Raw genomic sequence first — 113576 nt, 5'->3', positions numbered from 1 at the left:
ACAGAACTTTTCTCAGCCTGTGAAAATTTTGGGGTGGAAGGAGCATATTTCACTTAATCCTCTTTGCTACTCAGATTTGGTGGATTTAAGCTGGACTGTACACTGCAATTCTGGTTAGATTCTGGGTATTGAACCTTGCTGCCTCTGACATACTCAAATATAAAATAACAATATCCTGAGACTGAAAATGATGAAAATTAAGTCTCTTAAAAATCTAGTACAGGAAAGGAACTCAGTGCGCTCCCTTTACAAAAACAGGGGAAGAAACTGGGATGTCTGGGAAGTCTTGCCAATATATCTAGCTGCCCCATCCTCTCTAATCCTAGCTTCAGGAAAGTATACTGAAACAAAAAGAAATTTAAAAAAATGACTGAAATGAATACAGTATTTTTAAAAGAAGCTCTGGCCAGTTTTATTAAAGAAAAATTGTGCATGATTTACTTTTCACCAGTCTGTTCTGGCATGCTTCTAATGATATCAGAATCACCTAGAAAATAAAACACAATAATTTTACAATTCATTTAATGTCAACAGGTAATCATCAAATTAGCAATGGTTATCTTCAAAAGTTATTACACTAGCTGTGCTACCATTTCTCAAGGTTGATTGGATACCTAGAGTCACAGACATTTCCCACATAAGATTCATCATGTAAATCAGACTTGGTTTATCACCAGCATTTATAAAACCAGACCTAGGAAAAGAACTAGGTCTGGGGACACATGCATGGTCTTAATATAGCGAATGTTTAGCCTGCCCTGATTATTACAAAATCAGAACAGCGAGAATATTCGCAGTATTTTATGAATTAATTAAAAATTCGTAAGTTCAAAACATGACATGTTTTTGTAGGCCCTTCTTTTTCTCAACTTAATTTTATCCATCTGTTCTCAGGCAGCCAGTAAACATTCCTTTTTTCTACTGTTTCACCTGATTATTCTGTCCCTTTATAAATTTCACCTTTTACCAAAGCCCTAAAGTCATCATTTCTTAGGTGCTGCATGAAATGAAACTCATGATCTCAAAGTAAAAAGAATTTCATTTATAAAAAGGTAATTCTGTACTGACATTCATTATCAATGCTCTGTAAAATAAAATTACAGCATATCCCTTGCTATATCCAAATCCTCAACATCTGAACTTAGAAACCAAAGACATTTGTATAGCAAGAAATACTTGTATTACATTATAAAGGAAAAGCATTACTTTATGATTTAAAAAGCATACCTGGATCAATGATAGCAAGTGTGCATACTCTGTAGTATTTTCCACACGCTGTGCCCAATTCAATATTATTGCCACTGTAGTGATGGACACCAGTTTTGGCCAACATGGCATAATACTCTATTTCAGATTTCCTTTGGGAACCAAAAGAAGGTAAATAAATACCATACCAAGTGACACAGATTAAATGTTACTTCTCTCATTAGTTCTAATGTTGGTAAGGCCTTCAAACAGTAAGCCAGTTATTACTCTTAAAAACATTACCATATCCATTATTCAATACAAACCATCTTTCCTTGGATCCCTTACAAGGGATGGGACAACCAGTAAATACCTGTGCTCGTGGAAAAGAGTAGAGTACAAAATAAAATTATCATTTACTTAGCATTTACTATCGCCAGACACTTTACATTATATAATTCCCATGACAACTTCTAAGCCATTTCTATCACCCTCTGGTGCTCTGAAACCTAGATGGAGAGTGATACTACAGGTATACCTCAGATACTGCATATTCATTCCAGACCACTGCAATAAATCAAATACTGCAATAAAGCTAGTCACAGGAATTTTTTGGTTTCCCAGTGCATACAGAAGTTGTGTTTACCCTATACTGTAGCCTATTAAGTGTGTAACAACATTGTGTCTAAAAAAACCAACGTACATACATTAAAAAATACTTTATTGTAAAAATAAATAAATAAATTTAAAAACTACCCATCATCTGAACCTTCTGGGAGTCTCAGTAGTAACATCAAAGATCACAGATCACCATAACAAATAACAGAGAAAAAGTCTGAAATATCTCGAGAATTACAAAAATGTGACATAGACATGAAGTGAGCAAATGCTGTTGAAAAACTGGAGCCTACAGACTTATTCAATGCAGGGTTGCCACAAACATTCAATTCGTAAAAAAAAAACAAAAAACAAACAAAAAACCACCCCGCAGTATCTACGATGCGCAATAAAGTGAAGTGCAATAAAACCAGGAATGCCATATGCTTGTGCTTACCCAGAGTTAGCAGTTTTGTGTCCACTAAGTAGGTAGACATGAATGGTTTTACGAATTTGAAGGGAGTCCTAATACACCGTTGCCACTACTCACTCAAAAGTGTGGATCCGCAGACAAGCAGTGCCAAAAAGTGCTTGTTAAAAATGCATAATCTCAGGCCCCAATCCAGATCCATTCAATCAGAAATTGCATTTAAACCAGATCATTCGTGACTGTGTGCATATTCATGTTTGAAAAGCACTGCTATAGAAGGTAAGCATGAAAGGTTTGGAATAAGACCAAAGGTTTGGGAGGGGATGGGATGGAAGAAGAGATCTCTCCAGGCTTTGCCAATTACCTACAGACACTATATGAAACGCTGTGAGGTTATGTATTACCATAGAAAAATCAACAAGGGAAAGGGACTGAAAACACGGCTTGTATTCTGCATGGCCCAAGTTTCTTTAACTTATTTACAATACCCATTAAATTCAGTTTCAAAACAGTGAGGCAAGCAAAAACTGGGGGAACTGGGAACCTGCAGCTCCACAGGCCAGCCTGAACTTTTCTGACCTTAGCTTTTCTACACTACAACAAGTTCATAAAATGAAGCTCTTTTGAAGCATCTCAAAGTTAAAAAAAAATGACCCAAAAGGCAGGACACATGGACAAACAAGTTATGTTTCTGCGCTGCCCTCAAACTTCGACGTTCTCTGGTTTTTACCCCTTCTGCCACGCATTTCTCCCAAAGAGAACCTCATACGAGGAGAGAATATGACGAGGAAGAGAAAAATCAAGAGCCAAAAATCAACAACCGTTAAATTATTCTCCAGGTGTCCCTTTGTAATACAAAATTTTACACGATACCCAGTTTATGCTACCCAGATTGCAAGTTCACATTCCCGGATATTCGCTCACGACCAATTGGCAGTGGGAGACAAACATACTCAGGTTCTTTCAATTACCTCAAGGCTGGGCAGTTGTTGGCGAGGATGACCAGTTTCGCTTTGCCGTGTCGGATCATTTTCAGAGTCTGCTTGTACCCCAGCACGTACTTTCCACTTTTCATAACCAGCTGGAGCCTAGAGTTGATCGACTCCAGTGACTTTTTCTACAAAGCAAACATGTAACACGGACTTGAAGGCCTTGTTTGTTAACCACTCAAAACTGGATCCAGCTTCCTGGAAGCTGAACCCCTTAATAAAACCTCCGTAGAGGGTCCCAAATCCCTGAGAGAGTCCTTCGGGTTCATTCTGGACCCCTACAAGGCCAGCGGGCACGCTGTGCGCCCACTGTGCTCGGACCTGCCCGCCCCGGCCGAGACTCATCTCTCCACGTGAACAGGCTTCCGGCCCTGGCCTGCTACACTTACCGTCTTCTTTGCGGCCACCATCTTCCTGCCTTAGGCGCGGGACGCCCCCAGTCTAGAACACAGAGGACAAGACAGGAAGTTTAGGATCCGAAGCTCCAAACGGCAACCCCCTGGACTCCCCGCGTGGCTTAAACCTCGGTACGGAGGAGCCTACTCACTCACTGCAGCCGCCAAGATGGCCGGAGAGCGAGAAAAGAAAGATATCCCACAATGCCAAGCTCTTCACGTCGGGGCTGGGACCCCGCGACCGGAAGCGGAAGCAAATCACAAGCGGAAGGGGCGGGGCAAGAAGAGAAGGGGTGATGTGGGTATCTCTACGGACTTTGAATTGGTTTGGCCGCTGACTGCCCACCTGCCGGCTGCGGGCCGTAAACCTCGCCGTGTGTGTTCCGCTGCTCATAGCTGAGGACTGAGGAAGTGAGGAAAGTGGACACGAGTTGGAGAAGCCGACTGAGAGTGAGGCGGGAGGGACGGTGAGAAGAGGCGGCGGTGGCGGCGGCTGGACCTCGGTCTTAGCGCCGCTGAGCGCATCTCTGCCCCAAGTCGGGGCTCTTGAGGAGACTCGGGGAGGACCGGCGTGTGCCGCAGCTCCCGGGTCTACCCTCTGCCGTCGGTTCCGCCGGGGCTGAAGCAGCTCCGTGCACTCCCCTGCCCTCACCCAAGTTGCCGGAGAACGGTGGCGCCCCCCTCTGGCTCCCCTAAACTCACCTCTTTTGTGGCCGTGTTAGTGGGAACTTGTAAGCCGAATTTTCACTGGGAGTGATAACAGGTCTAATTAAAAATCTTTTTGTTGTGAACGTTGGACCTTGATACAGATATCCAGTAACGAATCAATCAAAATATTAGGCACAGAAAGCCTCTCACCACCACACACACACACACACACACACACACACACACACACACGCAAAAAAAGGTAAATCTGACCAATAGGTAAGCTGTCATCGTGTGTCAACTTTTAGGAATCTATCCTACAGGAACAGTCACACTTGCCCAAAGACATGAGAATAAGGATATTTATTTCAGCATTAATTTTTAATAGCAGAACAAAAATAGAAACAACATCAAATGTTCATCCTTCTTAACCAGTATATATGTTGGTATATGCATAGACAATTCAAGTCTGGAAAGCTAATCATCGGAACGTATCTTGGATGAGAGAGATAAGAGTAGGTGGTGAGGAGAGAACATTTACTTCGTATGTTTCAGTACTGCTTGAATTATTTTACACTGGATTATTTTACAGCATGCATTGTTACGTAAAGAGCTCCTTTTTAATAAAAAAGTGGTTGTTTTCAATAGAGCTTGTGAAACATCAATTATATCTTAAAGCAGTATTTTTCAAAGTATGGCTCCCAGATCACCTGATTCAGAATCACCTGGAATTCTGAGTCCTGGGCCCCACCCAGGTCTGTGGAAGAAATCTTTGGATGTGGGGCCTGGGAATCTGAGGTTAATGAGCAGCCTCCACGATTCTCATACATACTTAAATTTGAGAAGTAGAGAGGAATGGAATAGCCTAGTTGGTTCTGAGGCATGCATGCTTAGACAGAGACACAAACTAATGATGCCTTACACTTTTATAATGAGCTCTATACTTTGAATGCTTTTCAATATCTACTTTCCCTCAAAGTAATCAGGCCAAATATTACCCGCATTTTAGAAAGTATATGATTAAAGCACTTGAGGTGACTTTCCTGGGTGCTTTTCATTTTATAATACCAAATTTCTGGTCCTTAATATATGTCCTCACTATATATATATATATATATATTTTTTTTTTTTTTTTTTTTTTCTTAATGTCCTCACTATATTTTAAAGAAAGGCCTTAGGTGCTTTCTCACAGGGATGTTACCATGGTTTTGTACTGGAAGCCAGGGAAGCCCAAAGTACTCATTCATCCGTACATTCATATATATGAATCATGACCACAAAATGTTTGAGAATTCTTCCTAGGGAATCTTAACTGATTTTTGCCATATCTTTTTGGAGATATATTTAGGTTCTTGGTTTTTCTATTTAATACCTGCAGGACTTTGGTCAAATTGTCTAACCTCTCTAAGCTTCAGCTTCCTCATCAAAAAACTAGAATAATAATGTCTACCTCATGGTATTGTTATGAGGATCACAGTAAACATAATGGTGTATGAAGCACCTAGCACAGGGCCGTGTACATAATAAGTGTGCAGTGGATGTTAGTTCTCTTCCTCAGTCCCACTCCTATCTCCCTAACTCCCCACTGTAGCCATCCATCCACACCTTAAGTTGTGGTTCACAACATTGCAAAACCCAAACGCTAGGAGAAGATACACTTGCCATGCAAGAACGACAGTCAAATCCTTTGGCTCATGAAGATTTTGTAAATATTTCCACACTTGTATTTATTAGAGCAGGAGTTGGCAAGCTTTTTCTGTAGAGAGCCAAATAGTAAAGATTTTAGGCTTTTGGGGCCATATGGTCACTTTGGCAACTGCTTAACTCTGCTGGTGTAGCACAAGAGCAGCCACAATATGTAAATGAATGAATTGCATTCATTGAATGAATGAGCATGGCTGTGTTCCAATCAAACCTTATTTACAAAGTCAGGATTTGGCCTGCAGGCCATAGTTTGTTGACCACTGTGTTAGAAGATTACTATTACTTTCATTAAAAATAGCTACTTTAAGTCATGTCATTTTTTTTTCTTTTTTTAAATAAATGTATTAATTTATTTTTGGCTGTGTTGGGTCTTCGTTTCTGTGCGAGGGCTTTCTCCAGTTGCGGCGAGCGGGGGCCACTCTTCATCGTGGTGCGCGGGCCTCTCACTGTCGCGGCCTCTCTTGTTGCGGAGCACAGGCTCCAGACACGCAGGCTCAGTAGTTGTGGCTCACGGGCCCAGTTGCTCCGCGGCATGTGGGATCTTCCCAGACCAGGGCTCGAACCCATGTCCCCTGCATTGGCAGGCAGACTCTCAACCACTGCGCCACCAGGGAAGCCCCTACATCATTATTCTAAATAGATGTGTATTGAAGTATTTACAGATGAAGTATCATGATATCTGCAACTTACTTCCAAATTGCTAAAATAAATGTAAATAAAATCCTAAAATAAACGTAGATAAACAAGTAGGTAGAGCAAATGCAGCAACATGTTAACAACTGTTGACTTAACAGTGCAGGGGGAGGGGGTGAGGTGCGACTTCCCTGGTGGTCCAGTGGTTAAGACTCTGTGCTTCCACGGCAGGGGCCTGGGTTTGATTCCTGGTCAGGGAACTAAGATCCTGCATGCTGTGCAGCGTGGCCAATAAATAAATAAGTAAAAGTACAGAAAAAAACCCCAAGAATATTTTAAAAAATAAAAATGAAAAACAAAGTGGGGGGTATACAGGTATTCATTGTACTATTCAACTTTTTGTGAGTTTGAAAATCTTCATACCAAAAAGTCAAGGAATTTATATGTTTCAAGAAAGGACTTTGCCATTCAGACATTATTTTATTTTTTCTGGATGCTAGTCTGTAGCATTTTAGAGTGATTTAGAAAGAATACCAACAGGTAAATGTGACAGGACAGAATTCACACAAGGCTCTCTGGTTTTCCTACCCCAAAATCACTGCTCTAAATTTCTGAGAATTCTGCAGGCACCTGCATTTATTGTGCTTCTGGTTTTTACTTGCTGTGAGAATGAAAAGTGACAGGCTGCATTCCCTGTTAGAGCAAATACCAACAAGATCATCTGCTATTCATTGGTTCAGTACACTGGCCCATCCCCTTATTGTTAAGCAATTAAATCTATCATATTCATTGTCATCAACTATTACTTATTCAATGTCCAAATTAGGAAACAACCCATTAATGATTTGGAATTCTATTTGTCTAACTCAGCCTTCATATTCTTAAGGCACCCTGGACGTTAAACATGCTCAGAAATAAAGCAGGGAGAGGGAGGGATTGTGAATCCAAGTGAAAAGACCCTGTGTAAACTCAGTGAATGTTGGTGGCCTTTCAGCTAGCTAAACACACGTACACTGAGACACGAATTCTGAACCCATAGAGGACAAGAGGGAATGAATGCCACCTATTCCTCTCCACCCTTTCTGCCTCCACAATAGTGAAGAATCCAAAATATTTCTCCTATACCCCTTTCTGTTCAGACTGGGAATGCTCCAGACTGCACTGCATTAAAAATAGGGCAGAGAGGGCTTCCCTGGTGGTGCAGTGGTTGGCAGTCTGCCTGCCAATGCAGGGGACACGGGTTCGAGCCCCGGTCTGGGAGGATCCCACGTGCCGCGGAGCAGCTGGGCCCGTGAGCCACAGCTGCTGGGCCTGCGTGTCTGGAGCCTGTGCTCCGCGACAACGGGCTTGCGGTGGTGAGGGGCCCGCACACCGCGATGAGGAGTGGCCCCTGCTCTCCGCAACTGGAGAGGGCCCTCGCGCAGAATCGAAGACCCAACACAGCAAAAATAAATAAATAAATAAATTTATAAAGTTCCTACCAAAATTCAAAAAAAAAAAAAAAAATAGGGCAGAGAAACACCTTCTCCTATTTTCTTAAAAATCATTTTTCCAGGGGCTTCCCTGGTGGCGCAGTGGTTGAGAATCTGCCTGCCAGTGCAGGGGACACGGGTTCGAGCCCTGGTCTGGGAAGATCCCACATGCCGCGGAGCAACTAGGCCCGTGAGCCACAACTACTGAGCCTGCGCGTCTGGAGCCTGTGCTCCGCAACAAGAGAGGCCGCGATAGTGAGAGGCCCGCGCACCGCGATGAAGAGTGGCCCCCGCTTGCCACAACTAGAGAAAGCCCTCGCACAGAAACGAAGACCCAACACTGCCAAAAATAAATAAATAAATAAATAAATTAAAAACAAAACAAAACAAAAAACCTTTCAAAAGCTTCTCATCACACTTGGAATAAAAAAAAAAAAAAAAATCATTTTTCCATTCCTCAAAATGGGTATATTTTTATACTCTTGGATACAAAGAACCCAGAGCACTTTATTCACTGTTTTACTGTGGCAGAGTGACACTTTTGGAAAGTAGAGTAGTTTTACATTTCTTAGAGTCAGTTTTTGAAATTTTAGTGTTAAATGAGATTCCTGTGTTTCTAAGCGTCCACAAAAGTATGATGTTTTACATTTTATTTTTAATAATTTGAAAAGTCTAACATATACTTTTATTCTTAATAAAGCTATAATGCACAGGCTTCTTTTTTTTCTTTTAACTAAAATTTAATTCCATAACACTGCATGTCATGCTGATCAGAAAATGTCCCTGATTACTTAATGGAGAAATAGATGATAAATGCAATTTTGTGACAACATCATAACATGGGTATGTCAAAGAAAAGTGATAAAAGGAGTCCTTGAAGGCAAAAAAGATTTATGAACTATGCCTTCAAGATGTAACACATCAGCCTGTAAAATCACAGTATCGGTTATGATTCCATATTATCAAGACAGGACTAAAGGAATAAGACAGGACTGGTAATTGCTAAGAATGAGTGTGGTCTGGGAGAGGGGAGGGAAAGTAAGCATTATATCTTAGTTTAGATACTTATTTTGTAAGCAATAGAAACAAGTTAGCCAGTTAAGCAGAAAAGGAATTTATTTTGTAGTTCACCAAATGAACAGGAAGCCTGGAGAGCAAAAACTGGATCTGTGTATACTGGTCATGGGGGAGGCACCACCATTTATTAGTCACTGGTTCAGAGCACACTCTGCAAACCTCAGGATAGCATCCCAACTTTCAAAGGTGCTTTACCTTGGCTGTGCCATAATTGAGTGCCACCCTATCATTCTATAGGTTTGGCTTCTTCTGGATGATGAGGTATATGGAAAGACTGGTAAATCACATAGAAATTAACCTATTACCTTGCTTGTCTCATAGTAAAGTGAGTTCTTTGATAAGATATGATACTGAATGTAATGTCTTGATGGATGTGTAATGGCTTGATAATACCATCCCCTAATTGATGGTGTTGGCAGAGGCATGATGGGCAGGAAAAGCAAATTTAATCCAGTGTCTATTACAGTAAAGATTCTCTACTGTCCCCAAAGAGGTCCAATAAGTCTTCTGCAAGGAAGATCTTCAAAGTAAGGATACCATTTCAGAGGCTTACAGTTGGTTACTCTTGCTGCTGCTGGCAAATTAGGCACTCAGCCAGGAAAACCATGTTAAGTGGTTTGAGCCCATACATACCTTCTATCCTTGTCATTTTATACTTGAGCCCATTGAGCAAGCATTGGGGTGGCTCGTGAGAAAGATCTCCTAACATCCATGGGGCACCTGATTATTACTGTTCACCTGATTATAAAATGCTTCCTCTGAAAGAAATGGAAGAGACCATGACTTGAATAACAAATTATCTCTGAGGCAAAGTGAGATACCCAAGTCAACTCCTAAACAATAAATGATGGGGAAAAGGGGGAACTTACCTGGGCTCAGTAAGCCCTGGTTTAGCACAAAAGCATTAAGATTCAGAGAATTCCAAGTCATGTATTTATATTTAATCTGTGAGTGATTGCATCCCTTTCTGTAACAATGGAGTTTTGAACATTTTCACTAGCTAAATAGAATGTGGCTTTCACTTAAAAAAAGAAAGAGAATCATCTGAAGTGGGAGCCTGCTATGAGCTGACTTGTGGCCCACCCCAAAGTCCTATGTTGAAGGCCTAACCCCCACTGTGGCTCAATCTGGAGACAGGGTCTTTAGGAGGTAACTCAGGTTAAATGATGTCATAAGGGTGGAATCCTAATCTGATAGGATTCTGGCTTTACAAGAAGAGGAAGATCTGCCCCCCTCCGCAACCCCCCATGTGAAGACACAGTGAGAAGGTTGCCATCCATAAGCTAGAAAGTAAGCTCTCACCAGAAACCACATTGGCCAGCATCTTGATCTTGGACTTCCTAGGCCCCAGAAGTATGAGAAATAAGCATCTATTGTTTAAGCCACCAAGTTTATGGTATTTTGTTATGGCAGCCCACACTGACTTCTACAGGGCCTTTTGATAACATTTATATAAGAAATAAATATTTCCCAAATCTAGGCTTATTCTGAAAGGTCCATCCACATTCCTCCTTTAAACTTCCTGGCACTAATCCTGTATTCTTGCTCCTTCTCAGTTCTTGACTTGGAATCCAGCCAAATCATTAGCCACTTTCAAAGTACTTCTCTTTCCTTGGGGCACAGTAACCCCAGACAGAAGGTAAGGAGAGGAATCACAGTACATATTTGTAATGTTATGAAGCATACTACCTCAAAGATACCCAGTCTCCTCTTCCTACCAAGGGATTTGTGAACCGACTGCTGGATGGCCAAGGCTTCATCTGGCTTGTGCTGCAGAAGGGAGAGGGAGAGGAAGATGGAGAGAGAGAAAAGAGAAGGGATCAGTAGGCGGAGGAGAAGGGAAGATGGGAATGAAGGGAGGGAGGGAGGGAGAGACCTCTAAACATATGGTAATGTCCATAGCTGTGTACCCCATGACCCATAGAGGGAAATATGACAAATTTTAGGCATTTTGAGCATCAAAATAAATAATGATGATGTTATGAGCTGATAGTGTCCCCATCAAATTCATATGTTGGCGCTCTAACTCCCTATACCTTATAATGTGGCTGTGTTTGAAGCTAGGGCCTTTATAGAGGTAATTAAGGTAAAATGATGTCAATCCAATATGACTGGTGTCCTTATAAGAAAAGGAGATTATGACACAGAAACACATGTCAGGAAGACCATGTGAAGATACATGGAGAACACTGCTGTCTACCAGCCAAGGAGACAGGCCTTCAGAAACCAACCCTGCTGATACCTTGATCTCAGACTTCCAGCCTCAGAACTGTGAGAAAATAGATTTCTGTTGTCTAAGTCACCCAGTCTGGTACTTTGTTATGGCAGCCCTAGCAAACTAACACAGATGATAACATAACTCATTGACTAATATAAGAATTAATGAGTATTTATTGCTCTAAATAAATGAATAATAAATGGAGGGAAAGGGAAAGTGCTCCCTAACAGTAGAATGTCAATAATAAATGTAGATGGAATAATGTAGAAATTCGGAAATTAGAAAAACCACCGTTTGATAACCATCATAGTAGTAAGTGTTCCAAGCAAGAATATTAATGTATGCTAAATTAGCAGATAAAAGTTTGATGAGACATGTACACACTACTACACTTTAAATAGATAACCAACAAGGACCTACTGTATAGCACAGGGAACTCTGCTCAGTATTCTGTAATAGGGCTTCCCTGGTGGCGCAGTGGTTGAGAATCTGCCTGCCAATGCAGGGGACACGGGTTCAAGCCCTGGTCTGGGAAGATCCCACATGCCGCGGAGCAACTAGGCACATGAGCCACAACTACTGAGCCTGCGCGTCTGGAGCTTCTGCTCCGCAACGAGAGACCGCGACAGTGAGAGGCCCGTGCACCGCGATGAAGAGTGGCCCCCGCTTGCCGCAACTAGAGAAAGCCCTCGCACAGAAACGAAGACCCAACACAGCCAAAAATTAATTACTTAATTAATTAATTTAAAAAAAATTCTGTAATAACCTAAATGGAAAAAGAATTTGAAAAAGAATAGATACATGTATATGTATAACTGAGTCACTTTGCTGTACACCTGAAACTAACACAACATTGTTAATCAACTATGCTCCAATATAAAATAAAAATTTTTTTAAAAGTTTGATGAGATACAGGATACTTAGTCTTAAACTCTCTTCCCATAAATTACAAAGAGTAAAATCGTAACTTTTCAGTGGAGAAACCTAGCAGACTAACTGCTAGGTAGTTAAGAAACCTACCTTAACTAACTGATCAAAGTTAACATCACCAGACTTCCCTGGTGGCTCAGTGGTTAAGAGTCAGCCTGCCAATGCAGGGCAGGGGGGTTCAATCCCTGGTCCGGGAAGATCCCACCTGCCGGGAAGCAACTAAGCCCGTGCACCACAACTATTGACCCTGCGCTCTAGAGCCTACGAGCCACAACTACCGAAGCCCACGTGCCACAACTGCTGAAGCCTGCACTCCCTAGAGCCCATGCTCCGCAACAAGAGAAGCCACGGCAATGAGAAGCCCGCAGACCCCAACAAAGAGTAGCCCCTGCTTGCCGCAACTAGAGAAAGCCCGCACGCAGCAAAAGGTTAACATCACCAATAATAGGGCAAATTGACATCATGTGCCCTTTATATGAATCCACAGACAACATAACGTCTGCCCATTCCAGACAAAACTGCATCACCTGAAAACAATCATGAGGAAACATCAAACTCAAACTGAGAAACTTTTTACAAAATAAATGGCCTGTTCTCAAAACAAAGAAAAAACAAAACAAAACAAAAAACGAAAGACGAAGAAAGACTGATGGAACTACTTTAGTTCGTTAAAGCAAACTAAAGAGAGGCACGACACCTAAATGCAATGTGTGGTCCTGAGTTGGACAACTGACCACACCTGAAGAGAGAGTGGACTAAATAGTATGTTATCAACGTTAAACTTCCTTGTGGTAACAGTACTGAAGTTATGTAAGAAGACTGTCATGACATATCTAGTCACCAATCAATAGCCACTGGCTACAATCGCCTCCTCCCCTCCCCAGCGATTTCGCGATGATTCAGATGAGCCCTCCCAGGCCTTCGCCCTCTCTCTCCCTGACATCACCCTATCCCTGCTGAAGCCCTTTTCCTCTCTGCCTTTCCCACCCTCTCTCCACCTCCTCCTCCCTACCTGGCTCCTTCCTTGTCTCTGTCCTCTTCTGCGTCCTTGCTGTCCCCACCCTGGCTCCTTCCCCCAGCGAGCGGCTCGCTTTCCTTTCCAGGCTTGCGCTCTGCAGCCGCGGGAGCCGGCCGCGCGGAGTCGGAGGAACTGGTGCTGAGGCAGCGGTTCGCGCGGGATCCGGACTCAAGGACCCAAGCCCGCGCGGAGCTGGGACAGGGGGCGCGCTCGCCCGCCGGGCGCCCTCCTGCCCGCGATGGGCTGCTCCAGCAGCGCCCTCAACAAGGCCGGCGACGGCAGCAGGCCCCGCAGCGGTGAGCAGGGGACCGGGCCCCACCCACGCCCGGGCGTCGGGCTTCGGGTCGTTTGCTCCCCGGGTGTCCGTCAGGTGCGTCTCGTGCCCACGCGGCCCGGCAGGGGGCAGCTCCTCCCTGAGGATGCGAGTGGAACCCGGAGCGGCGCTGCTGTGCCCCAGGATGCGGCGGTTCCCGTGAGCTCCGCCGCGCACGTTGCCCCGCGCGAGAGCCCAGGCGTGGGGAGGCCCTGCTGGGGGGATGTGAGCGCGGGGAGCTCGCCTTAAATCCCTAACGCGGTCAGCCACAGAGTTCTCTTAAACAGAGGCGGAATTGCCTCAATTTACGATAACTGCTGTTAATCCCTTAAAACGTACGAGATTTCAGATTACTCTACAGATGGGCATTCACTCCAGCAAATAGGTTCCTGCACTTTTAAAGAGGTCAGATACATTTTCCTCTATCCTTGGCTTAAGTATTTCTTGACGAATATGCATGTGATAAAAAAGAGGTCTTCACTGAATCCTATATAGAAATTCAACACGTATTCTAAGTGTCTACTGTCTGACAGCCAGGTGCTTGGCTAGATGCTGAAGGTATTCAACGTAACTGACCTTACTCTTGGGGGTTGAGGTTGGAAGAGACAGACAACAAAAAAGTTAAACAAGTGATTGGAGGGAATGTTACTCTTGGGGAGGGACAAAAGTGTCCAACGGATGGAAGAGGTTTTTTAATCCTCTCAGAAAAGAATGAGTAACCTTGTTTTAAAAAACATTTTATCGCCAGTATAAATAACCATCCACATGAGTCACACCGTTTCATTTTTTATTCATGCTTTCATTGCTGGTCTAAGTTTTCGCGGATGCTGTTCTGAAAGAAATGTTAAAACGAGTGACAACCAGTTGCATAGAAAATTAATTAATACACTGCATAAATTGCTCAATGCACATCTCGAATCAATCAACAGGTGTATTTTGCTTCTGACCCTCAGTTAGACAGTACTCTCTTGTAATTGGATACTATTGTATGTTCATTAGCATTTCAACTCCATGGTCTTGGAGGCCCCATAAATAATTCATCCCTGTTTCTGTAGCTCACAACTTCTTTAAATTCTGTGTACAACCCTAAGCCTGTGTTTATGTGCTTTTAGATAAAAATAGTCCAAGGTTATTAAATGTCCCGTACATGCATTTACTCACTGTACCCCCAGTGCTTAACAATGCTTGGCACATGATTCTTGAATGAACTACTTCATTTAATCCTTATAACAACGCTTTGACTAAGTATTATGATCATCCCCATTTTACAGAGAAGAGTAAATAATTTGTCCAAGGTTGCGGGGCTCCTTGAGAGTCAGAGCTGGGCTTGGGACTCAGGGCTGTGATTCTAGAACTTGACCTTTTATCTGTTCTTTTCCTCCTTAAACCAGTTTGTGATAACTAGATTTAAACCTGTTTTTGTCTCAAATCCCTCTGGTTCCCCATTACGTGTGTGGTCATCCATTATGCAAACAACAAAAGAAATATAGTAAAGTATAATAGAGTATTTATTATAATTTAATAAATTTAATTTAATATTATAATAGAGTTTATTATAGAAATATTATAATACATGCACATAATATATTAATATGATATAAATATAATAAATATTATCACAAGTAAAATATTTATCCCTAAGTAAGAGTCAGTAAAATATGAAGTTTATATTTGCTTCCAAGTTTAAACTAGGAATATTTGGAGGACATTTAGCTTTAGAGATATTTTCAGCAGCTACATAGATGCAGAGAAGTTTCCTGTGCCCTCCCATAGAGCTACAGATAATCTTCATATCATAAGAGATTCTTTTAAAATTCACAATATCAACCTTAGAACTCCATGAGTTAAAGCTAAAATACATCAACTAGCCTGTAGACTGGATTTCTGTTTGTACAGTTCCGCCTAACAATTTTCTGTAACTGGCTTAAGAACTGTTATACATAGTGCAGTATTAGCCTAGAAGCAAAAGCATCATAAAATAATGGCTTGGACTAGATTACCTCTAAGATCTCTTACAGCTCTAAAATCCTGTAACACTAAAATATGGAGGTATAATACTTATTTTCTGGGCTCCAACGAATCAGATAGTTACTACTGATTAGGTAGCTGTTAGGCTGAATAGGAATAGTCCATACTATTGATCGCGTGCAGACATTTGCTCTGACCCATCAGACACCGAATCCCACTGAGCTGCTTTCCATCACCTCCAAAAGATGACTCACTAGGGAAAGAGATGTGGGGGGAGGGGACGAGGACAGAGGTAGAGACTGGCCTCCGGTGTAAATAATTAACCAGTGCTACTCAAAGTACAGAACAGAGCCTGGTACGTGGTAGTCACACATAGATTTTTACTGAATGCCCTGAAATGTGTGAGGAAAGAGGCTTTTCTTTTCCAAAAGACAACTAGACAGATTGAATTTGGAATTTCTTGTGTTCATGGAAGCATGTTCTACATATTAGGACAATTTTTGGTCCTTTCAGTGCCTTGAGGAGCTGATGAATCTGAACACAGAGATTCTGTTGACTTCATAGACATTAATGGACCCAAAGGTTTCCAGGTGTTTGGCATCCAAACCTTCCTCCCTGTGCTACCAGCCCCCTGCTTCTAGGTGTGATTACTGTTCCACTCTTTTCTGATATAAATGCCATCCGTTTCTGGCAGACTTCTTCCTGAGATTTTATAGCTTAAGCACCAATGTGGACAGAGTAAACAGATGGTAATTATTGACAAATTCATTGCTAGGTTAATGTGTACATTTCCACTGACAGCTGTTATCATGTGTTTGTTCTTATCTGAACTCTCACTAGCTGCTTGGAGTTCACACTGCTTAGGTAATAGGATGAGGGTTGAATTTCACAGATATGTGAATTGATCTTTGTACTGTAGAAATACCTTCAGTCATCAACCAATATTTTCACACAGTGACATTTCAGTCCTAAGTAGACAAACACTTCTCCTTTGTAATTGAAGAACAAACATCATTAACATTAAAATGAGTTTTATAGGCTTTTCTGGCATACACATATTATATAAATGGGATTACTTTCATTCAAGTGCTAGAAGTCTCTGGACTGAGTCTTGTATGTCTATGTCGCCTGTAGAGCTTGGCACAGAGAATGCTCAGTAAGTCTTTGTGGTGGGCCTGATTATTACATACAGCTAATTATAATGGAATATAAGAACTACGTACATGGTTCAAAAAATTGAAAACATTTGAAAAATGCGTACAGTGAAAAGTATACCCCCCACGCTAGCCCCACCATCTGCTTAGTTCCAATCACAGCCATGGGTAAAACTTTTATTAGGTTTTTTTTTTTTTTTTGTATATTGTTCCAAAGTTTCTTTATACACTGCCAATATTATTTCCCTCTCCCATCTTTATTCATAAAATATAGTGTATTATACCTATTATTCTTTACCTTGTTTTTTCAGCTAAAAATATGGAGCTCTTTCTATAATCTGTCTATAACATAGAGTACTTCTTTCTCCTTTTTTACCCTTGTTTAAGAATCCGTTGTGTAATTTATTTACCCAGACCGCCAGTGAGGGACATTTGATTTGTTTCCAGTCTTTTCCATTGCAAACAAGACTGCAGTGAATTCCTTTACACATACATCATTTTGAAAGTATGCAAGCATAACTGTAAGACCATTTCCCAGAAGTGGCATTACTAGGTCAAAGGGTATGCACATTTATAATTTTGAGAGCTAACTGCCTAAATGCTTTCCATAAGGGTTGTACCAAATTACACTCTCATCAACAACATAATACATCTTTTTCTAAAATTGAAGGCTTTTGACATTAGTTCAACCTCATCAAAACATGAGCATGGAGCAGAAATCAGGAGACAAGGTAGGATCACCCAGTTGGTTTCAGATGTCTCATGTAATCCCCATAAGAGCCTTAGTTTCACCAAGTACAGCTAGAAAACTGCAGCTTAGGGAGGATAAGTAACTTGCCCAAGGTCTCAGAGCTAGTAAGTGATGGACCTGGGGCTTAAGCCCAATGTGTGTGCCTCCGAAGCTCTTGTTCTTTTCACAAACTCCAGTTCCATCTGGGTCCTGTCCTGGTTCTGCTAGAACTCATCATGTGGCTGTCCACGAAGGAGAAATGCAATCCATATCTCTTGAGGGGGTGGTTGGGTCAATGGATGGACTGATGGAGATGGGAATTCAGGGGGATGAGAGTACGACTGAGAAAAGCAGAGGGAGAGTAGGCATCAGGACCCATGGAATAACAAAGACTGGAAGGTAACATTGGCCAAGATGGACTTGAGAAGACAGGATTGGGTTGTGAAGAGACTCTCCTAGTCATGCAGGAAAAGATCAACCCAGCAAAACAAAGCTTTATTGTGTTCTATGAAATCATTCTTCTGTAAGATTGCCGCACGTCCCAGCTCACATGTACACTTTCACTCTTTCCCTTTTGTGTTAATGTTTTACAACATCAAGTTTAAAATAAAAAACCAATACTTGTGAGGGTTCCTGAAAGGCTCACCAAAACTGATTTTAAAAAAACATCAAACTTGGCCAGGCTTCGAATCCCGGTGTACATAAGTGTAGGTAGTACAGGTAATTATTTTGTTTTTTTAAAGTGAAATATCAGAATATAGCTCTCCAAGTGAGTGTTAATGTCAGGGAAGTATCATGATGGCCTCAGAAGCTTCCTTACTGTCCCGGAGCTATTGCTGTTGTTCACATTCCTTAAACCCTTCCTTGGGAATTGCCATCAGGTGTTGGAGTTCATTCTTTTGTGTGTATTCAGGGGTGTCAGAGCTTCATCCCTTTAAGGATGAAGATTGCCGGGGGGGGGGGACCCGGGGACCCCAAAAACCCAAACCAAAACACCTCACATTGTTTTTAACAGCTAAAACGCCATAGGCATTACGCTTTATGAAGGTGGGTGAAATAAGCCAGGTGGTGCTAGCATGCTGAGAAACAAGGGTGGTCATTGGAGATGGAGAAAAGAAAGGGCAACCTGTGTCATGGGGTCAAGTTCAGCTGACCCCATTTTCTTCTCCGTGGAAGGGCCCAAGGGGCTGTAGGGTCCCCAGGACTACTGCACTGGGCTCTGGTGACATGGTGACTGTGTGGCCGTAGCCCCACATCCAAGAGAGATGACCCTCTTTTCTCAGACGACACAATCAACAGTCCTTGGGCCTCTCCTCCAGCCTGACTTTTCTAATAAGACAAAAGCCCCCGAGGCCTGATAACATGCTCTTTATTCATACCAAACACTTCTCAACTTTCTAATCTGTATGGCTTCACTTGCTTTGAGATGAGCAAATTCATATTAGGCCCGTTTAGATAAGTGACAGGTCCAAATGAACATTAAGTAGGAGAGGCAAGATGTAAAAAGATGCAAGAAGCATCATGACATCTCTGCTCTATCTATATATTTTCCAGGTCACCGAAAGTCACATTTCATTTATATACAATTTACTCTATGGCCATGACAGTATAATTCAAAGTGGACATCAAAATAGCACCAATTAACATCGTGTAAGACAGATAAGTATAAAATGAACTTGACTTCGTAGGCTAAAGATTGAAATGACTCTTGGTCAAGAGGCTGCTCAACAAGCCTCCTCTACGACCTGAGCCCCCAGCCTCGGCATGCTCCTTTGTGGCTGTTCCAGATTCCTCTCCCCCAGGTCCCCCCATGCCAGGCTCCTGGGGGTCAGTGATAGACCTGCCTCCTCTTCACTAAAAGAAAGGCCCTTGCGATCTGCTTCTTTCCCCTACAGTCATAAGGATGTACCATCAAATCAAGTATTCTTTTTTTCTTATCAATTAATTGTCTGCTCCTTCCACCAGGACACTCATTTGGGGACAATACTTTTTCAAGCCTGTAATGTGTTTGTCTTTATACTCAGTGAAAAGGCCCTTTCTGCTCTCTCCAACAAGCAGCTTTTCTTTAAAACCTAGTCCTAAAGGGTCCCTGCAGGATGAGAACATCCCACCCTTTGCAGACTGCCCTGCTTCATCTATCTTTTTTTTTTTTTTTTTTAGTAGAGGGATGACTTTTTTTTTTTTTTTTTTTTTATGGCTGTGTTGGGTCTTTGTTTCTGTGCGAGGGCTTTTTCTAGTTGCGGCAAGTGGGGGCCACTCTTCATCGCGGTGCGCGGGCCTCTCATTATCGCGGCCTCTCTCGTTGCGGAGCACAGGCTCCAGACGCGCAGGCTCAGTAGTTGTGGCTCACGGGCCCAGTTGCTCCGCGGCATGTGGGATCTTCCCAGACCAGGGCTCGAACCCGTGTCCCCTGCATTGGCAGGCAGATTCTCAACCACTGCGCCACCAGGGAATCCCTGCTTCATCTATCTTCTCAGCCTTGCCCAGCTAATGCTGCTCTAGTCTATTTTTGGTGACAGAAATACACTTGTCCCTGTATTATATGTATCACAGCTTCCCAGCCTGTGAGCATGGGATCCAGTGTGCCAGCCTTCCTCCCAGCCTCTAGGGAGGCAGGGTTGGGATGGTCCGAGCCCTCCGGGTACAGCTTTCTCCATGTGCCCCGTGTGCTGCACAAATACCATATTCTATGTGTGCTGTGACATTAAAGAGATGGGAAGCCCTGGGCTAGGCCTTCCAACTGCTCTATCGCTTTCACTAGTAGTTTCTCTTACTGAGAGAGAACATTTGCCTTCAGCCATCCCAGTGAGGACCTCTGTTGAGATGCCCTCCCCAAACCGCCCTCCTTGCTTCTTTCTCACTGTCATTGGTAATGATAAGGAACTTTTTTCCCCTCCTTATTCTTATCCTTTTCCACTTTCCTAAGACTGATAGGAACCACATAGTTTCCTTTGGCTAATTTCCTTTTCCTTTGTTTGCCCTGGAGTAGCCTCTACAGACTAGATGGCTTTTTGTTTTTTGTTAATTTATTTTTATTTTTGGTTGCATTGGGTCTTTGTTGCTGTGTTCGGCTTTCTCTAGTTGCAGCGAGCGGGGGCTACTCTTCGTTGTGGTGCGCAGGTTTCTCATTGCGGTGGCTTCTCTTGTTGCGGAGCACAGGCTCTAGGCACGCCGGCTTCAGTAGTTGTGGCACGTGGGCTCAGTAGTTGTGGCTCGTGGGCTCTAGAGCGCCAGCTCAGTAGTTGTGGCACACGGGCTTAGTTGCTCTGCGACATGTGGGATCTTCCCGGACCAGGGCTCGAACCCGTGTCCCCTGCATTGGCAGTTGGATTCTTAACCACTGTGCCACCAGGGAAGTCCTCTACAGACTAGATGGTTATGAGAGGCTATAATCACCTGTACACCTTGAATTAGTGTGTGTGTGTGTGTGTGTGTGAGAGAGAGAGAGAGAGAGAGAGAAAGAGAGGTGGAGGGCACACGTGAGAGCAAGAATTTCAACATACTAAGAGACAGTATAGAGTTCCAATTTAAAATGTGGGTCTGGAGTTGACTGTCTGGGTTTAAATCCTGGTTCAGGATCATTTATTAGTTGTGTGACTTTGAGCCACTCAACCTCTTTATGCCTCAGTGATGTCATCTGTAAAATAGGATTAATAGTAGTTCCTATTTCATAGAGTTGTCCTGAGGAATAAATGAGTTAATACTATAGTGTACCTGGAATGGAACCTAAATATTGCCTACACCAGGGATTGGCAAACTGGCCTGCTGGCCAAACCAGCCCACCACCTGTTTTTATAAATAAAGTTTTATTGTAACACAGACATGCCCATTCACTTACACATCGTCTAAGGCTGCTTTCTCACTACGATGACAGATGACAGAGTTGAGTAGTTGCAATAATGACCCTATGCCTGGCAAAGCTGAAAATATTTACTGTCAGTCCCTTTACAGAAAAAAATTTGCTGACCCCTGGCTTGGAATATTGTCTAGTAAGTCCTCAATAAAAATGATCAATTAATATCAATTTTAGTAAATCTCAATTTTTATTGCTTTTCCAAGATCAAGTTTTGTTTTTTCCCTCAAGATCAAGGTCTAGATCTGAATTTGTTGATTTTCTGATCTTTTTTTCTTTTTAGTAAATGTGTTAAAGGAAAGTGACAAAAATACTGTCAGTAATAGCAAAAGTGGTACAAAAATATTCAAAAATCACAAAAGTGGTTATGTGAATGGCCAAGTTTTATGAACATTTTTCTAAGGCTTCTAGAGCTTATTTTGCTAGGTTACTTGCTCTTGTACTTTTGCTACTATAATTTTTAAAAAATAGACTTGATTTTAGAATAGTTTTAGATTTACAGAAAAATTATGAAGATAGTACAGAAAGTTCCCATATAGTCCACATCCACTTTCCCCTATTATTAACATCTTACATTAGTAGGTACATTTGTCACAAGAAATGAACCAAGCTTGATACATTATTATAAACCAAAGTCCATACTTTATTTTTAAATTACTTAATTTATTAATTTGTTTATTTTTGGGCTGTGTTGGGTCTTCCTTGCTGTGCGTGGGCTTTCTCACAGGACACCCACACCCGTCAGTTCTGTGTGTTCGTCATCCACTTTAGTCTCTCCTAACTAATCCCATCATGCCCTTCCCTGATAAACCCAGAGTGCTGCCATAGATAAGCTAACTATCTGGGGATCTTATTAAAAATACTGATTTTGGTTCAGTGGATCTGGGCTAGGGCCTGTGAGTCAGCACTAAAACAAAACCCAAAAACCTCCCAGGTAATACTGATGGTGCAGGTTCTGGAACCACAATTTGCTTTAAAGCACCTAAATCTTCAAAGTAGGATCACACTTCCTTTGGCTCACATCTGAGCTCTGCTACTCCGAACTATGCACCCTTCCTGGATAAATGTTCTTAATCTTTCTGTGCCGTATTTCCTCAACTATGTAATGGAGATAATAATGGACTTACCTTGTGGAGTTGTTGGGAAGATTGAATGAGATAATCCCTATAAAGCTCTAGGCACAGTGCCTCAATAAATGTTAGCCACTCTTGTTCCTAGTGAAGCATCATGGACCAGGCCTGTTTAGGTTGGTGAAGTGTCACAATTTATACATATCAGAGACATAATCTTCACTTTCTCTCTCTTTTTCCTTGTTCACTGACGAGTCTTTGATTTTGTAGACTGGATTTCTGCTCAAATGTTGGATCCCCATGTACCAATAATGACCATCAGTCAATGAAACTTGCCTTTTTTAGTACAAATAGTGTTGATAATTTTTAAAGTGATGTTTTATGCAATCACTGTAAAATACCTTTTTTGAAATAAGAGTTTATCTTATGGGAGTCTAGAAGAAACCAAAGAAAATGAAACTAGAAAATCATATCTGAAGGTGGTGACTATTTGTCATGTTTGATGACTGGCTCTGTAGCCCTTCAATGTCAGCCTCTCCCCTAGACAGAAGCCCCCCATCTCCATGTGTACTTATCAATTATTCCAGAAGTATCTTTCCAACTACACGTTCTTGTTACTCTGTAGTTAAATTTCAAAATTAGATTTACCTTCAAACTTTATTGCATTTACCTTGTGATATCAAAACTAATTTTAGGGACTTCCCTGGTGGCGCAGTGGTTGGGAATCCGCCTGCCAATGCAGGGGACACGGGTTCGATCCTTGGTCTGGGAAGATCCCACATGCCGCAGAGCAGCTAAGCCCGTGTGGCACAACTACTGAGCCTGAGCTCTAGAGCCTGCGAGTCACAACTACTGAGCTTGCGTGCCACAGTTACTGAATCCTCCGTGCGCCTAGAGCCCGTGCTCCACAACAAAAGAAGCCACCACAATGAGAAGCCTGTGCACCGCAACAAAGAGTAACCCCCGCTTGCTGCAACTAGAGAAAGCCCATGCACAGCAATGAAGTCCCAAAGCAGCCAAAAATAAAAATAAAATAAGTAGATAAATTCATTTAAAAAAATCTAATTTTAGATATGTAAATTCAGGTAGTTCTACTAAAAAATGAAAGGTGGTTTGTCTGATTTTTATTTGTCCTCTGTAGAATTTTTTTGGCTAATGGTTTCATACTCCAGTTACATGGGATATTGCATAAATTCACCTCTCTTCAAAATGAGTGCCTTTTTAACATCTATTGACTGATAGAACACACCCTTGGGGATTAACATTTGTGCCAAGGCACATAAGGACAGTATCTTTACATACTTTGATGAGGGAGAAGGGCAAAAACAGCTAGAATAGCACCACTGTTAGCTCCAGAAATATTTGTTGTATGGATGGATAAATGATGGAATGGAATTGAGGAGAAAGCAGAGAAAGAAAATCAGAAGATGAGTGGACTCTTCCCTTAGAGCAGACTCATGCCACATCCCTGGTTCCCAAAGCTCAAAAGCTACCAGAACCTAGAAATGGTGGCAGCAAGGGAAAATACCAGGATGCCCTTTCTCATTGATTCTCTAGAAAACAGCAGACAATCCAGTGAGGTCTTTGGGATGGCTGATATGCCCTAGCCATGGATTAGGAAATATTGACCTCAAGTATTTCTCCTTGCTGGGTAGAAACTTTTCATTTGTGATTAGGGTGATGAACTGAGTAGAAAAGCTTCCACCATAATGTGAATTTCAGGTATGTTAGTTCTGGTTCTAATCCCTTCTGTAATGTTGCCTAGTATTTAATTTCTTTGTGTGCCTATCACAACGGTGCTTGCAACAAGGGTTCTGTTAGTTCAGCTGTCACAACAAATTTGTGCAGGGATCAACTTACAACAGAATCAAGAGAGATAATGAGCACCAAAGGATTAGGCCCAGAGCAGTGTATGATTTGATAAAATGTAGGGTTCAGAAAACAGTCACACCCTTAAACAACTTCGGGTGTGGAAACAATGCATCTGTCCACAATATTTATTACATAATAATACAGATTAGGCATAGAATGTCTCCTGTTTGTGAACAAAAGATCTCACTGCTTTTCAAGTTAGAGTGCTAGAAGAAATGATGTAGAACCTTCTTCTACCTCAAGGAGTTATCCTGGGGATTCACAAAACCATGTGGACAGAGTGTGGAGACCCTTGGGTAAGAGGTCGTGCATAGGTACCAAGCTGTGCTTAATAAGGAAGTAGCTATTATTTGAATTTCCTTGCAGACAGTAAAGTCTAGGATGGCGAGGACCAGATCTTCCTTGTTAACTGCTGTAACCCTTGTGCTTAGCCCAGAGCGGGCATATAGTAGGCACTTGATCAATACTTGATGAATAAATGAAATCAAAGCCAACAAACAGAATGAAGCATATTTGTGTATATAAAAGCTAACAGTGGCCTGTATTAATGCCAGTCAAGTCCGGTCAAATCATGGCTGACATGAATACTACTTCACTCTCTATCAACAATCACGATTTAAAACTTACCATTAGTAACAACAGAATTTTATAGGTCAACAGTGACAACGTTACAGTGTTTAGGGGACTGTTTATCCAAGCTCTTTAATGTTACGGTTCATTCTTTCTGTTGCTGAATTAGCTATAATTTATTGACAGGGCTACTGCTAACCCACAGAGGACCTTTATGAAATTAGAAAAAGCTGCCCTTCCCACCCCTGATGCATGCAACCTTGCTGGTGCACACAGGCTGGACTTCATCTCTCCCTCGCCCCTTCAGCGGGACACACCCCATGCAATGAGAAACCTGCAGAGCCGTTTGCTGCGTCCCTGTTTACTGAGTACCTTCTCATGTCACATACCATGCTGAGTAATTACACACATATCTCAGAATTATCAATGATCCTAACAAGCCTAAAAGGCAAAGATAATATCCCCATTTGATAGATAAGGAAACTGAGGTCCAGAGAGTTTCGTAACTTGTCTGGATTGCACAGTTAAGTAAATGATGGGATAAGGAGTCACACTGAACATCAGAACAGTCTGGAATGCCCTGCTCCACCTGAAGAGGAAGGAGCCCAGATGGATCCCAAAATTGTACTTCCCTCAGCAGCTGGGGATAAAAACATTCCGTAGCATAAGAAAGGAAGTTTTGTGGTCACTGTAGTCTTTAGTATTGTGTTCTCTGAGAGACGGTTTGAAACAACCATTTGTTTTCCAACCCTTTTCATTTATTCACTCTGATCTTTCTTTTTTTCTGAATAGGCTCAGAGAAAGGTACCAGTATTAAGATGAATGGAATTACCTTCCCTTTCTGTGTGTCCACCACGGTCTCTTCCTTGCTAGGGCTGGCAGGTGAAGTGTAACGCTTTCCATGGCTGGCTGGCTTGGCGTTCAGGGGGTGCCAGTCGCTGTGCTGGTGTTTTCCAGGTATTAACTCGTGTAATCCTCACAAAAGCTCGACTGCTTCTCTTCCCACTCTACAGGTGATGAAACTGAGGCACAAAGAGGCTTAACAAGGCTAGTAAGTGGAAGAATGAGGTTTCAAACCTAGTACATTGGAGGTGTCATTTTCAAGATCATAAGATCTCTGTCCTCCCTTTTAGAGCAGATTACTCTCTTCTATCACATAGGAAAAAGAACTACTGAGTGATTAGTGAGGCGTTATTAACTCCGAAATACATTTATTTCAAAATTCAGAGTGCAGTTAATCAACATGAATTACAAAATGAGTGTGTCACTACACTTTTTTCGCACTTTCTCTAATTGTTGGTGATCATTTTAAAGATGTTTTAGCTTCTGGGGCTACCTCAGAAAAATGTTAGAGACAGTGACTTCTTTTGTAATATTTCCCAGCTTGGTTGACTATTTTCAGGTTGCAGTATAAGAATATTATATGTTGAGGACATTTCCCTTCTTCACGTATGCCAGTAAGATTAGAAAAAGTATATAAGAATGAAAATCGATACTTTGATCATGGGCATCAATGTTCTAGTTATGGCAAAAATTGATAGATCCTTTGGAAACTTAAGACACCATGTGTGTATAAATAAATTTTCACAAAGCTTTTGGTTTTAGGGGAAAAAAACTTGACTTAGCCTAATAGCATAATATGTTTTTCAAAATATAAAATTGAGTGGCTATGATTTGGGTGTGTCAACACATTTTTTTCCTTCAAGCTTTCTGCTCTAGAAGAATGATGACAATAGAATGCACCCACAGCTGGCACAGCTGGATGAAAATCATTCGTCTCATTTAACTGACGGTACTGATCACTGTAATAACTATTTTACCAGAAAATATAATTTGGCAGACATCTGTGATTAGCATAATAATACATTTCCTTGTCAATTCCCTAAGGCAGCCATCACCTAAACATCCTTTGTGTGATATCTAAATGAATTATCTTGTCATAATGAATTTCTTTATAGGCCTGAGAAATTGCTTCTGTTAAGTTGCCTTCTGTGCTATTAATTTGAAGGCTTCGTGCATAATGAGGCTGGAGGGGGAGGTGAAGGCTAGCCTTCCTCCCAGCTCTGGACCCCAGGCCCACAGCCTGTGTCCTGTGTCTCACAAAATCCTCTCTGAACTCTGCTTCTCCAGCTTCGGGCTCTAATTCCTTTCCACGGGGGGGGGGGATTCAAACACAGTCGCAGAGGTAGGGTGGGAGACTATTTGATGTGAGTAAATGTATTAAAAAGAGAAACAATTGGCAGTGAAATGAAGTAATGAGAATACATAAACTAAGGACGTGAAGATCCATGACAGTTACTAACTCAGGGGAAAAACAAACAAACAAAAAATGTTTACACAAGTAATAGTTCACTACATGGCTCAGTTCTTCATAGCAGACATATTCATTATGTGTACATATAACTGAATATCGATATAACCCAAATTACAGCATGATTACTATTGTATTTTTTTTTTATTTTTTAAAAAATATTTACTTATTCATGTATTTGGCTGCATCGGGTCTTAGTTGCGGCACGTGGGATCTTTGTTGCGGCATGCGGGATATTCCATTGCAGCGCACAGGCTCCAGAGTGCACAGGCTAAGTTGCCCCACGGCATGTGGGATCTTAGTTCCCCGACCAGGGATCGAACCCGCGTCCCCTGCATTGGAAGGCGGATTTTTAACCACTGGACCACCTGGGGAGTCTCATGATTACTATTTTAAATCATTACTAATATGCAATTACTGAATTGAAAGGAAATGTGAATGTGTAATGGGAGAGGGTGAAGGATGATGGAGGTGCGGGAAAAAAAGAGCTAAGTCTTTATTTTCCATAGTGGGAGTTAGTTGAAGTGCCCAAACTAAAAAATAATGAAGTAGCGATTCACTTAGAGATATAGGAAAAAAAAGTATCCCTCCCAGACAGCTAAATTTGACCCTAGAGGAGGGGAAAAGAGAGAGGAGACCTGAGTCTTAGTTGTATATCTGTTTTTTTTTGTTTTGTTTTGTTTTTGTAAACGGGATGTCTTTTTTTTTTTTTTTTAATTTATTCATTATTTATGCTTGGCTGTGTTGGGTCTTAGTTTCTGTGCGACGGCTATCTCTGGTTGCGGCGAGCGGGGGCCACTCTTCATAGCGGTGCGCGGGCCTCTCATTATCGTGGCCTCTCTTGTTGCGGAGCACAGGCTCCAGGTGCGCAGGCTCAGTAGTTGTGGCTCACGGGCCTAGTTGCTCCGCGGCATGTGGAATCTTCCCAGACCAGGGCTCGAACCCGTGTCCCCTGCATTGGCAGGCAGATTCTCAACCACTGCGCCACCAGGGAAGTCCTTAGTTGTATATCTTAACTTACATTAAATAAGCAGGTAACTCTTTAAACTATATGCATATATAACTGGGGTCAGGGGTAACTTAGGGAAAAAAAGAACAAGAAAAGATGAAAAATTATCTTTGGGGGAAAAAAGGTAGAAGAGGAAATACATCACCTAGAGGCCCATTTTAACATGCTGGTTTATCTTCTTCCAGTATCTCCCCCTCTGTTTGCTTTTCCTGTCTTTCTCCTTTCCAATGATCAACATTGCTATAATCATACTGTATATAAAATTGATAGCTAACTTATTGAGCACATAATTGCACAGCAGACCTTGTGCTAATATACACTTTATATCCATTATTTTATTTGATTAACCCAACTGGGAGTGCTGATTTTTTAACTGATTATATAATAATTATTTTATTATTTTAGCATATGGTCTTCAGAATCATCTTTTGCATGGTACAGTAATATTCCACCCAATGGATTATTGATCTTTCCCCCAAATTATTAGACTTTTAAGCTGTTTTCCAGATTTTGCTGTTATAAAGAATACTGGGATGATATACTTTCCCCCAGAGCATTTCCCTGAAGTTTATGCTTTTAGGGTAAATTTCCAGAAGTAGGATCACTGGGTCAAAGAGTATAAACATGTTGCCACATTGCTTTCTTAAACTCTCCAGGGGGCACTTATGCATTCATTGTTTAATGTGATACGATGCCTCTTGCAACTCTGACGTAGGTAGGAGAGACAGATTCACTGCCATTTTATATACATGATTATTGGGAGCTAAGTTCCCAAGGTCACACAGTTGGGGGAAGAGCCAGAATTAAAATGCATGTTTCCCAACTCTCTCTTGATTTCTCTTGTAACCGGGACCCCCAAATGAAGTGAAACTCAGGCTGGACTGTGCCTGCCACTTTCTCTCCCAGACATCTTAGTTTTGACCTAGTGGGGCTTCTCTGTCATGGGACCCTTTCCTTTCACTGAGGGCCATTCTGCTTTAGGGGGAAGGTAAGACCTCTCTAGCAGCCCAAGGACCACTTCTTGGGCTATAAAATCTTCTACTAAGCCTAAGGAGGAGAAAGGGTGGGACAGAGGAAAAAGCATGAGGGGACAAAGGGTACTGAATTAGAATATGGGACAGGAGTCATGAGAAGGTGCCCAACGACCAAACAGGAAAAAAACCCTGTGATTTTGGGGGACCTTCATGCTTAAGACTAGGTATTTGAGCTGAAAACACTAAAGAGATTGGACTTAGGGAATGTTAGGGTCATGGTATGGCCTCTCTGTACTCAACTGTACTGTACCCAGGACTGTCTTGAACTGTTAAATCTACTTCTTGATAGCAATACGCTTTCTCAGGATAGAAACTAAACAACAATTTGTATTTTTTCTTTTCAAATGAATGATAAAAAGTAACTTCAAATATGTATTTTTCAACCACAGAAGAAAGTGAGTCCTGCTTTGTCCAACCAAAACCACGTACACTGGGAAGAGAATCTACGTTATATGGCAAGGTACAAAAGGAAAGCCTTCCTCGACTAGAAAAGCCCAAGATTTCAGCCGTGTCTACAGCTAATGGTGTTAAATCCCTCCATGAACAGCCCCTGGCAAAGGATGCTGCAGACCCACCAGGATCCACAGAGGAAACTCAGCCTCTTAAGGGACTGAAGGAGTCTGGGCCACCTCAGCCAGGTGGCAAAGATGATACTCCAGGAGCAGGAGAAAAGAAGGACGTGGAAGCTGTGACAGAGGCTCAGCCTTTTAAAGGAAACGCTGAGACCGAAGCTTTAGGAGCAGAAGCCGAGAGTCAACCTTTGAGGACAGCGGGAGAGAGGGACTCTCCTGGAGCAGTGGAAGGTACTGAGAATCCACAAGCTGCCGGAGAGATGACACCTCGAGGAACAGCTGAGAAAATTCCACCTCTGGAAGCAGCTAGAGAGCCACAATCTCAAGAAGCTCTGGGGACGGATGAACAGTCCCAACTCCCAGAAACAGTTCCCAAGGAGATGGAATCTCCAGAAATATTGGAAGGAAGTCAGCTTGTGGAAACAGCTGAAAAGCAGCAACTTCAAGAAACATTGGGAGAAGATGAGCAGTCCCAACTTCTAGAGATGATTCCCAGAGAGAATGGAACACCAGAAGTATCAGACAGAAGTCAGCTTATGGAAACAGCTGTCAAGGATGATTTGCTCCATAAAACTCCTGAAGGTCCAGGAGACATGGAGCAGATCCAACCTGAAAGAATAGTTGGAAACATGAAACATCCAGCAGGAATTCTAGAGACAGGGGCAAATGTGGAAACGGTCAGGAAAATTCATGCTAACGAAGAGGACCAACACGATGAAGGTAAAAGTCATGCTGTCACAGATTCAGGTTGTTTAGGTGTGCTCCATAAAAGATCATCTCTGGGGGACAGGGGTGGCTGACACAGTCCCTCTAGTTTCTGTTTCCGTGGTTGAAGTTCATTTGACCCAAACCAAAAAGGCTTCCATACTTGAAAAACAGGCATTTGACTTTCTGGCACAAATTTTCTAAAACATAGTCTGTGTTCAGATTTGTAACCTAGAGCTTCATTGTTGAATAAAATGGAATATTGAAGGAATGTTAAATTTCTGAATTTTTCCAAGTTCACTCTTCATCAGGCCCCATGTATGGCACGAGGGTACAAATTGAAGATGGTCAGTGGAGGAACTGACTTTTTAATGAAAGAACACACAAATGACTCTTAGAGTGTCATTTTCATCTTTGCACTCTTATCCTTGGAAAATTACTGTCAGCCTGCTCCTGTCCTCCTATAGTCTTTTTATCTTTATTAGAAGACTAGAGAAATGTACTATGTCTTAGCAAATAGTGTTTTTTTTAATGTACTTTACCAGTATAAAGCAAATGGTATCTATACTGTTCTTTATTGGCATTATAATAAAAAAAAATCTTCTAGGGCAGGATTTACATTTCGGTAAATTTGGGCTTCACCCTACAGTATAATCAAGTGAAACATTCATCCGTTTTTTAATTCTCTCATTAGTTAATGCAGCAGTTTTTGAGTGTCTAATCATCTGCTAGCTGCAGGAATAAGGGGTAGTCCCTGTTCTCAAGGGGCTCACAGTCTAGCGGGGAGAAGGCAGAATTTAAACAAAATACTACAGTCTACTGAGGTAAGTGCTTTAGTGAAGGTATATAAAAGTGCTCTGGGAATAACAAGGGAGAAGCAAGTAAAGGTGTATATTTGTTACATCAGGGTTGGCAAACTCAAGTCTTTAAAGCCTAGGATCATGACAGTGGGTGAAGTGAGGGGCACATGTAATGCTGTGGGAAGCCCCGGGCACCTTGGTGAACAGGCGCACAATCCTATCAAAAGAGGCAGCTGCTTCTGGGCTCCACTCAAAGCATGGGGACCAGTGTTGCCCAAAGTGACTTCTTAGGGAAAAAATTGTATGTGCAATGGCCAGCCTTTTAAATGTTTAAACTCTTTAAAAGTTCAATGATTGTTTTCTTTAAACACCAGAATGACCAAACAAGACGCTTTCTGGGCACCCATAGAACACATTTTGATTTAGATATAAATGGAACTTTCTATTTGTAATACGTTCTACTGTCTTTCTTGGGTAATTCTGCATCCTGATTTTATATAAGAAAACGCCAGGACTCGGAAATGGTAAGTGACATGGGCCACTCTGAGGATCTGAGAGACCCAGGGCAATTGCCTTTCTTGACACCACCAGAGAAACTTACCGTCTAGACCTAAAAAGCAAGAGCTGCCCCCCTTGGAAACCAGCTGCGGGGCACTTTGTTGCTAATGCTAAACAAGTATCTCTTAATATCACTTTTGGTTACTTTTCCAGGTGAAACAGGAGAAGAGGTTGAAACAAAGATGGAGAATGAGAAAGTAAGTGAAGGGGCTGAAACAAAAGAAGAAGAAACAGGAGAAGCTGTGGGTCTTTCAGCAGCCACGTAGATAGGTATGGTGATGGAAGGGTGAACCGACACAGCGTATTATAACAGAGAAGACAGAAAGCGGCAGTGAAGTTTGTGGTTACAGATCTTATCTTTCAACATCTACATCTTTTATACAAGGAGTGTGGTTATCATGTTCTTGATTACATTGTTCCATAAAACTGCTAAGCTGTGAACAGTTTTTCTAGCTACTTACAATTCAAAACTACAAAAAAAAAAAAAAAAGAAAGAAAAGAAAAAGAAAACTACAATACCCAGAGCCAATACCAACTAGGGTATATGTTCGTTTAAGAGTGTGAGGGTGTTTTCTTCACTGTGGCAATGGGTCCATTCAGTGTAGAAAATGAGACCCTAAAAGAAAGTATAAACCTTTAAGTATAGGTGGCTGGAGAAAGGAGTTAGCAGAGTTTAGGGAGCTCATGATAATAAAGTCATACAGTTGGAATTAGGATGGAGTAAGAATGATCAACAATAACCAGGCAAACTATACCTAGTATTTCTTTCCTATCACAGAATTTAGAGCTGGTGGGAACCTGGGAAAGTATGTCATGTAATTACCTTCTCACCTTAAGTCTATCTACTACCATACATCCTTATTGATCATGGTGTATTAAATATGGTAACAAAATTCTTCTTAAAGGAATGCAGACTCTGGTGCTGTTATAAGATTAGGTATTTTCACAATGAAAGGTTACACATGTTTTATGTGCCATTTTGAATCGTCTAGTGATTTTATACTTATGTGAGGTGTTTCAATTGGTGTTACCCTTTTGACTGACATTAAAGGTATTTTAAATTAACTGACTTTTAAATGTATTTCAGAGGCAACAAACAGCAAGAATTAAAACCTAGATTTGTTGCCTATGTGGAGTCTATTCCTTGGGCCCTATTTTTTTTGTTTTTAAGATTACTCTGATTTAATATTAGGCTTTAGATGTGGAAAACAGCTGAAAAATCAAGATTTAAAAACCATTTATAATATTTCATTTGTGTTAAAATGATACACCATAGAAAGTCACTTTTCAAGTATTCCTCCAAAGTTGCCAAGGGATTTTGGTAAATGATGATATGTGAATAATAATAATGATAGCAATCTTGCCCACCAATGAGTGCCTTGTGTTTATGAATATCAGGATAGAATTATATTCTGGAAACATTTTGTAGTTTTATCTTATTTGTAAATATGTAGTTTAAAGATAACCGCTCAGATGAATTAACTAGACTCTTTTACTTTAGCTTCTGTATTAAACTGACTATTAAGATGATGTAATTAATTTTAAGAATATAGGATAGAGGGAAGAATTATCATCCTTACTCTGATTTTAATGTTAATGTTTCTGACTTTAAAGAGTTGAGGTAGCTAACAAGAGGAGTTACTTGAGTGGATGACTTCATCCTTCCTGCAAAGTAAAGAAGCTGGATTGTGATTTTATTGAGAACAAGGATTGTTTTATGTGTCTTTGAATTCATACATTTAGCTCTTTTAATGGGACATGATAGGTGCTTGATAAGTATTTGTCAAATCAATAAATGAATAATAAATACCAAGTGTTCCCATTTACACTTAATTCATTAAAAAAGAATATAGAATTCTTTATATATTGCATTTGAAATATGAATTTGTGTGACACTAACGTTTTCATTCCAAAGCTGCTCAAGGTTAGTAAGACTATATATTTGGTGCAGTTCCAAAAATAGTAATAATTTGAGGTCAGAAAGTTACATAACTCAGAACTGATATAACATCTTTCAAGCTACATTTTGTAATCCAAAGGTGTTTTTCCTGACCCAAAGGTATTTTTGTATAGATATCTAGTAAATAGAAAATGTCAGAGCTTAGTGTAAAATATGATCACCTTAAAAAGTGATTGTACTTTGTATCAAATACTGAAATAGTAGGATTCATTTACTAGGCATAAAGGTCCATTCTCCATTGTGTGGATTTTTAAAAAAATCTGTAACATATGTTAAAGAGATCTCTATTCAGAGCTCATTCTTGAAAGAAGTCTTTCTCAAAAGCATTATTATATAGTTGTAATGTAAAAGTTTTCAAATTACTTATTAATACCATTATTTTCCATAATAACTAAAATCATTTATTCTCAGAAAAATTTGGAAATTTGTATAAATTTCTGATACTTTCTATACTTTTGTCTTTGGCCTTTAATGTGGTTACTAAGACATTTTTAGAAATTATTCTTTTAGATAATATTAATAACTTTGTAATTCAAAACCTATAAAGAAAATTGAAATGTTCCATAATATTTGAATATTCCAAAATTAAAACGTTTCATCTAAATAATCTGCTAATTTATTTTTTTAAACAAAATTAAAGTAATAAGTGCCTGTAGTAAAACTCAAATAATAAAGAAAGGTATAAAATGGGAAGTAAAGTTGTTCCTCCCATATCCTTTAGTTCTTCTATGAAAAGATGATAAAGCTTCTTGTGTTTACTTCCATAAGAAGGTAATGTAGGGACTTCCCTGGTGGTCCAGTGGTTAAGACTCCGTGCTCCCAATGCAGGGGGCCTGGGTTTGATCCCTGGTCAGGGAAGTAGATCCCACATGCATGCCACAACTAAGAGTCCACCTGCCACAACTAAGAGCCCGTATGCCTCAGCTAAAAGAGCCCGCATGCTGCAACTAAGACCCGGCACAGCCAAATAAATAAATAAATTTTTGAAAAGGGTAATGTATAAGCCAGGCTATATGGATATGCTAAAACAGAAGTGTATGCTTACACATCCACATTTTAAAACACAAATGACGGGCTTCCCTCGTGGTGTAGTTGTTAAGAATCTGCCTGCCAATGCAGGGGACATGGGTTTGAACCCTGGTCTAGGAAGATCCCACATGCCGCGGAGCAGCTAAGCCCATGCACCACAACTACTGAAGCCCGCATGCCACAACTGCTGAAGCCCGCGCGCCTAGAGCCCATGCTCCACAACAAGAGAAGCCACCACAATGAGAAGCCTGCACACCACAACGACGAGTAACCCCTGCTGGCCGCAACTAGAGAAAACTCCCACTCAGAAACAAGACCCAACGCAGCCATAAATAAATAAGTTAATTTAAAAAAAAACCACGAATCACTATTTTGTCCTTACATTGTGAAAAAGTGCATGTAAAACCACGAATCCATCCTTTCCTCTGCTAGAATTTTTTTCTTTTGCCCAAAACTGGTATATAGACTTAGCATAGCAAAGTGCATTCTAAGTCCCCAGACTCTGAGGGGAGTTTATCAATTTTGCTTTCAGATTCAAAATGCACAAGTTGGATAAGGCTTGAGCTATTTATAATGAATTAATAGAAAAACTACCATCAGGGCTGGATTTTCCACTGGATTTTCTAATTCCAGTGGCCATACAACCACTTTGTAACCCAGTTTTGTGATTAAGATGATTGCAGAATTCTCTGTATCTAGCTGGGAAGGAAATGGTGAACAAACGATTCGCCAGCTGGTATCCCCATTAGGGAGTGAACGTTGGCGTTTACTGACAGAGGGTGGTGGTTGCAAATCTAGGAAATTCCCAATCCAGACTCCAAAACTCTTGGCCAGATGTGCTCTGTACCATCTCCTGATACCAAGCAGGGCCCTGTGGGGCTCCTGGGCACAAAGACTTTCTGTGTCCCCCATTTCTTTGATTACAGGAAACAGCCTTCATTCAGCCTCCATGACCTTCCCTGAGTTCCAGCGGGCAGATTCAAGCAGTTGTAATTAGGGAAGGGAGGGGATGCGAGACCAGGGAGAAACAGTCAAGAGTAGCCTTGGGGCAAGGCTCTGTTTCCCCATCAATGGATGCACACAACAATATCTTTGAGCTATTTCGCAGATACTGAAACCCCCTCCAGGTGAAAGAAGTTAACGATTAACGATGATATGCTGCCCACAAGCATGTAGACCGCAGACCAGCTGGACCTGAAGGTTGATGATGCCGACTCCTACTTACCTCACCACCAACCCATCAGAAGAATGTCCATGAGCTGATCACGCCGTATTTGAACAATTACTATAAAACTTCTATCTTCTCCAAGTGAGGACACACAGTTTTTTGAGGCAGGAGCCTGCTGTGTCCCCCTTTGCCTGGCAAAGTAATAAAGGTATCCTTTTCTACTTCACCCAAAACTCTGTCTCCAAGATTTGATTCGGCACCGGTGTACAGAGAAGCTGAGCTTTCAGCATCACTCCTGGGGGACCCACAGGTTAGGAGTGTGTGGCCAACATGTGACCTCATTGCTTTTTTCCATTTAAACTTTGCAGTAAGAGTCCTAGCATAGCTAATAGCCTTTGAGCAGTCGAAACACCCACGTCATTATTTAAAAAAAAATTTTTTTTGGCCATGCGGCACGGCTTGTGGGATCTTAGTTCCCTGACTAGGGATCGAACCCAGGCCCTCAGCAGTGAAAACACAGAGTCCTAACCACTGGACTACCAGAGAATTCCCCATCATCATTCTTAACAAATGCTTTATTCCACATTTGGCCTTGAGTTAAAAATGGCTTTTAAAGGAAAATATTTCTTTTCCACATTGAAGTAATCAAAGAGTGTTGGGTGGTCATAGTGAAATAATCTGTGCTCTTTTTGTAAATACAATAGCTTCTTAGCGCATCTAACATTACAATCATCTCATTTTTATAAAGCTAATCTGGTGACCCAATTCTGAATTGTTTCACAAAAGTCAGCAATGTGAACATCATAAAGCCATTCATGTAGCCCAATACATCCGTTGGGTGAAAGGAGAATGAACCTCTAATAGCAAGGCATGGCTGTATCTGAAAAGTTGAAAGCATTTGCTCACAAGGTGTCATTTAATCTAAAACTTTGTCAGCTCCTCTTGTCCCCAGAGCTTATAAAGTTAACGAGTGAGATTGGTTGTAATCGCAAGGTTTTAATTGCAGAATCAGTGTAATCTCAGAGAACTGTTGACAGGTGTGGAATTTCTCTTTTCAGTTCTTGTTACTTTCAGCAAAAGTTAAGGAATTCCCTGTCAGTGTTAACCCATATGGAGTCAAACTGGAGACCTTCAGCTTTACTTCAGAAATACCACCCAGCAAATGTATTGGGCAATAGTTGAGATATTGCAAGTTAACAACCATATCGTTACTTCCGCACCTAATGAAAGAAGTCCCCAGACATCAGCCAGGCTTTAATAACTTTTGAAGGTCGAAGAGGGGCCAGTCTGTATTATGTTAATGTAAATTACCCTTTCTGTTTAATAATGTGCAACTGATGTGAATAAACATGTAACTCTATCCACTACTGGGACAGAGATCTGCAAGCCTCACCAGTTTCCAGAAAAAGAGTTCTGAGAAACCAGTTAGGGACAATAATTTTGGTTTGAAATCTGCCTCATTTATTTTTCCTTGTAAAATATAGGTAGTTCTCAAATTTTTCTTAACAAAATAAAAGTAACTGTAGCAAAACATAATTCATGCTATCATATAAATTGATGAAAAAAGTAATGCATATTATACTGAATCAATTTATGTGACCCTGATTCCAAATACTTAAAAAAAATATATTCAGTGATAAAGAGAAGAGGCTCTCCACAGCAGCTGTACTGTTGTAGAGGGGCTTCGGGCTGGGAGGGAGCTTCAGCCCCAGCACCTCACTAGGAAGACACAAGGCCCAAAGGTGAACTCATAGCAGTCCACTGTGAAAACAAATGAAAAGTTTATTTCAGCCAGTGGTTATTTAGTAGATCAGTATGGATTTGCTTCAAGTTTTCTGGATATCAGAGCTTTGTTAAAAAGTGTTTTTTTTTTTTTTTTTTTGGTAAAAACACTGCTTCTAAGTACTTGTATATGACACAGTGATTATTTAGGTAATAATTGCAAGGAAGAACTCCTTTACTATTAAAATAATAATTTTTTCTTAGTAAAAAATGAATACATGTTCATGGTAGAAACTTCAGAAAATATAAACTTTAAAAACAGGAAATCTAACATTACACATAATACAATCAGTCAAAAATCATGTTGATGCATCTGAGGGATTATTATTTTTTTAGTGTTGCAATAACAAGTTAGCCAAAGCACAACTATTAATAGAACTTTATGTCTGTTGAACTGCTGAGCATAGCACTTCTGGATTTTCCTCACTGGAATCTATTGGAGATAGCAGGTTACAGAGAATGTTCCGATAATCCTTGCTATATTAGTAAATATTGATGAGTGTTATAGAGAGAGCAACTATGCCCAAGTATATTAGCACTTAGCTGACCACAATTTATGATAACTAATTTTTTGATATCTTAGGAAAAAACAAACTAAAAATTTTATTTGAAGTTATTGTTAATGCTTTCTAATTGTTGACCATATGTTAGTGAAAAGATTGTAAGCTCTTTAGAGAGCAGGAAAAGTGCCCTACAGGGCCTAGTACAAATTTTGCACTCTAAATAACTTGTTGATGACAAATGCTCTTTATTCTTATATAATCATGATCATTTCCTCAGAACTGAATATAATTGGCTATAGGGAAAATATGGCCAAAATTTTTATAAAATTATTTTGTACTGCTGGTTCAATATTTACAATTTTGATTGAATGTTATTAGAAATAAAGTGTTTGAAAGCTTTTCTCTGTATTTATGTGAATTTTTGTTATAGAAACGTATTACTTTTGACTCATTGTGTCCTTCAGAAAGAAAAGCATTTTTTAAATTACCCACTCCCTCAAAGGTAACGAGTATGACAACAGCAGGGAAATATGGGTGACTCTTTAGATATTTTATGATCACTTATTTAATGATAACACACTTCAAAGAGATTGCTATTTCTTTATGTTTGAAAGGTTAACGTGTAATGTGTTCCTTTTCACGTTTAACAAAATCATGATTCTCCTTGTGGAAAGAAGACTCAAAATCCCAACCCAGCCACTAACAAACTAGCTTGGATACCAGCACTTTATTTCCAGCTTTCTCATTGTAGGGTTAGAATTTGAAGTCATGACCTATCTGTAACTATGCCCCTTAGACCGTGACTGGCCAGAGTAGTATCTGATTTCCTGGCTACAGTGACTGGTTTAGGAATGCATCCCTATCCTGGGCTGGACCAATCAGAGGCTTCTCTGAGACTCTCTTGGCAGAGATATCAGGAAATGATGTCTTTCTGCTGGGTTAGTACCTTGGTGGTCTCTCTCTACCTTGGTGGCCCTGCAGCATCTTCCCCTAAGAGACAGATGGAGCCGGGAGGTTTCTGGAACACACATAAAGTCAGCTGTACTCTGGATTTCTCTGTTACATGAGCCTATGAACTCCTCTTTTTTTCCACCTATACTAGTTGAGTTGGGTTTCTGTCACATCCAAATAAGAGCCTTAATATTAAAAGTAGAAAGAAGTGTCGTAAATGAGCTGAAGAAAATATTAAATATGAGAGCAGAAATTAATGCTAAAGAAAAGAAAGGTAATAGAAAGAATCAAAAGAGCCAAAAAATGGTTCTGTAAATAGATTAATAAAATTGATAAACTTCTGGGCAAGACTGATTAAAAAACAATAGAAGCACAAATAAACTATATTAGATGAAATGAAGGCACTTGAATACAGATGCAAGAGATTAAAAAGGTAAAATTTAGATGAAGTGTGCAAATTCTACAACAATGTAAATGACCCCAAACTGAAGTAAAGACTAGAAAATCTGAATGTTCCTGTTACCATGAAACAAATTGAATCAGTAATTTAAAATTTTTTCCCAAAGAAAATACCAAGCCCCAACAGTTTTATAGGTAAACGCCATCAAACATTCAAGGATAGATATTTACAACCATAAACTCTTTTATAAAAGAAAAAAGCCAGTCTCACAGATGAACATAAATGTAAAGATCTTAAACAAAAAAAAATACATCATTCTGAATTTGAGTGTATAAAACACACATTATAATATATATGTTGACCAAGCTGAATTTATCTAGGAACGAGAGGTTGGTTCTACATTATAAAAAATTCATTACTATAGTTGTATTTTACCATATGAGCAAATTGAATGAGAAAAATCATATCATGACCTCATAGATAACAGAAAAAATTCAACGAATTTCAGCAACCATTTAAAACTCCAATGTCACCTTCTCACTGACCCTATTAAACCTGCAATCCCCTATACTCTCCAACTCCCCTTGCTTTGCTTTTCCCTATAGCTCTTAACATTTTAACATAATTTTTTGTGTCTGGTTTTTCTTTCTTACTTTAAAAAATTGTGGTAAAATATAGATAACAAAATTTACCATTTTAACGGTTTTTAAGTGTACAATTCAGTGGCACTAAATACATTCACAATGCTGTGCAACCATCCCAATTATTTCCAAAACTCTTCCATCTCTTCCAACAGAAACTGTAACCCATTAAGCAATAGCTCCCCATAGCTTGCTACTCCCAACCCCTGGTAAGCTCTAATCTATTTTCTGTCCCTATGATATATATTTCCCTAGTATATAATTTACTTGCTTTGTTTGTGTAAATTTCCTGAGGGCAAGAATTTTAGGCTGTTTATTGTGGAAATCACGGTACTCGTGACAGTATCTGGCTTATTAAGTATTTGTGGAAGGAAGGAAGGAAGGAAGGAAGGGAGGAAGGGCTTTTAGCAAAGTACGGCTAGAAGGAAATTTTCTTGATCTAATAAAAGGGATATATAAAAAACAATAGTGGGGCTTCCCTGGTGACACAGTGGTTAAGAATCCGCCTGCCAATGCAGGGAACACGGGTTTGAGCCCAGGTCCAGGAAGATCCCACATGATGAGGAGCAACTAAGCCCTCGAGCCACAACTACTGAAGCCTGCGCGCCTAGAGCCCGTACTCTGCAACAAGAGAAGCCACTGCAATGAGAAGCCTGTGCACCGCAACGAAGAGTAGGCCTCGTGCCCCGCAACTAGAGAAAGGCCGCGCACAGCAACGAAGACCCAACACAGCCAAAAATAAATATATAAATAAATTTATGAAAAGAAAATCAATAGGAAGCATCATACTCAATGGTGACATGTCAAAGACATTCCTTTAAAAACAAATAACAATGCAAATATGATTTCATTTTTGTTTCAGCTCAGAGAATTAAAATATGTCAATGATTCAAACATAGGATAACAGAAGAAAGAAGAAATGATAAATGCAAAATTCAGGTTTCCTCTGAGATGGGAGGGAAGGGAACATCCGGATTGGAGCATCATATCTGGTCTTATATAGCAGTAAGAATGTTCTTTTTCTCAAACTGTGTGGTAGGAACGTGGGTGGTCAACATTCTTTTGTATCTGCTTGGTATTAGATGTTTAAAATTTTTTTAGACCATAATATTGAGTGAAAACAAGTCAGACAAATATATGCTGTATTTTATTAATATAAAAGTTAAAATCAGGCAAAACTAAATGATCTTCACTTCTTATTTGAATGCATAACTTCTAAATGGCAAAACTATAAAGACAAACCAGAATAATTCATATAAAATTTAGGACTGTAGTTACCTTTGGCAGAAGTGAGGGTAATGGTTTATGCAGGGCTCCCAGAGAATTGGTGATGTTCCTTTCTTGGGCTGGATTTGGTACGTAGGTGTTCATTTTATTATTGTTTAAACCATGCATATAAATTACAGCTTCTTTGATAAGTGTGAAGTAGTGGATAATAAACCGGTTTTGATGGGTAACATAAACTCAGGTATTGTCCTAGACAAATTTCATCACCTGCCAACATTTTTCCAAGCACACTTTGCGGGGGGTGTTTGTCACCTGCTGATTTTCCTATGTCTTTTTAGGTGGCTTCTCTTGTTGCAGAGCATGGGCTCTAGGTGCGCAGGCCTCAGCAGTTGTGGCATGCGGGCTTCAGTAGTTGCGGCTCGCGGGCTCTAGAGCGCAGGCTCAGTAGTTGTAGCACATGGGCTTAGCTGCTCCACGGCATGTGGGATCTTCCCAGACCAGGGCTCGAACCCGTGTCCCCTGCATTGTCAGGCAGACTCTTAACCACTGTGCTGCCAGGGAAGCCCTTTCCTAAGTCTTTATATTTTTAGGCAATACCAGTTAACTATGAGCAACATTTTTTAACTGAAAGGGAAAAGACCTTTCACTTAACAGTCTACCACAGACTGCATTACTACAGTCCTTAAAAAAAAGGTTTAAATTTTCTAGGGCATTTGTATGTACAAAGAGTACCCAAATACTCCTCCCCCTCACTGCACAGCTTCCCCAATTATTAACGTCTTTAATTAGTGTGGTATCTTTGTTTCAATTGATGAACACCGACACATTATTATTAACTAAAGTCCCTAGTTTACATGAGGGTTCACTCTTTGAGTTGTACATTCTATTGTTGATAAATGCATGATATGTATCTACCATTACAGTATCATACATAGTAGTTTCACCGCCCTAAACATCTCCTGTGCTTCACCTGTTGATCCCTCCCCTACTTCCTCCGCCACCCTGGCAACCACTAATCTCTTTACTGTCTCCAAAGTTTTGCCTTTCCCAGAATGTCACATGGTTGGAATCATACAGTATGTTATCTTCTCAGATTGACTTCTTTCATTTAGTAACGTGCATCTAAGGTTCCCTATGTCTTTTTGTGGCTTGATAGCTTATTTCTTTTTTCTTTTTTGGCTGTGCCACATGGCTTATAGGATCTCAGTTCCCCAACCAGGGACTGAACCCAGTCCATGGCAGTGAAAGTGCCAAATCCTAACCACTAGACCGCCAGGGAATTCCCTCATTTCTTTTTATTGCCAAATAACAGAAAGGTTTCTATCATTATCATCATAGCTATGTGCCAGGCATTATTCTAAGTGCTCTATACATATTAACTTATTTAAACCTTACAACAACTTTATAAGGTAGGTCCTAGTAATATCCCCATTTTACAGATGAAACAAAGGAGATGTTTTACAGAAGAAACAGAACAGAGAGCTTAAGTAACTAGCCCAAAGTTACAAAGCTAATAAGTGGTGGAATAGAATTCGAAATCAAGTAGTTTGGCTCCAGAGCCTACACCCTTGACTACTGTACTGTACTGCTTCATGTAAAAATGTCTAAAATAATTTTCAGGGCCTAATCTTGTTTATCAACTCATAGTGCTATACTCCCCAACTCTACATCCTTGAAGAATCCTCATCCTTATCTTTTATGTCAATAAATTTAGGTATGTAAATAGCAGAAACTTTTCCATCTAGCACATTATTCTATATGATAATTATTAAATACTGATGAATAGTAACAGCTTTTTTGATCCTTTGTTGTATGCTAGACACTGCTAAGTACTTTCCATATACATTATCTTATTTAATCCTTACAACATCCCTTTGAGAAGGTGCAATTATTATCTCTCAGGAAACTGAGACTTAAAGAGGTTAAATAACTAGCTCAAGATCATACAGCTACTAAGTGGTGGATCTGGGCCTTGAATCCCGTTAGAATTACTCCAAAGTCTGTGCTTTTTTTTTTTTTTTTTTATAAATTAATTAATTAATTTATTTTTGACTGTGTTGGGTCTTCATTTCTGTGCGAGGGCTTTTCTCTAGTTGCGGCGAGCGGGGGCCACTCTTCATCGCGGTGCGCGGGCCTCTCACCATCGCAGCCTCTCTCGTTGCGGAGCATAGGCTCCAGACGCGCAGGCTCAGCAGTTGTGGCACACGGGCTTAGCTGCTCCGCGGCATGTGGGATCTTCCCAGACCAGGGCTTGAACCCATGTCCCCTGCATTGGCAGGCAGATTCTCAACCACTGCGCCACCAGGGAAGCCCCAAAGTCTGTGCTTTTAAACTCGTTATTGACTGGGTGATTTTTGCAGAAACTAACTCCTATGGCCGGTGATTTGTTATTAAGTGATATTGCTATGTCTCTCTGGTCAATAACGTTCAGGTAACAAAAGACATTAATACATCTCTAGTCAATGTGTTAAAACTGCTCTTCCCAAGTGCTTCTAATATTATCTTTTGGTTTACCAAACTTTTCAAATTAACATGACATTTCTAAATTAACCTCAAACAAATAGGTATATGTAAAATGTTACGTGTGTATGTAAGAATGTTACAGCAGCATTGATATGATAATTTTGCAAATATGGAATTGTTTGGATCAATGGTTAAATCACCTAAGGTACATTTACACAAAAGATGACTCCGCAACAGCGTTAAAAATGAGGTAGGATCAATATGTAGTTACATGGAAGACCTTCAAGACAAGAAGAAAGCAATCTGTAGAATAATATAAGCAGTAAAGCTCCATTTATGTCAACAAGCCAAAACCAAACTAGATGATTAAGTATATAATGAATAGAAAACTATCTGCTGGTTACACCCAAAACTCTTAGCAGTGGTCGTCTTTGGGGAGGTAAGTGGAATGGACAGTGAGTGAAGGGGAATTTTACTTTTTTTTTATATATAAATTTATTTTTGGCCGTGTTGGGTCTTCGTTGCTGCGCACAGGCTTTCTCTAGTTGTGGCGAGTGGGGGCTACTCTTCGTTGTGTGCGCGGGCTTCTTAGTGCAGTGGCCTCTCTTGTTGTGGAGCATGGGCTTTAAGTGCATGGGCTCCAGTAGTTGTGACTCACGGGCTCAGTAGTTCTGGCTCAGGCTCTAGAGCGCAGGCTCAGTAGTTGTGGTGCACAGGCTTAGTTGCTCTGCGGCATGTGGGATCTTCCCGGACCAGGGCTCGAACCCATGTCCCCTGCACTGGCAGGTGGATCCTTAACCACTGCACCACCAGGGAAGTCCTGGGACTTTTACTTTTTAATCTACATAATTCTGTGTTGGAATTTATTCTACAAGGAGGTATTCATGTAGTAGTTTCTAAAAATGTTAAAAGACTTCAAAGAACAAACACAAAATGCTTATACATAGCCTTATTACCACGGTGTAAAAATGTAAAGCCAGAAGTAAGCTTTGAGAAAAAAAGTTGGAATTTAAACCTCATAGTTCCCCCACCTTTATTTAGGTAATAGGGTTTAGTGTATACATTAAACTGTTAAAAAATAAGTGAACAGAATCACACAAAGGAAAATCTGCATGCTATCTTATTTCCATTAGAAAAATATTATCCATATAAAATTTGGTCCAGTTTCTTCTCCTTTACCTCTACCATTCAAACTTAAATGCTTTAATTTTACTCAAGTAAAAGCAGAATCATGTATCTGACATGAGAACTAAATAGTTCACATCATTAAATTAATAGAGTTTAATTGAATTAGGTGTGCTCTTTATTATTTCTCAGGAATACTAACTCATCTTTCCTACATGCTATTTCCCTTTACTTTTATTTTTCTGAGTAACTATTTAATGTGTGTCTCTTTTCCCACATCCAGTAATATGAGTGCTACAGAAGTGTAATTTATAACATCAGTAACTAGATTCATCATTAATCTTCAACTCATGTTCACTTCCCCTTATTATATGGTATTTCCATAATAACTTCAGATATTTCAGTCAACCTTACACTTTCCAACAAATACTGTAAAAATTAAGATGTTAATTTAAAAACATTATTAAAATTCCAGGCTAAATAACACTGGGCCCACTTAGAGTGATGCTGTCACGAGAGGTCCTTGGACAGCTACTGCTTCAATCTCAACACGGCCTCCCTGTCAGGAAAATAATGAATAAATTAAGAGAGAGCCATAATACCTACTAAAAACATACGCAATTTTTAACATATGCATTTTTAACATTGAACTTATCAAAGAAGTAAAGGAGGGGGCACATGCACCAAGAATCTACAGTAGGCCAGGTTACCATGCTCAATGTGTTCGTCTATGTTAGCTTATGTGATTCCCACAGCAGCTCTGTTATCAGGGGTTCTCTCAATGCAGAGGATTGATACACTGTAGCTTAGAAAGGTTGTTTAACCCATCCCAGGACACAAAACTAAACAGCATAGGTTCAAACCCATGTCTTATAACTCCAAGTTCGGAGCTCCTTCTATCACATTCTATACCTTAATAAATTTGATGATACTGATCATTCCAAGTAACAACAAATTAAAGCAACAAAAATACCACTCATAGAAGATAAGTTTCTTTAGTGGAAAACTGCCAGAAGTCCATGAGAGCTGCTTCTTTATAGGTAGAAATACTGTGCTGCTAAGGGGCATAGGAAGAGCTTCTAGTTTGACTAGAATACCAAAGTAGGAATGGTGAGAAATCTGTGAGCCACTGGTTTTCAGATGATTTTTTCTAATAGAAGGTCTAGTGTTTTTTTGTTTTTTGTTTTTGTTTTTGTTTTGGCCACGCCGCGTGGCTTGCGAGCTTAGTTCCCCGACCAAGGATCAGACCAAGGATCAAACCCGGGCCCTTGGCAGTGAAAGCGCAGAGTCCTAACCACTGGACTGACCGCTAGGGAATTCCCTAGATTTTTTATTATACGATAGAAAAGTAAAATTTTTACTGCAGAACTCACAGACCTGGCTCAATTTATAGTCTCTAAGTAACAGTAAAACAATACAGCTGCTATTTTACTTTTTCTCACAATTTAAGTACTCTGATTCCGTTGTGTTCATGTCCATGTGTGGCCTTGATTTTTAATTTTCTTAATTTTAAGACAAATGTGTACTTACTTTGGGCAAAGCAGCAACCTGGTAAGCAGCTCTTGCAGGAAAATTACTCTGGAAATCTAAATTTAAAAGAATTTCATTTTAGTTTTCAGATACTATGCTGAAACTCAACACTGCAGGATCAAGAATCTGGTAAGTGCTTCAGATATGTGTCAGTTCTTAGATATAAGCGACGTGGAAAAAAAGAAGCTCATACTTATATTTGCTTGATAAAATACTTTGCCATGATTCCCATGATGTTTAATATTTAAAAAAATATCTTAGTTTTCTGGGAAAAAAAATGAAAATACTCACATACTCTGACACTTTGATCTTGTTTGACATGAAGGAGGTTGTTTTTAAAGGGATAATTATAAGTAATGATGCCTTTTCCGCGTTATACCTTTGTCTTATCTCACCAGGTGGTAGGGATACTCATTTTCCCCACTAGGACAGCAATGTTAATAATAACAGATAACACTTACTGAGTGCTTACAACGTGCCAGCATCTGTTCTAACATGTTTACATGTTGTATTAACTCATTTAAGATTCCAACAACCTTATAAGGTTTTATCCCCATTTTGCATATGAGGAAACCAAGGCACAGAAATATTAACTAACCAGCTAATGATTCTGAGAGAGTAGAACAGAGGTGGTGGCTAGATCTTATCACAGCGAAAATAAATACAATCTATGTGTTGAAAAATGATTAGGAGGGCTTAGAAAGCCTGAGACGGGTGTAACAAAATTAAGCTTTAGGGAAATGGATTTGTCCGGTTGTAGTATGTTGTTCTAGGGAATGCAATAGAAATATCTTGGATGTTTTCATGGGGGGCACACTGTGTGTTTCTAATCAGACTATTAATTCTTTTAGGACAGGATCTATGACCATTTCTTTAGCATCTCCCAACATTCCTAATTCATAATGGACACTTATTAAGGTTAATAGATATATTTCTTTTTAAAATGGAAAACAGTAATAAAGCCAAATTACTTACATTGTTTGTAGATGTCATTGACAGTATTGAAGTCGTTTATGTCAGCCAGCAAAACAGTTGTTTTTACCACTAGGAGATATATACATTGTCATTAGGTTTATTTAGTTATTTGGTCTAATCCAAAACGTTACTTAGAAAAATAGTACTGATGAAATAAAATTCATATTTTAAGGCAAGACAAGAAAAATTTAAACATAAAAATTTTTTCTCTGCCCATTTAGTCCTCCTCTGTCCCCTCTAGTGTGCAGTGTGCATCTGCACTGAGCATTAGCCGGACCCCTCCAACAACAGAAATACCTGCCCAACCATAACGTTCAGTTCTTCTTCTGCTGGTGCTAGCCATGTAACCCCTTAGAACATAACATTACTTACTTATGACCTTATTAATGTCACTAGCTATATTACTTGTGTTCTGCCTATTTTACAAGATTATTGTTTCTTGCATTATCAAATGTGACTGAGCCTCCAATAAAAATAATAACTAGATGACTTGAAATTATTCACCTAAAATATAGTTCTACAGGATCAATGATTATAATAGTGTAACTCTAGATATGGGAAGAAGCAACAAGAGGGAATCATTTCCTGGCTTTTGGCTACTATGAACAGAGCTTTAGTCCACTAATAGCACATTGAGTGGCATATCAACGAAATCCTCGCCTGACCTGGGAATGAGCATTTCTAGCACCGCAGGACAAAGTGGTCACGAAATGCCTCCCAAACCTTGGCTGAAATTAAGATCGAAAGAGAGGGGATTGTAAAGTAAGAATGTTGCCCACCATCCAGTTCTACAAGAACCAAGTCATTAGCCACTGCAGTCGCTGACCTACAATACACTGAGAAAGGAATTCAGGGAAAAGATCAGGATAAGGCACTTTGTGCTCTGGGAAAACTGGCAGTACCGGCCCTCAGATATTTTCAGGAGAAAATTTTATGAAGCTAGTTTTTCGCATGTTCCCACACTAAGAGAAGCACTAAAACCATTAACTAAGATATCTGTTCCTCGAGAACAGCAGTAACCTTCTACCAAGATGTGTGCCATTTTGATTGCATGTACCCCTTTGCCAAAATCATATATATTCTGGTCTTTCCCCTTACCTCTTCGCAACAGTCCTCTGATCTTTCTGTAAGTCTGCCAGGTTATAATCCTCAGGTTGGGTCAAATAAAATTTTCCATTTTTTTTCTTAGATTGACTAATGATTAATTTTTCATCAATATCATGTATATGGCTCTGGACTCTCTTGATTAAAATGGGACTGAAATTAAACCAACTTCAAATAACAAAGATATGGCATGACATATTACTGGATGCCATGTGTTCTTCAAAAAGACCAAAGAAATATCAAACAGAAATGTGAAATAATATCAAGTTGCTCACCATTCGTGAAGTCACAGCTCGCTGCTTTTAGAATTTCACCCATGTTTGTAAGAGCCTGTGAACAGAGGTAAGAAAGGCCTAAGGCACTGATGCTACATTGAAGCTTTAATTCAATTCGATTAACCATCTTTACTAATATCTCCTTAAATAGCCTATGTTGCAGAAAAATCTCCCTTTTCTAGGAAATTCTACTCTTTGTAGGCCACCTCTATACAAGTGAATTGCTTCTTGGCTTTCTTTAACGGAATGAATCTTTCTGAAATACAGTGAGAAGTTGCCTCCTTTTGTGAGGAAAAAGACTGAAGTCTCTTCCTCAGTGCTAGAATGGTGAAATTCTCAGCCAAAGTCCACTAAGCTAAAACAGAAATTATTACTGGGGCTCCTAATTCCATATCACTCTGAGGATAAGTATGAGCTAGTAAGCATTAAAACCTGTTTTCTTTAAAGCAACATCTGATTTTAAAAAGGTTTTTTCCTTTTTATTAGTTTTCAATTCATTCTTCCACTTTGATTGGTCACATTATAATAGTTGATGATTTAAAAAAATTAATCTTCTAAATAGGTAATACATAGATATGACAAAATATTCAAAAGCTATAAAAAAGCATATACAGTGAAAAGATGTCTTCCACCCTTACTCCCCCTCCCCAGTTTCCTTCATCAAAGGTAACCACTGTTTCTAGTTTCTTGTATATCCTTCCAGAGACAGTCAATGCTTGTACCAACATAAATGTATGTATCCCTAGACACACACACAGATGGTAGCTTATTGTGCATGCTGTTCTGCCTCTTGGTTTTATTTTATCATATAATAATTTATCTTGGAGATCTTTCCATATGAATTTAGTTGTACAGATCTAGCATGATTTATTTAACTAGCTCCTCATGGATGGACATTTAGGTTGTTTTCTATCTTTGGATATTACAAATGACTCAGTGAATGTATTAAATTATAATTTAATTCCATTTATTGGATTAGAATTATATCTCCCATTCTTATTTAAAAAAATGTACTGCATGTAACCTTTGATATTTCTCTTTCTAACAAAATGTTGACTTTTACTTTTGTGGTGGTGGATTTTTTTTTTTTTGCAGGTCATTGGCCCTGATAAAACAATTTCCCAACCCATGTGGAAGTGGCAAGATGTTTTCAATAATTCAGGGTTTTTCCCTCCCATTTTACTGAGATATAATTGACATATAACATTTATTAGTTTTAGGTATATAACATGATGATTTGATACATGTATATACTGTGAAATCATTACCACAATAAGTTTAGTTGATATCCAATAATTCAGGTTTAAGGTCACCTTGGAAAGTAAAATCTTTTTTTTTTTTTGGTTGTTAAATGATTCATCACATTTCCAACTTTCTACTGACATAAAACTGTCTTAAGTCAACCAGTAACTTAAAAAGTACTTATCTGATTATCTCTATAATAAACAAATCAGCCAAATGGATTCTTAATACTCAGTATTAAAAAGGAGTAGAGAAGGGAACTTCAAATGTGGACAATGACTCACTTGTTTAGCCTCTTCTGCCACCCCTCCTGGCACAAGCTGTCCACTTGCAGGATCCATGCCTAGCTGTCCTGAAATGTAAATGGTCCTGTCGACTAACACAGCCTGACTGCAATGAACAGAAATCCAGGATAAATGTAAAACATAAATATAAAATGTAAAACTCAATGCTAAAAGATTTCTTTGCTAAGACACAAAAAGAACAAAATGTAAAATAAAAAAAATTGATAATTGGACTTCATTGAAATTAAAACCTTTTGCTTACTGAAAGACATCTTTAGGAAAATGAAAGCCCAAGTCACGGATTAGGAGAAAATATCTGCAAAACACATATTTAGCAAAGGACTTGCATTCAGAATATATAAAGAACTCTTACAACTCAATAATATAAAGACAACTCAGTAAAAAATCGGCAAGTGATCTGAACAGACACTTCACTAAAGAAGACATACAAAAAGTGAAGGAGTAATGCAAACCAAAGCCATACTTATGATACCATCACACACAATAAAGCATCACTGATAGTAACAAGTATTGATGAGGATGTGGAGAAACTGGAACCTTCATACTTTGTTGGTGCGAATGCAAAATAGTAGACACACTCTGGAAAATAGTTTGGCAGTTTCTTAAAAATTTAAACTGGGAATTCCCTGGCGGTCCAATGGTTAGGACGCGCTTTCAATGCCGAGGGCCCTGGTTCAGTCCCTGGTGGGAGACACAAGATCCCGCAAACTGTGAGGCGCGGCCAAAAAAAAAAAAAAAAAATACAACCCAGCAACTTCTTTCTTAGACAACTACTCAAAAGAAATATGTCCGAAGACTTTACATGGATATTTAGAACAGCATTATTCATGATAGCAAAAAGGAAAAACAAAAATTAAAAAACACCCACGGATAGATCCAACTAAAGACTACATATTATTTGATTCTACTTATATAAAATTCTAGAAAAAACAAACAAAAAAAGCAGCAGAAAGTAGATTAGTGGCTGTCAGGGGTAGGGGTGGGAATTGAACACAAGCGGGTATGAGGGATTTTTTTTTTTTTGCAAGGGGGGGTGGTTTGCGGGGGTGATGTAAATGTTCAAAAACTTGATTGTGGTAGTAGGCGCATGACTCGATACATTTATCCAAACTCATGGAACTCTACACTTAAAATGGTTAATTTTATATGTAACTTACAACTCAATAAAGCTGTAAAACAAACAAAAGAAAGCAATGCCAAGAGCACTCTTAAGAAAATAAGTAATTAGACAAGGTTAATCACTGCTGAAGGGTCAATTAAGGATCCACCTGTGAGGGTACACTTTTCTGCAAAGTGCTTACTTTTGGAACTGATTATTTCTGTAATGAGAGCAACTAAGCCTGTGCGCCACAACTACTGAACCTGCGCTCTAGAGCCCGTGCGCCACAACTACTGAAGCCCGAGCGCCTAGAGCCCGTGCTTCGCAACACGAGAAGCCACCGCGATGAAAAGCCCGTGCACCGCAACTAAGACCTAACACAGCCATAAATAAATAAATAAATTTATATAAAAATAAAATTTACCATTTTAAGGTACAAATTCAATGGCATTAAATGTTTAAAAAATTTTTTTGATAAAGAAAACAATATCAATTTAAATTCAGATGTAAAATTTGTTTTACCCCATTTCACGGTTATTTAGAAAACAAGATATTCTCATTTCTAATTTTCTAGTTCCCTATAGTTTGTTTTCCAACATGCTCCCAACTTTCCTATCTTTCATTTCATGGCATTTCCCCTGATTTGCAGACCGTTATCTTTTTTCTTTATAATTTTAAATACAAAATTGATAATTTTATAACACATAGTGGGTCTCTCGGTGGGCTTCCCGCTTTCCCGGGTTCCGTTTCCGGGTTCAGCATGTTGTATGAGGTTGCCCGGTGAACCCCAAAGGCCCGCCGCAGCTCGGACCCGGACTGGCCCAAGCCCCCAACTTCCGACCCCACAACCTCCGACCCCACCAGCCCCGCATCGTTCTCAGCTCCCAGAGGCCTCCTGTACCTGTAGGGACCAATGGCCGCTGGGGCTTTCGCGGTGCTGATCACCTTTCTGATCAAAGACGACATGGCTAATCCTTTTCCCTTGCCGCCCCTCGGAGACAACTTCCCTGTATGCTGCTCCTACTCGTGTCTCACGTGTCTAAACAGCTGGGGCTAGAATCCCTGCTTTAAAGAGTCGCTGGTTGGCGGGGGAGGGGGAGTTCGCTCGGCATTCTGGGAGTTGTAGTTTCCGTGCGACTCCGGGCCACGTGGAGGCCGCAGTCACAGTGGCGCATGCGCCCTCCAGCTCTCTCGCCGCGCACGTCGCGTCGGGGACTGTGGTAGAACGTTGTCATCCTGACCTGGGACCACGGAGCGACCGGCAGGTAGGTCGTGGGGGGCTGGCGTCCGCCAGGGTTCGCAAGTATGGGAGAGTGTGTGTGGCGGTCCCCACCGGCGCGTCACTACTGGCCGGGCTCCCCTCGGATTCTCTCCCTCACACCCAGCTGACCTACTCTTCTTCTCTTGCTGCCTGCGCAGGGGCCCCTCTTCCTGCATGGCACCTCTTTCTGTTACCCAAGAACTGGGTTCACGTCTTGGTGGGTGTCAAGACAAAACAAAACTAAACAAAACCAAAAAAACCAACCAAGACAAAGATCAGGAGAAGGAAGGATTTATTACTTGCTGCAAGTAAGGAGAACACCGGGGATCTTTCCCAAAGCAGTATCTCCCCAACAGAAAAATTGGGGAAGTTTTAAGCTAAGGATACATGCATATTCATGAAGGGGCTCCAGCAGAGGGGAATTCAGCATTGAATTGTGGCAAAGGTCAACAGTGTCCAAGCTTTAGTTGAAACCAAGAGGGTCATAAGAAAGGTCAACATCATCATCAGTTAGGTTCTGTTGACCTGGTGATTGAGTGCCCGAGGGGGTTCAGATTATGCAAAACAGCTCAAGAAAGTGCTTCAGGCTAACCTTTGTCATGGAAATAGAAATGGGAGTTTACAACTGATTTTTACTATTGTTACTTCTCTTGCCTGATAACAGTCGTTTGTTCTTTAGTTCCCTTAAGATCACTATTACTGAGACCTGTTTAAAGGCAAGCACTGTGGCCAGGCTTAGATCACCAAATGGCTTGGGCCAAAAATGGCTTCTCTTATGTCAAGAAATCCATGCCTGGTTCTCTTTCTCCGGGGACCCCCTACTTCATCTACTTACACTTCAGCCCCTGTGACCGAGCCCACTGTGTCTGTCATTTCTCTGCATTGCCCCTCCGGGCAGAGGCCGTCCTGGGAGCAGGCTTGCACATCTTAAAGGAATAAGATGGGTCATTGAGGGGACCACAGTGAGACCTGGGCATTGTTCACCTCCCCCCTCCCATGCTCCCTTCTCTGGGAGAGCTCCCCAAGATTTTCAAGGTGTCTCTGCGTTCCCTTTCTATCTCAGCAGAAGCCTAGTGACTGGGATCTGATTTCAGGTAGGAGATTATAGGTCTTGGTGCAGCAAATGGCCCCAGAGCTGTTCTCTTGGCAGATATTCGGTCATGCTGTATCAGAAGCAGTGGCACTTGGCTAAATATTTTTTACTGTTAATATACGCACTATAGGCACGTTTCACTCCATTTATGCATGCACATGTACATTCAACAAGTATATATATTGAGTCCCTGCTTTGTGCAAGGCTAGGTCCTGGAGATGCAGCAGTGAAAAAGACTGGCAAAATCCCTGCCCTACCCTGCTTCTGAAACGGAATATGAGAAAATCCTCGTTATTCCCCCTCATTTTGTTCTACATACTGCTAAGGTTTTGGCTTTCCAACTTCTGGCTTTTTCATTGGTTTAGAGTTTTGGCTTCCCCTTGCCTACTCAGTTTTATCCCCTTCTACTGTCTCTTCCCGTTCTAGTCTAGTCATCCAGCATCCTCACTCCTGAATTCACAAAGCAGATTCCTGAATACTTTCTTCCCTAAGTTCCAACTAGTGAAATCCTATTTTCTCATTGACTTTTCCTGCAGATTCACACTTTTTCTTTCCCTTATCCAGTTTCCTATTGTGCTATACTGCAAAATTTAGTCTCTTATTATATGTGGTCTTATTCTTTAAGTTTTTTTTTTTTATTTTTTTTTATTTTTGTTTACTTATTTTTGGCTGCGTTGGGTCTTCGTTGCTGCGCACGGGCTTTCTCTAGTTGCGGCGAACGGGGGCTACTCTTCATTGCGGTGTGCAGGCTTCTCATTGCGGTGGCTTCTCCTGTTGCAGAGCACAGGCTCTAGGCACGTGGGCTCCAGTAGTTGTGGCACACGGCACCGGTAGTTCTGTCCTGCGGGCTCTAGAGCGCAGGCTCAGTAGTTGTGGTGCACGGACTTAGTTGCTCCGTGGCATGTGGGATCTTCCTGGACCAGGGCATGAACCCGTGTCCCCTGCATTGGCAGGCAGATTCTTAACCACTGCGCCACCAGGAAAGTCCCCAAGTTTTCTTTGTTTTAAAAATAGTGAATAGAGCCAGACTGCCCGGTTTGAATCCCAGTACAACGACAAGCTTCGTGTGACCTCTCTGTGCTTCAGTTTCTTCATTTATGAAATGAGGATAGTGCTAGTACTTCCCTCGTGGAGTTGTGAGACTGGATGAGTGAGGCATGGGGAATAGTGCCTGACACAGGAAGTTCTCAGTAAGTGTTGGCTGCCTGAGATGACTAATTCTTTAAGGAAGGAGGCCGCATCCGTGTACTACTTTGGTATATGCACAGCCCAAAGCTATTATGCACATAGTAGGTACCCAAAAGCTTGTTAAGTTTGATTAAACTGGATAATTAGGAGGTGTTTGTAACTTCCAAAACAGTTCACCATATGATTCTTTAAATAAGGTGCTTTCTTGGAGCATTACAAATAATTAAACTTGAGTAAAATATTTCTTGTGAAACAACATACCTGTATTCATAAGGCAGACTTTATATTAAGTCTGAGTCACCAATTTTTTAGATTGAAAGAAATCAGACATAACCCTTTTAATCCCCAGGTTTTCAAACCAGAGTCCACTCTACCAAAGGGTGTGTCTGATCAACCAGGGGATCATATGCTGTATGAGAAAACATGACATGTCCAATTTGAAGATTTGGGAGAAAACACTTTTATAAAGCCTGACACATATTTAGTGCTCATTAAAATTTTGACTAAATGGATATGAAAACAAACACAAACTGTGACTATTAGGAGTAGATGTAAAATTCACATGAATGTTAAGATAAGAGTTAAGATTCCTTCTGGAAGCTATTTTAAACTAAATTCTCAGACTTGATAAGGATGTATTCTATATTCATTCTCTCCTGCTGTCAGAACTGTTTGAGGATCATTGCTAGTTCAATCTGCTAATTTTTTGCTCTCAAACCTAAGCTCAGAGATGTGACTTCTGAAGGTTACCCTAAGCCTGGTGTCCCACCCAGGGTTCCCAGGTAGTGCTCTGTTTTGCTGGGCAAGTTCTGATTCAAGCAGGTGGATTAAATTGTTTTGTAGGATAATTTTGAATGGTTCTTAATACAGACTGATCTGAATCGTGTCCTTCACTAGCCAACAAGCTCTGTAGAACTCCATTGACCTCCTACATATTTTTTAGTTTGAAAAATGTTTTGGGGTGTAGATCTGGTTGTCTTTCATTTAGGTCAAAGCAGAATGGAGTGAGAAAGTGAAATGACATAAGTCTCTGTTATTTCATTCATTATTTAAGAATAAGAGCTACCATAAACTGAGCCCTTAGTTTATGCAAAGCCCCATGATTTGTGTTATGTACATTATCTTATTTAATACTCATAGCAACCTGCTGATTATTCCCATTTATAGAAGGAGAGACCGAAGCTCAAAGAGGGAAAGTAACTTTCCTAAGATTATACAACTAAAAAGTGTTAAGGAAGATAGTGAAGGCTCTTAAACACTATGCCACATAGGTTACTCTTCATTTTGCATGAAGTCTTGCATTGGAAAGGTGGTAAGTGAATGGAAGGTAGTTAATTCAGTGCTACTTATTGGACGTGGTGCAAATCTGGATGTGGCATTTGAAAGTTTGTGCGGGTGTTTTGGTCAGCATAATGATTGGGGTAACACTGCTGCCATTTACTGGGCAGGGGTCAGGGATGTTAGCCATCCTGCAGGGTGCAGTACCTGACTCTGCTTTGCATGAAAGCATTGGCTTCATGGATTTAATATACACTGAATTTTCCAGGAATACAATAAATTAGGCAAGATTGTATTTTTAAAACAATTTTGTACTTTACCAAAGAGTGTTTACCAATTTGGGAAATTATGTCGCCAGTGGCATTACTACCTTCTCTTAGAGGTACTAGTACAACACACCGGTATTACTTTGCCTCTGTAGCTGTTGCAGACATGTAATCCTTTTTTAAAAAAAATATTTATTTATTTATTTTTGGCTGCGTTGGGTCTTCATTGCTGCTCACGGGCTTCTCATTGCGGTGGCTTCCCTTGTTGCAGAGCACGGGCTCTAGGTGCGCGGGCTTCAGTAGTTGTGGCGCACAGGCTTCAGTAGTTGTGGCTTGCGGGCTCTAGAGCACAGGCTCAGTAGTTGTGGCACACAGGCTTAGTTGCTCCACAGCATGTGGCATCTTCCCAGACCAGGGCTCGAACCCGTGTCCCCTGCATTGGCAGGTGGATTCTTAACCACTGCACCACCAGGGAAGCCCCAGACATGTAATTCTATGTTTAGGTATGAGTAAAGACTAGTGTTAAAACATTTAAATGCTTGGAGAATAGCTTGGTTCTGCTACTCTGAGCTTCCCAGCCTCCTAGTGTCCCCCTTTTCCTGCAGGACCATTCCCTGTGTCTGACCTCCCTACAGTCATCAAGGAAAGAGTTAATGACTGTTGCATGGGGGCTTCAGGACCTTTCTCCAGCTCTACAGATTGTGCCCATGCCTGTGTTGGTGCCTGTGTCAGTGATTATCTCCCTGGGTTGAAAATATCTCTATTTCATAATGCCATCTAGTTATGGTGAAATATTTACATACAGAAAATAGATATTATTTTATTAGAATTACTTTTAGTTCTCCTTTACATCACAATGAGGACACATATTGTAGGACATGTTTTGATAAAAGTTATGTGTCTAGTAGGTTATGTAATTAATGAATTTCATTTAAAAACAGAAAACAGGTGTTCAAACTATTCAGTAAAAGAAGGGGGGCATTGAGTTTGAGAGTTGAGAAACTACTGTGTAATCAGGCTCCACTAGGTTTTTGTCCTTTGTCCTTCTTACTTCAAGCTGAAATCTTTTTGCTATTCTAAATTAAAGGTACAGCTGGCCTCATCTCAGCAGTAGAAATGAAAACATCCGTAATTTATGTTCAGTTTTTGGTGAGGTTACCATATCTGAATAGTGTGTCCCATATTTCATTGATTCATGTGACTCGTTTCACCTAAGAGTTTTGATAAACAGGTTTAGCTAATTTAATTTTTTTTACCGTGGCATAGGGATCTTATCTCACACTTCATTTTTCATTCTTCCAACAGACTTTATGCAGTGTCAACACTGGTATGTGACTTAATTATTTGACAGTGCAAAACAAAATTATTATTTTCTGTTGAATCGGGCTTGGGGTCTTTGCTGTAGATCAATATCATGATAACATTTTGATATCATTAATCCAGCTATAATAAATGGAGATTTATTATATTGAAGAATCAAATTTTGAGTCACATGAACATTTATTCATTACATTTATTTTTATTTTTGAAAGGAAGTTCCTTCTCCCTGTACTCGATTTATTACTTTCTTTCCAGAAATGTCTAATGCAAAAGAAAGGAAACATGCTAAGAAAATGAGAAACCAGCCCACCAATGTGACTTTATCCTCTGGCTTTGTGGCTGATAGTGGTGTAAAGTACCATAATGGAGGTGGAAAACCTTTCCAGACTCAAAAAGGTAAGATATACATGGTGCTCTCTACACATACTTCCATTTGGATCAGATTGCTCTTGTCAGCTCCTTTTGATAGTCATAATCTAAATGATAAAAGAGTTGAGTTAAAAATAGATACAGTTGACCCTCATTATTTGCAAGTTTTGTATTTGCAAATTCACCTAGTTGCTAAATTTGTAACCCCAAACTTAGTACTCATGGCACTTTGATGGTCATTCGGGGAGGTGCAAAGAGTGGGAAAAATTTTGAGTCACCTGACGTGGGTATTTCCAGTGGAGGTTCCCAGTGCCTTCCTGCTTCAGCTTCTTACGGAGAAGACCGGAGGAAGGAGACTGGTGGGACAGGGCAGTGTAGTGCAAGAAGCTCCAGCTCTCACCGGGGTTTGAATTCCGATTGTGGGGCAGCCTCAGGCAGGTCACTTAACACTTCTGAACCTCATTTTCTCTTTGTAAGAGAAAGGAAGTAGAATCTACTAGGATGAGTTGCTCTTACGATTTAAGATCATAATCTCTGTGAGATGTATATATACATACATACATAGATACATACTTATTTTCTCTAGGAGCAGTGGTTCAGTGTTCACTAGTTCAGTGTTGGCTGTGACTTTCTAGAACATAACTGCTGGGAATAATGAGAACTGGCTGTAGGTATTTTAGAGCTGATATATTTTATCTGTACCTTAACAGTTATTATTAAATGACACTTCTATATTTCCTAAAAGAAATGCAGTGCATTCATCTTATCTGCGTTTAACTTGTGTGCTGATTTTAGAACCTTGTAAGTGATATGAAGGGGATAGCTGTTCATCAGGCAGCAATAGAAAATTGATTCAGATCCAACATTGATGCCCACTGTGCCAATGAGAAGCTGTAGCACACATTATCTCATTTAAACCTCACAATGACAGACCTTGCAACATGTTTCATGATTATAGGGGCTTTATAATTATCACTGCCATGGAAATAAACAGGAAGGCTGTAAAATTCTCTACTGATCTTTCCCTGTATTCATAGAGATATTGTGTTAAAGTCAGAATGGTTTGAATGCCTAGACATTTGTATAGAGACTCTGCTTTTATTTCTTTCTTAGCATAGTGGCTCTCAACTTGAGTGTGCCAGAGAATTATGATGAAAGACTGAGTATGCAAAATCATGTGGATTATAGTATTTAAGGGAGCTTAGGTGTAAAAGCCACATTGCATTATTTATATGGAGAAAATTTCCCTCATATCTGTTATACCCAAGGTTCTTTCATGTGTCACACTGACATGATTAGCTAGCGTGCTGCCTCCTAGCTATGTGACCTTGGGCAAGTCAACTCACCTCCCTGCCTGAGATCCCTCCTCCTTAAGGGGAGGACAGTAATAGCCACTTACAGGGTGGTTGCAGGATTAAAAACCTGATCAGTTTTCACCCAACACTCTAATCCTTATCTCTGATAAAAGTGACGTTTTTCTTTCTGTTTTCTTTTTTGAAAATGTACTAGAGCCTCATTCTGGAACTTCACGACAGCGGCAAACCAGAACGACCCACCATTCACTGGCTGAATCTGATGCGAAGGAGCAGTCTTCCTCCAGGGTAACCTTTAAAAAAAAGGGAGGATGGAAAGCAGGTCCCGAGGGCACTTCTCAGGAGATTCCCAAGTATATAACCGGTAGGTATTTGTACGGAAGCCAAGTTTGATTGTACCGGGAGCTCTGTTTCTCCTGCAGCCAGATTTCTAATGCTTTCTCTCCGCCGGGGCCTTGGCCCTGCCTCCCCGTCTCTCTCCTCCCCTCCGTCCACATGGGCGCGTCTCACCTCCAGCCTGGACTCAGGCCAGCGCCTCCCTGGGCCTGCTAGCTCTCCCTCCTTCGGGCTCCCTCCTCTCTCTTACTGTCTTCTTAGAGGTTCTGATTTGTGAACTGTTCCTTTTTGTCTTAAAGTCGTCTCTGCCACCCCCTCCCCCCTTTTAAAAAAATATAAACCACCATCCACACTCCTCAGCACAGCATGTCCAAAGATAAAACCCAACTTAACGCACTCTGAGGGCAGCCAAGACCTGTAAGTACCTGTCTCCAGGCCCTTTCCAGTCTCATTTCCCAATACCCCCCTTCACGCTCACCCCTCACTACCTGGTAACCCTGTATTCCTTGTACACACCTTAAGCGTGCCTTCTGGTGTTTCTTTATGCCTTCTTGGAGGAATTCACTTAAATTTCTCCAGTGCTCTGTTTATTATTCAGAAAAAATAGTCTATTTTTCAATAAAGAAAACTAAAAATACGTATGGTCACATATTTGTAAAAAAACAGGAAATATTAAGGAAGAAATCCCCTGGAGTCAAAATCATTTAAAATTTTGTTTTTTCTTTGTTTTCTTGTGGGATTATTACACTTAAGAATGGTTGTGATTATATTGCATGTAGCTTTCTGTTTTTATTTTTTTTTAATAAATTTATTTATTTTATTTATTTATTTTTGGCTGCATTGGGACTCCGTTGCTGCACGCGGGCTTTCTCTAGTTGCAGTGAACGGGGGCTACTCTTCGTTGCGGTGCGCCGGCTTCTCATTGCGGTGGCTTCTCTTGTTGCGGAGCATGGGCTCTAGGCATGCGAGCTTCGGTAGTTGTGGCACATGGGCTCAGTAGTTGTGGCATGCAGGCTCAGTAGTTGTGGTGCATGGGCTTAGTTGCTCCGCAGCACATGGGATCTTCCTGGACCAGGGCTCAAACCTGTGTCCCCTGCATTGGCAGGCGGATTCTTAACCACTGTGCCAGCAGGGAAGCCCAGCTCTCTGTTTTAAAAAAAACTCTTTTTTACCTTATTTTTTAACTAAATTTTTTCTGATTAGAAAAGTAAAACCGAATCCTTAGTTTCACAATCATATAACAGAAATAACTACTATTGGTGTTAATCTATTAGGAGTTAGGGTAGTGGGTGAATTGGAAGCTCATGTGCTTCAAATCTGTTTTCCTTCTGAAACCTACCAGGAAAAGTGTCAATTCAAGATCAGTTTTTTTTGTTTTTGTTTTTGTTTTTTTTTAAAGGAACTCCTTTATTTATTTATTTTGGGCTGTGTTGGGTCTTCGTTTCTGTGCGAGGGCTTTCTCTAGTTGCGGCAAGCGGGGGCCACTCTTCATCGTGGTGCACGGGCCTCTCACTATCGCGGCCTCTCCTGTTGCAGAGCACAGGCTCCAGACGCGCAGGCTCAGTAGTTGTGGCTCACGGGCCTAGTTGCTCTGCGGCATGTGGGATCTTCCCAGTCCAGGGCTCGAACCTGTGTCCCCTGCACTGGCAGGCAGATTCCCAACCACTGTGCCACCAGGGAAGCCCCAAGATCAGTTTTTAATGATGGTGGTGTTTTCTTCGACAGCTTCTACTTTTGCTCAAGCTCGAGCTGCTGAAATCAGTGCCATGTTGAAAGCAGTGACCCAGAAATCTTCTAATTCACTGGTTTTCCAGACGCTGCCACGGCACATGAGACGAAGAGCCATGAGTCACAATGTCAAACGCCTTCCTCGACGGTTACAGGAGATTGCCCAGAAAGAGGTATAAGTGTCCCTTAATGTAAATGTTTAGGTTAGTGGTTCTTAAAGGAAATTGAGAAGTATTAACCTAACAGAATTTATTAAAATGAAGACTAAAAAACAACATGCTCATTTTGCGTATTTTTTGGTTTAATCATTATCTTCCCCACCTCCACCTCCACTCCCCTCCAAAATTAGCAGGCCATTGGATATTACAGCTACTTTTAAATACAGCATTTGGAACCTCTCTCTCTTTATGATGTTAAACAGTTGATGTTCCCCTGCCAGATTTAAAATGAAAATTTGACCTTCTTACCAGATAAGTAATTTTAGCTCTGCACTTTGTGGTTGTGACCAGTTGAGAGTTGGAAGGTCAAAAAAGGCAGCATCAATGCCTAGTATTTGCCTTTTGTCTTTTTTTAATGTTGAAAACTTGAACTTGGATTTAATTTTTTGTTCAAGTCCAATTGTTTTTGGCTTTACCAAAATTCTTGGCTTGGACATTCTATGATTGTCTAACCACCCTATGTCTTTACTAATTGATTCAAAATTTCTTTATCAAGTGCCTTCTGTGTACTGGTATTATGCTGGTGGTGGGGTTAGGGTCCATTAAGGTAAAGTCCTTATTCTTAAGGGGCCCACAAACTAATGGAAAAGAGTTTTTCCCACAAAAGTTTAGCTTAGCTGTGGAAGAAATGAAGAATGAAAACTGAACAGGAATTTTGTTCTCTCTAGATTTAATGTGAGGTCTGTTTCCTAGTGATAGCATTTAGCATTTGTCTGTCAGTACCTAAGTGATATGAACTGTGCAGGTTTTCCCCACTTTTATATCTTTGGTCCTAAGTTTTGGGTTTAGTTATATTCTTAGATGTTAAAAAACAATAAAAAAAATCAACACAAAGCTAGCATTTGATTTATTCTTTCTTGCTTTCTAATATTAATAGCTGCAAATAAGTTTGAGTTACTGTGTTGAACATTTTATCAACATTCTAATCTTCCCAGTCCCCGAAGCTTGCCCAGTTAGTAAGTGATAGAACTGTGTTTCCTTCCTAAGTTTGCCTTTTTCTAAAATCTTCACTCTTTCTGTTGCCTCCTCTACTTTCATTGGAGAAATCACCAAGTTAAAAAATTAAGCAAACTAATGGAGTCTGTAAGGTACTCCACGTCACCTAAAATTAGCTGTTTGAATTCCTAATGTTTAACTTTGTTTTGAGATGGTTACAAACTAGGATCTGCCTGTCTTCTTGAAACTATAGGCAGAGAAAGCAGTTCATCAGAAAAAAGAACACTCAAAAAATAAGTGCCATAAAGCTCGACGATGTCACATAAACCGGATGCTAGAATTTAACCGGAGACAAAAGAAGAACAAATGGCTAGAAACTCACATCTGGCACGCGAAGCGATTTCACATGGTCAAGAGGTGGGGCTACTGCCTGGGGGAGAGGCCGACAGTCAAGAGCCACAGAGCCTGCTATCGAGCCATGACGAGCCGCTGCCTCCTTCAGGTATGCTTTTCCGATTGCTTTCCCCTTTATTTTCATTTAGACCCTTTCTGATTTAGACTTTTAGACTAGTTCATGGTATGCCAAAGCCCTATCTGAGATTATTCATTTTAAAAATAATTGCTGGGCAAGAGGCATTTTGCCAGACGCTGGAGATGAAGCAGCCTAAAGTTATTGGGGCACACTGACATTAATCAAATAATTAGCCAAATATACAATTGTAAGGGAATACTATACAACACCGTGAGCGTTCGTAACAGGAACAGGAGTGCTTCCCCATGGAAGTGATGCTGAGCTGAGCTCTAAGGGGTAAGGAGATGGCAGAGTGAGTGAAGGCAGAGGCAGCCAGATAGGAGGGAAGGATTGAAATAAATTCATTGTGACGAAGATGAAGAGAGTGAGAGCAGGGCTAACATAGGGCGAGATTAGTTCTGGAGAATAAGTAGGAACCACATCTTGCAGGGTCTTGTTGGTCATGCTTGGGATTCATTCAGCAGTCATTCACCACCACAGATATTTGCGAGCCATCTATGCTGGGAAGTTTGTTTTAAACTCTTTGAGAGGACAGTTGGTTTTAGAGCTGCATAATAGTATTTATTTGGCTGTCCTATCTTCTCCTGCGCCTCCCCCCCACCCCACCCCGCCCCCGGTCAGTTGCTAATTCAGTAGCTTTCTCTCTCTTCCAGTACATGTTTAGAAATTTGTTCTTTGCAGAGGGCCTATCTTTCAATGGCAGAATGGCCTTGGCCGACTTTTTTTTTTTTTTCATTATTAATTTATTTATTTATGGCTGTGTTGGGTCTTCGTTTCTGTGCGAGGGCTTTCTCTAGTTGCGGCAAGCGGGGGCCACTCTTCATCGCGGTGCGCGGGCCTCTCACTATTGCGGCCTCTCTTGTTGCGGAGCACAGGCTCCAGACGCGCAGGCTCAGTAATTGCGGCTCACGGGCCCAGTTGCTCCGTGGCATGTGGGATCTTCCCAGACCAGGGCTCGAACCCGTGTCCCCTGCATTGGCAGGCAGACTCTCAACCACTGCGCCAACAGGGAAGCCCCGTCATTTTTTTTTTTTTTTTTTACATTTTATTTATTTTTGGCTGCATTGGGTCTTCCTTGCTGCACACGGGCTTTCTCTAGTTGCGGTGAGCGGGGGCCACTCTTTGTTGTGATGCACAGGCTTCTCATTGTGGTGGCTTCTCTTGTTGCGGAGCACGGGCTCTAGGCGCTTGGGCTTCAGTAGTTGTGGCATGCGGGCTCAGTGGTTGTGGCTCGTGGGCTCCAAAGCACAGGCTCAGTAGTTGTGGCACACGGGCTTAGTTGCTCTGCGGCATGTGGAATCTTCCCGAACCAGGGCTCGAACCCATGTCCCCTGCACTGGCAGTTGGATTCTTAACCACTGTGCCACCAGGGAAGTCCTCCCTCATTTTTAAGGCAGAATAATATTTCATTGTATGTATATACCACATTTTGTTTATTCATTCATCTGTCAATGGGCACTTGAGCTGCTTCTACCGTTTGGCTATTGTGAATAATGCTGCTATGAACATGGGTGTACAAATATTTCTTCAGTTCCTTGCTTTCAGTTCTTTTGGGTATATACCCAGGAGAGGAATTGCTGGATTATGTGGTAGTTCTATGTTTAATTTTTTTTTAGGAACCGTCATACTTTTTTCCATAGAGGCTACACTATTTTACATTCCCATTAGCAGTGCACAAGGGCTTCAGTTTCTCCATGTCCTACCAACACTTGTTGTTTTCTGTTTTTTTGATAATTGCCATCCTAATGGGTGTAAACTAAATACAAGAACCTTTTAAGAGCCTTTGATTTGAAGACTCAGCAGCAGAAATCATGGATTATAGTCAAATTCTTCATTTTGACTGTTGAGGAGCCTGGGATCCAGAGAGATGAAGTGACTTGCCTAGGGCTGCACAGCTTGTTGGTGGCCTACGTAGCAAGATAGGCCCTCCCCAGTGCTACGTCGGGAGCTGATTCCCCTGGCCTCTGCTTTTTCCACTGTACTCTGTCATCTCTCAAATCTTAAGGCAGACATATAGTTACTTCTCATTTTGGACAGAATTTTTGCTGAGGTTATCAGATATCTTCTTCACATTTGATTAGTCCTAAGTAATAAAAATAATAGCTAGTAATAACAGATATTTTTGAGTACTTAATTTATGCCTGTTTTAGTACTTTACATGTGTTTACTCACTTAATCCTTACAACAACAGTATGGGGTAAGTTTTACCATTATTTCCATTTTACAAATGAGAAAACTGAGACGTTGAGCAGTTTACCCCCGGCCATACAACTAATGAGTGGTGAAGTTGGGATTTGAGCCCAGGTAGTCTGGTTCCAGAGTTCCACGCTCTTAACCATTATTCTCTGCTGTCACCCAGTTGTACACGCTCTGGTGGGGTTCCTCTGCCACTGACAGCTGATAGTGGATCGCTATTGCTGGGAAGGTTTCTGTGTGTGAGTGATAGCATTGATTAATGTGAGTTTGTCAGAGCCTTACCTATAATTTTAGTTTCAGTTGCTGCGTGTCCTGAAATTGCTTAAAGGCGCTATGGCGGAAGGGTTGGTTCGGGGGTCAGTGAGCCTGACTTGAGTGCTAGCTTCTCCACTTACTGATGATATGGCTCTGTTCAAGTAACAGTCTCTGTCTCAGTGTCCTCATCTGTCAAACAAGATTACGATAGTACCTGGTTCATCAGGTCTTGGGAAGATTAAATGGCCGTCCATGTAAGGAGTTAGCCCAGCACTGGCACTCAGTAACCTTCCAGTATCCATTAACCATTATTATAGTTCTTTAATGTAATTGATTTTATTAGCTCAGTCTGAGCTCTCTTCATCTTATTTAAATTGGTACGGCCTTACTCTGATTGCTCTCAGTTTTCCTTGTACATTGCTTAGTCAAATTTGGATATCATGGTCAAGACTGAGCAGTGGAGAAATACGGGATAAACTGCCACATGTGTCTTTAGGCTCAGTGTTTAGTAATCCTGAGGTCCTGAATTAGGTAACCAAAGGGAGCAACCTTAACATAATTTTGCTGAATTTATTACTGTCTTGCTTATTCTACTTTGATTTTTTTACTTTAGGTAGGTTTTGGGGAGGGATAATCCGTTCCTTAGAGGCAGTAGTTTTTACACCCTACTTCGAACTTATCTGTGAATATGGGATAAAACACATATTTTCTTTCTAAAAAGTAAGACACTGCCACTTACATTTTCAATAGAAATTCAAGTATTTGATTGTATCTCCCTCTTTTTGCAGGATTTATCCTACTACTGTTGTTTGGAGTTGAAGGGCAAAGAGGAAGAAATACTGAAGGCACTTTCTCTAATGTGTAGCATAGACACAGGTAAACTTGTTTCAGAGCTGAGTCCCATTTTATTTTATTCTATTTTTTATAAATTTATTTATTTTTATTTATTTTATTTTTGGCTGCGTTGGGTCTTCGTTGCTGTGTGCAGGCTTTCTCTAGTTGCAGCGAGCGGGGCTACTCTGCCTTGCGGTGCGCGGGCTTCTCATTGCGGTGGCTTCTCTTGTTGCAGAGCACAGGCTCTAGGTGCGCGGGCTTCAGTAGTTGTGGCGCGTGGGCTCACTAGTTGGGGCTCGCGGGCTCTAGAGCGCAGGCTCAGTAGTTGCGGCGCATGGGCTTAGTTGCTCCGTGGCATGTGGGATCTTCCCGGACCAGGGCTCGAACCCCGTGTCCCCTGCATTGGCAGGCGGATTCTTAACCACTGCGCCACCAGGGAAGCCCAGAGTCCTATTTTAGTCTTTATATATATATTCATTTCATGAACAAGTGTCTGCTGTAAGCATTTTGGAATTTAAACATGCTTTACTGAGACAGTTCTTGTTACCAATGACTATGTTCATATAAGGAGAGCTTGGGGTGGCTTTTAAACCATTCCAAATATTGTTGAGTGTAAAGTGAGAGAACCATTATTCTGGTGGAGTGAATTTAGGCAGGAGGAAACTCAAAACTCATTAAATCATTTACTCAAATATTTGTTGAGAACTTCTTGGGTGGTTTTGATGACTTCTTGATCTAAGCAGTGATCAAAACCAACACCTCATCCATCATGGAGATAGACAATAAATAACAGTATGGCTATCAGGAACTAATACTGCAGTCTCAGCACTTGAAATCTTAGAATTTTGTTTTTGTTTATGTCAGGATTGACTTTTGCAGCAGTTCACTGTTTGTCTGGAAAGCGCCAAGGTAGTCTCATGCTTTACCGGGCAAATAAATATCCTAGAGAAATGCTGGGTCCTGTGACATTTATTTGGAAGGCTGAGAGGATCCCTGGTGACACTTCTGAGAGCAGGCAGTTGTGGATCTGGCTTCATCCAAGTCTTAAACAGGTATAATCCTTGACAGTATTTACTCATCACTCTGTTACTGTATTCTTGATTACTGTTGGAAATCAGTGCTATAGAAATTTCAATAGTCTAAAAGTTTGATTGATAGCTTGGTATTTGAATATAGGGAGGATAGTTATGTGAATATTAAGTGGAGCAAATCTTGATCTGACTTTTAGTAAGCTCTAAGTAGAAGGAGAGATGAAAACCAATCTTGTTATGCAAAGGGCTTGAAATGGTGCACTGGGACTAATCCTTCCATCAGCCTGAATTGGTTCATTGGTATTCAGGTGCTTGTGAGAGCCTGTTTGATGATGAGAATCTGTTTTGAGTAATTCTGATGATTTTTTAATACTGCATTTAGCTTAGCTTTCCTTTTTTAGCATACTCACTGTTTTTATACAGTAGACTGTAAATTTTCTCCAAATTCCTCTTTAAACTAGTTTTTAAAAAAAACTGGTCAGAGTATTCATGTTGTTTTCATTAATCTTTGACATTTCGGAGTTCTTTTTTTGTTCTAAGTGCAGAGGAATCAAAAAACCTTTTTGATGATGATAAATTTAGTTTAATTTGTGAAGAATAAAAATGTACATTTTTAAAGGTAGAAAAAATAACATACACTAAACCAGCTTAAATTCGAAACATATTTAAATTCCAGAGTTTAAAAGTAAAATGTTTGAACATATCCTTAGGATATCTTAGAGGAAATAAAAGCAGTGTGCCAGTGTATGGAACCCACCAAGTCGACTGTCTGCCTCCCTGATCCCCTTCTGACACCATCCCAAGAAAAAAGCCAAACTGACCTGCCCAAAGAGAAAATTGGCAAGAAAAGAAAATGGAAAGATGATGAGGAAAATGCTAAACCAATTAAAAAAATCGTCGGTGATGGAACTAGAGATCCACTTCAACCGTATTCTTGGGTCTCTCCGACCACAGGCATTGTAATCAGGTATGGGTTGAATTTGCTCTGAACCTACTGACCGTTTTCAGTGAAGGTGTGCTCTGTTTTTGCCGGTGAAACAGACATCATATACGATGGAAGTTTCCATTTTAAGACCTTTTCTTTCTTTCAGTGATTTGACGATGGAGATGAACAGATTCCGGCTGATTGGTCCACTTTCCCACTCCATCCTAACTGAAGCACTCAAAGCTGCTTCTGTCCACACTGTGAGAGTAAACGTGCTTGTAATGTTTTATTCTGGTCACCTCCTTCTTAGCAAATTTGTGAAACCTAACGTAATTTGGTAACATTTTGGGCCATGGCTTGTAAATGTTTGTTTCCCTACTTATGCTTATGATCAAAGACTTTTATCTTTCCCTTTTCCTAGAAGAGCAAATCTAAGTGAATGTAATAAGTAAACTGACTTGTTCTTATTTAAATACAGACTGGTCCTGCAGCTTCTGAGTCTTGTAGAAGGTTCATAACTTCTCCATAGGCAGCTAACAGGGAGCCCCTAAAATCCTGGAAAGTATATGCTAGTTTTTTTTTGTTTGTACTTGTGTGTTGCATATTTTCTGGGGCTAGTTTTAAGGGTGATATCTAACAGGTTGAGAACAGTGTGTTGAGTGCTTCTCTGTCCACTAGAACGTTCTGCGAGGGTGATGTTTCTTTGTGCCGTCCATTCTGGAGCCACCAGCCACATGTAGCTACCGAGTTGCTAGCGTGACTGAGGAAGTGAATTGGTTCCTTTATTTAATTTTAATTAACTAACAGTTAAATTCAAACTGTTCTCTGTGGCTAGTGGCTGCCATGTTGACAGTGCAGGTCTGGAGAGTAGAGACTAGATTAGGAATCAGACACTTTGGGTTCAGATTCGGTTTGTTTTTCGGTATTTGTGCAATTAACCTCTCAGTGCCTGTGCCTCTCGCAGATTGGACACGTTGAATATGGTGATAGATCTGAACAGAGTTTGAGCTGTTAGAAGACAGATACTTTAAAAAACAAAGACGACTTCTCTCTCCCTCTTCCCTGTTTCCACAGTAGTCTCAACCACTGTTGTCTCTTTCCCGGATCCTGAAGCAGCTTCTTAACTTTCCTTCATTGCTCTCGCTTTTCACTCTCTTCTCCACGCAGGAGGCAAAGTGATACTTTGACAATTTATTCACATCGTGCTACTTCCTGATTAAAAGCTTTTGGATAGCTTCTCAATGTATTTGAGATAAATTCCAGAGCCCTTAATTTGACTGGTAATCTTATACCTTCATGTCTGTCTGGCCTCATCTCTCCTCGCCTTTGGCACTTCAGCCACCCTGGCCGTCTTCCAGGTTCTAGAATATGTCAGATCTCACCTCCCTTAGAGCCTGTCTGAATGTCCCACCTCTATCGCTCTTCTTGGCTAAGCCTTCCTCATTCTTTAAGTTTCAACATCTATATCATTTTCCTCTAGCATCCTTTTCTGATCCCCTAAGTTAAATTATATCCCTCCCGTTGTTTTCGTCCCATCTTGCACATTTCCTCTATTTACGTCTAGATTTGTTTGCATATCTGTTCGATGTTCGTGTCTCATTAGAGTCTGCGCTTCGTGATGGCAAGGACGGGGCAGTCCCATTCTTTACTCTGTCCCCTGGGCTTAGCACAGTGCCTGGTGCAGAGTTGTTACTCCATGCTAGCTCATAAGTTGCAGAGGGAGGATTCGAACCTAGGGCGTTTGGTTCCAGGGCCTGTACTTTGAACCACTAGTTTGTGCCACCTGAGTTTGTGTGAGGTAAAGGGCGCATGTATTACAGGTTAGAATCTGTAGGGGCACATCCTACTTCAGTGAACTTTGGCATGAATCATGGCTGTAGGTTCTCTTCCTGGACATGCTTACAGTACTTGAAGTGCTGTTTGAAACCTTTCCCAATTCCTAGTTCTGTTCAGAAAGAAGGCAAGTAAAATACTTGTGTAACTTTCTTGAGATTTCTAGAAATACTATAGTAGTCATAAATCCTTTCGCTGAAGATTTCTTCAAAAGGTATCGGTTTGGTTTTTCTTTGGTGAGGAAAATTTTATTGCTTCATTCTGCGGTGATGAAGTTGGTAGAGTGGGAGAAGAACAAGGAGCAAGGCATCTCTTGTTGGCACTGTGCTACAGAGACCACAGGTGTGCAGTAAGTTAGGTAGGTAGTCTCCCAGAAAACCACGAATGTTTTTCTTAGTTTGTGAAATCTTGAGAGAAGTATAGTCCTGTGTCCTTGTCTGTAATTAGAAGAATCATTAGTCTGATGCGACAGTTTCCCTGGTTCCCCTCATAAAAGATTCATTCCCACAAACAGGGAAAAAAGGATGGGGGCCAATAGCACAACCATTTTAACCAAAATTATTAAGTCTGATCCATTATTTGTCTGGTGAACAGGAGTTGTTGTTTTCCAGGAGGGAGAGGACACAGAGAAGACACCTCACTCTTGGTGGATTGAAACCTGCAGGAATCCTGATAGCGTTTCCCTTCATCACAGACAGGAAACCATTTTTGAATTGTTGGGAGGTATAACAGGGGGGATACTGGGTTGTACTGGGGAAGAAGGGAAGAGTGGGAAATGGGTTAAAAGAGCATCTTGCAGTTGAGCTACCTAAATGTAGTGGTGCTTTTTAACTTGTAACTGTTTGTTAAAATACAGCAAGAAAGCACAAATGAGGTGTTAGTATTCTAAATAATTGGCATTCCATTGCTATAGATAAATGCATGTACCAGCTACTAAAATAAAATCTTACTTACCTTCACATGATTGCATTTGTGTGTGAAGCTCCTGTAGTTATTGACAGGAACATACATGTTCATGTCATAAAATAACCTGTTATGTTAATTTAATGTTTTTTGTAAGAAACTTCACTCTTTATGAACGTTAATTTATTCTCTGAAAGTATCTTTGGGGAAAAAAAGGGGAATACGTGTCTTTACATAATTAGCCCAAGATGAAAGTTTCATTAGAAAAATTTGAAAATAAAAGCAAATATATATGTGTTTGTGAATAACTTTCTGTTTGCTTTTTGTTTTGTTTTGTTGTTTGCTAAAGGAATAACATCACCAGCAGAAATTCCAGCAGGTACTATTCTGGGACTGACAGTTGGTGATCCACGAATAAATTTGCCTCAAAAGAGGTCCAAAGTTTTGCCCAATCCAGAAAAATGCCAAGGTAAAGTTCTTGAGACAACCTGGTTTTCCTTACTATTTAGAGCAGTCAGTCCCATTAGAAGAGTTCTGTCTGTGACACTTCTGCGGTAACTTTATCTGTAGAAGAATTAGGGCAGTCTTTACCTGCCTACCTTTCAAGGTGATTATGATCAAAGGAGATGGTGTATGAGGAAGTATCTTTCAGCTGTAAACATGTAGCCTGATCCTTATGTTCATTTTTTTCCCTGAGTTCTCTATTTTTAGTATCTAGTAAAACCTGTCTCTGCAAACTTGGTTCTCTGAAAATGCCTGGCTTTTCAGAATTTTAATTGTGAGGAAGGGATCTGCACCCGCAGCTGGTCTTGTGCTCTTTGGAAGCCTCTGTCTGACCATACAGATGATCCAGGTTCGAATCCTGGCAAGGCCATCCCAGGTGCCGAAGGGTAAGATGTCTTGGTTTAGACTCAGTAGAGTGGCCTGCAGGAGTTCTTGGGGGTGACACGGTGGGGGATGGGTAGGGGCTGGCTAAAATTTTAGTCTAATATTGCGATTTGCAGCAATTGTGATAATGTCTCGTATTTACTGTCATTTAAACACGGTTAATTGGAAGAATAATTAAAATCAGCTTATGAATTTTTGGAGAAAGGATACAGGTGTGTGTAGAAACAACTTCAGAATTTTTTTTTTTTTACCTTCACATGTAGTTAGATAGCTTATTAAGGGGGCAATAAAGTACTCTGCCAGAACTTTACATGAAAGGCGGATTGGATGAGGGAGGAGTTTAAGATATATAGGTAAGTTAGTTAATTACGGAGCCGAACACTTTAATCAATGAATTGTTGCCTCTTTCTTTTTTAATAGCGATATGGTCTGGAACAACCATAAAAGTTAACAGTGTCTACTACACCAATAAATGTTTACTGTCGTAATCATCTCAAAACTGTAGTTAAACTCTACTTAGTTTATCTTGCTGCCTCAAATCCTTTTTTGGAATAAGGCAGTATTAAATTCTTCCTAAGGCTTTTGTCTGAATGTAAATCAGTTCAAGGAAAATTAAAGTCTATCTTGAAAAACATGATTTAATTTCTACTATTAAAGCTTACCATCTTATGAGTCATTGTGTGTTTTAATAATCAAAGTATAATTGATTTACAATATTATATTAGTTTCAAGTGTATAACATAGTGGTTCAATATTTTTATACATTACCAAATGATCACCAAGATAAGTCTAGCTACCATCTGTCATCATACAAAGTTATTTCAATATCACTGACCATATTCCCCATGCTGTACATTACATCCCGATGACTTACTTATTTTATAACTGGAAGTTTGTATCTCTTAATCTCCCTCATCTTATTTCACTCGTCCCCCCCACATGTCTCCCCTCTCACAATCACCAGTTTGTTCTCTGTATCTAGGACTCTGTTTCTGTTTTGTTATGTTTGTTCATTTGTTTTTTAGATTCCGCATATTAGTGACATCATATGCTGTTTGTCTTTCTCTGAGTTATTTCACTTAGTGTAATATCCTCCAAGTCCATCCATGTTGTTGGAAATGGCAAAATGTCATTCTTTTTACGTCTGAGTGGTATTCCATTGTATATATACCACATCTTCTTTATCCATTCATCTGTTGATGGACACTTCCATACCTCGGCTGTTATAAATAATGTTGCAGTGAACATAGGGGTGCATGTATCTTTTCGAATTAGTGTTTTCATTTTCTTTGGAAATATACCCAGAAGTGGAATTGCTGGATTGTATGGTAGTTCTATTTTTAGTTTTTTGAGGAACCTCTATTCTGTTCTCCATAGTGGCTGTACCAATTTACATTCCCACCAACAGTGTATGAGGGTTCCCTTTTCTCCACATCCTCGCCAGATCTGTGTCCCCAGGAGGACTCCCAATTGCCTTCTGCCTCTCTGGGAAACTCTCTAAGATCAGCAAGTGGCTCTTTTCAAATTACTGCCTCTGTGCTGGGACTTGGAACATGTAGATTTTGTGTGTACCCTTTAAGAGTGGAGTCTGTGTTTCCTGTAGCCCTCCAGTTCTCCTGTTCTCAAGCCCAGCTGGCCTTCAGAGCGAGACGTTCTACAGGCTCATTCTCTCTATGCAGCACCCCCAGGCTGGGGTACCTGATGTGGAGCTTGGTCCCCCTGCTCCCTCGGGGAAACTCTGCAATTATGATTCTCCTCCTGTTTGTGGGTCGCCTACCCAGGGGTGTGTGTCTTGACTCTACCATGTCTCCACCTCTCCTACCTGGTTCCTTCTTTATTATCTTTAGTCGTGGAGAGCCTGTTCTGCTAGTCTTCAAGACGTTCTCATAGATAGTTGCTCTGTAAACAGTTGTAATTTTGGTGTGCCCTTGTGAGGAGGTACGTTCAGGGTCTTACTTCACCATTGTGGCCACCAATGTTATTATTGTATTTTATTAAAACCTGTTTTAAGTAATTTCTTTGAAGAAGTATCGGCATGTGAGCTATATAAAAAAGTAAACTTTTTAAGGAGTTAGTATTACACAAATATTATTAACAAGTGTAACATACCATCTGGGATGACAATTCAAAACTAATTTTAGAAATATACTTTGATGAGCTGGGTCAGTTAATAAAAGATTAATCCTTGGAAGAATCTTAAGTTCATGATGGTCTTAATTCACTGACATAACTTACAGTCTATCTTTCCATATCTGAAGTCATTCTTCTTTTTGAAGGTCATGATGGTCTTAATTCTCTGACATAACTTCCAGTCTATCTTTCCATATCTGAAGTCATTCTTTGTTTTGACTTGGACAAAACAGATCAATTCTGGTGCTACTTAAACCATAGGTAGGAAGGGTTTGCCTGACTTGCATAACATAAACAATTTATCTTCTTATGTGTGCTGGGAATTATAGAGAGCTTGGAAAAGAGAAGATACAGCAATGTGATACTGTGAAGTAATAAGAAATACATGTTTTGGTGTTTGTCCTTGTTTCCTGAAACCTTGCTTCTAAAATTCTTGTCATTTCCTAAGTGACAAGAGCCTTAAAGGCTAAAAGGAGAGCCTTTTCTTATTCCTAACAAGCCCCTTTCAACCACACCTGAGTTTATGTTAATGAGGTGTCTTTTGGTAAAGCCCCTAAGGTTGGGGGCTGGTTGCCAGGGGAACCAACCAAAATGTTGGAACTTTCAGGCCCCACCCCTTCTCTCCCTGAGAAGGGAGAGGGGCTGGAGATTAAGCTTAATCACTAATGGTGAATCAATCATACCTACCTGATGGAACCTCCATAAAAATCCTAGAGTGGAGTTTGGAGAGCTTCCTGTTTGCTGAGCCCTTGGAGGTGCTGGGTGGTGGGGTGCCCAGAGAGGGCAATGGAAGCTCCACACCCCTTCCCCTTTACCTTGCCCTGTGCATCTCTTGCATCTGGCTGTTCCTGAGTTGTATCCTTTTATTAAAAAATCACCCAGTAATGTAGTAAGTAAACTGTTTTCCTGAGTTCTGGGAGCCATTCTAGCAAACTATTGGACGTGGCCAATTTATAGCCAGTTGGTCAGGACTTAAAATTGGCGTCTGAAGTGGGAGCTGTCTGTGGGACTGAGCCCTTAACCTGTGGGATCTGATGCTATCTCTAGGTAGGTAGTGTCAGGATTGAGTTAAATTGTAGGATACCCAACTGGTGTCAGAGAATTGTTTGCTGTGGGAAAAACACCCACACACTTGAGCGTCAGAAATATTGAGAGTAGAATAGAGTTCAGAGATGGAAATGGTTTTCTCTTTCAGTGAAGACCCTGAAGTGATGATGCACATCCTCAGGTGCTTTGAAAAAGTTTACTTGATCATTTCTTTCTTTTTCTTTTTTTAATAAATTTATTTATTTATTTTCATTTATTTATTTATTTATGGCTGCGTTGGGTCTTTGTTGCTGCACGCGGGCTTTCTCTAGTTGTGGCGAGTGGGGGGCTACTCTTCGTTGCAGTGCGTGGGCTTCTCATTGCAGTGGCTTCTCTTGTTGCGGAGCACAGGCTCTAGGCACGCGGGCTTCAGTAGTTGTGGCACGCGGGCTCAGTAGTTGTGGCTCGTGGGCTCCAGAGCACAGGCTCTGTAGTTGTGGCGCATGGGCTTAGTTGCTCCGCGGCATGTGGGATCTTCCCGGACCAGGGCTTGAACCCGTGTCCCTTGCATTGGCAGGCGGATTCTTAACCACTGTGCCACCAGGGAAGTCCTATCATTTATTTCTTGAGTTTGATAAATATTAACAATATGTTTTTGCGAATCTTTTCAACTTCATTAACACAGCATTTCACTGTGTAAAGAACTGGTTTTCTGGGTGAAATTTAAAAATACAAGTTCTGCTCTACTATCTGTTCTTTTAGTATTTGCTCTCCTTAACATCTGGTTTGCTTTGTTAGATTATTTTAACTAGTCTTTGTCTTCCAGAGGTGAATTTGCTTTGGAAAACACTGACCTTACATTGTGCTCATGGGCTCTTTTTAGTCTTTCTCTTTGCACCCTCTCTATTACCATGTACCCCAAACAGTTGACTTTCTCAAGTGCCCAGTTATTGGTCATTATTGCCATGACTTCTCAGTTTCTGCTCTTGGGAGAAAAAATATCTGATAGCTTCAGCTGGGCCTTTTTAACTGTTCTGCAAATTTAATTTAAAATAGAGTGAATTTGAAGGCTGTAACTTTGGTTCATTTGAATCCCAAATGATTAAATCTTTTATTCATTTCCTTTGCTTCTCTAAGAAACACTTAAGAAAATTTAAAAATCTGGTGATCTTCAAATACATTTAAGAAAGGAGAAGATAAGCTATTCAACCTTTAAGTCACAATTCTGGAGTTATGTAGTCAATTAGCTTTGGTCCGAGATGAAAGAGAATGTGCTTTATGTGAGTCTCGGGGGAAGGACTTAGAATTACGCTCGGAATTGACGGTCATTCTGGGCACACTGAGGGGCGTGCTGACTCAGCTGATAATATTTTTTTCTCAGTAGTGAAGACTGTTGACTTAAAAGGCCTCCTTTGCCTTCAGACATACTCTGCTTTGTCATTATAGTATCACACAGAATAGTTTCACTATCCTAAGTCGGCTGTGCTCTGTCTATTCATCCCTTTCTCACTGCTTCCAACCCCTGATCCTTCAACAGTCTCTATGGTTTTGCCTTTTCCAGAATGTCACATAGTTGGAATCATACAGTATGTAGCCTTTTCAGATTGGTTTCTTTCACATAGTAATATGCATTTAAGGTTCTTTCTTGTCTTTTCATGGCTTGATAGCTCATTTCTTTTTAGTGCTGAATAATATTCCATTGTCTGGATGTACCATCTACTTTGTTTCATCTATTTACTTACTATGTTTTAGAATATTTGAAGATGAAGTTGTGCTTTCCTCTGCCTTTACACCCTAAGTATTAGCCATCTCTTTTGTCTGCAGCCAAATCTGAATAAAATCCCAGCTCTGTCACTCAGATCTGTGGCAGCACTCCACAGGAAAGCCTTCTCGGCAGACAGCTGTTTGATGGGGCTTTTTAGCTCCTAGACAGGCTGTGTGAACTTTTACAGCACACGTCACTTGAGATGGTGCTGGTTATTCTTTCCAGCAGCACTAGAAGCAGTTGCTGCTTTTAAGGAGCTTTCATCTCAGATCTTTTCATCAGTTTAGTTTTTTCTAACTTGTTTATCCCTGATATCTGTCACATTATGGCCAAGTCACTTCCAACTTATTTTTTTCAGCCATCAGACCCATGCAGGTTGAGTGACCTTTCTATGCTGGCATTTCAGGACCTTAGCCTAAACTCATGAATTGTCTGAGTTTTTACTTTTAATTCTTCAGTCCAACAAAATAAGATTTGAAAGATTTTTTTCCCCCTAGTGTTTAAGTAATTGCATGTAGGAAGTCTCTTCTATCAATATATATGTTTATAACTGAAAAAATTCCTCCTCCTTTCCCACTAGAGTACTTTTTGGCATGGTGTAGCTCGTTTAAAGGGATGAAACAACATATTTCACAACAAATATATTCATTTTAAAGGACTGAGAAAAATACGTTTTACAGAAAGGAATAAATTCAATTCAATAAAAAAGGGTTATCAGAGACTTGAAGTAATAGGACAGAAGAAAAGGATGGTATTTGTTGGCTCAAGACCATTGGGTCAGGGATGATATAAAGAGCCCTGAAGCCAATAGTTAAAATATGATTTGTGCCGTCAGAGCATATAATCAAGAAATGGTTCGCCTCTGCAGTGATGCCTAGAACATGATTATCTTAAATGTGGAATCAGGCAGATATTTAGAGGCAATTTAATGTAATATTTGCATCTTACAGACTAAAAATAAATGTCAAAGAAATAAGTTTAGGAGCCTTTGCTGTTTCACAGATTATGAAACCAACTGTAAGAATAAAAATTTCTACTCAAGTAAATAAATTCCTCTAGAGAAGTTAGGCTTCTAGAGGAGCCTATAGAATAGTTTCCTGTAACAAAAGGTCACCTGGCTTTGTTTAGAATTTGACCTCACTGATCTAAGGAATGTGGTTTAAGGCTATTTCTTTTCCCTCTTAGATAATGAGAAAGTTAGACAGCTGCTTCTGGAGGGTGTGCCTGTGGAGTGTTCGCATAGCTTTCTTTGGAACCAAGATATCTGTAAGAGTGTCACAGAGAATAAAATCTCGGATCAGGTAACTAATGGTAAAGTCGTGAAAACAGGCTGAAATTCATCACCCTAGAGACCATGAACGTTATTTCATACTTTATAGAATCCCATAGACTTCCTTTTATTTTCAATTTTTTGATCCCTTACGATATATACAATGCTATTTTCCGTTCTTAGAGAAGAAGAATCTCTAGAAAAGGTTAATACAAAGACTTTTTCTTGAAATGGTAATCTTATGGTTAAAATTTTTTTTTCTTTTATTATTTTTCCCCTTAAATGTTCTCTGTCATTAATTTCACAATGATTGAGCTCCTTTCAGCCCCAGGTATTGTATTAGATAATGGGGTAGGTGACTAGGGTTAGGTTGAAGAAGTACAGAGTACAAAGGAAGCCCAAAGAAGGGGTACTGAGCCCGGACTAGGGAAACTGGGGAAAGCTTCCTGAGTGGAGGAGCTGGTATTTGAGCTAACTCTTAGGTGTGTGGTCAGAATTAACCAGACTTCTTGCGGCCAGGGACCAGGAGCCAAGGCTACAGTGGAGAAAGGATTGTCGGAGCTGAGAACAAGGGCAAGGGCCCAGGCCAAAAACAGGATGGCATGTTCAGGGATCTCCAAGTAGATCAGTATCTTGGAGTTAAGGGTAGGGTAGGAGATGGAACTGAGGAGATAAAAAGGGGCTATAGCATAAAAGACCTTGAGGCATTTTTGGATTTGGACTGCAGATGCAGGGCCCATTGAAGATTTTGAGTTGGGCCGTGACATGATCAGATTTCACTCTGGCAGTGCTGTGGAGACTAGGGATGGGGATAAGGGGGCGGAGGAGCTGGAGAGAGGGCTTGTGGTTGGATGGCCTTAAAAGAGACCCTTGAAGTAGTCCAGATGGCATGATGGGGGTCTGAAGTGTGGCAATATGGCTGGAGTGGATGGGCGGGGGTTTAATACATATGCCTGGAAGGTAAAACTGACTAGACTCAGTGGTTGATTGGAAGATGGGAAGTGAGAAAGGAGGAAGCCTGTGGGTTAGCTCCTAATGGTCTAGCTTGGTTTTAGGAGCTCAGCTAAAAGAGAGCCAGAGCCAGGTCTGACTTGCCACTGCTGTCTTCCCAAGTTCTAGCTAAGTGCCTGGCATATAACAGGTGCTTAGGAAATATTTGAATGAACAAGTAAATGAATGAAGACTAAATATTTGAAAGGATGAATGAATGAGCTAATGAACTGTGAGAACTGTATGTCATTCAGCCAGCCGGGGCACACAGGGAAGAGAGTGACACAGCGGGGAAGATGAGTTTAGTCTCAGATAAACTGAGGGGCCTCAGGACGTCCCAGGAGCAGATGTCCAGGAGACAGGTTTCTATCCCAGGAGGAAAAGTTGGGACTAAAGAGATAGATATTTTGGAATTACCAATATGTAGAAGGTAGTGGAAACTTGACCAAAGGTAAAAAAAGGAGACTCAGGACTTGGTCATGCATGAAGGGCATTCACGAGTTAGACTTTGTAGCATGGAGGTGATCTCCTGTGTAGTCTTCTCAATTGAGCGGCAGGCCTGTCTCCAGCTGGCAAGAAAAATCTGCAAGGATGTTGTTATCCACTCCCTGCAGTCCACTTAATAGATAATTTATAGCATCTTCTCTTTTAAGACCTGCTGAGACATTTTCTTAAAAGCTAGAGTATTTTCGCACTTGCCCCTCCTTGAGAAGTTGTTGTTTATAGCCCTTTTACTTCATGACCACCAATCTTAACCAAAATAAATGTAGGGACAGAGTATCAAAACATAAGATTAATCCTGATAGATAAGGAATTAGCAGAATGAATGTATATGATTTTATTACTTTGAATCACCTAGTATATTCTAATTTAAGACCATTTGGCATTTTCTACCAAAGCACTTGTATAGAGGAAAATCATCCTGGGAGGAATACCTTGTACTTAAAATGGCTCACATTTATTTATCGAGAACAGCTTTTTCTTGCTTTTTAAAAGAGCATTTAACTTTCTAAAGCTGCTTATAGGGAGACCCAGTAGGATCTCCCGGAAGACTAGGGTTGTTTGTCTTGAATGATTTTCTTCCACTTCAGGATTTAAACCGGAAGAGGAGTGAATTGCTGGTGCCCGGGTCACAGCTTTTTTTAGGTCCCCATGAATCCAAGGTTCCTATACTTTTGATTCAACAACCAGGAAAAGTGACCGGTGATGACCAACGAGGCTGGGGAAGTGGCTGGGATGTCCTCCTCCCAAAGGGCTGGGGCATGGCTTTCTGGATTCCATTTGTAAGTTACTCTTCGATGCTGACCAACAGTTACAACATTTGAAATACATTCCTAGGGAATGCCAAGCCCTGAAAATGTTCCTGACTTTACGCACGACCTAGAAATTGAGTGCTAGTTTTCTGCCCTTTGAGCTATAATCCTGGATATGAGATACTTCATAGAGTCCCTGGAGCCCGGTTTTCATTACTAAGAGTTGTGCTGACATTTTTTGAATTTTTGAGGTTTTAAAAGTGGCCTGATTTTTGAATAGTAGTGGCAACAAAATGTTGAGGTTTCTTTACTTGAAATTTGTTACAGTTTAAAAGCCAAAAGACTTAGTTTTTATAGATGTATAGAATACAGTTTTTTTTGTAAGTGCTGTTCCATATATTCCTCTTTTATTAACTGCAGCTAAAAATTTTATTAAAAATCTAATGTGTGTTTTTTTCCCCCTGGTTAAATAATTACTTTGAGCTAGAGAGCATAAAGGACATGACATGTAAGACTGTTAGATTCAGGCAGATAATTAATTTTAGTGATTGTGCATAGTGCAAAGGACATTCAGTTAATCATTTAGGAGTGGGAATATTTTTAAATCTAACTTTAAAATTATGAACTGTTTTAAGCATACAGAAGTTATACGTGTGTACCTTTCACCCGCCATCCAGCTTAAGAAATAAGACATTATAGGTTCATTGGAAGCACTCTGTGTGTCCCTCTCCAATCCCATTTCCCTCTCTCCTTCTAAAGGAATCACTAGTCCTATTTTTGGTGTTTGTCACTATCATGCATGTTTTTATAACTTTATTAAGTATGTGTGTATATCCTAAAATAAAATAGCTATATTTGACATGTTTTTAAACTTTATTCCTTATATAAATGCTTTTGCAACTTGCAGTATTCACTCAACATTGAGATTTTTCCATGTTGATTGGTGAAGCTCTATTTCATTCATTTTTACTATTGTATGGTAACCCATTATGGGGTAGTTCCCCAGTGTATTTATCCGTTCTACTTCTGATGGGTATTTAGGTTTCCCATTTTTCCTCATGTAAAGAATTTAGCAGTTTCACTTTAAGTTGATATAGTGACAGGATCTTTCTGGCATTTCTTTTAGATCTATCGAGGTGCAAGAGTTGGAGGATTAAAAGAGACTGTAGTGCATTCTCAGTATAAAAGGTCACCTAATGTCCCAGGTGATTTCCCAGACTGCCCTGCCGGGATTCTCTTTGCTGAAGAGCAAGCTAAGAATCTTCTTGAAAAGTACAAAAGGTAAGAAACTGGCTTCTCTAGTTTGATGTCTTTTTTTTTTTTTTTTTAATAAATTTATTTGTTTTTTGCTGCGTTGGGTCTTCCTTGCTGAGTGTGGGCTTTGTCTAGTTGCGGCGAGCAGGGGCTACTCTTCGTTGAGGTGCCAGGTCTTCTTATTGCGGTGGCTTCTCTTGTTGCAGAGCATGGGCTCTAGGCGTGCGGGCTTCAGTAGTTGTGGCTTGCGGGCTCTAGAGCACAGGCTCAGTAGTTGTGGTGCACGGGCTTAGTTGCTCCACAGCATGTGGGATCTTCCCAGACCAGGGCTCAAACCTGTGTCCCCTGCATTGGCAGGCGGATTCTTTTTTTTTTTTTTAATAAATTTATTTATTTATTTATTTAGTTTTGGCTGAGTTGGGTCTTTGTTGCTACGTGCGGGCTTTCTCTAGTTGCAGTGAGTTGGGGCTACTCTTCATTGTGGTGTGCGGGCTTCTCAATGCGGTGCCTTCTCTTGTTGCGGAGCACGGGCTCTAGGTGTGCAGGCTTCAGTAGTTGTGGCACTCAGGCTCAGTAGTTGTGGCTCACGGGCTCTAGAGAGCAGGCTCAGTAGTTGTGGCTCACGGGCTTAGTTGCTCCGCGGCATGTGGGATCTTCCTGGACCAGGGCTCGAACCCGTGTCCCCTGCATTGGCAGGCGGATTCTTAACCACTGTGCCACCAGGGAAGCCCGGCAGGAGGGCTCTTAACCACTGCATAACCAGGGAAATCCCTAGTTTGATGTCTTAAGGGGAAGACACATTGAACAATCATGTTTGTCCTGGCTTCAGGGACTCTTACTATATAATGTGGAGTTCCTAGACTTGTCAACATTCCCAAGACATAATTAAGAAGATACTACTTAGGTCAGGAGATTGCCCTATATCTAGATTTTATAGCCCATGCAGGTTACAAACCTTTCTCTTGGTTATTTGCTTCACTGATGATGGTGTACACCTAAGCTGTGGACCTGAGTTCCAGGCGCTTGTTAATTGATCCCCGCTACTGAGCCCTACCTCCTCAAAATGGAAATTGTGTTTTTCGTAATGGTTATAGATGGAGTACATACTTATGAATTTTAATGAAAGTATGGAAACAAACAAAAATACTTTATAAACTGGTGTATTCCTTTTATCCAGAGAGATAAGCACTGTTTTTACATTTTGGTATCTATCCATCTAGACTTTTTTCTTTTTCCATTGGAGGAGTGGCCAGTGAGGGGCTTTATTTCCTTTATACTCTGGGAAGGAAACATAGGGCACCTGTATTTCCTACTGAACTGTAGACTTCTGGAAGCACAAAAACTCTCTTGTTTGTTGTGGCATCTGCAGTATCTAGCCAGTGCCTAGTGCACAGTGGGCCTTAATACCTTTTTTTTTGTTGACTGATGAATGGGTGACTAATTGAATGTTGTATTTCCTTGACTGTGAGCTCCACAGTTGTGCTCTCCTGTGCACTGCTGCAACCTCAGAGACAGGCCCTGCTTGGCTTTCCAGCTATTGTTTGAATGATGGATGAATGAGTGTGTGAGTGAACGGGGATACGTTCCTGGATTGCTGGTTTACAAGCCCTTTGAGGGCAACCGTTGTGTGTTGTACATCCTATGCCTCCCATAGTGTGCAGGGGCTTCTCCATGCTTGTTAAATAATAATTGACAGTAATACTTATTTCTCACCCTTTAGATTTTTTTATGTATATAAATTTTTCATAGACACAAATTTTTTTTAAGGCATTGTATTACATATACTATTTTGAAACCTGCTTTTTTCATTTAGCTGTATATTATGGAAATTTTTCCCATATCAATAAATATGACTCTAAACCAAGAGTTGGCAAACTTTTTCTGTAAAGGGCCAGATGATAACTATTTCTGGCTTTGTGGGCCCTTTGGTCTCCATGGCAGCTACTCAACTCTGCCATGTGGCACAAAAGCAGCCTCAGAGGATGCGTAAATGAGTGGGCACGGCTGTGTTCCAGGCTCACGCTATGGACAATCCTATTTGAATTTCATAGCATTTTCATGTGCCACAAGATATTATTCTCTTGTGTTTTTTTCTTTTCTTTTTTCTTTTTTTTGGCTGCACCGCGCGGCTTGTGGGATCTTAGTTCCCCAACCAGGAATGAAACCCGGGCCCCCTGCAGTGGAAGCGCGGAGTCCTAACCACTGGACCTTCAGGGAATTCCCTCTTGTGTTTTTTTCAACCGTTGAAAAATGTGAAAACCATTCCTAGCTCGTGGGTCATACAAAAACAGGCAGTGGGCCAGGTTCGCCCAGTGAGCTGTAGTTTGCCAATGCAGTATGGCTGTTTGTGATTTATCAGTGGCCCTTTAGGTTCTATCTGATTTTTTGCTCTGTGCTTCTGTGAACAGCTTTCCATTCGTATCTCTACGTATTTGTCTGATTTATTCATTTAGCACATGTTTACTTAGAACTTGCCATGTGTCAAAAACCTTTCTAGGCACTGAGGCTGCAGCAGAGGACAGGACGGGCAAAGTCTGCTCTGCCCCTGTGGAGCTTATTCTTTTTTTTTTTTTCTTTTAACATCTTTATTGGAGTATAATTGCTTTACAGTGGTGTGTTAGTTTCTGCTTTATAACAAAGTGAATCAGTTATACATATACATATGTTCCCATATCTCTTCCCTCTTGCATCTCCCTCCCTCCCACCCTCCCTATCCCTCCCCTCTAGGTGGTCACAAAGCACCGAGCTGATCTCCCTGTGCTATGCGGTTGCTTCCCACTAGCTATCTATTTTACGTTTGGTAGTGTATATATGTCCGTGCCACTCTCTCACTTTGTCACAGCTTACCCTTCCCCCCTCCCCATATCCTCAAGTCCATTCTCTAGTAGGTCTGTGTCTTTATTCCCGTCTTGCCACTAGGTTCTTCATGTCCTTTTTTTTTTCTTTCTTAGATTCCATATATATGTGTTAGCATACGGTATTTGTTTTTCTCTTTCTGACTTACTTCACTCTGTATGACAGACTCTAACTCCATCCACCTCACTACAAATAACTCAATTTCATTTCTTTTTATGGCTGAGTAATAGTCCATTGTATATATGTGCCACATCTTCTTTATCCATTCATCCGATGATGGACACTTCGGTTGCTTCCGTGTTCTGGCTATTGTAAATAGAGCTGCAATGAACATTGTGGTACATGACTCTTTTTGAATTATGGTTTTCTCAGGTGATATGCCCAGTAGTGGGATTGCTGGGTCATATTGTAGTTCTATTTTTAGTTTTTTAAGGAACCTCCATACTGTTCTCCATAGTGGCTGTATCAATTTACATTCCCACCAACAGTGCAAGGGTGTTCCCTTTTCTCCACACCCTCTCCAGCATTTATTGTTTCTAGATTTTTTTGATGATGGCCATTCTGACAGGTGTGAGATGATATCTCATTGTAGTTTTGATTTGCATTTCTCTAATGATTAATGCAATCTACAGATTCAATGCAATCCCTATCAAACTACCACTGGCATTTTTCACAGAACTAGAACAAAAAATTTCACAATTTGTATGGAAACACAAAAGACCGTGAGTAGCCAAAGCAATCTTGAGAACGAAAAATGGAGCTGGAGGAATCAGGCTCCCTGACTTCAGACTATACTACAAAGCTACAGTAATCAAGACAGTATGGTACTGGCACAAAAACAGAAATATAGATCAATGGAACAGGATAGAAAGCCCAGAGATAAACCCACGCACATATGGTCACCTTATCTTTCATAAAGGAGGCAAGCATATACAGTGGAGAAAAGACAGCCTCTTCAATAAGTGGTGCTGGGAAAACTGGACAGGTACATGTAAAAGTATGAAATTAGAACACTCCCTAATACCATACACAAAAATAAACTCAAAATGGATTAAAGACCTAAATGTAAGGCCAGACACTATCAAACTCTTAGAGGAAAACATAGGCAGAACACTCTATGACATAAATCACAGCAAGATCCTTTTTGACCCAGCTCCTAGAGAACTGGAAATAAAAACAAAAATAAACAAATGGGACCTAATGAAACTTAAAAGCTTTTGCACAGCAAAGGAAACCATAAACAAGACCAAAAGACAACCCTCAGAATGGGAGAAAATATTTGCAACTGAAGCAACTGACAAAGGATTAATCTCCAAAATTTACAAACAGCTCATGCAGCTCAATAACATAAAAACAAACAACCCAATCCAAAAATGGGCAGAAGACCTAAATAGACATTTCTCCAAAGAAGATATACAGATTGCCAACAAACACATGAAAGAATGCTCAACATCATTAATCATTAGAGAAATGCAAATCAGAACTACAGTGGAGCTTATTCTTGATGGAAGTACATGTTTCTACGCTAGTGGGAGGGATCCAGGCAAGGGGAGGGAGGCTGAAATGGCAAGAGCAAAGCCCTTGAGTGAGGAAGACGGGGTAGCATCCTGGGCATAAGGGGAGGAGTGGCATTCCTTAGGATCAGGCTTAGCTGTCTTTTTTTTTTTTTTAACTTTTTTTTTTTTTCTTTCTTTATTTGTTTATTTAATTTTTGGCTGTGTTGGGTCTTCATTTCTGTGTGAGGGCTTTCTCCAGCTGTGGCGAGCGGGGGCCACTCTTCATCGCAGTGCGCGGGCCTCTCACTATCGCGGCCTCTCTTGTTGCGGAGCACAGGCTCCAGATGTGCAGGCTCGGTAATTGTGGTTCACGGGCTTAATTGCTCCGCGGCATGTGGGATCCTCCCAGACCAGGGCTTGAACCCGCGTTCCCTGCATTGGCAGGCAGATTCCCAACCACTGCGCCACCAGGGAAGCCCCTAGCTGTCTTATTTTAATAGGCTGGAAGGCTGACTCTGAAAATGTGAATACAGATTTAGATAGGCTAGACTCTGCGCAGAGGTTGGGTAGTAGTCTGATTGTGACCGTCTTCTCAGTGAAAAATAGGCAAGGTTATCATCTAGGAATAAGGGGGAGAGAGGCTGTTGGAGATCTTAGGAGAGAGGAATTGATATAAACAGTGTTCTGGGAGAGTGGAAGATAGAATCGACTGGAGAAACGTATCAGATTTGTAAGAAATGTAAGAGTCCACTTAAATTGTGTTGATAGCGAGACCCTTCGGGACTACCGCATGTTCTTCCCCAGCTATGTTCTGCCAATCAGCTGCTGGCGTGGGGTAGTGGAGGGTTGAATGTAACCAGGAGGGGCTTTGCCGGGGGAGGGACTTGGGGGTATGTGTAAAGGGAGTGAGTCTCTTAGGAACGGTGGCATCTAGGCTTCCAAGGAGAGAGATGTGAGGACGGTAGTGAGCAGTGATGAAGTGGTAAACGAATACAGTAAGTCTCCTACATACGAACCTTCAAGTTGCGAATTTTCAGCGATGTGAACGTGCATTCCATCAGCGTCAGGCATGAGTGAAACTGCAGCTTGCCCTCCGTCTCCTATTGCTGACGATCCTTCAGCTCTACCATCTCCCACCTCCTCTCCCTCCTCCAGTCAGTAACTCTTCTTGCCTGTTAACTCGATGCCAGCCCCGTATGCCAGCTGTTGTACTGTACTACTGTACTTTTCAAGGTACTGTACTGTAAGATTAAAAATGTTTTCTTTATTTTTTGTGTTTTATGTATTGTTTGTGTGAAAAGTATTGATATTATAAACCTATTACAGCCCTATATAGCCGATTGTGTTAGTTGGGTACCTAGGCTAACTTTGTTGGACTTACAAACAAATTGGACTTACGAATTCGCTCTTGGAACGGAACTCATTTGTATGTAGGAGACTTACCATAGTAAGTTCCAGTGGTTGAGGAATTGTTGCCGTGTAGAGGTAAATGGGCAGGCAAAATAGGAGGCATCATTCTGAGTGAAGGATACTTGAAATTGAGATTTTAAGGTGGAGCAGGTGTTGGCAGTGACCAAAGGTAAGGTGTGACCAGGAGAGTGGGTGAAGTAAAAGGTGTGAGAGGTTTCTGGTGGGCCAGGGTACTAGAAGGATGATATATGTAGCCGCTGAAGCCATTGAGAATGGGTCGGGATGGAGGGGAAGGCAGAGTGGCGGGGAATGGGGTGCCTGGGGAGTTGACCGAGGACCTGGCTGAGCAGGGAGAGCCAGTGGTTTATCTGATGGCTTGTGCTTCAGGGGAGCAGGAAGGAGAAGAAAAGCGGTCTGGGGGCATCAGGAGGAATGTGCCCACCCCTAGGCCTGTGGGGTGTGAAAAAGAAAAGAGCTATCACTTGAGAGGAGCTGTAGGGGAAAGAAGGCAAAGAAGGACCTTAGGCTCAATCTCATAAATAAGATTTCTGGTTAAAAAAAAAAAAAAGATGCATGTTTTGAGGATTTGATGTACTATTGACAAATTGCTATTTGTATTAGTGTAGAATTTTACCTCTAGTTCTGAGAGTGCCTGTTTTCCCTTACGTCTCGATAACATGGGCTATTACCAATCTTTTATTTATTTTTTTAAATTTACTTAATTTTTAAAAAATAAATTTATTTATTTATTTATTTTTGGCTGCGTTGGGTCTTCGTTGCTGCACGTGGGCTTTCTCTAGTTGCGGTGGCTTCTCTTTGTTGAGGAGCACAGGCTCTAGGCGTGCGGGCTTCAGTAGTTGTGGCTTGCGGGCTCTAGAGCGCAGGCTCAGTAGTTGTGGCCCACGAGCTTAGTTGCTCCACAGCATGTGGGATCTTCCCAGACCAGGGCTCAAACCCGTGTCCCCTGCATTGGCAGGCGGATTCTTAACCACTGCACCACCAGGGAAGTCCTTACCAATCTTTTAATACTGACAAAACATAGATGAAAAAATGGCATCTTACCGTTTTCATTTTTTGTTTGTTTGCTTACAAGTGAGGTTGGGTACTCTTAAGCGTTTTCACCATTTTTTGTCTCTTTTTTTGTAAATTGCCCATCTCTCTTTTTAAAGGTTTCTGGGTGAGGCAAGTACCCTGAGAGGATTTTTCACCAGCTGCGCCTCTCAGGAGGCCAGAACACATTTGGTTCAATCTCCAGAATATAGGCTCAAACTGAACCTCTGATTAAGCGTACAGGTTCATTTCCATTTGAGGTCCTAGGGCATAGCACACAGTAAGAAACAAAGGGGGGAAGGAATGTCTGGGCCTGTCCCCGAGGAGACCATCAGCCTAAGGGTGCAGGCTGGGACTCCCACAGAGTTCCCCAGCCCAGAAGGGCCCATGGCCAGACTGCTGCCTACCTCTTGGGGTCATTACATACCAGAGCAGGCCCTGGTTCCCACTAGTTTGTGGTTTTTTGAAGGTTCTCCCTCACTTACATGTTGCTGGAAGGGTCATCTGGTATCACCCATGTGGAGGGCAGTTTGGAAATATCTGTCAAAATTGCAAGTGCTAATAATACTCGTTGCCTTAGCACTTCCACTCCCAGGACTTTATCATGCGGATATACTTGTACTTGTACAACATGTTCAAGGTCATTCATGGCAGCATCGTTTGTAGAAGCAAAAGCTTGAAAATGACCAAAATGTCCTGCAGGAGAGGACTGTCTAAATAACTTAGGGTATAACCATCCAGTGGGATAAGACTTGTGCAGAAGAGTGAGGGATGTCTTGATGTGCTAATATAAAATGACCTCCAAGATATTTTGTTAAATGAATAAAGATAAACAAAAGAGTACAGGATCGGTTTGCCACCATTTGTGTAAAATGGGTAAAAAAAGAAATATGTACATATCTGCTTGTAAATTTATAAGATGTCTCTAGAAGGATATATAAGAAACAGATGATGATATTGTCTCTGTGGAGGACAGCTGGGTCACCAGAGGTCAAGGGTGAGAGAGAAACTGCACCATCACCCCTTTTGTACCTTTTTAAAAAAAAATTTTTTTTATTTTGGCTGCATCGGGTCTTAGTTGCAGCATGTGGGATCTTGTGTTGCAGCGCGTGGGCTTCTCTCTAGTTGTGGTGTGCTCTCTAGTTGTGGTGCACGGGCTTCTCTCTAGTTGTGGTGCACAGGCTCAGTAGTTGCGGCATGCAGGCTCTCTAGTTGCGGTGCGTGGGCTTTCTAGTTGGGGCATGCGGGCTCCAGAGTGCGCGGGCTCTGAGTTGCTTAGCTGCCCCAGGGCATGTGGGATCTTAGTTTCCTGACCAGGGATCGAACCCGCGTCCCCTGCATCGGAAGGCGGATTCTTAACCACTGGACCACCAGGGAAGTCCCCCTTTTGTACCTTTTGAACTTGAAACCCTGTGAGTATTCATGGGCATCACTGCACAGCTCCAGGAGCACCCTTTACCTGCAGTTCTCCAGGAGTGGCACTCCCTGGAGTGGTGCACGTAGGGCGACTTTGTGGGTGCATTATCTACTACAGTAAAAACCGAAGAAAACGAAAAAGCTCAGCCAGTAGAGTTGGTTATTATTATTTTTTAAAATCGTATTTCTTTTTTTTTTTTTTTTTTATAAATTTATTTATTTATTTGTTTATGGCTGTGTTGGGTCTTCGTTTCTGTGTGAGGGCTTTCTCTAGTTGCGGCAAGCGGGGACCACTCTTCATCGCGGTGCGCGGGCCTCTCACTATCGCGGCCTCTCTTGTTGCGGAGCACAGGCTCCAGACGCGCGGGCTCAGTAATTGTGGCTCACGGGTCCAGTTGCTCCGCGCCATGTGGGATCTTCCCAGACCAGGGCTCGAACCCGTGTCCCCTGCATTGGCAGGCAGATTCTCAACCACTGCGCCACCAGGGAAGCCCTAAAATCGTATTTCTTAGAAAACTTTTTTGTATGTTTGCTTTTAAAATAGAGATGGAGTATGGTGGCCATGGTTATTTTGATTGTCCATCCTAAATTGTTCAAAATTGGTTCTCCTCTTTGATTTCCATTAGACGCCCTCCGGCAAAACGGCCCAACTACGTTAAGCTTGGCACCCTGGCACCTTTCTGCTGTCCCTGGGAGCAGTTAACTCGAGACTGGGAATCAAGAGTCCAGGCCCAAGACGAATCGTCTGCAGCTTCCTCTCCAGGTGGTGAGGAGAGTAGCCTGCGGAAAGATGTGGTGTCTTGTGCTCCCACGCCTGGAAGGACTCGTCAGCTGTCTGATGACGAGGGCACACCCCTAAACGACTCCAGCGAGCCCAAGGGAGTGATGGACACAGGTGGTCCAGCCTGGGTGGGGACTGAGGGCGTAGTGGGCCAGGGTGCCACCGGCAGTCTCCTCTGCGTTCTGAGGTAAGTGCACACGACTTCCCGGTACGTCTTTGGATTGTCTGTTTTTTTTTGATACTGACCAGGCTACAGGAAGTAAAAGTTATCATTGTTCCTTTACACAAAGCCCAAGTGAATTTATGGACCTTCTGGAAGGGAAAGCCAGTGAATCATAGAGGGCCCAGGGAAAAGGCTAAATCACATACATTTGATTTGGGCATGTTGCTAACTGACGAAATGATTTAAAATATCGCATCAATAGACCTAAACCAAGGCAGTTTATGACCTATTTTATTTAGTCTTTGCTCACAAAGTAGTCCCCTCACGATGGTGATCTTAAGTAATGAAGAACCCCTGCAAGCATTCTTTAAATCGTTGAATTAGATTTCTTCCCATTGCTTTTGAATGATCTGCATTTTTGGCCGACTAGATCCCCATTCATTGTGATATTGTCATATCACAGAGGTTACTGTGTAAAATGTGTTCTTCTCTCAGTGCTGCTGCAGGCTATTCGATTCTGCTTATCAGTTACCCTTTATTCTGTGCTCTGATTTTAAAAGAGTGCCACCCCTTTGCTTTATACTTATTTTTCTGTACAGTAATTTCATATCCTTCCTTCTTACTTTTCAGATAAGTGTCCCTTAGAGTTTCTTTTTTCATCAAAACATCAGTTCCTTTTTACTCTAATCCTCTCACTGTGAATATAGCCATAGATTCTACTCCACTGTCTTATTTTTCTCTGCCTTCAACTTTAAACCTTTAATCCTTGAGTCTCAGAATAGTAGACACATAAAAAGAAAAGTATCATTACATAAATGTGTAAATGTGTATTTCTGATTTTTAAAAAATCGAAGTTTTGATCCTTTCCCCCTATAGAGTATTAAAAAATCAAATGAACTCTAGCAATGTCCAGTCTTCTAACTGCATATTTTCTCCTTGAACAAAATATCCTCAAAACGTGTGTCTCCCACTTCATGCAGGAGTAGAAAATTACTGAGGCAGCTGTCAGCCTGGTGTGGGCCCAGTTCTGGGGACAGTCGGGCAGCCCCGCGAGCTCCTGGCAGAGGGCAGCAAGAATTGAGCAGAGAGTCTTGCCTGTCCATCCTGGACCGCTTCCCCAAGGCCCTGGTGTGGGTCAGGCTGTCCCTGCTCAGGAAGGGCAGCCCCGAGCCGCACACCATGATCTGTGTTCCAGCTGAGGAGGACCTCCTCCAGCTCAGCCAGGATCGGCTGTACTGTGGGCCCCAGGAACCCAAGCATAGTGACCCATTCAAGAGCCAGATCCGGAAACAGAAGGAGAAGAAGAAACTAGAGAAGAGGCAGAAGCGAGGCTGTGCTGCATCTGAGGGCCTGGCAGAGGGGGACCCTGCAGCTGGACACCAGCCTCTGACCCTGGGCTTGTGGTCAGGCCCTCTCCCGGTTGTGACTTCTCACTGCTCCAGAGTTCTCCTTGGCTTTGTCACACAGGGAGATTTTTCCATGGCTGTCGGCTGTGGGGAAGCCCTGGGGTTTGTTAGTTTGACGGGCTTGCTGGATACGCTGTCCAGCCAGCCAGGAGTGGAGAGGGGTCTCGTGTTGCTGAGGCCGCCTGCCTCTCTGCAGTATCGATTTGCGAGAATCGCTATTGAGGTGTGAGGTCGGTTTACATCCTGGCACAGATAATAACTGTGTTTGCCAAGTCCCACAACTGGAGAGTTGTTTTTGCTGTCTTCCGTTTCAATATGTCATGTGAAATTCCTTGGAAACGAGAATTTAAAAAATTATGTATTTATGCAAATGGATGAAATGTTTACCTCATTCCAGTAATGTCCTTGATTTCCATCTTTCCCTGTCCATGCTGTAATACTTTAAAATTTTTTGGCATATATAGCCAAAAGCTTTTGTATTTTGATTTCTTGGTCTGTGTAATTCTTGCTGAAAATAATTAGAAGCTCTATTGTTTTCTTGTGTCCTATCAAGAACAAAGGGCTGTCAAGTCTATTTGAAAAATCTTGTAGTCACGTGATAAGCGACGATGGTTGTTTAATGATCTGATTGTTACAGAAGAGGAAAAGACTAGAAACATCTGGTCTCTGTGCATGAAGTATGGGCCCCTGTGGGCCATGTTCAGTTCTGTGCTCTGATCAGCATGCCCAACGCTTTACACCATAAAGAAGGAAATCATGGAAAATGTATTGTTGCCTCTTTTCAGACAGGTTCAGTTTATGACAAAAGTGTTGAGATGGAACTAGAGTGGTGGTCTGTGGTCTTATGACCACTCGTCCTCTGTGTTGTTGACCAGCGCATGATTCCAGGAGTTACTTAATTTTTCTGTGCTTTGTTTCTGCAAAGAATTTTTCAAAGCCATAGAGGAGCATTTCTCAAAATATATTCTATGAAGTATGTTACCTAAGGAAAAGAGTCCAAGGACAGAGTGGGAAACTCTGGGTTAAATACAGTTAAGCGGGACTTCCTTGGTGGCACAGTGGTTAAGAATCCACCTGCTAATGCAGGGGACATGGGTTCGAGCCCTGGTCCGGGAAGATCCCACATGCTGCAGAGCAACTAAGCCCGTCCGCCACAACTACTGAGCCTGCGCTCTAGAGCCTGCGAGCCACAACTACTGAGCCCGCGTGCCACAAGTGCTGAGGCCTGCACGCCTAGAGCCCGTGCTCCGCAACAAGAGAAGCCACCGTAATGAAAAGCCTGCGCACCGCAATGAAGAGTAGCCCCTGCTCGCCACAACTAGAGAAAGCCTGCACTCAGCAAGAAAGACCCAATGCAGCCAAAAATAAATAAATAAATAAATAAATAAATAAATACAGTTAAGCACTTCTTTTTAAAGGACTTCTAGAACCTTCCATGTGATAATGTACATGGTGATTCTCTAAGAAGTGGATAATAGTCTATAGTATCTTATAAATCTTTTGGAGCCCCAAATTCTGTTTTCAAGGAGAACTTTGTAGGACCCGTGTTCTTAGGGACATACTTCGGGAAGTGCGGCCGTGCAGTGCAGCGATGACCTCTGCAAGGTGATAGCTAAAATGTCGAGCTGCTTTTAAACGTTCATGCAGTCCCATTGTCCACCTGACATTTTGAGCAGGGTATAAAAGAGGGGTCTCCTCCTGCCCCATAGGAAGAGTGGCGTCATCACTGCTTTTTCCCACTTGCAGGGAAGCTAGGTGCTCATCAGCTTTTAGTGGCTGTGCATGTGTCACTCATACTCTTACTCTGTCGTTTTCTGCCATACATTTCTAGCAGAGCTTAGGTGGGATTAGTATTAATTTTTTATTTAAATGTACAGTTAGGTGTCATTGACGTAAATGCATTGTGTTTTTGCAGTAGCGTTTGGCAGTGACTGTCTTTGGGAGTGACAAGTTGGGGAGAGATACAGCAGTACTACAGTAGCCAATGAAACGTCTGTCATTTTCCCTCTCACCCTTGCCTCTGAAAGTATTTGTGTCCAACGCAGATGAGACTGAAAAAAACAGTATAATTTTTTTTGGTTTCTGTAAGCAGAATAAATTAAAATGTCACCTGGTGCTTGGTTGTTAACATTTGATGGGCCATTCCTCATTTGTTTTCTAGGCTCTAAGCCACTTCTGTGGCTTAGCTCGCTTGATGACAGAAGTCTGAGCGAGCTGCGTCACTGAGTCTCATTCCGTACAGCACCCCGCGTGGGCCCTGCTGCCTGCCCTCATCACAGGGGACAGGGCACAATTGCTCTGCTTTGTGGTGGCAGGTCAAAGAACTATGCGCTGAGAGGATAGACTAGCATTTCCCAAAATACATTCCTGGGAGCGCTGGTCCCTGGAGATGTTTCCTGGGAAAAAAGTGTTTCATGGCTACATAAATTTGGGGAAGGCCATATACTATACCCTCCTATTGCAGATCCACAATGAATATTTGTATAGTTGAGGCTCTGCAAATACCTATAGGAAGGAAATCTGTCTTTCACAGACCACCACTTTTTTTTTTTTTTTTTGTGCATACCTATTGTCTGGAGAATGCGTGGAATATACCTTGCAAAACAGTGTGACAGAATTTGCGTAAATAGATAAACAGGAAAGTGTCCATTTCTGTTGTGAAAAAGACTGATAAGAATGGTCTTATTCTCTGTAGCAGTGAAATGAATGGACGTGTTTATGGTGATCCTACTAGGTGTCTGCCGAGCCACCGAATAAGTACAGTATGGCTCCTGCCTTCTGGTTGAGCAGCAGAGATTTCATTCGGTCAGGAAGTGTCCTGAACAGCCAAGTTGTGAGCTGAGCACCTGGAGACCAGCTGCACGCCTGAATTGTGCATGAAACAGAATTCTGTCTGTGTGATTATGCTCTGCTTTTTAAGAACATTACATAAGTAATATTTTTATATTAATAACCCACATTCATCATAAAAACCTAGAAAATGCAGATAAGCAACAACAATACCAAAACTTAAGTCACCTGGATTTTCACCATCCAGGTTGTAGGCACAGTTACCTTTCTGGTGCATATCCTTCTAGGCATTGAGATGTATGTCGGCAGTTTTCTTTTAAGGAAAATAGCATCAGCAATATATGATGTATAAAAAACCCATGCAGGACATGTGCCGCTTAAGTGCATGTTGCCAGTTCCTTATAGAGCTTGATTATCGTGACCCTAATGTTCATTCTCCTTTTATCGGAAGTTAGCACTCAATGTTGCCTTGCAGTCTTGGCTGCCACCTGCCCAGGGTGAGTTCTTTCTTCCCGGCCAGTGGCAGGTGGTGTTGCCGAAATCTCGGCTTCTCTGTGCACCGATGCCGAACAGAAATAGGGAGACAGGTTTTGGAGGATGAGAGAGATGGCTTTATTTTTCTGCCAGGCAGAAGGGAAGACACAGCAGGCTAGAGCCTCAAGAACTGCGCCTCCCTCCTTGGGGAATTGGAGAAGATTTTATACGCGGGGCTTGCAGTCCGGGGTATGTGATAAGGATCAAAGTAGTGAAGGCCTTGTATTCTTTTTCTTTTGCATTATTTCAAAACAGTCATAGCTGGCATCAGGCAGCCCGGTAACTTGGGTCCGTTTGTCTCTGGTTTATCGGCCGGCGACCTTCTCTCTGAAATGGTGACCCTACAGGGGGTGATTTGTTAGAAGGGGGCATAAGGAAGGTAAGCGCCGGGGTGTAATAAGGTTAGGGAGTGATAGGCACAGGATGTAACTCACACAGAGTTAGGGGTGATAGGTGCAGAGTGTGATTTACATAGTGTCAGGGAGTGAGGTTAGCTTTGTGAAGTACAAATCTAGTTACAGACACTACGGATTAGTAACAGTCCGCCTGCCAATGCAGGGGACACAGGTTCGAGCCCTGGTCCGGGAAGATCCCACATGCCGCGGAGCAACTAAGCCCATACGCCACAACTACTGAGCCTGCACCCTAGAGCCTGTGAGCCACAACTACTGAAGCCCATGAGCCTAGAGCCCATGCTCCGCAACAAGAGAAGCCACCGCAATGAGAAACCCGCACACCGCACTGAAGAGTAACCCCCACTCGCCACAGCCACAACTAGAGAAAGCCCGCGCACCGCAACGAAGAGTAGCCCCCACTCGCCACAACTAGAGAAAGCCTGTGCGCAGCAACAAAGACCTAACTCAGCCACAAATAAATAAATAAATTTATTAAAAAAACAAACAAACAAAAACTAGGAGTGATTTAACTCTTTCAGACCAGGTTATGTTTCTTCTCTAGTCTGTTCGCTGTTCCCTTTTTTTCCCTTGCTCTCAGGAAAAGGAAAATTCATTTCTATTTTTGCTGCAAGAAATTCCCCACTGCTAGTTCATTCCCTCCATATCAATGAAGGAAGGGAAACGGGTGTCATTCTCGTCTGGCTGAGGACAAAACTTCAGTTTTGCTCCATTTGACAAACACCAGCTGTCTGGTCCAGGGGCCTATCTATCTCCTACTTCAGGCCCACCCCCAGGGATGCCGACTTCACGAGTCAGGGGTGTGGCCTGACTTTGGGATTCTTATGAGCTCCGGGTGACTTGCAGCCAGGATTGGGAACCCGTGGTCTAGACTTTAATATGAGGCTCAATGCAATTAGCCAAGGACACAGAAGCTTATCAGCTTATCACGCAGGGCAGGAGCAGATAGATGTAGGCTGTCTTCAGCAGGGCATGCAGCTGTCACTGATGTCCCCGGATGGGGTCCTGCTGCATTGGAGCAAACGGCCCAGTTCACATCATGGCATTTTCCTTCTTCTTTTTTAAAAATTAAAATTCAACCAGGTACTGTTCTGGAAGAACCCACCCTAACCACCCGTGTGCTTTCGCTTAGGGAAGTGTTTACAAACGCGGACCACTCCTAGGTCCTTGCCCCAGCCTCACTGCACCCCCTTCGTCCTCCTCACTTTGCACTGAACACCCTGCTCTTTAGGCTCCTTGACCAGCCAGGCTCTTGATGCCACCAGACATGTGCTGTGCTTTGCCTTCATGGAATATTGTCACCCCTCCCCCATGCTTTCTGCACCCCTGTCCCTCTCATCCCATCCTGCTGAGCTTGGCCTAATGTTTCTTAGGGAGACTCACTCCTGCCTACATTATTTTCTATCACACAATGGATTTATTTCCTGATGACAGCACAATGTGTAATGATTATTTTGTTGTTTACTTGTTTGTCGTCTTTCCATTAGGCTGTGAGCTTCATGAAGGGGAGACCATGTCTTATTTGGTTACCATTGCACCTCAGATTCTAGCACAGTCCCTCACCCATATCTTTTTTGTTTTTAATTCATTCATTCATTTTTGGCTGCGTTGGGTTGTTGTTGCGGTGTGCTGTGGCTTCTCTTGTTGCAGAGCACGGGCTCTAGGTGCGTGGGCTTCAGTAGTTGCAGCACGCGGGCTCAGTAGTTGTGGCTCGCGGGCTCTAGAGCGCAAGCTCAGTAGTTGTGGTGCACGGGCTTAGTTGCTCCGTGGCATGTGGGATCTTCCCGGACCAGGGCTCGAACCCGTGTTCCCTGCATTGGCAGGCGGATTCTCAACCACTGCGCCACCAGGGAAGTCCTCACCCATATCTTGTATTTAGTATATTTTTGTTGAATCGATGTCTTAATCAAAGAGGGTGTTTGTGTTCAAACTACAATACCATTTATCCCCAGTGTATGTTGTAATGGACTAAGGGGCCACTAGGTGGTGCCAAGACCTCATGAGAAAACCGCCTGCTGTGGAATAACATCGGAACTGGAATACAATTCAGTCGCGTGTGTGTTGTTGGACTGGGGGAGTTCATGAGGTTACAGATCAAGCAGTGTTCCCTCTTCTGGGGCAGACCCCTACTCCCAAGATCCTACTTTGAAAAGGCTCCGTGATTTTTAAAGAGGGGCCTAGAGAAGAAACAACTTGAAAAGCTGTCATCTAAAAAATAAATCCCATACACATTATCCCCAGTAAGTTTGCTGAATGCCTCCAATGACGGGGAGCTCATTACTTCACCTGAAGATGCCATCTCCCCCTTGGCAGCATGCTGATGGGCGACCTGGCCCTTTAGCCCCGGCTTCAGCCTGTCTCCCCTCCTCCCTGCTTCCGTCGGCTAACATTGAGAACCAGCACTTTACTTTTAGGAAGTCAGTTATTAACCTTTTTGCTTTCTCTTCTCCAGGCTAAACAAGCCCCATTTCTTTTAGCTTCCCTTCTCTTGTTTCCAGCATCTCACAGAGGACCTTAAATTATTTTTTGGACAAGACATAATTTGTTCTCAGAACACCCCTGCACTGCTGCGTGAGCCTCAGGCAGGGGCTGCTGGCTTTAGGGAGCGCCTCGAACGTTCTGGCTCGCTGTGGGTCCTCTCTGAAGTCTCCAGCCTTCTCCTCCCTTGCCCTGCAGGATTTAGCCGCTACTGCTTGAGGCGTGTGTGAGCGTGGTTTTCCTCAAAAGCAGAGCCTGGATGGCTTACGGGCAGGTAGTTTGTTTTAGGAAGTGACCTAAGGCAACGGGAATGCGGAGCCGGGGCAAAGGGAACTGGGGAAAGAGTGAGAGCCGATGAAGCGTCCATTATTCAGCTGGTCACGCGTGGAGGCCAGTAAGGGCACCCCGCACTGTCCACGTGAGGCCCAGGAGAGGGGAATCTCTGTATCAGCTCTCATTCCTCCCTGGGAAAGGGCTGCCCCAGGGAGTCTTCCTTTCCTTGCACCTCCAGGTTTGCACAAGGGCAAACAGAACGGCAGAGTCTGCTCGTGGGCATCCCAGGGAGGCCTGTGCAAAGCCCCGAGGCAGAAGAGGTGCAGCTAAGGCAGGGCTGCAGCAAGCGCTGAACAAAAGCTGTGCCCGGGGGTAGAGCCCTCGGGATAGGTGACTCTCTCATGGTGCCACTTTTGAGAAGCCAAGGGGTGTGTGTGTGTGTGTGTGTGTGTGTGTGTGTGTGTGTGCACGCTTGTATGGGGGAGGTGCTTGATGAGCTTTCTGGAATAAGTGCCAGCAGTTGGCATGTAGACTCTGAAGCTGATCTTGCCAAAGTGGGGACAGCTATGGTCCAGCTGCTGACACCTCTCCGACCGGGAGTGGGGTGTCTCTGCGGAGAGGCTTTCTCCTTTGGTGAGCCCTGCCTGGCACGGTTCTGAATATTTCCCATTGTACGCCTGCAACCGTCATTAGGAAACAAGTCCCAAGACTCGTGTCTGGTAAGGAAATCCCCCCGTGGAGATGTCCTGCTGGCTCCAGGGCTGGCTCTCCCGTCATTTTTGCCCAGCTAGCTTCCAGCTCCCTTTGGCTCATCCCTACCCACCTCATTTTTTCCTCCTAACTCAGCGGTTCCTCTCTCAGCCTCCCCCATGCCTGCAGCTCAGTTTATCCGTTTCCTCGGTAATATTGATAGGGACAGAGAAAAGGGCCAAAGTAGGTGATTAAATAATTAATCCCACTGGAGGATTGCAAGTAGACAAAAAAAGTATGGGAGTCCCCTGTAAATTAATGATCACTCAAGAAAGCAGGCTTGCTTAGTAACAAAACATGCAACAGAAGCATGAGACATGCCCCAAGACGACAAAACAATGGTAACATGAGACCCACATCCTGCCCAGTGAGGTCAGTAAGTTAATGATTCCTAGGGCACGCTCCTCTGCACACACTAAACACGAAAATACAAGGAAAAGATGAAATTAGACTGAAACCTGAGATGGTTTATCATATTTTAGTATACGTTACTTGCCTTTTTGCTCATTTCCGTTGTGCCATGACAGTCCCAGTTTGACCATGTAGGGACAAGAAAACTCCCCTGCCCCACATGCAGGAGGAACCGATGATGAGACGGTGACGTCTACTCAAGCATGAGGAAGAAGGTGGTCTTCCCCTCCCCCCAACTTTTGCTTTGATTATAAAACTGTAGCCCACTAAGTTCTCAGGGCACCACTCCTTTGCCCACCCGCTTGTATCTCTCACAAGCATCCTGTACTAATAAATTCTCTCCTTACCTGTCATCTGCCTCCCCCTGAATTCCTTCAGCGCTGAGACAGAAGAACTTACGCTGTACTAAGTCCCGAGACACGTTCTGCCGGTTTCAATAAAGGGGAGGTTGGAGGACAGCCTTGCTGCTTAGAATGTGGTCCTGGGACCAGCAGCATCTGCATTAGAAATGCAGGGTCTCAGGCCGCACCCCAGACCTCCTGAAACGAGTCTGCATTTGAAGAAAGTCACTAGGGGATTCACGTCCGCAGGAAAGTTGCAGGAGCCGCAGATCGATTCAGTGGTTTCTAATCCTGGTTGTCATCAGAAGCACCTGGGGAGTTTGATAAAAACACAAATTTCTGAGCATCGGTGGCCCTGAAATCTGTAATTTTTATTAAGCTCCTTTTGTGATTCCAACACAGGCCATTCGTGGGATCATGTCTGAGAATCACCAGAACAGGCATCTTTTGGCTTTTTTCCACTTCTAAGATTCTGACATTTTTGCCGCTCACTGACTTTTCACAACTTTGAGTGTCGCTCTTTTTGGGTGTTATGAATTAGCAGGACCTAAGGTTTTTGTGTGTATGTGTGTGTGTGTGTGTGTGTGTGTGTGTGTGTGTGTGTGTTTTAAACAGGCCTGGTTTCTAATTTCTGAATGTTCTGGTCAGGAACTTGTCTTTCTTCCAACATGTAATGGCCCTGGAGTCCCAGTGTCCTGATGTCCCTTTAAGTAACTCATGGGTACTTTGCCAAGCCCTGCAAGCTCCCACTGGAGACGCTCCAGTGGCGCCTGGGATGGCGTTTTGCCTCAGCCCCGCAGGCGTTAAGCATTGGATGCCGTGCCTGAGATGCCCGGTCCCGACTCCCTGGTGACGCTATTGAGAGATGGAGCCCGAAGCGTCTACGGAGAGAAGTCAGAGTGTCTGATTGCATTTGGTCTCATCAGGCGTCTCGGATGCCCCGAGTTGGTCCTGTCCACCGACCTCACGCCCACGCAAGCCTGAGCAGCCTTTGAGAAGCAGCTACAATCCCTCGCCATGGGTGCCTTGGCGGGGGCATCTGTGGTGGCACCTCATGTGGAGAGGAGCTTGGCTGGCTTGGCACTAACTGGCCCCGGAGCTCAGGGCACTGAGGCGGCTGAAGACCTCCAGGCACCCCAGCCGGGTGGCAGGAGGCACCAAGCCGAAAGAAAGATTTCCTTAGAAGGTCCTCCTAGAACTTGGGCTCTCATGCAAAGCCTAATATCTCACCCCATTGAATTCCTTGATGTGTCATTCATGGTTTTCTGCCTCTCTGTGGCAGGCAGAGCTATCTCTTTGGAACAGAGAGGAGAGAAGGTAGGAATTGTTTTTTCCTAAGGGTAGAGCTTGGCTCCCCCAAAAGCTTGCCATTCGTTTAGCTGAACACACTGGGGACGGGGTACCCTGGACGGGGAAGGAAGTGGTAGCCAAGGGGAAGCTGGCCTTCAGCCTGGGGTCAATGCGGGTTTGGGGTCTGGGGTTTGTTTTTCCTGGGCCAGCATCATCACAGACAGCTCTGCCCACCCCACCCTCCCAGAGGCCAGAGTTGAGGGGGGCCATGGGCTGCGTGTCTGCCATGTTTGCAGCCTGAATCAGCAGACACCTCCCCGAGCCTGAGGGGGAGTGGAGAGAGGAAAGAGGGGAGCAGGGGTGGCTAGGGAGCCCCAAACCCCAGCATAACGCCTCCCTCATCATCGTCACCAGTGCTTCCTCAGCCTGTATCTCCCTGTGGTATGAAAAAACTTAATTATACCAGCGTGGCATGAGGGATGGATTTTCAGTTTCCAGCTACTTCCTTCAGTCATTAGCAATGACAAAGAGGCACTGACACAGTGCTCATTGTACACTAGGCTTTGTGTGCAATATTCCAGTTACTATTTACAGCCACACTCATTACTGTCTCCATTTTACAGATGAGGAAACTGAGGTTTAGAGCAATTCAGTAATTTGCTGGAAAGATACAGATTCGGGGTCTGGTTGCCAGGCTGTGCTGTCCCCCGTCCTTCCCCCATTTGGACCATCAGAGTCGTGTCTGTTCTGTGCCAGGCACCGGAGGGTCAGACACAAGCGTGGATCAGACGCGGGCATGTCCTGAAGCCATTCAAGGTCAAAAACTTGCTCTTTTGGTGCCACGTGAAGAGTGTTCAGAATTCTGGCTCTTGGTCTGGCATAGGAATCAAGTCTTTCTCATCCTGATGTTTTCCTAGGAAAGATGGCCCTGGAGTCCCAATAGATTTATTTCACTTGCTTTTCTCTCTCTTCATTTTGCCCCGATATGCTGCTGTTATTTATGATTCGAGCACCACCCAAACCATTCATCTTGCCATTGATAGGCATGTATGAAAGGCCCGTGATTACATCTCCCAATTGGCCTGCTCATGTTTGAAACATCAGCCAAAAAGCAAAGCAATAAAAAAGCAGCCACTCTTCTGCCCAGAGATGAGTGGATACACCGAACAGCGTGGTCTTTCTGAACGCAGAGAGGTGGTCTCCCAGCCCCCGCCTCTCCTCCCGCTCTGCCCAGTGTTGGTCTTCGAAGCCTCCGCTCATCTGATTCTTTTCATCTTGCCCCCCCGCCCCCCCGCCCCGTCAGTGGCCCCGCCTCCCCCGCCTGCATCCCTCTGAGCCTTGTTCCTCCCCCGGCCGCTTGTGTGGGCCTCTTCAGGCCCAGCCCTGCAGGCCCAGCGAGGATTAATGTTAATCTCCTGTTCATGAGAGTGAGTTGAGTTATTCTTTCCATCTGTCACCCCCCAGGCCAGAGCTCTGTGTCCTCCTTTCCTTCCATCCGAGGTCTCTGAGGGCCAACGGTGATGACCCCCGGCCCTGGACACATACAGGGCCTCTTCAAGGCAGGCTGTCCAGGGACAGGTTGGGAGCTGAAAGGCCCTGAGAGACGTCTTGGCCAACCCCCTCGTTCATTTTGCCGAGGAGGGGACGTCGCACTGTCACCCAGTCACAGCTGGGACCAGAGCCCAGGTCTCCTGACAGGTCCAGGTGCTTCTCAGGACCATCTCTTAAACTAAAACTGTTTCCAGAAAGAGTCTAACATCCACAAGAGAATGGAGCAGGTCTATATGCTGCACTCGAGTTCTGCAGCTCCTCTTTCTTCCTCTCCTGTGATGCCCCCAACTTTTCTTTGGCAGTTCTGCCCTCTGCATCTCTTCTTTCGGAAGCTGCCTGGAAAGCTGGCAAGAACAACAAGACTTGGGTTCAAGTCCTGGCCTTCCCTTTGCCGAAAGGCCCCCGGGCAGGTCCCTTAAGCGGTTGGATCCACCATGTCCATTTGATTTCCGTTAAAATGGAAATAATATTAACGTCCACCTCACCATCTCGAAGCAAGACTCAAGTGGAGTTATAGAAGCACAAATGCTTGTGTTTATATTTGTCGAGCACTTGCCACGTGCCATTCACAGATCCTTGGCTTCATTTACACGGCTTACGTTCTGTAATCCTCACGGCAATTCTGTGAGTTATATAATCCGCATTCTATAGAGAGGCAAACTGAGGCTCAGGGAGGTGAGGCAATGCCCAGGGTCACACAGCTAATTGGGATCAAACCCACATCTGTCCAAGTCCTTAACTGGGTTGTCACAGTGACCTCCCTTTAATAGGCCCTTAGCAAGCAGGGGCTTAAGGTATCAAGGGCCAAAACAATGGAGGTCAAAGCATTGCCTGTCCTTTCTCAGAGACTTCATAGGGGGAAGGAGGTGGGGCTGAGGATGACCAGTTCAGGATTCCTATTTCCCTCAAAACCGGGGGGGTGGGGGTGGGGATGAGGATGATCCTACTGGCAAGGGGGGTGGGGCGGGCTCCCACAGTCCGAGACGATGAAGTTCCCGGGTCTGGCCGCGGGGTGGCGCCATGGACCGACACAGGCGCTCCTCCAGGTCCCCGGGAGAGGAGCCTCAGTTCAGCCTCTGACACGTCCGTGGATGGAGATTCAGGAAAGCAGGCCCTGCAGGGGCCTTCAGTTTTGTTGTCCAGCGCTGCGGCCCGGGAACAGGTGAGGTTTACGCGCCTTTGGATTCAACAGGATTTGAGGAGCTCTGGCCACAGACTAGGACCTGGGCTTTGGGAACCCGGGGGCATACATGACCAGGTCTGTCCCTGTCCCCTAGGAAATCACAGGCCACCTGGGGAGGCAGACACGGATACCGCTGGTCCCTTCAAAGTGAATACAAAAGAAAAAACAGGACAGGTTTTTATGGCCTTAAAAAAAAATTAAAACTTGTATTTTCTTTACCACCAGCAAATGAGAACTTCATGCTTTCCCAGACCTCCGCCAGCCCTGCCTGCTCACTGGGAGTGACCCATCCCCATAGGAAGTGGAATCTGGGAATCCCAGGGCTTAGATGAATGTTCTAAAGACCAGTAATGGGCCTTCCTCACTAAGCACATCCCACCATTCATGACCAAACCCATCTCACCTGGGGCAAGCCTCTGCCTCTTCTAACCTGGCAAGCTCTAGTTCTCCCTCAAATAGCTACCCATCTACACTTTTGGTGTCACTTTTCCTGAATCCTCCAGAATTAACCACTCCCTCCTGTGTATTGTGTACTCTCCAATGGCTGGACATTTGCCACGTATAGTAATCTGTTTACAGGTCTGCCCTGCTAGACTAAAATGTCCCTGAGGGCAGGCTTTTTGGACTTGAATCCCTAGCGTCCAGCACAGTTCCAGGCAGGTAGAATGTGCTATTTAGGCACTTGTTGAATTTGAGTTACTTGAGTGAGACCGCACACAGGACTTTTTTAACAGTGATTACCTAATTCAGTCCTAACAACACCTTGTACACTTGGTATTATCTACATTATTTTAGAAGTGAGGTGATGCTAGTTGCTGCAACAGGTCAACCCTGAAATCTAAATGCGTAACACACCAGAAGTTATATTTCACATCACAGCCATAGCCTTCTTCTACCTCAAAGCTATTTCATCTAGAATACATCTTTCCAAGACTGCTGCTCTGGCTGCTATAATAAAACATCACAGACTGAGTGGCTTTAACCATAGACATTTATTTCTCACAGTTCTGGAGGAATGGAAGTCCAGGATCAAGGTGCCAGGAGATTTGGTTCCTGGTGAGGCCTCTCTTCCTGACTTGCAGATGGCCACCTTTTTGCTTGTGTCCTCACATAGGAGAGAGAGAGAGAGAGGGAGAGAATGAGATGTGCTGGTCTCTCTTCCTCTTCTTAGAAGGGCACTAATCCCATCATGCGGGCCCCACTCTCATGACCTCATCTAAGCCTAATCACCTCCCAAAGGCCCCACCACCAAATACCATCACATTGGGGGTTTGGGCTTCAACATAGGAATTTTGGGGGAACACAAACATTCCGTTAGTAACAGCTTCCACTACACAGACACAGGGGCTGCCCTGGACCAGAAGTGTACACACCTATGAACTGTGCTCTGACACAAGTCCTAAATATGAAACCACCTCTATAGACACAGAGAGTCTGCAGAACATTGTGTGTCCCAAAAGAAAGGACTTGTGTAAAAGAATCTGCATGTTGGGAAATTAAAAGGGCTGCATTTCTTAAAGAAGCTATTTTTCCCCACCGTTATTTAGCAAAGTGTTATGCTTACGACAGAAAAAAAAAATGATGTTTTGGGAGAAAATTTGAAGAGCAGCAGACAAGCAGGTGAAAGCAAGGATGACACAGAGAGACAACGATGTTCTCTCTGTTTCCGAAGATAACAGAGCTCCGGAGACAAGCCATTCCTGGGCGGTTTACAGCGGGAGCAGCAAAACATCATCTTTGCAAGGTTTAGCTTGAGCACCAGAGACAAAGGTTTTATTTCTGATAATTCTTTTGCATATATATAGAAACAGGAGAGGCAGGAAGAGGGGGTGACTATACCTCCCCCTCCTCGCGGCTTTGTGCTGCGCCCGCCTTGTGGGTGTTGATGGCTGACGTAGAGGTTAAAAGCGACTTCTGGGAGGTTACCTGACGACATTTTGACATTACAGAGAATGGAGGTGACGCGTCTTTGTGGGAATTAAGATACTGGGGCCAATTATAACAATAAACCTGCCTTAAAGGGAAAAAAAAAAAAGAAAAGCCAAGATTTTAAACCCTCGGTGTTGATTGATCCCCCCTTCCCTCTCTCAGGAGAGGCCTGAAATTAGTGTCTGGGACACAGAGACATTCCTTCACCCTGGCATTTCTGGCCCGGATCAGGCGATAATGAGATTCCCTGAGAGCTTTGGATTTCACTCCAACAACTCAATCCAGTTTGATAAACATTCCTGGAGCGAGTGCTGGGGGCCTGGCACGTCTCTGGACACTCAGAACACAATGTTCTCTTGGTTTCTGCCTGCAGGGAGCATGCAGTTTGGTGAGAGAGAGAACGCATGTGCTCTAATAATCGGAAGACAAAGAGGGGTGAGACCCTGTGGAGGGGTGTATGCGTGTGTGTCTGTGCGTGTGTGTAGAGGGTGCATGGGGAGTGATTTGGGGAGTCTTCACACCAGCCCTTGGAACATGGTACTGCTTAGCTCTGACGGGGAGGAGCACAGACTAAGGCACACGGGAGCTCGCTCAGCATTGCCCGAGCAGCTGACCCCTGATGGGAAGTGCACAGAAAGGTTGGGAAGGAGGCTGGAACCATGGCCAAGGCCACCCTGCAGCAGCAACACCTGACTTCCCTTGGCCACCAGAAGCCCGCGCATAAGCACCAGCTGAGGAAGCTGCATCTTGCAGTTGGGCCATGGTTGATGGGAGTGGGAGAGGGTGGAAGGCGACACAACAGTTTGCAGTGGTGGGCATGGCTCAGGGATGGGGGCTTGGCCCTGCGGGGTCTCCCGCAGCACCCAGGCAACAGTGGCCAGGCAGCTGCCTGAGGGAGAATGAAACCACGGTCGTCAGCAGCGGCTGCAATACTGTTCGCTCTCCCGTTCAATATCTCTCTGCCTTGTGCCGGAATCACACCAAGTGCTTTCCATGTGGAGCCTAGAGCTGGGGAGCCCGGACTGACAGCCCAGCTCACCCCTCTGGCAAGTTTCTTGTCTTCTTTCATCTCAGTTTCCTTATCCAGAAAGTAAAGCAAATAATGACAAATACTGGTTGGCACATTCTGTATGTCAGGCGGGTAGTTTCTGAGCTGGGCTGTTAGCCACGAAGCTGCCCTGCCTCGTGCCACCCTGCTGGGGTGTAAGGAGGGTAGAGGGAGGTCATGAGGGCCAGGGAATTAGCACCTGGCACACGGGGACTCCTCAGTGTACGTTACCGTTATGGACTGAAAGTTTTTGTCCCTGTCTGCCACCCTCCCATTTGTATGTTGACGCTCTAACCCCCAATGTGATGGTATTTGAAGATGGGGCTTTTGGGAGTTAATTAGGGTTAGATGAGGTCATGAGAGTGGGGCCCTTATGATGGGATTAGTGCCCTCCTAAGGAGAGACACCAGAGTGCTTGCTGGCACTCTCTCCACGCTCACACAAAGAGGAGGTCATGTGAGCACACAGCAAGATGGTGCCACCTACACACCAAGAGAAGAGGCCTCAGAATGAAACCTGCCTCACTGACATCCTGATCTTGAACTTCCAATCCTCTAGAACTATGAGAAATATGTATCTGTTGTTTAAGCAGCCCAGTCAATGATATTTTGTGAGGGCAGCCCAAGGCAACAAAGACAGTTACCTAACTTAATCTTGAACCCCCAGGTCAATATAATTAGACCCACATTCCAGATGAAAAACAGAGGCAAAGGAAGTTTAAGTAATGAGATCTGGGCAACACAGCTACACAAGCTCCAGTTCTAACTCAAGCTTGGAACCAGAGACCCATGTACCCCAACTCGGGGAGATGACTTGATGTCACAAAACATAATGCGCTAATTGGCTTCCAAGAGAGCTTCCAATGACCTTTACCCCCAGGTATTCATACCTTGTGTAGCCCCTCTCCACACTGAATCAGGGCTGACCTGTGTGGTGAATAGACAATGGTAGAAGTGATGATGGATGACTTCCAAGGCTATGTCAAAGAGGCATTGCAGCTTCTGCTTTGGTCCTTGGATCACTTGCTCTGGAGGAAGCCAGATTCCATGCCAGGAGGAGACTCATGCAGTCCTGTGGAGAGGCCTACATGGGCGGGAACAGAGACCCCAGGCCAACAGCCCAGCACCAATTTGCCAGTCATGTGTGTGAACTACTTTGGAAGTGGACCCTCCAATCCCAGCCAAGCCTTCAGATAGTTGCAGCCTTGCCTGGAACCCAACTGTAACTTCATCAGAGAGTCTGAGCCAGAATTGTCCAGCCAAGCGGCTCCTAAATTCCCTACACACAGAAATGATGAGAGAGAATGGATGTCTCTTGGTGTTTAAGTGTCTAAGTTTTAGAGTGATTTGTTATGCAGCATTAGCTAACTAATACAGACAGGACTCAAAGGGTAGAATGTCAGACATTAAGACCCTTCCTAGAACTGAGCTGCCCACTATTGGAGCAGCCATGGCTGATGCCATGTGGTCTGGGAGCATTTTAAAATCACCTTGCTGCCACATGTGCTCCATATTGTTGCCCCACTGCTAGCCCTCCTCTTCACGGCCTCGGGGTTGCTCTGCGCTCCCCACGCCTGGGTGTTGCCAACATTCCTTGGTGGCTGCTCCAGTGCTCAGCACTGCTAGCGCGTCGACTCTGCTTGCTGTCAGCATTCTGCCCCCGCCCCCGGGCCAGCTGGTTTGGGTGAGGAACACAAGGCAGCAGATGACTTTCCTCCTGAGTCCCTCAGAGTCTCCATCATGGGCCACGACTCTTTTGGAATAAAGGACTGAGATCAACGGGATTTTCTGCCTGGAATCTGGAGGGCAGGGCTGCAAATGCTGACACATTTTTAAACATCTTACAAGAGAAATGAGTTTGTGCTGCTCCTAAGATGTTCTAAGCAAAAGAACCTACCCAACCAGACAGCCAGGGCCTTGGGGCAGGGACCATGTGACATTTCTCCCTTTCTCTCTTTTGTTCATTTGTTCATTCATTCCTTCAACAATGACTTGTAAGTCCTAAGCACTGGTGAGCTGGCAGGAACAAATCAGACAGTAACCCCTGCCCTCAGGGAGCTTACATTCTGGCTGGGGAAGTGGACAATAGCCAAAATAAGTAAAATAGATTCTGTTGAATATTTGCTAACAAGAGGTTCTGTGAGGGAAATGCAAGGAGAGGAGGGGAGAGCAAGTCAGGAGGTGGCTGCAGTTTCAGTCGGTGAGTCAGGAGGGTGTCACCGAGCAGGTGACATCGGGTAAAGGCCTGTGGGAGGCGAGGCCTGAGTCCGGTGATTCCAAGGGGAGGAATGTCCTAGGCAGAGGAGCAGTCAGTGCAGGGGCCCTGAAGTGCAAGCGTCAGGGGTTTTCCAGAGACAGCAAGTGGCCGGTATGGCTGGAGCAGCGTGAACAAGCAGGGGAGTCGTGGGGACAGGCCACGGGGGCAGGGGGAGGGCACGCACTGCGGCTCTTACCCTGAGCAGCCCGGGGAAGGGGGCGGGCTGGGGTCTCAAGCACCGGAGCCTTTTACTGCAGAGGCCCCCTGCCTGAGTTTGCTTCCCCTCATGTCCCTGGTGGATCTAAAGCTCCAGTCCCCACCTGCTCAGGCAGGGTCTTCAACTCCTCCCTCCCAAGGGGACATCAGGTGAATATATACACTAGGCCCTTAGCCAGGGTCGCAGGTGCACGGGTCCCGTCCCGGACACGCACTCCCCGAGGGCCACTTGGAGGAGCGTCACCACTGCTCTGTTGCTGCAGCCCCACGTGGGAGCACCATGTGGCGGCCGCTGAGTCTGCGTAACCCTGGGAGCTGGAACAACACAGGATCCATGCAGGCGAGGGAGAGAGGCCACCTGCCTTTGTCAGTGACAACTTTGGCAACTCTGTGCACAAGCCACGCTGCCGTGGGACCCAGGTAACCTAGTCTCCCGACCCAGCAGCATTCCCGGGGCTTGGCGCTCACCTCTCTGAGTGTCATAGCCAGAAGCCAGGACCTGCTCACTCTTATCCTTCTTTTGCCCAGCGTGAACTCCGTCCTCCTTTTCAATACAAAAAGTCCTGGATTCTGGTGGGGTTGGAGGTGATGGAGTGCTGTCAACACCCGCAGCGTCCGAAGGCCAGCTGGCCCGATGCCCCGGGATCTCCCCCTTGGCCATTGGCGTTACTGTCCTCTGAGATCCTGTCCATTCTCTTTCCTCTTGTCACACTGCATGTCCCCATGGCTGGTTTGCACCTCTTGGAAGGTGGCTACTGGGTCCTGTTCTCCTCTGTAGGTCCTTCTTGTTTCTTCAGCGCCTACCAGTGTTTTGGGCCCTGGTGGACCTTCAATTTAATGTTTAATCTTGGAGTCACGTAATAGGTGCTTGGTCACTTCTGGATATAGCCGGAGACAAATTTGTCGGATCATCTTCGACACACTGGGTGTTGTCTTTGTGTGCTTGTGGTTTGCACATTATACATGTCGTGTGGATGCCGATGACAACATGGTCTCCATGTCCCTTTCCTAAGCAATTTTCAAGCTGGGCTGTTATCCTTGTGGGTCTGGTCTCCTTGCTGTTGTTTTCTTCTTTATTCCTCAGATCTCATCTGAGATAAATCTTCAAGCCCTCCACCCATCCCTGAGCTGGTCTATGACTCATCAAGTCCCATCTTTGAGAAAAAACAGGCTGTCCCAGCTCTCCCGTCTCCGCCCTCCATGACCCAGCGCTCTCTCTCCAGCGATGATGGACCTTTACTGCAGCGATGGGTCGGGGTTTGGTCCTGAGTTGGCGACGTTATTAAAAACAGATTTAGTAATGTTCAAAACAGTGAGTCCCCTTGTCCAGTAATGGTTCATCATAGTCATAAAGCTAAACGGGACGATTAGGCGTCAACTGATCTCTGCTTTTAAAAGGCATGACCACACCTACGTCATTCCAGAGAGAAGGAATTATCTTTTACTTGTTATTTTTTAAAGACCTCCAGAGAGAGCTCAGCCTCCTGCAGAAAAGCACTCTGGTGATACAGTGTTCGCTAGGCCACGCTGAGCTGAGTGTGCAAGCGATGTGCACACTCCGGGGTTTCTGCGACCGTTCCTGTCCCCACCACTCGCCCTCCGCCCCCTTCTGCAGGCACAGGGTCTGAGACAAGGCAGCAGCCGAGAGCAGAGAACAGAGAAGCGGGGGAACAGCTGGGCGTATGAAAAGGCTGCAGGCTTTGGTGCCTGGATTCAATGCCACCTACCATTGACTTGCTCTGTGACCTGAGGCGAGGCTGATTAGAATCCCTGAGACTTAGTCCCCTCGTCTGTGACTGGGGGAGTGATAACTGGTATTTTGCAATGCTGTGAGGCTGGAAGTAATATACATGAAGTGCCTCGTCCCATAGTAGCTGCTCCACAAATGCCTACTAGTATTGGGGATAGAGAAAAACGATGCCTGGGTGAGGCAGTGGGGACATTTGGAATTTGCGGTCTGCATGGACACACTTCAGTCAGGGGTGAATCCTCCTGGGGGTCTCCACTGCTCACAGCATGGAGCTCCCAGGGAAATCCTGAGGCTGCCTGCTGAGCTGGAAGGGGTGCTGGTCCCATGGGCATCCTGGGTACTTCCAGCTGACTGGCCAGTGCATCCTCGCCCCAGGTTGTGGAGGTCATGGGCCCACATCTGTGGGTTCTGTGGGGGGTGATACACGTTGCCTGACTTGATGAGAAGCAACCTGTCGCTGGACTGTTGGTTTCCATGGCAGCACAGGGAAGAGCGGCCAAGCAACCAGGCAGTTATGCTTGAAAAAAAAAAAAAAAGCATGATTTGGGAACCTAGGGACTGCCATTGCTCTGTGTATGCAAAATACAGAGATTCAATTATGAAACAGATGTTTATTCAGAATCTACCACATACCAGGCACATGGGATATATCAGTGAGCATAACAGAGATCCCTGTTCTTAAGGAGCTCACAATGTAGCAGGCAGGGGTGGAGAGGCAGACAATGAACAATAAGCATGAGAAATACATACGTTGTAGAGTGTTTTAGGAGGTGAGCCATGATATGAAGAGAAAGAGGTATGGGGAACTAAGAGTGCTGGGTGGAGGTGGGGTGGGTTGCAATATGAAATAAGGTGGTCAGAGTAGGCCTCCTTAAGGAGGTAACATTTGAGCAAAGACTTAGGTTTCAGGAATTAGCCTGGCAGAGAGACAGCAGCATGTGCAAAGGCCCTGAGGCAGGAGTGTACAGGGGGGGATCAAGGAGTAGGGAGGACGCAGGAGGGGGCCCTCGGAGCACAGAAATTGTGGACATCAGACCACATCAGGTCATCTGACTTGGGCTTTTCTACTGAAAGGCCAGTTAGAAGTCTATGGTGATGATCCAGTGGGAGATGATGGTGGAGCCAGTGGAGGTAGAGATGAGTCCAGTGAATAAAGAGTTGCAACTGAATATGAGAAATGGGACGGCACACAGGTGACTGTGACTCAAAGTAGAATAGAGTAGAGTTGCCACACACACAAATCAAAATCAAATCAAATCAAATATAGAAGGCATTCTAAGGAGGGAAGGAGCACATCTGGCTGATAAAATCATAAAAGGCTTCAAGTATTAAGGATGGGCTTTGAAGGATGGATAGATTCCATCTGGGAGCAGGACTGGGAGGGCAATGAGGGCAGGCGTTGCATCTGGGCAAAGCATGAAGGTGGGAAAGGTAGGGACAGAATCAGGCCTTTTTCCATCTACCCTTCCTCTCCTGCCTTCCCCGGCCCACCCCAGAGCAAGCACAGAGCACACAGGGCAGCAAAGGGAGTGGAGACAACCGGGCTGACTAGTGGGGAAGCTGGGGCGGTATTTCAGGTGGGAAGTAGGGAGGATCTAAAGCAAGGGCTGCAGCTGGGGGTCTGGGGAGACGGGGAAGGTGCTGACTGTCGAGCGACATGCTGTCGGCCGAGGTTGGAGTCGGAGATGGCCCTGAGGCCCAGCCGGGAGTAAGGGGCACAGGGGTGCCACTCAAAGGAGTAGTTGGTGAGAAAAGAGGAGACGAGAGAGGCAAAGGCTTTGCCGTTGAACACACTGACAG

The 113576-nt window shown here is 42.6% G+C and overlaps 4 protein-coding genes and 1 long non-coding RNA gene across 10 annotated transcripts; 3 read left to right on the top strand and 2 right to left on the bottom strand.

The window, feature by feature from the left end:
• Positions 1 to 382: 382 nt before the first annotated feature.
• On the bottom strand, positions 383 to 3846 carry RPL30 (ribosomal protein L30). Of its 2 annotated transcripts, none has more exons than XM_082364510.1 (5): positions 3749 to 3846; positions 3591 to 3642; positions 3184 to 3329; positions 1228 to 1358; positions 383 to 487 (listed from the first exon to the last, which is right to left on the bottom strand). In XM_082364510.1, the coding sequence occupies exons 2-5, from the start codon at positions 3609 to 3611 to the stop codon at positions 438 to 440; spliced, it is 348 nt and encodes a 115-aa protein (XP_082220636.1). In that variant the 5' UTR covers positions 3612 to 3642; positions 3749 to 3846; the 3' UTR covers positions 383 to 437. The 2 variants fall into 2 exon arrangements, with proteins under 2 accessions (XP_082220636.1, XP_082220637.1); XM_082364511.1 differs by having other exon boundaries at positions 3753 to 3771.
• Positions 3847 to 3930: 84 nt separating this feature from the next.
• LOC309615225 lies at positions 3931 to 96795 on the top strand. Its single transcript, XR_014236648.1, has 2 exons — positions 3931 to 4382; positions 93601 to 96795. It is a non-coding gene; the product is annotated as an uncharacterized lncRNA (long non-coding RNA).
• On the top strand, positions 13466 to 38657 carry ERICH5 (glutamate rich 5; the record flags this gene model as incomplete). Of its 2 annotated transcripts, none has more annotated exons than XM_082364413.1 (3): positions 13466 to 13592; positions 29570 to 30472; positions 31969 to 38657. In XM_082364413.1, the coding sequence occupies 3 exons, from the start codon at positions 13535 to 13537 to the stop codon at positions 32079 to 32081; spliced, it is 1074 nt and encodes a 357-aa protein (XP_082220539.1). In that variant the 3' UTR covers positions 32082 to 38657. The 2 variants fall into 2 exon arrangements, with proteins under 2 accessions (XP_082220539.1, XP_082220538.1); XM_082364412.1 differs by having other exon boundaries at positions 13535 to 13592; positions 29540 to 30472.
• On the bottom strand, positions 44956 to 52693 carry RIDA (reactive intermediate imine deaminase A). The gene is made up of 6 exons (XM_082364507.1): positions 52496 to 52693; positions 50475 to 50580; positions 48949 to 49003; positions 47570 to 47638; positions 46595 to 46650; positions 44956 to 45623 (listed from the first exon to the last, which is right to left on the bottom strand). Exons 1-6 carry the CDS (start codon positions 52558 to 52560, stop codon positions 45561 to 45563), a joined length of 414 nt encoding a protein of 137 aa, XP_082220633.1. The 5' UTR covers positions 52561 to 52693; the 3' UTR covers positions 44956 to 45560.
• Positions 52752 to 93327, top strand: POP1 (POP1 homolog, ribonuclease P/MRP subunit). 4 transcript variants are annotated; one of them, XM_082364237.1, is made up of 16 exons: positions 52753 to 52859; positions 58256 to 58396; positions 59879 to 60046; positions 61744 to 61919; positions 63154 to 63402; positions 66672 to 66759; positions 67582 to 67769; positions 68459 to 68715; positions 68840 to 68933; positions 71118 to 71229; positions 71759 to 71878; positions 78404 to 78519; positions 80570 to 80761; positions 81858 to 82012; positions 90840 to 91181; positions 92138 to 93327. In XM_082364237.1, the coding sequence occupies exons 2-16, from the start codon at positions 58258 to 58260 to the stop codon at positions 92790 to 92792; spliced, it is 3051 nt and encodes a 1016-aa protein (XP_082220363.1). In that variant the 5' UTR covers positions 52753 to 52859; positions 58256 to 58257; the 3' UTR covers positions 92793 to 93327. The 4 variants fall into 4 exon arrangements, with proteins under 4 accessions (XP_082220364.1, XP_082220363.1, XP_082220362.1 ...); XM_082364236.1 differs by having other exon boundaries at positions 68840 to 68939; XM_082364235.1 differs by having other exon boundaries at positions 68840 to 68951.
• Positions 96796 to 113576: the final 16781 nt, after the last annotated feature.

The sequence above is a fragment of the Balaenoptera borealis genome, assembly GCF_965194805.1.
Source record: "Balaenoptera borealis genome assembly, chromosome: 17".
NCBI lineage: Eukaryota > Metazoa > Chordata > Mammalia > Artiodactyla > Balaenopteridae > Balaenoptera > Balaenoptera borealis.
This window is presented reverse-complemented; position numbering and strand designations above follow the sequence as displayed.

Excerpts from the sequence above, each read along its gene's own strand:
- RPL30 (XM_082364510.1), bottom strand. The coding sequence starts at position 3,611 with ATGGTGGCCGCAAAGAAGACG. Across the intron at positions 1,359-3,183 it reads AACAACTGCCCAGCCTTGAG|GAAATCTGAAATAGAGTATT; the intron begins GTAATTGAAAGA and ends TGGTTCCCAAAG. Across the intron at positions 488-1,227 it reads ACTTGCTATCATTGATCCAG|GTGATTCTGATATCATTAGA; the intron begins GTATGCTTTTTA and ends TTTATTTTCTAG.
- RIDA (XM_082364507.1), bottom strand. The coding sequence starts at position 52,560 with ATGTCGTCTTTGATCAGAAAGGTGATCAGCACCGCGAAAGCCCCAGCG. Across the intron at positions 49,004-50,474 it reads TGGCAGAAGAGGCTAAACAA|GCTCTTACAAACATGGGTGA; the intron begins GTGAGTCATTGT and ends CTCTGTTCACAG. Across the intron at positions 46,651-47,569 it reads CAATGACATCTACAAACAAT|ATTTCCAGAGTAATTTTCCT; the intron begins GTAAGTAATTTG and ends TTTTAAATTTAG.
- POP1 (XM_082364235.1), top strand. The coding sequence starts at position 58,258 with ATGTCTAATGCAAAAGAAAGGAAACATGCTAAGAAAATGAGAAACCAG. Across the intron at positions 66,760-67,581 it reads AATGTGTAGCATAGACACAG|GATTGACTTTTGCAGCAGTT; the intron begins GTAAACTTGTTT and ends TGTTTATGTCAG. Across the intron at positions 71,879-78,403 it reads CAATCCAGAAAAATGCCAAG|ATAATGAGAAAGTTAGACAG; the intron begins GTAAAGTTCTTG and ends TTTCCCTCTTAG.